Source organism: Artemia sp. Qi Xiang Cuo, chromosome 8, assembly GCF_049724085.1.
Source record: "Artemia sp. Qi Xiang Cuo chromosome 8, ASM4972408v1, whole genome shotgun sequence".
NCBI classification, from domain to species: Eukaryota; Metazoa; Arthropoda; class Branchiopoda; order Anostraca; family Artemiidae; genus Artemia; species Artemia sp. Qi Xiang Cuo.
Genome location: NC_142801.1, coordinates 43,588,294 through 43,710,189, shown reverse-complemented (window position 1 = coordinate 43,710,189; position 121,896 = coordinate 43,588,294). Strand labels below are relative to the sequence as shown.

At 35.5% G+C, this 121,896-nt stretch overlaps 3 protein-coding genes and 1 long non-coding RNA gene across 4 annotated transcripts in view; 1 reads left to right on the top strand and 3 right to left on the bottom strand.

The window, feature by feature from the left end:
* Window positions 1–496: 496 nt before the first annotated feature.
* Window positions 497–1,129, bottom strand: LOC148949440 (uncharacterized). Its single transcript, XM_089092701.1, has one exon. It carries the CDS (start codon window positions 1,127–1,129, stop codon window positions 497–499), a length of 633 nt encoding a protein of 210 aa, XP_088948827.1.
* Window positions 1,130–11,928: 10,799 nt separating this feature from the next.
* On the bottom strand, window positions 11,929–61,958 carry LOC148949439 (UDP-glucosyltransferase 2-like). Its single transcript, XM_089093464.1, has 4 exons — window positions 61,122–61,958; window positions 35,426–35,651; window positions 14,628–14,847; window positions 11,929–12,354 (listed from the first exon to the last, which is right to left on the bottom strand). Exons 1-4 carry the CDS (start codon window positions 61,956–61,958, stop codon window positions 12,039–12,041), a joined length of 1,599 nt encoding a protein of 532 aa, XP_088949590.1. The 3' UTR covers window positions 11,929–12,038.
* Window positions 61,959–68,020: 6,062 nt separating this feature from the next.
* LOC148949437 (ras-related protein Rab-18-B-like) overlaps window positions 68,021–121,896 on the bottom strand; it is a 155,269-nt gene continuing 101,393 nt past the window's right edge. The window contains exons 3-5 of the mRNA XM_089092979.1: window positions 98,840–99,031; window positions 96,734–96,859; window positions 68,021–68,834 (exon numbers count right to left, since the gene is read on the bottom strand). Coding sequence (XP_088949105.1) covers window positions 68,730–68,834; window positions 96,734–96,859; window positions 98,840–99,031 — 423 coding nt within the window. The 3' untranslated portion in view covers window positions 68,021–68,729. The remainder of the gene's footprint in view (window positions 68,835–96,733; window positions 96,860–98,839; window positions 99,032–121,896) is intronic.
* On the top strand, window positions 69,280–71,156 carry LOC148949438 (uncharacterized). Its single transcript, XR_016142082.1, has 2 exons — window positions 69,280–69,326; window positions 70,938–71,156. It is a non-coding gene; the product is annotated as an uncharacterized LOC148949438 (long non-coding RNA).

The window sequence follows — 121,896 nt, the reverse complement described above, 5'->3', positions numbered from 1 at the left end:
TTAAACTTCATATGGTTTACCATGTGTAATTCTTGAATCTCGTCTTGTGACAGGTATGAAAAAATTATGTCGCAAAAGTTCTTGGCTACTTCGTATAATATAAATGGTACTCACAGATGAGAGTATGTCATTGAAGAATTTTTGAGCAATTGTATGTATGTATGTATTTATTTATGACCCATCATACAAAAAGAAAAAAGAAAGATGGAGTACATTAAAAACAAAGAAAAGAGAAGAAAATTGAACAATCAAAAGCAAAAACCAACATTAAACATCAAAAAATGATATTTTGCCATTCATGGCCAGTTTCCTTACTGCACATATGAGCATTAAGCTCACATAGCTTGACAAATGGATCCGATAGGCTATATTTTCTTGTAAGGTACGAGTTACGGATCCACGGGGGGACTCGCAGTAGAAACTTAGCATATCTAAAAACTGCACGCTTCATTCTAAGACGATCAAATTCACTAAATATTCGGTAAAACGGCACCAACTAAAGAATATGTGGCAGGGCTACACTATTATAAATCCTTGCGAGAAGGGCTCTATTCAAATGGAATTGGGAACTTACAATCGCACCATATAAACGACGGATTTTACTCTCCATATTTTCCAACATTAGTTGCTTAGTTCTTTTAAGATTCTTACCGATTGGGAGACCAAGATATGTCAACTTATCACAAGGATTTACTCCGATACCATTCAAATCTATAGATGCATCATCAACTCTAGTCACACCTAACTCATTGAAAATCAAAACTTCACATTTTGCTGCGTTTAGGGAAAGCCCAATATCACGGTAATTTTCAGAAATTTCTTGGAAACATTTTTCTGGCCTGCTAGTGGTCCTACTAACATTAAGAATATCATCTGCATAACACAGTAGCGATAAATCCATTCCTTTATAAATACAACACGAAGAACGTTTGCACTGAGCTGGAAACGTTGCATTATTATATATTGTGGGTGAAGTAATTGCACCCTGTTTAACCCCAATGTGAATTGGGATTTCTTTGGTCAATAAATCATTTCCAGGAATCCGTGTTTTAGCTTTCATATGGCGGTACATGTAAAGGATAGGTCTAACTAAATCTGGCGATACTCCACGGTTCAGAAGCTCATTCATTGCTTGGGGATGCAATAGCGAGTCAAACGCTTTACTAACATCATACGTTCCAAGGGCTAGGGTCCCATCGGACTCAGCTGCATCAATCAATAAATTACACCAAACATTTTAGAGTATGGAAACATCCCAGCTTATGCTGAAATCCAAACTGATAAGGAGGCGTATAGCAAGTAGAACGTAGACTATTAATTATAAGCAATTCAAAAATCTTAGCAAATACACTTGAAACAGTTATAGGTCGGTACGACGAACACTCGTACGGATCCTTCCCTTTTTTAAGGATCGGTGAAATAAGACCTAAACAAAAAGAATCCGGGACTACACCACTGCAAAAAACCATTTGGTAAAGCAACGAAAGATGACAAATCAGCTTATCAGACGCATTTTTAAACTGAAGGGCACATATACCATCACAACCCATTGATTTTTTTTCTTTTTAAACTTTCGTATAACTTCACTCAAGTCTTTGGTATTAACTACAAAAAAACCCGGTCTGGGATTAAATAGTTGATCGTTTAGTTCACTTTTAATTTTTTCTCATTTTTTAGCATCAGGTTCAGCAAACTGATTAATAAAACACGAATACCATTGTATCTCACTGATAGTAGCTATATTTTCCCTAGTTTTATTATTAGCAGAACAAGTCTTCCATAGCTTATTTGGGTCATTTGATTTCGATTCGGCAACTACAACACTTTGAGCAACTCGGTGATATTTGAGCTCCTTCTGAAAACGCCGCTTTGTAAATAGTCGCAAGGTATTAACAATTCCATTTCTAGGTTTTTCACAGTCATTCCACAAACGTAGCCAGAACTTCGAGGTTCGTTTTTCCAGAACTTCGAAGGCTTTCGTTTAGCCAGAACTTCGAGGCTTTAAGGCTTTCGTTTTTGGATTATCCAAACTTCTCGGTGCCCGATCTACACTTTTTTATTGGGACAGCGTACATCTCGGCTATTTTTAGAGCATGGGTAATCTGTGCACGGTAAAAATTCAGCTCGATCCGTATCGCAGACTGGTCCATCCCAAGTTGCCGCTGAAGAAGCTGAAACAGAGCTCGAATTTTATCCAATATGTGGTGACATTCAACTTGGAAGATATCCTTATCAATTTTATCCAACCATTTAAGATGAAAAGATTTTGACTTTCTTTTACCAAGTTTAGTAGAATTAATACTTCTGCTAGGAATCGAGAGAAACTGTGAGATATGATCACTATATTCACCTTCCAGACCGACTTCAACCATTAGATCTGAATTGGGAGGATGGAGAAATACCGCATGGTCAAGGTTAGACGTACTTCCAGAAAAGGAGATAAACGTATAATTTTTGTTTTTCGGAATGACCGTGTAGCCGGTCGGCTAAATAGAAGAAAAAGTTCCAGTTCTTACACTTGAATTCTGGAGTAAGTCACAATTAAAGTATCCAGTAAGCATACACTTTCTGTTCATCTTTTTGATCTTTTTAACAATTTGGCTACTTTCTGCAAGCAATAGCAAATTTTCTTTCAGAAGCTACATCTCTGTAATTTGATGGAAGATAGAGATTAACTACAATAAGATCATCAACTGTTATGGCAAGATAGCAATCACACATTTCAAGCAGTCCTAATTGGCAAGTTGTCAATAAGGCTAGACCACTGCTTTGTCTTCCTTTTGCTTTAAGTCTTTTAGCTGGGGATAGATGTACTGCTACACTAGAAGAAAGGAACAAAAGCTGAGAGTTCATATCTGTCAAAAAGTGCTCCTGTAAACAAATCACGCAGTAAGATTCACATAGTTTCTCCAAAGTTGGTAGTTTATCAAGAACCCCACCATTAATATTCCACGACATAACGGAGAGAAGTCTTTCAGTGGTCATTTCAAGGAGTGGGATCTGTTCTGCTCTGAGCTTTATTTCCAATTTTCTGGGCAGGATACTGAATAGCATGACTGGCATGAAACTTTGCATACAACCCAACATTTTTTCTGCATGCACGGCTGCTCCTTAATACTTTTATGGTCATTACTTGCGCACTGAGAACATATCTCGGCATCAGGACAATTTGCCGCTATATTGCCTATAAGGTGGCATTTGTAGCACCGGCGAGGTAAGAAGTGGAATTCATCAACACGTAAACCTTCATAACAATCTTCTAGGGATCTTTCATGCTTGCTTCCAAAGCGTCTTTTGACGGGAAATAAAGTCTGAATGTCCGGGAATTACCGATCTGTTCAGCTGTTTTACATGTTGGGATCAGATTAGCTACATATACCGCCTCAATCTCCTCTGGAACAAAACGCACAATTCCAGAAAACCTCTTCGATTTTACACTGGTTTCTAGTGAAATATTTCCTATTTTCATGGCATTTGCAATCTTTTCAGCCGAGTCCTTTGACTTGACCATTGTTTTCCATTCGTCTTTATTTCTCTTCAGCTCAACTATATCATCACTTAGCTTTCCGCATTTTGAAAGAATAAAGTCCTTACGGGCATCTGGCGTTTCAAGGGGCTTGGGAGGGTTTTTCACTACGACTGAGTAGGGTAAAGGAGTAGAAGGCTGCTTCAAAGTAATAGTTGGCCACGCTATCGGTGCCTGTTTTATCTGTTCCGTGACGCTATCTAGCTTTCTAGACATCTGGTTTACTTTAGTTGTGATACATGCACCAACTGCAACGGTGCACTGGGGTTCTTCTTCAGGCTCATAAATGACAAATTGCGGCAAAATTATCTTATCCTTAGAACACCGATAAACAGCCTTTGCTAAATCCAGCACATTTTCAGAATCCTTGTTAGGTGTTCGCATTTTGTCATCGTATCCCAATCTCTCATAGATAGCCCACAGTATTTTCTTTGCTTCAAGAATAGACTCTACGGGTGAAGAACCCTACCGCTCTATTAACATAAACATCTGTTTTCAAACCACACGCTAATGATCGGGAAATATAGTTCAATAGCGGACTCCACACAAGATCAGCATTGCTGCAATCATCCATTTAACTCATAAAATTCCAAATTCAAGCTTGCTATAATTCGTTAGCACGAGCAATATTTTCAATCGTATGTCCAAAATCAAAGTCCATATCCAAGCCAATAATTATCAGTTTTTATATAAATCTCGTCCCTAACCAGGTATCGAAATTGTATAAATATGTCGGGATTATATTCCACTTATCCATATTGCCAAATGTTATTTTGTTCACTACAATTTACTGAATTAGTAATGTCCGTATAATATCCAATATTGATGTTGACACTTTGAATGCAAGTTTAAGGCTGTTCAAGTTTAACTATGACATCATTAGTCTTCAAGAACAATTGCTATCTTCAGCTAACATCAACTTGTTGAAACAGAGCACTAATCATATTACATTTGCAAGAGCTGCACGACTTAATTTCGCAGACCTTCCCGAGGTCTCAGCTGTATTCTAAAAACGTTGCTTCTTTTTCATCCACGACTCCTGCGCTGTTCCATAATGATTATAACCTCTTGGCTATGTGAAATGACAATTTAGTGCTCATTAATGTGTGCTCTCCTTGTGATCTTAAATTGATTCAGCCTCTGAATAAGTTCGCGAAGACCTGTACTGTTTAGAAAAAAGTAACCGAATCCACATCATCTCGGGGTTAGAAATTTGTTTTCATTGGGGATTTCAGTGCTAAATTATTTAATTCAAATTTTCGGTATCGTTGGTATGATATGGTATGGTTTCCGTATGATATGGTTTTTAATTGTTTGTCCGATTTAATTTAGTCAATAAGAATCGTCAAATTTCTTCTTTCTATAATTCTGGTCCTGCTCGTCTGGAGTTAGTTCCCATGCAAATTGGCGCATGAAGAACGACCTTCAAGTGCCTCTGGATACCTGGCTAGCCACCAGAGAACCAAATGCATCTAGGGACGGTTTGGTTGGCAGCCCTCCTCCTGAAACTTCTATTGCTACGAATGGAACCAGAAATTCAGTCTCGGATATATCATCTCAAACCCCGTCTCGACCTCGGACCGCCCAGGGACGATTCCCTCTGAGTATAGCTGATATTTGCCTTCGATCCAACTGTGGCTGGAAGCGCCCCAGAGGTAGACCACGTATGAGATAGGCGGATATCATCCACGATCAACTCACGGTGTGGGGCATTGACCCCAGTGAAGCTCTTACCCTGGCACAAAACAGGCCACTCTGGAGACGACTAATGGCGCTTACGTCTGGTTCCCTCTACGCTGGCGACGCTGCCGAGCAAGAGCTTTAAGTCAAGTAAGTCAAAGTATCATTCTGGGAGCCTAAACAATATAGATGACGTTCTTTGTTCTCCAATTTACCAGTTTCCATCATCTCTGTAAATGAAACAGAATGTGACATTGACGTCTTTGATTCCTTTTATACTTAAAATTTCTCTATTAAGAGATAACCCTGGTGCACGTGTAAATTGTAGATGGTTTATCGGACAGAAATGAAATAAGGTTCATTGGGCATTTCATATTCCTACCCTTACCGCCATTTTGTCTAAGATAGAAACTCTTTTTCAGATACTTCAGTTTGGATCCAATTGGTAAATGATAAGAAATTCTGAAAAATATCATTTTTATATTTATATTATATCATGCATAAAAGAAGATACAAGAGTGGCTGTTCTTGGGGAGTCAGTTAAAAGTAAAGCTTGGAAACCGGAATGGTCAAGGAACCAGGTCAAAAATCAGTAAAAAATATAAAGCCAAATTTCGGCTGCATTTTCGGGTTTCTTGTCGACAGCCACCTAGCGGTGTAGAATTTCAGCTTAAAAAAAAAAAAAAAAATAGAGTATAAAGTGTATTGACGGTCTGCAAAATCTAGAATTTACAAATTCCCGTCTAGTAATTTAGATTAGAAAAATGTGATGGATTGAGATAAAATTGGCGATTATCTGTCAATGAGTAGCCCGATTAGCCCTGCTGTTTTTTTTTTTTAATATTAAGACTAAATTTTTTGCACTATAAACCGTTTTTTTAATACTACTTTTATGAAGCTTCCTAATTCTGCGCTTCCTACATTAATCCGTCAGAACCAGATTCTCCCAGTTAAATTATCTTCGGTTGCACAAGCTATAACGAAACTTAAGTCATGTTTTGTCAATTGTGATGGTATAAATGCTAAACATTTAAATGTAGATTGTCCAGTTCTTGTTCAACATTTACAACTTCTATTTCAAATGCGTTTGTGTACCTTTGCTGTTCCTGAAAGTTTTTTGTGCGGAACAGTTAGTTCATTCCTAAAAAAAGAAAATTCTGACTGAGTGTGCATCTTATAGGCCAATCACGGTTTCTCACGGTTGCACAAGCTATATTTGAAAGTCCAGAGAAAGCTATGGAAGCTATGGACGTGACTCTTTGCATTCTAAGAATGACAAAAACAAACTTATCGATCAAATTATCCCACTGTCTCACAAGACGACCAAGACAATGTCAGCCTTTATTGGAAGAGAGCTGTTTATATTCCAGTACTAGATTACATTATTTCTGACATGACCGACGGATTTTACAATGTGTCAATGAAACGATATTCACTAACTGTGTTCCTCCCTCAAAATTTAGATTCTGCACCTGATCTTCAAACTTTTAAATCTAAGATTGAGTCAATATGTCGTGAATTCTCATCTTTTTTTGGACAAAACAGTGAATCTTTAGCGCTGAAAATGTTAAATGAGATACTTGCATTGAAAGATATGAGTTGTATCTTAATCCTCATTTCCTACTCTTGTAAGGAGGCATTATTTTTGTGTAAATTCAGTAACTCAATTTCAGTAAAAGTTGGAATCCAGTTTGCTCCAATAGATCAGAAGTAAACCGACTATTTCAAATTAGCTTAAATTTGAAAATACATTCGCTTTGTATACCTGGTCGTTAATCTTGAAAAGATGTTTCTTTGTTTAAGTATCGAACGAAATTTTGAAACCATAATAAATAGTTGAAGACCCAATCTAGACCAGTTTTGTATAAAACAGAGTGGAATGTTAATAAAGTGTTACGACATTTCAAGCTTTTAGAATCAAGGCCCCAAAATACAGGAAAAACTACTTTTTAACAGAAAGATTCGGGATTGGCTAAAAGGACGGAACGGAAAGGTCGTTAAGCGAATCAAAATTAAGTACCAAATTGAATAAAATGGTTATCTTGCGAGGAGAGCAGACTAGAAAGGAACTGTTGGTAAGTAACGTTTTTAACTAATTATAGCAAGTACCTGCCTTGTCTCAATTTATTTAAATGTAAAGTTAAAATAATAATATTAAACCTTTTCGTCACTTTTGACTAAACCGAGAAAATCCCATTTCTGTGCTGAATTAAGTTGTCAATTAAATCCTTTGAGTTCCGTTTTTTGACCCTAACTTTAGTCAGAGCTTTATCTTCCCTTTTGGGAACTTAATTAACTTTGGGTTAACTTTACCTTTTTCTTGACTTTTGGTTAAGAGCACTACCAATTAGTTGATTGTTCCTTTAAGAACTCTGGGTAAAAAGGTTTATAAGTAGAATTTAAGGCGCTCAGAAGGAACGTTTAGAGGGATAAGTTCACCGAGAGCCTGCTTAAAGCAACAATCAGACTGAGTTCCTAGTCCTAAAAATGGGACAATCTTACAAACTTCATTATCATCATAATTACTAAGCGATGCCATATAGTACAACTATTTGTTTGCGGAGTTGATATTTCAAAAGCGTTTGATGTATGTTGCATAGCCACGCTTTTTATCATTGTTGCGTAGTGGAATGAACCCAATTATAAGCCAGTGTTTGACAGGTTGGTATGGCAATTTATCTATGAAAATTTTGATGGGAGGGCGACTTTAAGACCGAATTTCTTTACGCCATGGAGCAAAAAAAGGGTCAGTTCATAGCCACGTCATATTTAATAGCGCAATTAGAACAGCCACACGGTACCTACCACCATATGTGATTGACGGTATCGACATTAGCCACTTGTCGTATTCTGATGATATTTTGTTATTTTCGGAGAATTTAATAACAATGCAGAATGCAATTAATATATTACATTCACATCTGCGGGAGATAGGATTAGAGATTGAACCTACTAAAACAGAATTCCTAGTGGCAAACACTAATAGTGATTTACAACATCACTAAATTAGGGTGGGATTACTGAATATTTTTAATAAAGCTTCCATGAAATGCCTTGGGTTACCTTTTTGCCCGACAATTAAAGCTACGCGGGAGTTGGTGTTATCGTCTGTACTGGGAAAACTTATGGCCTGCTAGTCCGGGTGAAAGCTTCTTTTGATAAACAAACACTTGCTATAATTTATAATTCAATGTTTGCACCTCATGTATTTTTCATCGTTTCATTTTTGAAGTTTTGAAGTAAAAGGCATAAAAAGCGTATCCGCATGAGCTTTTTTCGGTTTTGTAAATATTTTCTTGGAATTCCACTATGGTTCAAAAATATGTGTGTTATACGAAAATTCCGAATATTTCACATAACTGTTAAAATGGATCATCAATACGACCAATTTTTTGGAAGATCTAGAGAAAATAGAATATATTTTCCCCTTAATTGTCTTGCTATAGTGGTCAGAAGTGTCAAGGCTAAAAATTATGCAGAAGATATTAGATATCATATTTTTCTGTATAAAGTGAGTAGCTTTTTACTTTTTTATGGTGGGGTGGTTTTTATAACTTACCATTTTTTGTATCAATATTTTTAAATCATTTTAATTTCAACAGATTTATTAGAACTTTAGCCCAAACCAGATTTTAGATTAAATTTACGACCATTTCCACTGCCAAAAATCGGGTGGAGATTTGCTATATTTTTTCTAGAGAAATTGCCTACGGATTGTTCTGGGTACCCGGCTGACTGACCGTATTTCAAACAGTAGGCTGCACGAAAAGTGTGGTTCAATCCCACTTTCTTGGGCTATAATGAGAGTAAGGTTGAGATAGCTTGGGTACGTTCTGCGGATGAAGGATCGCCGAAGACTGTCCTTTTTGCCCAACCGTCTAGGGCTGAATGGAAACCAGGTCGTCCGCGGTTGGGGTGGAGAGTGTCACAAAGAAAGATTTAAGGGAAATGGGAACTTCCTGGGAGGGTGTAAAGAGGAAGGCTTTGAGTAGATTGGGATGGAGAAGGAGCGTGCGCAGCTGTGTTGGCCTCAGGCGGATTGGTGCTGCGGTAAGTTATTAGTAGTAGTATTTCCAGTACCCACCTAAGACATATAATTATTGAGGTTTCCGTTAAGCTACTGGTATTCCTTTGTTCGTAAGTTTATCGAAGCAACCTATTATGCGCCCCCCGCTAAAGAAAATCCTGGATCCGCCCCTGCTATATAAACAGGGATTTTGCGACAACCTAAATCAATTTTTCAAACCAAACTTGATATTTTTGTAAACTCCAATTTTTCAGAAAATAAAATCGCTCTGCTAAGAACAGAAATCAACCCAAAGACGATGAATAAATAGCTTTGAGACGAAAAAGCACTTCACCTCATTCAAATTGCTCCGGCGTTCCAAAACTAAAAAACAAGAAACATATAAGTTTTATTTAAAAATAATCTTGGAAAAACCTATTCAAACACATTTTAAACACTTAGGAAAAGTACCTGAGTATTGGTATTTAAATACCTTTATAGTGCTGCTTGCACCGCAAATCCGACTACGTATTTGGATGCAATGATCACAAATTGTCTTTCCATCTTTTCAGTATTCTATAAAAGGATAAAATTCTGCATACCAAACAGTTCGTGGTAACGAACTGTATGTAAGAAGCGACCCGGCCCAATAGTAACCGAAACTCTACAAAACGAATTTTGATACCAATAGATACATCAAAAGGATCGGATTTTTATGCTGATTTTAAATATATAGATTTCATCAATTTTAGTTTTACCAATCAAAAGTTACGCGCCTGGTAAATTTACCTTATTTTCAAGAAAGGGGAAAACACCCCCTAAAAGCCGAGAACCCTACTATAGAAATTTCAAGCTCCTATCTGTAAAAATATGGAATTTTGTATCTTTTGCCAGAAGAAAGATCAGGGATGCGTGTTTATTTATTTTTTTATTTATTTTTCTCCCAGGGGTGATCGTATCGAACCAGTGGTCCTAGAATAATACGGAATGACTCATTTGAACGGAAATTAAAATTTCTAGTCCCCTTTTTAAGTGACCACAAAAATGGAGGGCAACTAGGCCCCCTCCAACGCTCATTTTTTCCCCAAAGTCATACGATCCAAAATTTTGAGATAGTCATTTTGTTCAGCATAGTCGAAAAATATAATTACTATGCCTCTGAAGATGACTTAATCCCTCACAGCCCCCGGGGGAAGGTCTGCAAGTTATGAACTTTGCCCAATGTTTGCATATCGTATTGGTTATTGGGAAACATACAGAAGTTTTCTGGGGGGATATTTTCTGGTAGTTGGGGTCAGGGGGGGGGGGTCGGGGGTTGCATGGGAGAATCTTTCCATAGAGGAAGTTTTCATTGGGGAAGGAACACTGCTATGAAGGGGACGCCGGATTTCCCAGAATTATTTAAAAACGATCAGAAATTAAATAATAAAAAAAACATTTTTTTCAACTGAAATTAAGGAGCAACGTCAAAATTTAAAACGAACAGAAATTAATACGTATATTATTGGGTTCGCCCCCTATTAATTACCTCGCTCTTTACGCTAAAGTTTGTTTTGTACTTTCATCAGAGCTATTTATTCTAATTAACCTTTGTGCCTTTGTGATTCAGGGGTCATTCTTAAAGAATTGGAACAAATTTTGAACTTTATCATAAAGAGCGAGGTATTAACTAGGGGTCGAACCCCTATTATACGTAATAAAAATATACGAATATAGAAGTTCGTTACGTAAGTTAATTCGTACCGAACAAAATTTCGAGAAAGCCATTTAGCCAAAAAAAAAGTAAAATTAACATGCAACTTTTGTTTTAATTATTCATGTACGGTGAGCCAAAATCAGAGCTAAATTAATTCAAAAGCGTTCAGAAATTAAATAGAAAAAAAAAACAGTTTTTTTTAACTGAAAGTAAGGAACGACGTTAAAACTTAAAACGAACAGAAATTATTCCGTATATGAAAGGGGCTGTCCCCTCTTCAATGCCTCGCTCTTTACGCTAAAGTTTGACTCTGTCTCACAACTTTATTTTTTAAAACGATAAAAATTTTAGCGTAAAGAGCAAGGCGTTGAGGAGGGGAAAGCCCTTTCGTATACGGAATAATTTCTGTTCGTTTTAAGTTTTAATATCGCACCTTACTTTCAGTTAAAAAAAACTTTTTTTTTTATTTAATAGTCATAAGAGACTGAGCTAGGTTTCCCTCCTTTTCTGGCGTTAACAACTCGAAATGTCACTTTTAGTATTTACACCTTCAGGAAACACGACTAGTTAGTCATCCGAAATCACAGTATAATCACTACAAACAACCAGTTTTGACCAATAGCAGTTTCAAGTTATCAGATTAATGGGAAGATGATTGAAAACCTCAGCTAACAACAGCGACAAGCAAAGAAATATCCAACAATTTTGGATATGTCATAAATAAATAGATCATGACTGATGACCACATTTTTAACTCAAAACTTACTTTTTTGATATTTGTACAGCTACAGTATTTGAAATCACCGTCGTAATTAAACCTTCGTCGAAAGAAATTTACACTAAAGGAATTACACAAAATGAAGAACGAAACTGGCATTGGTAAATAGAACCGAGACCCCGTTTCCCACCCCAAACTCCTCCCGAAGAAAAAAGAGTAGAAAATGAAGGTATTGGACAGGGGAGTTGAGTTTTTCATATTGTTTTCTGATGGAAGTCCACTGGTAAAATATACAACAAACAACAAATCTACAAGACTTTATTTAACTCAAGAGGCTCTGGCACATTCCTATAATGAAATAAACATCACACGAAAGGTACTAGAGTGGCGTTTGAGTGAACTGAATGTGAAATTAGTTCCCTTTTAGTTTCTTTTTTTCAGTTGGCACTTGTTTCTTGACCTTGGAATGGCACTTTCCAACTAAAGCTTTCAAGACTCTTTTCAATACGTAAAAAGATAAAACAACGATAATCGATATAGCACACCCCAGAAACCCAATAACGTCAAATAAATTTCTCTTAAGCCTGCTTAAGTTTTTCGCCTCCGATTGCAAGTGAGGTGCACCTCTGTGTCGAATAACATATTCAATCCAGTAGACCGCCCTTTCTATTGGAGTTTCTTTCTGATCACGCATTATGGTACTGTAGTGATTGGCACGCTCTTTAAAACTGTAATGAAAAGACGAGCATTATATTCAGATATTGAGCTTTTATACATTTGATTACTGAATCCTTATAATAGATAGAACTATTCTTATCAGCTATATAGCCATCGACACTAATTTTTTTTAGGAGGGGACTAGGTATAAAACCTCCTTCCCAAGAAATAAATCATAAAGTAGTGTTATAATGTGTGTAACTGCTAACGTCAGTCTACAACCTACGTTTATTGGACCCTTTCAGAATGAAGCTTATGTTATAATCGGTTACGCAACCAAATTTTTTTTTAAAATACGAGAATGTACTTTAAGTATAGCATATCGTAAAATTTAGAGTTTGCTAAACTTGTCGAAAAATATAATTTTCAATCCTCGCCTTTGACACATTCAGATTCTCGCTGTCGCATGTGTTTTAACCGCACAGTTCTTTTTTCTTCACTTTCATTTTTAATTCGTTTTAATCTTCGTTGTTGCAAGTCTTCTAGCCGCATTTTCGCTTTTTTCTCATTTTGGATTTTCATTACTTCAGAAAATTTATCAATGCCCTTTGCTTTAGATTCCCGTATTGGTCTGGTCTCCCATGATGGTCCAGATTACTGATTTATTGATTGTTCAGGTGGTTGAACAAAAACTTTTTTTTTTTTTTAACGGACCACAGGGAAAATTAATTTCACGAAATTAAGACTCTTAACGCATTTTCTCAAACTCGTGACCTATCTAGATGTTGTTTTCAGGCCAGAAAAAGGTCTAGATTTTTCATTTTCACGTATTGTGAATTTACATTTCTCAAGTGGTCCTCTTGATCTTGTTTTATTTGGTGGTCCAGTTTGTTCATTTTAAGCAATCGTAAATTTACGTTTTTCACTCTAGATATTATGAAACCACTGGAAACGCCTTTTGTAAATAGACTCTATTAGACTTAGTATTTTATACTTAGCTATGTTTCTTGTGTAGTTTTGCATGCGCCGTAGATGTTAAAAACGATTAAACCACTCCTGAGGCAAAAATATTCATGGTCTTGAAATGTGTTCATTAATATGACGTCACTCACATGAAACTCGTGTCGTATCTACATCCTTTTTTCAGGCAAAAAAATCCCAGGACGCTAATTTTTCAAAAAAATACGGAACTGTTTTCGAGAAAAAATTCATAAATTATAATATATAATTTTTGCTTGTTTAAAGATATGAAAATGAAAGTGAAGAACAAAGAAATATGCTGTGAAATATATATATATATATATATATATATATATATATATATATATATATATATATATATATATATATATATATATATATATATATATATATATATATATATATATATATATATATATATATATATATATATATATATATATATATATATATATATGTATACATATATATGTATGTATATATACATACATATATATTTTTCTTGTAACAGCATATTTTTCTGTTTTTCACTATTGTTTTCGATTCGTTTTAATTCTTACTACCGCTTGTCTTCGAACCGGATGTTTCTTTGTTCTTCACTTTTGTTTTTTGAACGTTTTGGTTGTTGCTGATGCATGTATTCTAACTGTATATTTCTTGTACTTCATTTTCGTTTATCTTTACTTTAGACATTTTTTTCAATACCCTTTACCTTAGCTGCTCGGACTGGTCTTGTAACGTTTGATTATCTAAGTTGTTTAATCGTCCTCTAGGCACTATGAAACCGCTTTTGTAAAAAGAATAATTACACTTGGTATTTTATACTTAACTATGTTCTTTTTGTAATATGGCAAGCATCATAGATATCAAAATTATACGTTTACTCCTGGGGGGGGGGGAGGGCGGAAAAGATGTAACTTATTATCTCGAAATGTGCTCATAAATATGACGTCAGTCATACGATTTTTCTTTTCAATCATATGTTTCTTGTGTAATTTTGCTTGAATTATACAATAAAAATGGTACAACCACTACTGAGGCAAACATGACGTATGTATTGAAACGTGCTCAAAAATATGACGTCACTCACGGGTTTTTGTTTTCAAAATTAAGGCTCTTAATAAATTTTCTCAAACTCGGGACCTGCATAGATCGTTCTTTCAGGCCAAGAAATCCCAGTATGCCAATTCTACCCCAAAAATATGGATCGGTTTTCGAGAAAAAATATATAAACACATCTACAATTATTGCTCGTTTAAATATATATATATATATATATATATATATATATATATATATATATATATATATATAATATATACGTGGGTTTGTGTCTGTATGTATATAAAACTAGGAATAATACCTTGGATTATAAACTACCGATTGTATAGCATCAAATACTTTTTCTTCAGAGATATCTCCCCACTCCAGTGATAAGGCATAGCCATCCTTTACACATTTGGCAACATTTATATCTTGGTCTGAGCCAAGGGGCAAACCAATAAGTGGCACGCCATGGTAAACTGCTTCTTGAATGCTAAGTAGTCCACCATGAGAAATGAAAGCTTTAATATTCGGATGACCTGAAAATAAAGATAAAATTTTATTTATTTAACTTTACAAACGAATACAAGCTTATTTGAGCATGTATGAGAAGGTTAAGTTATATATTAATAATAAGTAAGATAGTAAAATGAAATAGGAGTTAGACAACCAAACTTCTATCTGCAAACAAACTAAACTTGGTCCGCTGACCTAGGTCGTGACCCCCCCACTGGTTCTCTTATAGCATGGAATGTAACCTCCTTATGATTGCAGCTGACAGAAGGTGGAAGGTGCTTACTTTCCTCCTAAACAGTTGGCAACAGCATTATCTGAATATTTGAGGGGCTACCGGCCCACTTTGGTTCTCCAATCATGCAAACTGAAAGTTAACTCTGTGATTCTGGTTCAAACACAGTGCAGCAGGCGTAACTTTCTGCGACAATAGTAGCAGAGAACCTGCTTAGTCAGCAACACGTCCGAACTCCTAATTAAGCTCTTTTATGCAGAGAGCCATTATCATATTTTTTCTATTGTGATGACTGCAACCATAAAGTTGTCGACGCCTTGAAATTTTCAAAATTGTGAAAATTATTGGAGAAGTTTCGTATAGAAAAATTTTATCTCATTTACTATTACTACCTCGTCAAGGATTATAGATCAGCAATGCAGATAAGGGTTATTTCTTCGTTCAAAATTGATTTTCTTTCCATAAGTAAACTTTCTAATATCAATGCTAAGGAAAGAGCAAAGAACAAGTCAAATTTTCTTACAAGCGAAAGAACTATTAAGGCTTTAGAGGCACAAGTGATATTATTACTTTACCTCAGACTCAACCCTTCAAAAATGGCAAACTAAGCCGAAAAAAGAAACAGAAATCGCTCGTCAAACTAGAGCAGAGCAATAGAAAACTCGTGGAGGAATACTATCTCCGAAAACAGAAACACGGATCGAAGAAAAGAAAAGTCTTGAGAGAACAAGTTCAGAGAGCCTTTTCAGACACATACATTAAAACTTTGCTTCAGCTCACACACTGCATATTCTAGCTCAAGAATCAATAAAAGTCATCTTTTTCGGTCTCAACCTATAATTCTGCGCAAATTTATAAAATTTAGAGTCCTTCATGAATAAAACCCTCTCTCCTCTAATTGCGATTCAAAGTCAACTCGCTACCTTCAAAATTCGCTAAAAGTTCAGGCTTAATATCCTTTGTCGTTCCAAGTAACCTCCAAGACCCTAGCAGTAACTAATGCAATATTGAGTGAATCCTGAGTGATCAGAGCGGTAGTTTTAATCATTTCTGCGCATATTTAGTTTTTAAGCAGTTTTTCAGTTTTAAGCGACTTCCCATTTTCAAATTCTTTGCTATTGTTGTAGTTTTGGTGGATGATGGCAGATTCCTATTGATATTAAATTAAAAAAAAAACAAGTTCTTTCAACTGAAAGTAAGGTGCAACGTTAAAATTTAAAATGAACAGATATTATTACGTATTCGACGGGGGTTGTCCCCTCCTCAACGCCTCACTTCGGGCTAAAGATTTCTAGTTGTTTAAACAAAGCTTTTTATTGTTTTAATTTTTATAGTCGTTCTTAAAGGATTGGGACAAAATTTAAACTTTAGCGTAGAAAGTGATATTTTGAGGAGGGGGCAAATCCCCTCATATACGTAATAATTTCTGTCCGTTTTAAGTTTTAATGTTGCTCCTTAATTTCAGTTGAAGAAGCTTGTTTTTCATTTAATTTCTGATGGTTTTCTAAATAATGTCAGGAAATCTGGCTCCACTTCCACGGAAAAATCTCCATCCCCACGGAAAATATCCTCTAGGCAATTCAATCCCAGTGAAAACTTACCCAGGACAATTAACCTTAACATCTCCAAGCGTAAAATTGAGCCGGCAAAGAGAAAGCAAAACATATAAAAAGAATCTCGTATAGGAATTTCGGCAAGTTCCTCCAGTGTAAAATTTCTCCTGAAAAATTCACCCCCTGTCAAATTCCTTCCCCATGGAAAATTTCCCCCGAGGTAAAAAGCAGAATTTACCCCCCTCCCCTCTACCGAAAAATGAATGCATACTTCCCAACAATAAATACTGTAAGTAAACAATGGGTAAATTTTATAACGTAAAAATCTTTCCCCTGGGTCTGTGGGGGGTTATTTTATCTCCAAAGGCATAGTTATTGGGCCTTTCAACTATCCTGAACAAAATAGCTATATCAAAGTTTGATCGAACGATTTTGGGTAGAAGAGGCGGGGGGGCTAGTTGCCCTTTAATCTTTTTGGTCACTTAAAAAGAGCATTAGAACTTTACTTCTCGTGAAGAACACAAAATTCTACTTTTTTGCAAATAGAAGCTTGAAATCTCTATAGTAGGGTTCTCTGGTAAGATGAATCTTGCGGTGTGATTTTTATTATAATTCTTTGGCTTTTAAGGGCTGGACACACGTAGCTGATTTCGGGGACTGATTTCAAAATCAGCGCCGACTATAAAAGAAATCGGCGTCGATTTGAGCTTGAAAAATTTCCTAGTTTTAGGTGCCGATTTACAAAATCAGTGCTGATTTTCATCATGATTATCACAAAAAAAAACAGGGATACAAATAAATAGTCAGCCAGATGTATCTGTGATGAAAGACCCCACTACTGAGCTGAGAACTAAACTTAGAACTAAGCTGAGATCAATCAAGCAACTACTAATAAACTCCAGTTGACTATTTGTGTCTATGATTTTTTTTTTGAAAATTTTGCGCAATAAATTTTTTTTTCGACAAATTTTTCTTACCGCTATCGTTTGTCCACTGATGCTGAAATCGGTTCCAGAAATCAGTTACGTGTGCCTAGCCCTTTACGGGGTGTTTCCCCCCTTTTTCCAAAATAATCAAATTGTCTGAGGCTCGTAGCCTTTGATAGGTAACACTAAACTTAATGAAACTTCCATATGGAATCAGCACAATAAGCCAATTCTCTGAAATATCTATTGGTATCAAAATTCCGTTTTTCAGGGTATTGGTTACTACTGAGCCGCGTCACTCCTTACTTACATTTCGTTACCACAAACTGTTTGATTTAAGGCCAATAATTGTCTTGCTGGAATCTCTACTGGGTTGTCTGGGAGAAGTCTGTGAAACTGTTTTTCGAAGTAACGAGTCATAATTTGTTTATGGTAAACTGTTTGGTTACAAGGTTGCCCAAGGGGTCTTTTACCGATCCGTGTCAAATTGCCAGCAATGTCATTGGCTCTTGAATCGCCTCTCTTTGCTGTTTCCTTTGCCTGGATCTCTTCCACTGAATCCAGTTTTTCTGGTGTTTTCTGGCGATCTTTTGAACTGCTTTATCTGCGGCTCTTTATTCTTTACTGTTGATCATCTGGCGATTAGGTAATTCCTCTTGATAAGTGGTGCTTTTATTTTTTTTTTTCGTTTATCGTTTTCTTCACATATTTGGTGATGTAACCACTGGCCCTTGGTTCTGTTTCGCTATCACATGGCTGTCGCAAAATCGTGGATGCATAGCTTATTGCTTTTCTTGGTTTGTTCACTTTCTTTAACTGACCGGATCTTTATTATTTACTCTCCAAAATTTTTTGAGGATGAGTTATTTTTTCTAAGAAAAGTACTAAGCAACATGTATCCAGAGTGGTTAATTAACCAGACTTTTTCAAAGAGAATAAAAATATTCCAAGAGATTTCTAAGAAAGTCTTGGAGACAACTCGGGAGAAGGATGTTTTTTGTTCCTTACCATATGTACCCGGGCTAAGTGAAAAACTTAAAAGAATTTTACAGAGTAATGGTTTAAAGGTAGCTTTAAAGAGTAATAATACTTCGTGTAGTTTTCTAAATTCTGGTAAGGATCTAACTTCATTGGGGGAACAAAGTGGGGTCTATCAGATCCCATGTACTTGCGGAAGCTCATATGTGGGACGTACTAACTAGAATTTGGAAATGAGAATGTTAAAGCATAAGGATTCTATTCCTTCTGCTTCAAAGCAAGATTCTAAGTCTGAAGATTTTACTTCAGCCCTTTCAGAACATATTTTTAATTTTCCAGACCATTTTATTTTGTTCGATAATGTCCCTTTGATTTCTAGGGATCGGGGTTTAAAGCGAAATTTTCGCTTGAAATAAAGAAATTCTTATTCAAAAACATTGCTTTGAATCGTGACAAAGGTGAATTTGGGCTAAATTTTATCTACGATAATTTATTAAAATCTGACAGAGTAAAGTTCAATTCACCCAATGTAAATGACCTCTGTGCAAGTGTTATATCATTGAGCGCTAATGAACCGAATCCAAGATGGTCAAAGAGGCTAGCTTCCACCTTTGCCATGAAAAGAATTAGATAGTTAAACAATATGTAGTTGTATTTGATTTTTTATATAAACTACTGTTTTAAATTGTTTTAGTTTAGTTTTACTACTGATGACGGTCACTGCATATGTGACCGAAATATCTGGTATTTTTGTGAATTTCTATCACTGTTATCATCATCACTGTCTACTAAAAGGATTTTAATTCTATTTGCACTTTTATTTATCTTCACTATCAGTATTATCTGGTGAAGACAGGTCTTCAAATCCATTCGTATTTCCAACTTAGAGGCTTGGATAGAATCTCTAACCAGCGATATCTCAAAATCCTAGACTTAAGGATCCTGCCGGATGTTTTTATTCACTTCGCATTTAAAGTAGAATTTTGCCGCCATTAGATTTTGGTCTGAGCCAAAGGTAACACCTTATATCAAGTAGGCTTGTTATCCACATTTTGCTCGGTAAACAGGGGTCAATCTGATTTTGGATCTGACCGTCGAGAGATGCCAAGGAACAGTTGTGACTATCCAAATGGGGAAACAGGGTACTTCTGATGACAATGTCGTTGAGAGGTGCGAAGTCAGTCTATCGGTAAGCTCCATTATCGTTTCATTGGCCCAGGTCATGCTCACCAAGAGCCCGGGGATAGAAAAATCGATTATTCCCTACTTTTTCGCTAAGGTCTATATTCTTATATAGACCTTAAGTAAATATTCTTTGTCATTCTATGGTAAGCCATTGACTACAGAATCAAGTGTTCTGCAAAATTCATCCTTTGGTTCGTCACACGTGCCATTGGTACGTCTATTACTTACTACTACTGACAAGTTGCATGAGCACTTATGTAGCAGTCTTTTAGGATTCTAGGTGATATTGGCGTCCACTGCAGTAAAGCTTCAGAGGTTTCTTTTGTCATCAATAGGGCAAATCTAAGTGATAGTTCACTGTAGTTGATAGTTAAACCTCCATCCAGTTTATTTTATCCAGAACCAAGCGGTCGAGCCTCCGATAGAGCCAGACGACCTAGATTGCATTCTTGTAGTGTTTTAAAATATTATTTAAGCTTTGAAGTCTTAGATATTGTGCTGATATTCCTGAATCCCATTTGAGGCGAGTTTTTGCATTCATAAATCTTGTCCTTAGGCACACGCTAGTCTTCATCAAAAAGGGATCCAATCTAAGACTCATTCCTGATGTTCAAGTTGGAGTAATATTTTCCCTAGGGGCTGGCCCAGAGGTCCCAGGTGTGGGCTGTCGATCCATAGCCTAACTCTCTTCATTTAAGGACACGTGGTTAATGGTTTTCTCACTGAGAATAAAAAAACAGGATTTTTCTCACTTGAAAAAACAGGAATTTTCTCACTTTGATGGATGTTTTCTTGGATGGTTATGTGTGTTGGTCAATTTATTTGATGTTTTTCATGTATGTCAACATTAATTTATTTCTTTTTTATTGTTTTTTTAATTGAGAATTGAAAAACAGTATTTTTATCACTTGAAAAAACAGGAATTTTCTCACATTGATGGTTGTTTCATTGATGGTTATGTGTGTTGGTCAATTTATTTGATGTTTTTCATGGATGTCAAGAGCAATTCATGTCTGTTTTATGGTTTTTGTCAGTGAGAATGAAAAAACAGGAACTTTCTCACTTTAATGGATGTTTTCTTGGACGGTTATGTATCTTGGTCAATTTATTTGATGTTTCTCAGGGATGTCAACAGAAATTTATGTTTGTTTTATGGTTTTGTCAGTGAGAATGGAAAAACAGTATTTTTCTCACTTGGAAAAACAGGAATTTTGTCACATTTATGGATGTTTCTTGGATGGTTATGTGTGTTGGTCAATTTATTTGATGTTTTTCATGGATGTCAACAGTAATTTATGTCTGTTTTATGGTTTTTGTCAGTGAGAATGGATAAACAGGAACTTTCTCACTTTGATGGATTGTTGAGTCTAACTGCTACCGGAGTCAATGACCTAAATTTCCAAAGGTGTTGATGTTGTTGTTGTTTTGGGCAAGTGCACGTTCGAGGTGAATGTTATGCCGTCATTGGGAATTTGGAACACCTGTGCTGTCGACCTCAATTCCCCTTTCGTGAATCAATAATTCCCCTTAGAAACAACAAATTAATTCCCCTTTCTTGACGGATCAATCAACCAATGACATCATCTGTCAGACCTTAAAAATTTTCGCCTAGAAATGATTCTCCAGGAATAGATCCAAGTCATTAATGTCTTTACCTCGGAAACAACTCTACTGGTCGAACTCCAAAAGATATTAATAAACATTGCCAATGGAAACAATTCTCAAAGAAACATCTTAGCAATGAATTGTTTTAGCGTGGGAATCAGGTTTCATAGTAATTTGAAATGTGTCAGCGCAGAGATGCCAAAAACAAAAGGAACACGCTGAAATTACGTTAAGGATTATTTGGGCGAAAGCGTTTTAGACATTTTATGGTATTATTTCGGCGAGACAGTTAGAAACATTTTAAAAGATGATTTAAAAGATGAATTTAGAAGAGGATATGAGGGTGCAATTCTTTGGTCATTATAATATACAAGTTATATTTGAATAGTGTCGTGAGGTCCCATACCACAACCCCAAAGGTTTACGATCCCCCCACCCCAAACCCGAAGGAAGCCCCCGGTCTGCAAAAGCTATCCGGGCTCCCCAAGGACCCTTGGTGCCCCAAAGGCTCATGAGCCACCATTTTAATACTTTTTTAAGGCTTTATTATATCTTTTCAGAACAAATTATTATTTTAGGGAATTATTTCGGAGAAACAGTTAGAGACATTTTAAAAGATGATTTTTGAAGAGATTTTAGAAGAGGATTTGAGGGTGAAACTCTGTGGTCGTTATAATACACAAGTTCATTTGAACAGTGTCGTGAGGTCCTCTATCCCCAACCCCAAAGGGTTCCGATCCCACTACCCCAACCCCGAAGGAAGCCCCTGGTTCTCAAAGGTCCCCCAAGCTCCCAAAGGACCACCCGGCCCGCAAGCCCCCCCCAGACCCTCAAAGACCCTCCCCAGGCCCCGTCTTTCGTTGATGTGTGTTGTCTGAAACCTATGATTTGGGGTGTATGGGTTCCTATTTTTGACTTTTCTGAGTTGGATTTCTTAGTCTTTCATAGGTATGTGTTGTCTGAAATCTATGATTTGAGATGGATGGTTTGCTATTTTTGACTTTTCTGAGCTGGATTTCTTACCCTTTCATAGGCGTGTGTTGTCTGAAACTTATGATTTGAGATATGTAAATTACTATTTCGGGCTTTTCTGAGCTAGATTTCTTAGTCACTCATAGGTGTTTGTTGCCTGAAACCTATAGTTTGGGATGAGTAGTTTGCTATTTTTGACTTTTCTGAGCTAGGTTTCTTAGCCTTTCATAGGTGTGTGTTGTCAGAAACTTATGATTTGAGATATGTAAATTACTATTTTTGACTTTTCTGAGCTAGATTTCTTAGCCTTTCATAGGTGTTTGTTGTCTGAAACCTATAGTTTGGGGTGAGTAGTTTGCTTTTGGACTTTTCAGAGCTGGATTTCTTAGCCGTTCGTAAGTGTGTGCTGTCTGAAACTTATGATTTGGGATATGTAAATTACTATTTCGGGCTTTTCTAAGCTAGATTTCTTAGTCTTTCGTTGGTGTGTCTTGTCAGAAAATTATGATTTGGGATGTGTAGTTTTCTATTTGGACTTTTCAGAGCTAGGATTCTTAGTCTCTCATAGGTGTTTGTTGTCTGAAACCTATAGTTTGGGATGAGTAGTTTGCTATTTCAGGCTTTTCTGAGCTAAGGTTTCATAGTATTTTGTAGGTGAATGTTGTCTGAAACTTATGATTTGGGATGAGTAGTTTGCTTTTTCAGGCTTTTCTGAGCTAAGGTTTCTTAGTATTTCGTAGGTGTGTGATGTCTGAAACCTATGATTTGAGTTGTGTATTTTGCTATTTCAGGCTTTTCTGAGCTAAGGTTTCATAGTATTTCGTAGGTGAATGTTGTCTAAAACTTATGATTTGGGATATGTAAATTACTATTTCGAGCTTTTCTAAGCTAGATTTCTTAGTCTTTTATTGATATGTGTTGTCTGAAACCTATGATTTGGGATGGGTGGATTGCTATTTTTGACTTTTCTGAGCTGGATTTCTTAGCCTTTCATAGGTGTGTGTTGTCTGAAACCTATGATTTGGGATGGTTAATTTGCTATTTTTGACTTTTCTGAGCTAGATTTCTTAGTCTTTCGTTGGTGTGTGTTGTCTGAAACCTATGATTTGGGATGTGTGGGTTGCTATTTTTGACTTTTCTGAGCTGGATTTCTTAGCCTTTCATAGGCGTTTGTTGTCTGAAACTTCTAGTTTGGGATGAATAGTTTGCTATTTCAGGCTTTTCTGAGCTAAGGTTTCATAGTATTTCGTTGGTGAATGTTGTCTGAAACTCATGATTTAGGATATGTAAATTACTATTTCGGGTTTTTCAAAGCTAGATTTCTTAGTCTTTCGTTGGTGTGTGTTGTCTGAAACCTATGATTTGGGATGGTTAATTTGCTATTTTTGACTTTTCTGAGCTAGGTTTCTTAGGCATTCATAGGTGTGTGCTGTCAGAAAATTACGAGTTGGGATTTGTAGTTTGCTTTTTGGACTTTTCAGAGCTAGGATTCATAGTCCCTCATAGGTGTTTGTTGTCTTAAACCTATAGTTTGGGACGAAGGGTTTGCTATTTCAGGCTTTTCTGAGCTAAGGTTTCTTAGTATTTCATAGGTGTGTGTTGTCTGAAACTTATGATTTGAGGTGTGTAATTTGCTATTTCCGACTTTTCTTAGCCAGATTTCTTTGTCTTTCGTAGGTGTGTGGTGTCTGAAACCTATGATTTGGGATGTGTGGGTTGCTATTTTCTGACTTTTCAGAGGTGGATTTCTTAGCCTTTCGTAGCTGTGTGTTGACTGAAACCTATGATTTAGGAATGAGTGGTTTGCTATTTTTGACTTTTCTGAGCGAGTTTTCTTAGCCTTTCATAGGTGTGTGCTTTCAGAAAATAATAATTTGGGAGGTGTAGTTTGCTTTTTGGACTTTTCAGAGCTAGGATTCTTAGTCCCTCATAGGTGTTTGTTGTCTGAAACTTCTAGTTTGGGATGAGTAGTTGGCTATTTCAGGCTTTTCTGAGCTAAGGTTTCTTAGTATTTCGTAGGTGAATGTTGTCTGAAACTTATGATTTGGGATATGTAAATTACTATTTCGGGGTTTTCTGAGTTGGATTTCTTAGTCTTTCATAGGTATGTGTTGTCTGAAACCTATGATTTGAGATGGGTGGTTTTGCTATTTTTGCCTTTTCTGAGCTGGATTTCTTACCCTTTCATAGGTGTGTGTTGTCAGAAAATTATGATTTGGGATGTGTAGTTTGCTAGTTGGACTTTTCAGAGCTAGGATTCTTAGTCTCTCATAGACGTCTGTTGTCTGAAACCTATAGTTTGGGATGAATAGTTTGTTATTTCAGGCTTTTATGAGCTAGGTTTCCTAGTATTTCGTAGGTGTTTGTTGTCTGAAACTTATGATTTGGGACATGTAAATTACTATTTTAGGCTTTTCTGAGCTAGATTTCATAGTCTTTCGTGGATTTGTGATGTCTGAAACCTTTGATTTGGGATGTGTGGATTGCTATTTTTTGACTTTTCTGAGCTGGATTTCTTAGCCTTTCATAGGTATGTGTTGTCTGAAACCTATGATTTGGGATGGATGGTTTGCTATTTTTGACTTTTCTGAGCTGGATTTCTTACCCTTTCATAGGCGTGTGTTGTCAGAAAATTATGATTGGGATGTGTAGTTTGCAAGTTGGACTTTTCAGAGCTAGGATTCTTAGTCTCTCACAGGCGTTTGCTGTCTGAAACCTATAGTTTGGGGTGAATAGTTTGCTATTTCAGGCTTTTATAAGCTAGGTTTCCTAGTATTTCGTAGGTGAATGTTGTCTGAAACTTATGATTTGGGATATGTAAATTACTATTTCGGGCTTTTCTGAACTAGATTTCTTAGTCTTTCGTTGGTGTGTGTTGTCTGAAACCCATGATTTGGGATGGGTGGTTTGCTATTTTTGACTTTTCTGAGCTGGATTTCTTAGCCGTTCATTGGTGTGTGTTGTCTGAAACTTATGATTTGGGATGGTTAATTTGCTATTTCCGGCTTTTATTAGCTAGGTTTCTTAGCCTTTCATAGGTGTGTCTTGTCAGAAAACTTATCATGAGCGCTCATGATAAGCTAAGCTAACCTAACTTAAACATGGTAAAAAGATTAAATTAGGTTAGGTTAGGCTAGATTAAGTTAGGTTAGGTTAGGTTAGGTTAGGTTAAATTAAGTTAGGTTAGGTTAATTTAGGTTAGGTATGGTTAGCCTACGTACGCGCGCGTACGTAGGCTAACCAGACCTAATCTAAATTAACCTAACCTAATTTAACCTAACCTAACTTAATCTAGCCTAACCTAACCTAATTTAATCTTTTTACCATGTTTAAGTTAGGTTAGCTTAGCTTATCATGAGCACTCATGATAAGTTAACCTAACCTAATCTAACTTAAACATGGAGAAATGTTTCTAATTATTTATTAATATTTATTTATACCCAACCTAACCTAGCCTATTGTTTTTGGTGATTATATGAATGAACTGAATTTAAGAAAAATTAGAAATAAAGTGAAACTTTTTATCTTCATGGTAAATAATCACAATCATAGTATAGCCATTCCTATCTTCTATGGAAAAATTTAGAATTGAACTTTAAATTTTTTATGTCTTTGAGAAATTAGGAACTGAAATGAAAGCTTATTCATTTTCATTGGTAAATTTCAGAATTGAGCTAACTTTTTTTCTCTTCTCTAAGAAAATTCAGAAGAAAACTTGTATATTTTGCAGTTCTTCGAGAAAACTCAGAATTAAAGTGGAGCCAGAACTAAAGTGGAGCTCCATATCTTCATGAAGAATATTCACAATCAAAGTATAACTTTTCCTATCTTCTATGAAAAATTTGGAACAGAACTTTAAATTTTTTCATCTCTTTGAGAAAAGTCGGAACTGAATTTAAGAAAATTTATAATTAAAGTGAAACTTTTTATCTTCATGGAAAATAATCACAATCATAAAATAACTTTTCCTATCTTCGACGGAAAAATTTAGAACTGAACTTTAAATTTTTTATTGGGGAAATTAGAATTGAATTGTGTTCTTTGGTAAAATTCAGAATAGAGTTTGAATATTCACGATCAAAAAGTATAACCTTTCCTATTTTCTATGAAAAATTTAGAACAGAACTTTAAATTTCTTCATCTCTTTGAGAAAAAAATCTGAATTGAAGTGGACATTTTTATATTACTCTGGGAAAATAGAATTGATCAATAAATTATTTCATTTTCATTGAGAAATTTCAGAATCGAAGTTGAACTTTTCTTCTTCCGGGGAAATATTTAGAACAGAACTTTAAATTTTTTCATCTCTTTGAGAAAGGTCGGAATTGAATTTAAGAAAATTTAGAATTAAAGTGAAACTTTTTATCTTCATGGAAAATAATCACAATCATAGTATAACTTTTCCTATCTTCTACGGAAAAATTTAGAAGTGAACTTTATATTTTTTATGTCTTGGTGAACTTGAAACTGAAGTGGAAGATTCATATTTTCTCTAGAGAAATTAGAATTGAATTGTGTTCTTTGTTAAATTCAAAAGAGAGCTTGAACTTTTCTATCTTCTATGAAAAATTTGGAACAGTATTTTAAATTTTTTCATCTCTTTGATAAAAGTCGGAACTGAATTTAAGAAAATTTAGAATTAAAGTGAAACTTTTTATCTTCATGGAAAATAATCACAAATCATAGTATAACTTTTCCTATCTTCTACGGAAAAATTTGAGCTAAACTTTACATTTTTTATGTCTTGGTGAACTTAAAACTGAAGTGGACGCTTTTTATTTTCTGTGGAGAAATTAGAATTGAATTATGTTCTTTGGTAAAATTCAGAAGAGAACTTGAAGTTTTCTATCTTCATTGAAAAATTTGGAACAGTATTTTAAATTTTTTCATCTCTTTGAGAAAAATCTGAACTGAAGTGGAAACTTTTTATATTATTTTGGGGAAATAGAATTGATCATGTCGGAAATAGCAAATTAAATACCTCAAATCATAAGTTTCAGAAAACACACACCTACGAAATACTAAGAAACCTTAGCTCAGAAAAGCCTCAAATAGCCAACTACTCATCCCAAACTGTAGGTTTCAGACAACAAACACCTATGAGGGATTAAGAATACTAGCTCTGAAAAGTCTAAACATCAAAGTTCAAATCCCAAATCATAATTTTCCGACACCACACACCTCTGAAAGGCTAAGAAATCTAGCTCAGAAAAGTCAAAAATAGCAAACCACTCATTCCCAGATCATAGGTTTCAGTCAACACACACCTATGAAAGGCTAAGAAATCCAGCTCAGAAAAGTCAAAAAAATAGCAACCCACACATCCCAAATCATAGGTTTCAGACAACACACTCCAACGAAAGACAAGAAATTTAGCTTAGAAAAGCCCGAAATAGTAATTTACATATCCCAAATCATAAGTTTCAGACAACATTCACCTACGAAATACTAAGAAATCTTAGCTCAGAAAAGGCTGAAATAGTCAACTAATCATCCCAAACTAGAAGTTTCAGACAACAAACACCTATGAGGGACTAAGAATCCTAGCTCTGAAAAGTCCAAAAAGAAAACTATACATCCCAAATCATAATTTACTGAAAGCACACACATATGAAAGGCTAAGAAATCTAGCTCAGAAAAGTCAAAAATAGAAAATCATTCATCCCAAATCGTAGGTTTCAGTCAAAACATCCCTATGAAAGGCTAAGAAATCCAGCTCTGAAAAGTCAAAAAATAGCAACCCACACAACCCAAATCATAAGTTTCAGGCAACACACACCTACGAAATACTAAAAAATCTGACTATGAAAAGTCAGAAATAGCAAATTACACAACCCAAATCATAAGTTTCAGACAAAACACACCTACGAAATACTAAGAAACCTTAGCTCAGAAAAGTCAAAAATAGCAAACCACCCATCCCAAACCAAAGATTTCAGACAACAAACACCTATGAGGGACTAAGAAACCTAGCTCTTAAAAGTTCAAAAAGCAAACTACACATCCCAAATTATAATTTTCTGACCACACACACCTATGACAGGCTATGAAACCTAGCTAATAAAAGCTGGAAATAGCAAATTAACCATCGTAATTCATATGTTTCAGTCAACACATACCTATGAACGGCTAAGAAATCCAGCTCAGAAAGGTCAAAAATAGCAATCCACCCATCCCAAATCATAGGTTTCAGACAACATACACCAACGAAAGACTAAGAAATCTAGTTCAGAAAAGCCCGAAATAGTAATTTACATATCCCAAATCATAAGTTTCAGACAACATTCACCTACGAAATACTAGGAAACCTAGGTCTTAAAAGCCTGAAATAGAAAACTATTCATCCCAAACTATAGGTTTCAGACAGCAAACGCCTATGAGAGACTAAGAATCCTAGCTCTGAAAAGTCCAACTTGCAAACTACACATCCCAATCATAATTTTCTGACAACACACGCCTATGAAAGGGTAAGAAATCCAGCTCAGAAAAGTCAAAAATAGCAAACCATCCATCCCAAATCATAGGTTTCAGACAACACATACCTATGAAAGACTAAGAAATCCAGCTCAGAAAAGTCAAAAAATAGCAACCCACACATCCCAAATCATATGTTTCAGACATCACACACCAACGAAAGACTAAGATATCTAGCGCAGAAAAGCCTGAAATAGTAATTTACATATCCCAAATCATAAGTTTCAGGCAACACACAACTACGAAATACTATGAAACATAGCTCATAAAAGCCTGAAATAACAAACTATTCATCCCAAACTATAGGTTTCAGACAACAAACGTCTATGAGAGACTAAGAATCCTATCTCTGAAAAGTCCAACTAGCAAACTACACATCCCAAATCATAATTTTCTGACAACACACACCTATGAAAGGGTAAGAAATCCAGCTCAGAAAAGTCAAAAATAGCAAACAACTCATCTCAAATCATAGGTGTCAGACAACATATAGCTATGAAAGACTAAGAAATCCAACTCAGAAAAGCTCGAAATAGTAATTCACATATCCCAAATCATAAGTTTCAGACCACATTCATCTACGAAATACTAAGAAACCTTAGCTCAGAAAAGCCTGAAATAGCCAACTACTCATCCCAAACTAGAAGTTTCAGACAGCAAACACCTATGAGGGACTAAGAATCCTAGCTCTGAAAAGTCCAAAAAGCAAACTACACCTCCCAAATCATAATTTTCTGAAAGCACACACCTATGAAAGGCTAAGAAATCTCGCTCAGAAAAGTCAAAAATAGCAAACCACTCATTCCTAAATCATAGGTTTCAGTCAACAAACACCTACGAAAGGCTAAGAAATCCACCTCTGAAAAGTCAGAAAATAGCAACCCAGACATCCAAAATCATAGGTTTCAGACACCACACACCTACGAAAGACAACGAAATCTGGCTAAGAAAAGTCGGAAATACCAAATTACACAACTCAAATCATAAGTTTCAGACAACACACACCTATGAAATACTAAGAAACCTTAGCTCAGAAAAGCCTGAAATAGCTAACTACTCGTCCCAAACTATAGGTTTCAGACAACACACACATATGAAGGACTATGAATCCTAGCTCTGAAAAGTCCAAAAAGCAAACTACACATCCCAAATCATAATTTTCTGGCAACACACACCTATGAAAGCCCAAAAAACCTAGCTCAAAAAACTAAAAAATAGCAGATTAACCATCCCAAATCATAGGTTTCAGACAACACACACCAACGAAAAACTCAGAAATCTAGCTTTGAAAAGCCGAAATAGTAATTTACATATCCCAAATCGTAAGTTTCAGACAATATTCACCTACGAAATACTAGGAAACCTTAGCTCAGAAAAGCCTGAAATAGCAAACTATTCATCCCAAACTAGAAGTTTCAGACAACAAACGCCTATGAAAGGCTAAGAAATCCAGCTCAGAAAAGTCAAAAATAGCAACCCACACATCCCAAATCATAGGTTTCAGACAACACAAATCAACGAAAGACTAAGAAATCTAGCTCAGAAAAGTCAAAAATAGCAAATTAACCATCCCAAATCATAGGTTCCTATGAAAGGCTAAGAAATTTAGCTCAGAAAAGTCAAAAATAACAATCCAACCGTCCCAAATCATAGGTTTCAGACAACACACATCAACGAAAGACTAAGAAATCTTGCTTAGAAAAGCCCGAAATAGTAATTTAAATATCCCAAATCATTAGTTTTAGACAACATTCACCTACGAAATAGTAAGAAACCTTAGCTCAGAAAAGCCTGAAATATCAAATTACACACCTCAAATCATAAGTTTCAGAAAACACACACCTACGAAATACTAAGAAACCTTAGCTCAGAAAAGCCTGAAATAGCAAACCACTCATCCCAAATCATAAGTTTCAGACAACATTCACCTACAAAATACTATGAAACCTTAGCTCAGAAAAGCCTGAAATAGCAATTTACATATCCCAAATCATAAGTTTCAGACAACACAAACCTACGAAATACTAAGAAACCTTAGCTCAGAAAAGCCTGAAATAGCAAACTACTCATCCCAAACTAACCTAAACTAACCAAACTAACCTAATGATAAGTTAACCTAACCTAACTTAAACATGGAGAAATGTTTCTAATTATTTATTAATATTTATTTATACCTAACCTAACCTAGCCTATTGTTTTTGGTGGTTAGATGAATGAACTGAATTTAAGAAAAATTAGAAATAAAGTGAAACTTTTTATCTTCATGGTAAATAATCACAATCATAGAATAGCCATTCATATCTTCTATGGAAAAATTTAGAATTGAACTTTAAATTTTTTATGTCTTTGAGAAATTAGGAACTGAAATGAAAGCTTATTCATTTTCAATGGTGAATTTCAGAATTGAGCTAAATTTTTTTTCTCTTCTCTAAGAAAATTCAGAAGAAAACTTGTATATTTTGCAGTTCTTCGAAAAAACTCAGAATTAAAGTGGATCCAGAATTAAAGTGGAGCTCCATATCTTCATGAAGAATATTTACAATCAAAGTATAACTTTTCATATCTTCTATGAAAAATTTGTAACAAAACTTAAAATTTGTTCCTCTCTTTGAGAAAAGTCGGAACTGAATTTAAGAAAATTTATAATTAAAGTGAAACTTTTTATTTTAAGGGAAAATAATCACAATCGTAATATAACTTTTCCTATCTTATATGGAAAAATTTTGAACTGAACATTAAATCTTTTATTGGGGAAATTCGAATTGAATTGTGTTCTTTTGTAATATTCAGAATAGAAATTGAATATTCATGATCAAAGTCTAACTTTTCCTATCTTCTATGAAAAATTTGGAACAGAACTTTAAATTTCTTCATCTCTTTGAGAAAAAAATCTGAATTGAAGTGGACATTTTTATATTACTTTGGGAAAATAGATTTGATCAATAACTTATTTCATTTTCATTGAGAAAATTCAGAATCGAAGTTGAACTTTTCTTCTTCCGGGGAAATATTTGGAACAGAACTTTAAATTTTTTCATCTCTTTGAGAAAGGTCGGAATTGAATTTAAGAAAATTTAGAATTAAAGTGAAACTTTTTATCTTCATGGAAAATAATCACAATCAAAGTATAACTTTTCCTATCTTCTACGGAAAAATTTAGAAGTTAACTTTATATTTTTTATGTCTTGGTGAACTTGAAACTGAAGTGGAAGATTCATATTTTCTCTAGAGAAATTAGAATTGAATTGTGTTCTTTGTTAAATTCAAAAGAGAGCTTGAACTTTTCTATCTTCTATGAAAAATTTGGAACAGTATTTTAAATTTTTTCATCTCTTTGAGAAAAGTCGGAACTGAATTTAAGAAAATTTAGAATTAAAGTGAAACTTTTTATCTTCATGGAAAATAATCACAAATCATAGTATAACTTTTCCTATCTTCTACGGAAAAATTTGAACTAAACTTTAAATTTTTTATGTCTTGGTGAACTTAAAACTGAAGTGGAAGCTTTTTATTTTCTCTGGAGAAATTAGAAGTTTCATAATAAGTTTCATAAGTTTCATACAACATTCACCTACGAAATACTATGAAACCTTAGCTCAGAAAAGCCTGAAATAGCAAATTACACAGCTCAAATCATAAGTTTCAGACAACACACACCTACGAAATACTAAGAAACCTTAGCTCAGAAAAGCCTGAAAAAGCAAACCACTCATCCCAAATCATAAGTTTCAGACAACATTCACCTACGAAATACTAGGAAACCTTAGTTCAGAAAAGCCTGAAATAGTAATTTACATATCCCAAATCATAAGTTTCAGACAACACACACCTACGAAATACTAGGAAACCTAGCTCATAAAAGCCTGAAATAGCAAACTACTCATCCCAAACTAACCCAAACTAACCAAACTAACCTAATGATAAGTTAACCTAACCTAACCTAACTTAAACATGGAGAAATAGCAAACTACTCATCCCAAACTATAGGTTTCAGACAAAAAACACCTATGAGAGACTAAGAATCCTAGCTCTGAAAAGTCCAACTAGAAAACTACACATCCCAAATCATAATTTTCTGACAAGACACACCAACGAAAGACTAAGAAATCTAGCTTAGAAAAGCCCGAAATAGTAATTTACATATCCCAAATCATAAGTTTCAGACAACACACACCTACGAACGGCTAAGAAATCCAGCTCTGAAAAGTCCAAAAGCAAACTACTCACCCCAAACTATAGGTTTCAGACAACAAACACCTATGAAAGGCTAAGAAATCTAGCTCAGAAAAGTCAAAAATAGTAATTTACATATCCCAAATCATAAGTTTCTGACAACACACACCTATGAAAGGCTAAGAAACCTAGCTCAGAAAAGTCAAAAATAGCAAACTACTCATCCCAAACTATAGGTTTCAGGCAACAAACACCTATGAGGGACTAAGAAATCTAGCTCAGAAAAGCCCGAAATAGTAATTTACATATTCCAAATCATAAGTTTCAGACAACACACACCTATGAAAGGGTAAGAAATCCAGCTCAGAAAAGTCAAAAATAGCAAACCATCCATCCCAAATCATAGGTTTCAGACAACACATACCTATGAAAGACTAAGAAATCCAACTCAGAAAAGTCAAAAATAGCAACCCATACACCCCAAATCATATGTTTCACACGACACACACTAACAAATACTGGGACCCGTGGAGGGCATTTGAGGGTCTGGGGGGGGGGCCTTGCGGGCAGGGTGGTCCTTTGGGAGCTTGGGGGATCTTTGAGGACCGGGGGCTTTCTTCGGGGTTGGGGTAGTGGGATCGGAACCCTTTGGGGTTGGGGATAGAGGACCTCACGACACTGTTCAAATGGAACTTGTGTATTATAACGACCAGAGAGTTTCACCCTCAAATCCTCTTCTAAAATCTCTTCAAAAATCATCTTTTAAAATGTCTCTAACTGTTTCGCCGAAATAATTCCCTAAAATAATAATTTGTTCTGAAAATATATAATAAAGCCTTAAAAAAGTATTAAATTGGTGGCTCTGGAGCTTTTGGGGCACCGGGGGTCCTTGGGGAGCCGGTATACCATTGGAGGACGGGGGGCTTTGTTGGGGTTGGGGTGTGGGGGATAGTAACCATTTGGGGTTTTGGTAGGGGACCTCACGACACTGTTCAAATGGAACTTGTGTATTATAACGACCAGAGAGTTTCACCCTCAAATCCTCTTCTAAAATCATCTTTTAAATCATCTTTTAAAATATCTCTAACTGTTTCGCCGAAATATTTCTATGAAATGTCTAAATCGGTTTCGCCCAAATAATCCCTAAACTTAATTTCAGCGTGTTCCTTTTGTTTTTGGCATCTCTGCGCTGACACATTTCAAATTACTAAGAAACTTGATTCGCACGCTAAAACAATTCATCGCTAAGATGTTTCTTTGAGAATTGTTTCCATTGGCAATGTTTATTAATATCTTTTGGAGTTCGACCAGTAGAGTTGTTTCCGAGGCAAAGATCTATTCCTGGAGAATCGTTTCTAGGTGAAAATTTTTAAGGTCTGACAGATGATGTCATTGGTTGATTGATCCGTCAAGAAAGGGGAATTAATTTGTTGTTTCTAAGGGGAATTATTGATTCACGAAAGGGGAATTGAGGTCGACAGCACAGGTGTTCCAAATTCCCAATGACGGCATAACATTCACCTCGAACGTGCACTTGCCCAAAACAACAGCAACATCAACACCTTTGGAAATTTAGGTCAATGACTCCGGTAGCCGTTAGACTCAATAATCCATCAAAGTGAGAAATTTCCTGTTTATCCATTCTCACTGACAAAAACCATAAAACAGACATAAATTACTGTTGACATCCATGAAAAACATCAAATAAATTGACCAACACACATAACCATCCAAGAAACATCAATAAATGTGACAAAATTCCTGTTTTTCCAAGTGAGAAAAATACTGTTTTTCCATTCTCACTGACAAAAACCATAAAACAAACATAAATTTCTGTTGACATCCATGAGAAACATCAAATAAATTGACCAAGACACATAACCGTCCAAGAAAACATCCATCAATGTGAGGAAATTCCTGTTTTTTCATTCTCACTGACAAAACCATAAAACAGACATAAATCGCTGTTGACATCCATGAAAAACATCAATAAAATTGATCAGCACACATAACAATCCATTAAACAACAATAAGTCTTAGAAAAATCCTTTTTTTTAAAGTTAAGAAAATGGTATTTTTCCATTCTTACTGACAAAAACCACAAATCATTCATAAATAACTTTTGACTTAAATGAAAAAACATCCAATAATATTACCAACACACATAACCATCCAAGAAAACATCCATCAGAGTGAAAAAATTCCTTTTTTTTCAAGTGAGAAAAATCCTGTTTTTTTATCCTCAGTGAAAAAACCATAAACCACGTGGTCCTGTCACGATCAATAGGGGCATCTCTACACATACAAGGATACACTGTCCTGCCATTCATTATTATTTTTAATTTTCCTACCATATCAGAGTTATCAAGGTACTATCCTGAATTTTGATACCTGTTGGTTCCGGAATTTACAAAGTACTATCCTAACTCTATACCCTATAGAATACTGGCAACAGTACAGAAGACCCAACATTAGAAAAAACCCCTATCAAGCATAGTTTTACCTAATAAATCCTGCTGGGGGAGCCATTTAACAAGTTTCACATTATCTGGGATAAAATCAAACGAATCAGTCTCCCATTTCCAAACAACTCGTTGTTTCAGTCGTGAAAATGCATTTAAAAACATTTTCTGGATTTTAACTGGCATATCACTTGCTTTGATAATTGATCCAAGTCCAAACACAATGAATCCATCAGCATCAGAATCAGATACGAAATCTTGCAAATCCTAAAAAAAAAATCAAAAAGATCATAAAATGACTGACAATGACAATCGACTACGAGAACTTTTGAGAGCCAAAAACTCTCCGTTGATGCGATTCTACGCCACAAAACTTCGCTTTCATACCAATAAGTTAGTCAGTGATAATTGAAAATAGTTATAGAATTGTGAAGTAAAGTCAAATATGTCTTTCTTTATGGTTAGCTGGGAAAGGAAACCTTTCCAGAATCAAATTTAAAAAAAATAAGTTTTTTTTCAACTGAAAGTAAGGAGCAACATTAAAACTTAAAACGAACAAAAATTATTACTTATACGAGGGGGATTGCTCCTCATCAACACCCCTCTTTTTATGCTAAAGTTCGTAGTCCTTTAAAAAAACTTCTTATTGTTCTAATTAAACGAGCATAGTGTTTCATGAGTCGTTCTTAAGGAATTGGGACATAGTTTAAACTTTTTTTTTATTTTAATTTCTGATTTTAAATAATCACAGGAAACCTGGCTACAACTCCACGGAAAATCCCTACTCTACACGGATTTATTTTCTAGTTAATTCGATCCCGGTGAAACTCTACCGCAGACAGTTACCCTGAACATCTCCACGCGTAAAATTGAATCGGCAAAGAGAAAACAAGACATACGAAGAATTTTGTATAGGAATTCTTGAAAATTCCCCCAGTGTAAGATTTTCCCTGAAAATTCACCCCCTGAAAACTTCCCTTCCCATGGAAAATTATCCCCGTGGAAAATCTCACCAGCAGAAAATTCACTCCCCCACCCGAAAAATTTATGCATACTTCCCTATAACAAATACTACGCGTAAACAATGGGCAAACTTGTAACTTAAAGACCTTTCCTCATGGGCTACCGGGGGTCATGGTATCTTTAAAGGCATATATATATTCGGGCTTTCAACTATGCTGAACAAAATGGCTATCTCAAAATTTTGATCGGACGATTTTGAGTAAAAAGGGGCGTGGGAGGGGGCCTAGTTGCCCTCCAATTTTGTTGGTCACTTAAAAAGGGGACTAGAACTTTTGCTATCCGTTCAAATGAGCTCTCTCCTTATATTCTAGGGCCACTGGGCCCATAAGATAACCCATGAAAAAAAAAACACGCATCCGTGATATTTCTTCTGTAAAAAAAATAACAAAATTCCACAATTTTGCAGATAGGAGCTTGAAACCTCTACAGTAGGGTTCTCTAATATGCTGAATCTGATGGTGTAATTTTCATTAAGATTATAAGACTTTTTAGGGGATGTTTCCCCCTTTTCGAAAATCAGGCAAATTTTCTTAGGTTCGTATCCTTTGTTGGGTAAGACTAATGACTGTTGGGTAATAAAAAGCCGATTCTTTTAATATATCTATTGGTATCAAAATTCCGTTTTTTAGAATTTCGGTTACTATTGAGCCGGTCGCTCCTTAGTTCGTTACCACGAACTGTTTGATAATTTTATGTAGTAGTCCTGCAAAATTATCTCTGAATGGAAAAACAAACTTCCACGAGAACTGAAACTAGAACTTCAAACTTTTAATTAAAGGTACGGACATAGCTGGAAATCAAAGGATTTTTTTCGTCTTCATGGTCTCTAGTCTATTTTCGTTTGATTTTGTATGAATGAATAGCTGCGATACAGATTTGAATTTATATTCATTTTCAATAAGTGGGAAAAAAGTGTTTAAATGTATCTTGCCACAGCGTGTTTTTCTTTTTTTTTTTTTAAATCTGGCTAGTCGATGTGATTGTTTTCATGTTTTCGTTTTGTTCTGTCTAGTTCTGAAAAAAAATTCTTATTCTGCTCGTTTTTTCTTTCTGAAGCTAAAAAGTCGGATGTTGTGCCTTTGAGTCTGGTGAGCCAATTCTCTACTTTTAATTGGGATATGTTCTGGCAGCTTTATTACTCCTCCCATGCTCGGTATAATCTGAGGTACCATTTTCTGCTTATTAGCCTATCATTCTAGATCGATTTTGGTAGGTTTTATTTGTATGATGATTTTATGAAAAGTGTAAAACAAGATAACATAACTGGCTCCATGATTTTGAGAAAAAAAATTGACCTAAATGACTTAGTGATGAATATTCTGATCTTTTTATCTAATCTTCTCCTCCTAGCAAATATATAAATAATGAAAAAATCCCTCCATTTAATCTGTTACAATCATCCCAAATCACGTTTTGGAATTGTCACTGAGTGCTTAGTAGTTTTCATTTACTATCCGCATTCCTTCTTAGCAATCAAATTGGAATTCTAGGATTATGTGAGACATTTCTCCGTAGCAGTAATAATTCTTTAAGGTATACCTGAGAATAGAGTCGTTTCATAGGAATCGCAACAGTGCTGCCTAAGAAAAGAACAATGTGGGAATAATGGATTATTTTATTATATAATTTTTTTTTAGACCAGTACACTTCGTATAGAAGGAGTTGTCGTAAAAACTTCGAACGGGGCTCATTAGATTGGAAATTGAAAGTTCTAATGCCCTTTTTAGTAGACGAAAGTAATTGGAGAGCGACCCCCCCCCTCCTACGCCCATCATTTCCCCACACACATCCAATGAAAATTTTGAGATTTTTTTTTGCTATTTTGTCCAGCGTAGTTGAAAGATCCGGAAATTATGGCCTTGAGGATGACAACCCCCCGCCCCACAACCCTCAGGGCAAGGGTTGTAAGCTATGCCCTGAGGGTATATAAAGTTTCTATAGAAAGGGTGGTCGTGTAAAGTTCGGAGGGGTCTCATTGGATTTGAAATAAGAAGTTCTGGTGCCCCTTTTAAAGGTCAAAGTAATCATAGTGCAGCTACCCCCCACGTTGTATTTTGCCCAAATGCATTCGATAGAAATTTTGAGATTGTCCTTTGTTCAAAAAATAGTCCAAAGATCACATAAAAAGGGCTTGGGGGTTGACACAACCCCCCAGAGTCTGGGGACAAGGGTTGTAAGCTATGCCCCGGGAGTATATAATATTTAATGGAAGGGGTGGTCGAGTGAACTTCGACGGTGGTCGAGTGAACTTCAGAGGAGGATCATTTGATTGAAAATGTATAGTTCTAGTTCCATTTTAAGAATCAAAAGTGATGGAGGGCAACTTCTCTCCTCCCTAACATCCTCCTTTCCCCAAACTCATCCGAACGAAATTGTGAGATGGCCATTTTATTCGCAATAGTCTAAAGATCATATAACAATGTCTTCAGGGTAGACCCCCCCCCCCAAGTCCAGGCGCAAGGGTTGTAAGTTATGCCTCGGGGCATATAAGGTTTCTATGGAACGAGTGGTCGTATAAACTTCGGATCGAATGGGGCTAATTTGATTGGAATTTGATTGGAGGCACCCCCCCCCCCCGATGTTTTTGGTCACTCGGTAAAAAAAAGTCGATAAAAGCGTGGCGCTTCGCGCCACGATTTTTCCGACGCCACTAAAATTATTGTTCAATTAAGACCACGAAAATACTGTCATGCCTTCTACAGAACTTCCGAACTTGGTCGGTAAACGCAGCTGTTTTATCGTCTCCTGTCGTGATTTCCAAAGTTGCCATGATAGTTTCCAAAGTTGTCATGATGAATCGTATTATTTTTTTTTATCTTAGAGGCAGCTACCATGACAACTGCAACAACCACTATTTCTACCACGGCTACAAACAACTACTATGGCCAGGCGTACCTAAAACTACTACAACTGCAACAACTACAACTTGTATTATTATGACTCCTAATAATATGACTACTACTATTGTCTACAACAGCTACTACTACTGCTACGACTGCTATTATTACGACAACCTCAACTACTATGACTGCTAATACTTAGACTACTACTACAAGTACAACGATTCGGCGTACCTGAAACTACTGTAACTGCAACAACTACCGCTACTGCAGCTACTATCACGACTACTACAACTACAACTAATTTTTTTACGTATACCACAACCACCAAAACTGCAGCAACTACTACTGCTTCAACTGCTACGATTACGACTACCACTATTACATCTACAACAACAGCTACTGCTTTGACTGCTACTATTAAGACTCCTTCTACGTGTACGAGTACAACTATTTAATCTACAAAACTACAACTACTGCTACGAATACTATCATTACGTTAAATGCTATTACAGCCTCAACTACTACGACTTCTATTACTAAGACTACTGCTAAAACTACCACGACCAGACGTGTCTACAACTGCTAAAACTGTAACAACAACAACTACTACTGCTACTATTGCGACTACTACTAGAACAAATACTATTATTACGTCAAGAACAACTACCACTACTGTTACTAGTGTTACTTCTTATTCTAACGTACGGTATCTACTGATACTACCTTCTTATTTACGCCTAGTTGACGAGTCCTCGATCGTTAGGAGTGATATGTTATAATGAGCTAACTGTAGATACCAAACCAAGTCCATGGGAAGTAATTTGCTAGTACTTCTGATTCTTAACCCGTTATCTCTGTTCACTCCCATTGCCACTTATTTCATATTTTCAAATTACTTTCTAACCTTTATCTGACCCTGCAATGATAATTAAACTCTTGATCACGAAAAATACTTAAAACAAAAAACGTGAAAGTAAATATTTTAAGATATTCTACACCATATATTCTACCTATATTTTGAAATATTGGAAACAACTACTGTTAACAAGATCTCTGCTAAAACCAATACTACAACTAATATGGTTACTACTACAAAAACTACTATAACTACTAAAACAACTTCTTTGACGACAAGAACTACTACTACTGCTAATATGACCATTACAACAACCATGGCTACCACTGCCATGATTACTTCTACTCTAACTACAACATCAACAGCTACTGCCACGACTACTTCTTCTACAAAACATGTTAAGATAAGATTTATTCTTCATTAAACACACATACAATTTTACATGTTATTATTCCCCCAAGGGCTCATTGGCCTTTAAAGAAGGAGGAAGACAAATGAGTTACTTACTCAGAGGTGAAAAAGAAAAGAAAATTTGAAATGAACTTACTCACAGACAGAAGAGCAAAAGGAGAAGAAAAGCAAATACAGATAAAATGAAAACTATAGAAAAAAACTAGAATAAATAAACTAAATTAAATAGACTCCAAAAAAATAATAATAAACAAAAAATTAAAAACATAGATAAAAATAACTTCTACGAAGCCAAAGAATTTTTAACAATTTTTTTAAACAAACTGAATGAGTGGCACCCTCGAGCTGATTCAGGCAACTTATTCCAAACAATATGACACGCCATTAGAGGATTAAAATCTGACCTTATGCAAGGAGTAAATGGAACTTGACCATGATTTGTCATATTGCGAAGATTATAATTATTTTGATCAGAGGTACAAGATAGCGGAAAACTTAGGGGCTGGGGGAGGTCATCATGAAGCTGAGAAAAAGTATAACATGCACATGAAACAATGTATAGTGACTCAAAATCATGTAATGGGATAACTAATGAACGATTAGTTTCCTGAATGAGGTTTCTAGCTTTATTGTAAACCTTAGAAAGTGGTTTTAACAGGGAAGGAAAGATTGACATCCACACTATTGGACAATAAGAAATGTAAGATTGGATCAAGCAGTTAAAAGGATTTTCAAAATTGATCCAGGAAAAGTATGTCTAGGTTTCCTTAAAATACTGAGACTCCTGCATATCTTCATTTTAATAAAATCAATGTAACGTTTGAAAGAAAGGTTTTCATCAACAAGAATGCCCAAAAAATGAACCTATCAGTCTTTTGATCTATAAATTATCCCATTAGGCTTGTGAATTTTTGATAAGTGGGGATAAACCTGAGAAACACGCGAAAAAAAAAACTGGACTTGGAAAAATTTAGGGCAAGATAATTAGCATCAAGCCACAAATTAACCATCTCAAACAAATTTTCGAAATTTAATCAAAGTTCTGATTCACAGTTTCCCGAAGTGCCAAGTATGCTGTCATCAGCAAAACAAACAAGGACATCAGAAGAAGGCGAACTATAGTTACCACTATGGGCAAGGGAAGACTTAGGATGACAAAGTCTACAGCAATTAATAAGTTTCTGCTTTTTTACAACATAATGAAGATCATTTACATAAATTAAAAAAGCACAGGCCCTAAAACTGATCCCTGGGGGACGACAAAATTCACTTGCGAGGGTGACCGGAAAAGTGGATTAACAGAAATTAACCTATCCTTCCAATAAGACTGAAACCAAGAAAATACATTTCGCCTTATGCCAAAATGAGACATCTTCGATAGAAGAATTTCATGAGTTAAGGAATCGAAAGCCTTATGAATATCCAGGAATGTAGCAGCCAGAATCAATCCCGAATCTAACGCAGAATGAACAAGATCCAAAAGGGCATACCGGCATGTTCAGTGGAGTGCTTCATTCGGAAACCAAATTGAAAAACATGAAGAAAATTTTTAGACTTTAGGAAAGTATGGAGACGAGAACGCACAGCCTTTTCAAAGATTTTACTAAATACTGATAAAATTGAAATTGGTCGATAATTTGCCGGATCATTTCTTGGTCCACCCTTATACACAACAATAAGCCGAGCACGCTTCAGAGCATCCGGAAAAACTCCACATTCAAATGAAAGATTAACAAGTTTCGTTAGAGGCAAAAGTATTGAAACAATACTAGATTTAACTACCTTAGGGAGGAATAGAATCTGGCCCAGATGAGGACGAGTTTTTCAAGCCATTAACAATTTTAGCAATTTCACTTACTGTTACTGGGTCTAGAAACACAGACTTAACACAAGACGGCCCGAGGTAAGATCTGAAGTCCGGCTTAGGCCGAGACAAAGCAACTGTAGAAGCAATATTCTTACCAATCTTAGCGAATAATGAAGTGAATGCCTCTTGGACATTAAGCTCACCCTCCACAGCTTTATCACCAATGACCAGACTCATAGGTAAAGAGCTAGATTGAGAACCGGGTTTAAGTACAGAATTTATTACCTTCCAAGTTTTACGAATATCATTGCCACAAGCAGCAAAATTATTTAGATAAAAGAGAGATTTGGCTTTCCTACACAAAGAATTATATATATTCCGGTTGATCTTGAATTGACAAAGACGAATAGCACTTGCTGAAAGTGTAGCGCATTTATAAGCTCTCCAGAGATTATTTTTCCTTCTCCAGCTTTTAAGAAGTCCGGATGTCATCCATGGGTTTAGAGGAACAATCCTTTTAGACCTATGATTAGAAGGTGATACTTTACAAATGCCAAGAATAGTCTCTTTTATGGTTCCATAATAGGACTCAAATAAACAAGAGAAATCCTTATCATTATCAAACAAGCTCCATGAATTTTCCGCTAATTTAGACCCAAGGAGAGATAACTCTTTCTCGCCAAACCTAATAGAACAGGAATCAAACACCTGAGCCCGGTTACTCTTCCCCTGTTTAAAGCTGAACCGAGAATAAATTGGAAAATGATCGGAGATATCATTAACTAAAATTGAGTTTTCCTTCAAACTAAACGTAGAGAAGATATTGTCAATTAAAGAAGCTGTAACATTAGTTACTCGTGTGGAGATGGATGTAGATGGTACAATTCCTGCGGCAAGCATGGTTGAAAGAAAATCAACTGAAGCTGAAGAGTTTGAATCTATCAAATTTATATTAAAGTCACCCATTATGATTAACTAACACGGATGTTTCAGTATTATGTCAAGTATTTCCTCAAGATTCCGAAGAAACAACGAAAGAGCACCACTAGGAGAACGATAAATAAGTAGAATAGATCTATGCAGTTCTAGGGCCCCTCCGTACCAAACAGGTTTTTCTGGAAAGTTTCAAAGTTCACTGCCTTTTTGGTGATAAGCTCAAAAAAAAACCAGCACGTCTTGTTTTCAGAGCAGGAATGACGCAGTTTCAAAGTTCATGTTTGATCTGGTTAAGTGGGTATAATCTGGTTTGGTTTGCTATTGCGAGAGGACTCAAGCGATTTCTTTCTTTGTCATGAGATTTACGTAATTAATTAAACCTGTATTATAAAACCAGCGGGTCGTGTTTCGTTGTAATGCAATTATTTTTTGTATATACAAAAAGGGGTAATGAGATATGCGAGCATTTGCAAAAAAGGGGTAATTAATGTTGAAAAGGGTAATTACTTCTTTAGTTTACGAGATTTGCGAATTTTTTGCGAAAAGATCTCAGTTACATACGGATTCAGTTACACGGTGATTAGTTAAATGAGGTCAAGTTGCATGGGGGGTTCAATAGCACGAGGGGTTGCTATTATTTTTTGTATATACAAAAATGGGTAATGAGATATTCGAGCATTTGCAAAAAAGAAGTAATTAATGTTGAAAAGGGTAATTACTTCTTTAGTTTACGAGATTTGCGAATTTTTTGCGAAAAGATCTCAGTTACATACGGATTCAGTTACACGGGGATTAGTTAAATGAGGTCAAGTTGCATGGGGGGCTCAATAGCACGAGGGGTTCAGTTGCATGGAGGAGTTCAGAAGCTTGGGATTCAGTTACATGGGGTCGGTGGTCGTTATAATACACAAGTTCTATTTGAACAGTGTTGTGAGATCCCCTACCACACCCCCAAAGGACTCCGATCCCTACCATCCCAACCCGTGTATTAGCGAAGTTACTCTGTGGTCGTTTCAACTTTGGTATTATTTGATTAAATTAATGTTTTATAAATGACAATAAAGTTTGTTATATTTTTTTTTACGTGAAATACTCTAGTTTCTTTTATTAGTTTTGAAAACATTTTGGAAGAAACTAAATTTCAGTTGGGGTGGGGGGAGGGGAGGAGGGGGCAAAATGAGGTCTGGGGTGAAAATTTGGTCTGAGAGAGGCAGTTGTCCCCTCTGTCCCATAGGAAATTACGCTCCTCAACCCAGCCCCTTGCCACTTACTGACAGGGGTGAATCCGGGGAGAGGGTTAAAAGTTCAAGTGCCCTGTTTAAGCGACCAAAAAACTGAAGGGGCAACTAAGCTCCATTCAATGCTCAATTTCCCCAAAGTTATAGGGGTCGTGTGTGTCTCTTTGGGCTATGTGTATCTCTTTGGGAGCGTTTGAATCTTTTGGTTACTAAAGTATTATATTTTTATCATGTTTTAGGATATTCGATTAGGATTAACTTAACTTCATTCCTTGAGTGTTGTCGGGAGTAACACGTAAGTACCAAATTTTGAGTTCACTGCAGGGGATTTTCCACAAGGAGAATTACCTCCCATCCCAAACCCTGTATTAGCGAAGTTAATATGTGGTCGTTTAATCTTTTGTATTATTTTATTAATTGACTTTTTGATCAATGACAATAACGTTTGATAGATTTTTTTTCCGTGAAATAATATAGTTTCTTTTATTAGTTTTGAAAACATTTTGGAAGAAACTAAATTTCAGTTGGGGTGGGGGGGGGGAGGAGGGGGCAAAATGAGGTCTGGGGGGAAAATGTGGTCTGAGAGAGGCAGTTGTCCCCTCTGTCCCATAGGAAATTCCGCTCCTCACCCCAGCCCCTTGCCACTTACTGACAGGGGTGAATCCGGGGAGAGGGTTAAAAGTTCAAGTGCCCTGTTTAAGCGACCAAAAAACTGAAGGGGCAACTAAGCTCCATTCAATGCTCAATTTCCCCAAAGTTATAGGGGTCGTGTGTGTCTCTTTGGGCTATGTGTATCTCTTTGGGAGCGTTTGAATCTTTTGGTTACTAAAGTATTATATTTTTATCATGTTTTAGGATATTCGATTAGGATTAACTTAACTTCATTCCTTGAGTGTTGTCGGGAGTAACACGTAAGTACCAAATTTTGAGTTCACTGCAGGGGATTTTCCTCAAGGAGAATTTTCCATGGGGAGGGAATTTTCCAGGAGGTGAATTGCTACAAGTTTCGTCCACTAGCCTGAACGATGGAAATTCAATAGCTCAGAATTGGGGTCTTAGTCCACCAGCCTGAACGGTGGAAATTCACTAGCTCAGAATTGGGGTCTTAGTCCACCAGCCTGAATGGTAAGGATCGACACGGCTCAATAGTTCAGATTTTTCTCAAAGAGATGAAAAAATTTAAAGTTCTGTTCCAAATATTTTCCTGGAAGAAGAAAAGTTCAACTTTGATTCTGAATATTCTTAATGAAAATGAAATAAGTTATTGATCAATTCTATTCTCACAAAATAATATAAAAAACACAATTGACTGAAATAAAAAGCGGAAAAAAAGCTATTAATATAACTTTTTATGTGTTCCGTCAGAATTTTACCAGAAAAGAATCTACAGGGTCCCGGGGGGCCCTGGAGGGGGGGGGGGGATCCCCGTCGTCTGAGTAATAATTATAGTAGTTAAAATTTTTAATTTTGAACCTTAATTTAAGTTTAAAAAACTTTTTTTAATTTATTTTATTATCGTTTTATAAATAACGCCAGTAAATCTGACCTCCATCTCCACGGAAAAATCCCTCCCTCCCCCTTCAAAAAAAAAAGTTAGTCTGAAGTTGATTGTCTGAAAAGTATTTTTTCGGGGGGGATACACGATTGGCTGAAACAATTTATTGTGTTCGTGGTAACGAACTGTAAGTAAGGATTGACACGGCTCAATAGTAACCGAAAAACTCTAAAAAACCAATAACCCTACTTCGGAAGTTTCAAGCTCCTATCTGCAAAAATGTGGAATTAATTTCTTGAAGTAATTGATGCTTAATGGAGAAAAAGGTAAAAATTATAGGTTTTATGCACAGGTGTTTTGGATTTGCCAAGATTTAAATGTTAAGAGTGATAAAATTTTTTGTGTTTGTGATAACGAACTGTAAGTAAGGAGCGACACGACTCAATAGTTACCGAAACTCTAAAAACCAATAACCCTACTTCGGAAGTTTCAAGCTCCTATCTGCAAAAAATGTGGAATTAATTTCTTGAAGTAATTGATGCTTAATGGAGAAAAAGGTGAAAATTATAGGTTTTATGAAATTGATCGTAAGACTTAAATTATTCTATCAGATACGTTGGCACTTTAAGATGAAATTTGACTCGCATATGCTTGCGGGTATTAAGCGTTTGAATCTGATAAGAAGAGAGAGACTTAATTTCCAAGATATAAGGTATAAAATACCTTAAGAATGGGATGATATACATTCAGTTCCAAGATGATAGGACTGTTTGACACCGAATTTATCAGTTTGAAAAAATCATCTTGCGGTGTTATATTCGAATGTGCTTTTTTATTATTGTCTATGGATCTCAAAGAAATTGACTGTTATCATTGGTTAGTGAACTATAATCTGTTTGAGTATGATAAAAGCTTGTGGAGTACTACATTACGTTATATAAACAGACTGGGATTCTATGATAGAGTGATTACACCACTTAATAATACTGGTCAGGAACTGAGAAATGTCCAGGAGGAAGTCAGTGAAATTTGCAGCTTTTTCGGAGTTGAAGCGCTCTATGTAAAGGGCAATGTACCGACAGATAAAGTTTTAATTCAAAAGTGTGACCCTAGGATTCCACTTTTCAATCTAGAAGAGTTTAAGTGTCCTAAATTTGAAGGGGGCTATCACCGTCCTGAAGACGAGGTTAGGTTCTTCGCACAGTGGATACCTAAGAATATACCTGATCGTGAAAAATCCATAAGACATGTTAAAAACTATCCTACATCATGGGACCATCGTTTGTGGATGTTTAAGAGTGAACTCTAAGTACTATTTTTATGTAAACGTTTGTTGTTGTTGTTTTTTTTCGAAAAAAAAAAAATCTGTTAATACATTTAAGCAATAAATATCTTTAAGATTAACCCCTTCATGTTCTGTAGTATAGTTCTATTGTAAGCAAGTAACAAACTCTTTCCTGAAGTCACCTCTTGGATACACAATACAGAAATTTTCATTAAAGAAATTATGAAAAAATTGTAAGTAAGTAATAAATTCTTTCTTGAAGTCACCTCTGGGATACACAATACAGAAATTTTCATTAAAGAAATTATGAAAAAATTGTAAGTAAGTAGCAAATTCTTTCTCGAATTCATCTGCTGGATAAACAAAGACATTTCGTTCAAGAAATTATGACAAAATTCTAAGTAAGTAAAAAACTCTTTATTGTTTGTTACTGTGATCACAACTATGCTTTATTAAGAAAATATCTGAATGCATTTAAGGTATAGTATTAATAGCTTGAAAAAAAAAAAAAAACGAAAATACTACTACTAGTAAAAACTCACTGTACTACAAAACCATCTGATGTGATCACGACTATGTTTGATCAAGAAAATATTTGAATGCATTTAATGTAAAGTATGAATGGTTTGGAAAAACACGAAAATACTACTATGAAATTGATCATAAGACTTAAATTATTCTATGTTCGTTACTACGAACACAATAAATTGTTTCAGCCAATCGTGTATCTCCCCCGAAAAAATACTTTTCAGACAATCAACTTCAGACTAACTTTTTTTTTTTGAGGGGGGCGGGAGGGATTTTTCCGTGGAGATGGAGGTCAGATTTACTGGCATTATTTAGAAAACGATAATACAATAAATTAAAAAAAGTTTTTTCAACTGAAAGTAAGGAGCAAAATTAAAACTTAGAACGAAGAGAATTATTACGTATACGATGGGGATCCCCCCTCCAGGGACCACAGGGACCATGTATATAATTTATTATTAAAAATTGTAATAAAACCTTAAAAAGTTACTTTAAGAGCTTTTTTTTTTTCCGCTTTTATTAAAGCCCAGTTTTTTTGTGATATTATTTGGGAAAATATACTTTATAAATAAATTATTTAATTTTCATTAATAAAATTAAGAATAAAAGTTTAACATTTATTATTACAGGAAAATATTTGTAAAAGAACTTTAAATTTTTTCATCTCTTTGAGAAAAATCTGAACTATTGAGCCGTGTCAATCCGTACTTACAGTTCGTTACCACGAACACAATAAATTGTGTCAGCCACTCGTGTATCTCCCCCGAAAAAATACTTTTCATACAATCACCTTCAGACTAACTTTTTTTTTTTGAAGGGGGGAGGGAGGGATTTTTCCGTGGAGATGGAGGCCAGATTTACTGGAATTATTTCATCTTAAAGTGCCAACGTATCTGATAGAATAATTTAAGTCTTATGATCAATTTCATAAAACCTATAATTTTCACCTTTTTCTCCATTAAGCATCAATTACTTCAAGAAATTAATTCCACATTTTTGCAGATAGGAGCCTGAAACTTCCGAAGTAGGGTTATTGGTTTTTAGAGTTTCGGTAACTATTGAGTCGTGTCGCTCCTTACTTACAGTTCGTTAGCACAAACACAAAAAATGTTATCACTCTTAACATTTAAATCTTGACAAATCCAAAACACCTGTGCATAAAACCTATAATTTTCACTTTTTTCTCCATTAAGCATCAATTACTTCAAGAAATTAATTCCACATTTTTGCAGATAGGAGCTTGAAACTTCCGAAGTAGAGTTATTGGTTTTTAGAGTTTTTCGGTTACTATTGAGCCGTGTCGATCCTTACTTACAGTTCGTTACCACGAACACAATAAATTGTTTCAGCCAATCGTGTATCCCCCCCCCCCCGAAAAAATACTTTTCAGACAATCAACTTCAGACTAACTTTTTTTTTTGAAGGGGGAGGGAGGGATTTTTCCGTGGAGATGGAGGCCAGATTTACTGGCATTATTTAGAAAACGATAATACAATAAATTAAAAAAGTTTTTTCAACTGAAAGTAAGGAGCAAAATTAAAACTTAGAACGAAGAGAATTATTACGTATACGAAGGGGATCCCCCCTCCAGGGACCACAGGGACCATTTCTATAATTTAGTCTGAAAAATAGGACTTCACACTTAAAAAGTTCTATTAAGAGCTTTTTTTCCGCTTTTATTTCAGCCAATTGTGTTTTTGATATTATTTTGGGAAAAATAGAATTAATCAATAACTTATTTCATTTTCATTAATAAAATTCAGAATCAAAGTTGAACATTTCTTCTTCCAGGAAAATATTTGGAACAGAACTTTAAATTTTTTCATCTCTTTGAGAAAAATCTGAACTATTGAGCCGTGTCGATCCTTACTTACAGTTCGTTACCACGAACACAATAAATCGTTTCAGCCAATCGTGTATCTCCCCCGAAAAAATACTTTTCAGACAATCAACTTCAGACTAACTTTTTTTTTTGAAGGGGGAGGGAGGGATTTTTCCGTGGAGATGGAGGCAAGATTTACTGGCATTATTTAGAAAACGATAATACAATAAATTAAAAAAAGTTTTTTCAACTGAAAGTAAGGAGCAAAATTAAAAAACTTAGAACGAAGAGAATTATTACGTATACGAAGGGGATCCCCCCCTTTGGGGTTAATCTAGGTTCACTTAGACGCGCGCGTCTAAGTGAACCTAGATTAACCCCAAAGGGGGGGGGATCCCCTTCGTATACGTAATAATTCTCTTCGTTCTAAGTTTTTTAATTTTGCTCCTTACTTTCAGTTGAAAAAACTTTTTTTAATTTATTGTATTATCGTTTTCTAAATAATGCCAGTAAATCTGGCCTCCATCTCCACGGAAAAATCCCTCCCTCCCCTTCAAAAAAAAAAGTTAGTCTGAAGTTGATTGTCTGAAAAGTATTTTTTCGGGGGAGATACACGATTGGCTGAAACGATTTATTGTGTTCGTGGTAACGAACTGTAAGTAAGGATCGACACGGCTCAATAGTTCAGATTTTTCTCAAAGAGATGAAAAAATTTAAAGTTCTGTTCCAAATATTTTCCTGGAAGAAGAAATGTTCAACTTTGATTCTGAATTTTCTTAATGAAAATGAAATAAGTTATTGATTAATTCTATTTTCCCAAAATAATATCAAAAACACAATTGGCTGAAATAAAAGCGGAAAAAAAAGCTCTTAATAGAACTTTTTAAGTGTGAAGTCCTATTTTTCAGACTAAATTATAGAAATGGTCCCTGTGGTCCCTGGAGGGGGGATCCCCTTCGTATACGTAATAATTCTCTTCGTTCTAAGTTTTAATTTTGCTCCTTACTTTCAGTTGAAAAAACTTTTTTTAATTTATTGTATTATCGTTTTCTAAATAATGCCAGTAAATCTGACCTCCATCTCCACGGAAAAATCCCTCCTCCCCCTTCAAAAAAAAAAAGTTAGTCTGAAGTTGATTGTCTGAAAAGTATTTTTTCGGGGGAGATACACGATTGGCTGAAACAATTTATTGTGTTCGTGGTAACGAACTGTAAGTAAGGATCGACACGGCTCAATAGTAACCGAAAAACTCTAAAAACCAATAACACTACTTCGGAAGTTTCAAGCTACTATCTGCAAAAATGTGTAATTAATTTCTTGAAGTAATTGATGCTTAATGGAGAAAAAGGTGAAAATTATAGGTTTTATGCACAGGTGTTTTGGATTTGTCAAGATTTAAATGTTAAGAGTGATAACATTTTTTGTGTTTGTGCTAACGAACTGTAAGTAAGGAGCGACACGACTCAATAGTTACCGAAACTCTAAAAACCAATAACCCTACTTCGGAAGTTTCAGGCTCCTATCTGCAAAAATGTGGAATTAATTTCTTGAAGTAATTGATGCTTAATGGAGAAAAAGGTGAAAATTATAGGTTTTATGAAATTGATCATAAGACTTAAATTATTCTATCAGATACGTTGGCACTTTAAGATGAAATAATTCCAGTAAATCTGGCCTCCATTTCCCCGGAAAAATCCCTCCCTCCCCCCTTCAAAAAAAAAAAGTTAGTCTGAAGTTGTTTGTCTGAAAAGTATTTTTTCGGGGGAGATACACGATTGGCTGAAACGATTTATTGTGTTCGTGGTAACGAACTGTAAGTAAGGATTGACACGGCTCAATAGTTCAGATTTTTCTCAAAGAGATGAAAAAATTTAAAGTTCTGTTCCAAATATTTTCCTGGAAGAAGAAAAGTTCAACTTTGATTCTGAATTTTCTTAATGAAAATGAAATAAGTTATTGATCAATTCTATTTTCCCAAAATAATATCAAAAACAAAATTGGCTGAAATAAATGCGGAAAAAAAAAGCTCTTAATAGAACTTTTTAAGTGTGAAGTCCTATTTTTCAGACTAAATTATAGAAATGGTCCCTGTGGTCCCTGGAGGGGGGATCCCCTTCGTATACGTAATAATTCTCTTCGTTCTAAGTTTTAATTTTGCTCCTTACTTTAAGTTGAAAAAACTTTTTTTAATTTATTGTATTATAGTTTTCTAAATAAAGCCAGTAAATCTGACCTCCATCTCCAAGGAAAAATCCCTCCCTCCCCCTTCAAAAAAAAAAAAAAGTTAGTCTGAAGTTGATTGTCTGAAAAGTATTTTTTCGGGGGAGATACACGATTGGCTGAAACAATTTATTGTGTTCGTAGTAACGAACATAGAATAATTTAAGTCTTATGATCAATTTCATAGTAGTATTTTCGTGTTTTTCCAATCCATTCATAATTTACATTAAATGCATTAAAATATTTTATTGATAAAAAATAGTCGTTATAACATCAGTTGTTTTTTTATTACAGTGAGTTTTTACTTGTTTTAGTATTTTCGTTTTTTTTTTTTTTCAAGCCAATAAAAATAAACCATAAATTCAATAAGATATTTTATTAATAAAGCATAGTTGTGATCACAGTAACAAACAAAAAAGAGTTTTTTACTTACTTAGAATTTTGTCATAATTTCTTGAACGAAATGTCTTTGTTTATCCAGCAGATGAATTCGAGAAAGAATTTGCTACTTACTTACAATTTTTTCATAATTTCTTTAATGAAAATTTCTGTATTGTGTATCCCAGAGGTGACTTCAAGAAAGAATTTATTACTTACTTACAATTTTTTCATAATTTCTTTAATGAAAATTTCTGTATTGTGTATCCAAGAGGTGACTTCAGGAAAGAGTTTGTTACTTGCTTACAATAGAACTATTCTAAATAACATGAAGGGGTTAATCTTAAAGATATTTATTGATTAAATGTATTAACAGATTTTTTTTTTTTAGAAAAAAAACAACAACAACAAACTTTTACACGAAAATAGTACTTAGAGTTCACTCTTAAACATCCACAAACGATGGTCCCATGATGTAGGATAGTTTTTAACATGTCTTATGGATTTTTCACGATCAGGTATATTCTTAGGTATCCACTCTGCGAAGAACCTAACCTCGTCTTCAGGACGGTGATAGCCCCCTTCAAATTTAGGACACTTAAACTCTTCTAGATTGAAAAGTGGAATCCTAGGGTCACACTTTTGAATTAAAACTTTATCTGTCGGTACATTGCCCTTTACATAGAGCGCTTCAACTCCGAAAAAGCTGCAAATTTCACTGACTTCCTCCTGGACATTTCTCAGTTCCTGACCAGTATTATTAAGTGGTGTAATCACTCTATCATAGAATCCCAGTCTGTTTATATAACGTAATGTAGTACTCCACAAGCTTTTATCATACTCAAACAGATTATAGTTCACTAACCAATGATAACAGTCAATTTCTTTGAGATCCATAGACAATAATAAAAAAGCACATTCGAATATAACACCGCAAGATGATTTTTTCAAACTGATAAATTCGGTGTCAAACAGTCCTATCATCTTGGAACTGAATGTATATCATCCCATTCTTAAGGTATTTTATACCTTATATCTTGGAAATTAAGTCTCTCTCTTCTTATCAGATTCAAACGCTTAATACCCGCAAGCATATGCGAGTCAAATTTCATCTTAAAGTGCCAACGTATCTGATAGAATAATTTAAGTCTTACGATCAATTTCATAAAACCTATAATTTTCACCTTTTTCTCCATTAAGCATCAATTACTTCAAGAAATTAATTCCACATTTTTTGCAGATAGGAGCTTGAAACTTCCGAAGTAGGGTTATTGGTTTTTAGAGTTTCGGTAACTATTGAGTCGTGTCGCTCCTTACTTACAGTTCGTTAGCACAAACACAAAAAATGTTATCAATCTTAACATTTAAATCTTGGCAAATCCAAAACACCTGTGCATAAAACCTATAAATTTCACCTTTTTCTCCATTAAGCATCAATTACTTCAAGAAATTAATTCCACATTTTTGCAGATAGGAGCTTGAAACTTCCGAAGTAGGGTTATTGGTTTTTTAGAGTTTTTCGGTTACTATCGAGCCGTGTCAATCCTTACTTACAGTTCGTTACCACGAACACAATAAATTGTTTCAGCCAATCGTGTATCTCCCCCGAAAAAATACTTTTCAGACAATCAACTTCAGACTAACTTTTTTTTTTTGAAGGGGGAGGGAGGGATTTTTCCGTGGAGATGGAGGTCAGATTTACTGGCATTATTTAGAAAACGATAATACAATAAATTAAAAAAAGTTTTTTCAACTGAAAGTAAGGAGCAAAATTAAAACTTAGAACGAAGAGAATTATTACGTATACGAAGGGGATCCCCCCCCCCCCCAGGGCCCAAAGGGACCGTTTGTATAATTTATTCTTAAAAATAGGACTTCACACTTAAAAATTTCTATTAAGAGCTTTTTTTTCCGCTTTTATTTCAGCCAATTGTGTTTTTGATATTATTTTGGGAAAATAGAATTGATCAATAACTTATTTCATTTTCATTAAGAAAATTCAGAATCAAAGTTGAACTTTTCTTCTTCCAGGAAAATATTTGGAACAGAACTTTAAATTTTTTTCATCTCTTTGAGAAAAATCTGAACTATTGAGCCGTGTCGATCCTTACCATTCAGGCTGGTGGACTAAGACCCCAATTCTGAGCTAGTGAATTTCCACCGTTCAGGCTGGTGGACTAAGACCCCAATTCTGAGCTATTGAATTTCCATCGTTCAGGCTAGTGGACGAAACTTGTAGCAATTCACCTCCTGGAAAATTCCCTCCCCATGGAAAATTCTCCTTGTGAAAAATCCCCTGCAGTGAACTCAAAATTTGGTACTTACGTGTTACTCCCGACAACACTCAAGGAATGAAGTTAAGTTAATCCTAATCGAATATCCTAAAACATGATAAAAATATAATACTTTAGTGACCAAAAGATTCAAACGCTCCCAAAGAGATACACATAGCCCAAAGAGACACACACGACCCCTATAACTTTGGGGAAATTGAGCATTGAATGGAGCTTAGTTGCCCCTTCAGTTTTTTGGTCGCTTAAACAGGGCACTTGAACTTTTAACCCTCTCCCCGGATTCACCCCTGTCAGTAAGTGGCAAGGGGCTGGGTTGAGGAGCGTAATTTCCTATGGGACAGAGGGGACAACTGCCTCTCTCAGATCAAATTTTCACCCCAGACCTCATTTTGCCCCCTCCTCCCCCCCCACCCCAACTGAAATTTAGTTTCTTCCAAAATGTTTTCAAAACTAAGAAAAGAAACTAGAGTATTTCACGTAAAAAAAATCTATCAAACGTTTTTGTCATTGATCAAACAGTAATTTAATAAAATATTACCAACGATTAAACGATCACCGATTAACTTCGCTAATACCCGGTTTGGGTTGGTTGGGAATTCTCATTGTGGAAAATCCCCTGCAATGAACTCAAAATTTGGTACTTACGTGTTACTCCCGACAACACTCAAGGAATGAAGTTAAGTTAATCCTAATCGAATATCCTAAAACATGATAAAAATATAATACTTTAGTAACCAAAAGATTCAAACGCTCCCAAAGAGATACACATAGCCCAAAGAGACACACACGACCCCTATAACTTTGGGGAAATTGAGCATTGAATGGAGCTTAGTTGCCCCTTCAGTTTTTTGGTCGCTTAAACAGGGCACTTGAACTTTTAACCCTCTCCCCGGATTCACCCCTGTCAGTAAGTGGCAAGGGGCTGGGTTGAGGAGCGTAATTTCCTATGGGACAGAGGGGACAACTGCCTCTCTCAGACCAAATTTTCACCCCAGACCTCATTTTGCCCCCTCCTCCCCTCCCCCCCACACCAACTGAAATTTAGTTTCTTCCAAAATGTTTTCAAAACTAAGAAAAGAAACTAGAGTATTTCACGTAAAAAAAAATCTATCAAACGTTATTGTCATTGATCAAACAGTCAATTAATCAAATAATACCAAAGATGAAACGACCACAGAGTAACTTCGCTAATACAGGGGTTGGTTTGGGAGGTATCGGAGTCCTTTGGGGGTGTGGTAGGGGATCTCACAACACTGTTCAAATAGAACTTGTGTATTATAACGACCATCGACCCCATGTAACTGAATCCCAAGCTTCTGAACTCCTCCATGCAACTGAACCCCTCGTGCTATTGAACCCCTCATGCAACTTGACCTCATTTAACTAATCCCCGTGTACCTGAATCCGTATGTAACTGAGATCTTTTCGCAAAAAAATTCGCAAATCTCGTAAACTAAATAAGTAATTACCCTTTTCAACATTAATTACCCCTTTTTTGCAACTGCTCGCATATCTCATTACCCCTTTTTGTATATACAAAAAATAATTGCAATCCCTCGTGCTATTGAACCCCCCCTGCAACTTGACCTCATTTAACTAATCCCCGTGTAACTGAATCCGTAGGTACCTGAGATCTTTTCGCAAAAAATTCGCAAATCTCGTAAACTAAAGAAGTAATTACCCTTTTCAACATTAATTACCCGTTTTTGGCAAATGCTCGCATATCTCATTACCCCTTTTTGTATATACAAAAAATAATTGCATTACAACGAAACAAGACACGCTGGTTTTATAATACGGGTTTAATTAATTACGTAAATCTCATGACAAAGAAAGAAATCGCTTGAGTCCTCTCGCAATAGCAAACCAAACCAGATTATACCCACTTAACCAGATCAAAAATGAACTTTGAAACTGCGTCATTCCTGCTCTGAAAACAAGACGTGCTGGTTTTTTTTGAGCTTATCACCAAAAAGGCAGTGAACTTTGAAACTTTCCAGAAAAACCTGTTTGGTACGGAGGGGCCATAGAACTGCATAGATCTATTCTACTTAAATATTCCCTTTGATTAGATCAATACCATTAGATTTAATTTTTATAAATTGAGACTCGAAAATACCTTCAAAATTCCTTGATAAATCATCACGCAAGCAATTATGCAAATTGCAAGATATATATATATGGCAAGACCTTCTTTAGCCATCTCGCAGCGGTTTATACGTTCCATTTTGTAACCATGGATATCCAATAGCATTTTATTGCCAGAATCCAAAAACGTCTCACATAAACCCATAATATCAGGCTGTCCATCCGAAACAATTTGTTCAATCTATTGACAATCTATTGACGAGGAGAGATCCTGAATGTTAAGCTGTAACCTCCTCTCCCCCCAAATCCGAAATATATTTACTATTACAAATAGGGTTTATATCAATTGGATTTTGATTAGCCTGACCCACAGAATTATTTACGATACTAATTACATCAAAAGGATTATTTTCGAGTTCGTAAAGGCGACTCTCACGGCTTAAAATATTCACAAAAGCAGGTTTTACTTGGAGTCTATTTAAGTCACCAGATAAACCAAAAAGAAATCTTTACTTAAATCGATTGCAAAAGAAAGACCTGGCAAAGCATTACAAACCCATAAATAACTAATTGCACAGAAGATATTATTGGAATGAACCATTAGCACAGAAAGAGAAACAAAAGTGAAAAAAAAATAAAAATAAATACAGTAAAAAATGAAACGGAATGAAAATTAAATTGTGAAAAAAAATGAAAAGTAATGACCTGAGGAATGCATTTACAAATCAAGAAAAATACAAACAAGTTACATACTAATGCATTCACGCAAATAATTTATTTTTCGCTAGAACTTGTCCATGATCAGACCAAACACTTCTTGGGCCAAAGGTGCTGCGAGCCGCGTTTAATAGATCGCGACGCTTTTTAGTTAGGTTTTCAGACACAAATACACCTGACTTACCACATTCTCAGTTTGAGTAGCAGGCATACGGAATCGATTAGCCTTTAAGAGGTCCATTTTTTTGAAATCTTGCAAGCCCATGATTTGGGTTATCACTTCATTAAGATTATCCATCAATTCCACATTGGGGTTTGGTTTCACAGAAAATTTGGGTACCAAATAAGGTATCCTGCTCAAGTTGGTCAACCCTGTCTTCTATTTTAGAAATTTTATTTTTAAGCAAGTTCATATCATTAAACGACTCTTTGAAGGGTTGTTTCAATTTTTTCAAATAGAATTATAAACTTCGTTCACAATATCTTCACTGATAACTTCCGAAGCTCGGCGATCTTTCATTGTGTCTGATACGACACGAGAAATGTCATTCATTAGGTTTAACTTACTATTCATTAGTTCCTCTTGAGTTTCATTTATTATTTCCTTTAAAGTTGATGCTGCTGCAGAAGTCTGAGTTGACGGCGCTAGGCTGGATTTTGCTTTAGTTTTAGTGGGTAGAGACAAGTAGGTTTTACTCTTACTCTTGAAAATATCAGGGAATAAGCACTGCTCTTCAAAAGTTCAAAAGCCTTATTTATATCTTTATCTGTCCTTGTACAAGCTTCTTTGAAGTGCTCATTCCAGTTGTACTTCAACTATATTATGCTCAGAGTTGGTACCGTAGCAAAAGACTAGATATCTAGCTTGATTTTTCTGGTCTTTGGTGGTTTTAATAACTACTGATGGTCATAAGGGGTATCCCTGAAATGAAGCTAGGACAAGATCGAACGGTTTGAATTTGGCCATTTTACAATCTGCAGTCACGAGGGGGAGGGACACTTCAGGTAACACACTTCAACAACTAAATGTTCCAATTTTCCACCCCAAAGTACTCACGTTTGTAATATGTGCTTGGTTTTTCACACAGCAAGATTACTGCAAGATTACAGCAAGGACTATATCCAATTCAATCTAAAACTTGTTTAGCTCTTCACTCTTTGAACTAAGACAGTGAACTACGACTACCGCTGCTACCATTACCATGACTAATTCTATTACGAAGATTACTAATTTGACCACTACTGCTACTAATACCACTGCTACTGCCACGCCTACTATTACTTTTGACGCATGTCTATTATTCTTCCTGTTTATTTTCAAGAAATACTGCTACAACCTCTAGTAATAAGACTAATAAAACATGTACTACTGTAATTACTACTGCTACGACTACCACCGCATCTACTACGACTAGTACTACTAAGACTAATACGAGTAGTAGGAAAAGTATTAGTAATAGTAGTGTTGTATTAGTAGTAGTAGTAACAGTAGTTAGCAGCAGTATTGATAGCAGTGGCAGACTGTACATTTTACCTTTTGATTAGTTGAACATCCCCCTCATGATGCTTTGGAATTTTCATCTTGATACGGTAAGCCGTTCCAAAATATTGCTGATACGCCTTTTTAACAATCTGTATGCACACAGTATGTTTTGATTTAGTTTAACTTTCTCTTCAATATTTCGTCATATTTTCACTTCAATACCCTCAGCTTTGGTAGTAATCGCTACAGAAGCAGTAGTACATAGTACAGTAGTACACTACAAAGTGGTTTCGGTCTTTTTGGTCAACGGATGATCTCCTTAATCATTTCATGAAACTTCCAAATTAATATACTCAGTCATTCCTGAGTTAGGCCATTTTGACAGCCCATATGCACACAATGTTTTTTGATTTATTTCAATACTCCCCTCAATATTCTCTGAAAGGCTCACCTGAATGCAAGGGCGGATCCAGGATTTTTTTCGGGGGGGGGGGGAGGGTTACTAATTTTTGACTTTTTCGGGGGGGGTTACTAATTTTTGACTTTTTCGGGGGGGGGGGGGTACTAATTTTCGACTCAGTTTTCGACTAATTTTACTGATTTTTACCTAGGTTTTACTAATTTTCGACTCGGTCAAAAATTTCGGGGGGGGGTACCCCCCCCCCCTTGATACGGCCTTGCCTGAATGTCCATTGTCTTTTTGAAAACTAAAGGTCGAACGGCACTTTCCTCAATAAAATGCTATATGTAAACAAAGGCGAATTGCACAGCTTACAGCCTTTGTCCCGAAGGCCATGGGGAGTTGACATTCCCAAAGACAGTCACTGGACCTTTTAACTATGCTAAACAAAATGGCTATTTGAAAATGTCGACTGGCTGTTTTTGGGAAAGATGGGCGCGGGAGGGGGGGGGTGTATCCACTTCGCTCTTTTTTAGGCAGCGCTATTGCGCTGCCTATGATTCCGACAAATTGTTTTCGCATTTAACTTTTCTTACATTTACGAAATTTTTTATTAAATTTTCGTAAACATAAATAATAGCTGTAATTTTTGAATAACATTCAGACAATTTTTTTTTCATCAGGAATTTCTTTTCAAAACGCGTTTTGAAAAGAAACTAAGTCACCCTTGTTATGCTTACCGGTCTTTCAGCTCCACAAATGACACCAAAAAGCACCATTTTTGGTCCATATAGCACTTTACTATGGCGTTATTAAGGAGAATTAATAAAAAGAATGAAGATAAGACCAAGCTTTTTAAGTGATCCATTAAATATCTCTTTACGATCTTGTTGTAATTTGCTAGCAATGGCAAAAAAAAGAAAAAAAGTTGCTGTCCTTGTTATTGAAGACGAGGGGCTCAAGACCTCCAGTTTTGGGTTTTCGACCATGGTGATTCTGTTGGGGCAGTTCTCATTTCAGTCCGCCTCTATTTCTGAGAGGTTTCAAGCTTGTTTTCAGAACACATCAAGATTTGATTCAACAATAAACTTGTACTATTAAGATGAAGATGTATAATAGGTTTCACCTTTAAGCAAAGAATTTTTTTCACCGGATAGTATTTTTCAATGGGTGTTTTGAACTTTCTGTTGCTACGGGTTGTGATTCGCTCTCCATGGACTTCAAGTAGCCTACTTTAAAAGCTGTATCCTGTGATTTTATTTTAATTCATTAAAAAGAAACCGAGGGATTCAAAGACACAGAACATAAAGTTAAAATTATTGTAACTAACTATTTAAGCTATGAGACCTCCGTAGACTTATCTTGAACGCGTCAGAACTAAGGCTATTGTCTTGATGTATGGTGCATTCCGGTTTATATGCAATTGCAAGTGTGCGAACCCACAGAAATATCCCAAAGAGAGCAAAATTTCAAACCTTTTTCTAAAAACCCTTTTTTCAAGTTCATTTCGTATATTAAAAAAAAATCTATGAAAACAGTTTGGTTGCAGTAACAAAGAAGAAACATCTCTGATTTTACCGGTATTTTACTACAAATCTGGAAAAGATTCATATATGAAATCAAACAGTACAGTCAAAATCTTGTTACAGTAACCATTAAAGGGATAAAAAGAGAGCAAGTGATTATCAGCCACAAGATTGAAAAGGAGATATTTGCAAAAATCAGCGAGAGTACCCATTTACTTCTAAGAAGGGCATACTTATGTATGTCCCTTGGACAAAACGCCTGATTATGATTTTCCTTTTTTGTTTTCTAGTAAAATTTGAAAATGGCATCCAGTTTTATCACAGTTATTAAATAGCCCTTGATGAACAGAGTTGAATTAGAATAATATATTTATATTTGAAACTTACCATTGGCAAAGGATTTGCTGGTCTACAGTGCATTCCACCGACTTGAATTACAGTATTTGGGAAATTGCGTATGTTATGCGTTGAAACATCCGTATTCAAGAAAACCAGACTTGCATTTTTTCTCATTTCTTCAAAAGAGTCGCATTCTAGTCCGATTCTTTCAGCATGTCGTTTACCACTAGTAAAAAACAGATGGTCCATCATTTTCCCCATTACCTCACCTCCAATAAAATTAACAACTCGTTGTAAAAATGTCATATTTGGAGTGAATGATGTAAATGTACCAGGATAGGTAGCATATTCTTCCGAACCACCAAAGTAGTGGGCCATGCCCGGAGGCATTCCAGATGGGCTTAAGTATACAAATGGACAATCCCAATGCTTGATAATTGGGAGAAAAGCATCGCTAAATAAAAGTGAATGAACAATTAGATCAAAATCTTCTTTCATTATTTCTTTCAGCTTTTGACTATCATAAACTTTAGTTGCTACAACATCAGCAAATGTACCCAGATTAGCGATTTGCTTGAACTTAGCCCAGCCACCGTTTAACCGTAAATCAAAGAAACTAGGAAAATTATTCATAAGCTTTTCGAAGTTAAGATCTTCAACGATCAATTCTCTTCCACCTCTTTGTAAGAAAACTTCATCTGTTAAATATGTATAAAATGTGACATTATGACCCCCCTCTAAAAGCGCATACGATATAGTCTTAAATACATTTTTATGACTTTTGGAACCAAGAGGTTCAAATATTAAAATATTCGATGCAACAACTAAGTTAAAACTAAAAAATTTCACAAGACACGCCAGAAGCTTCATTGCAACTAACGTCATTTTTTATCTGGAAATTGTTCTTCTAACGCTATCTTTCATATTATCAATATGGTCATAGTCTAGTTGTAGATAAGTAAGGCTCACTGTAGTAACTAGCAGATTTAATTCGGTAAACTGTTTAACGAGCTTTGGCTGAAACGCATTATTTCTTAAAGTTTTGACCTAGTTAGATCGGTGTTGCGACCAGATATGTCAATATACCAGTTTTAGGGAAAAAAAAAACTATGTAACGATTTCGAGGAAAAATATATAAACATATATATACACAATTATTAATAGTTCAATTAATTGAAACAGACATATAGTTGTTACAATAAGATTATATATATATATATATATATATATATATATATATATATATATATATATATATATATATATATATATATATATATATATATATAGACAATTTTTGGCGAATTTTGCCTCCTAGTTCCTTTAAAGTCATGACAGTTCACTTCTATTGTTAGATAGTTTATTAATGTGCAACAAGCAAATAAGCTTAATGAAATCTGAATTCTTCCCTGCTCTTTTTTCAGTTATTCTTATGTTTTTTTTTCTTTTTAGCAGAGTTCTTACTTGTCTCTTTCTGCAAATTTTTTTGTCAGTAGCTTGATAGCCAATAGCTTAATCTTGCCTTTGAAGTTCCAGTGCCTTGTAAGTGTTCTCAGAAATGTTTTTCTTTTTTTGTTTTTCAAGTGCTTTCCGGTTCTTTGCAAGATTTCATTCATTTTGGATACTACTGGTACTAATAACTTACAGCAGAACCAACCCGCGTGCGGCCAGCATAGCTGCAAATTTTCCTCTTCCATCCCGATCTATTCAACGGTTCACTCTTAACCGTTCCCATGCAGTTTCAATTTTCTTCAAACCTTTTCTTATGACCTCTTTTCATCCCATCCGAGACTACCTGCTTTTGTATTGGATTATCTGGGCGGCCAAAAAGTGCAATCTGACTTCCTTAATCCATAGAGCTTGGCCTAGCCATCTTAACCTTTCTTTTATTATGGGTCAAGAAAGTGGGGTCGAACCATGCTTTTGTCAAGCTTACTGCTTAATATACGGTCAATCAAACGAGTACCGAGCAAGTCCTTACACAACTCCCTTGGACAAATTTATAAGACTTCCTCGGCCTTTCAAAGCACCCGCGTTCCAAAGCCACAACTCGCCACTATCATTATTGCGGCTTTCAATATTTTAAACTTAGTTCGCAAAGTTATCTTCCTACCCTTCCGAAAAATTTTCAACTGCAAAAAAAAAAGACCTCTGGGCTAGGCTATTTACAAATTATATTTTCACTATATATTTTTCACTATTTTTTTGACCATCTTTACTAATAATATTAACCAGGTGAGTGAAGCTATGCACTTGATAGATTTTTTCGTCCCCTAAAATCATCTCTTCCTTCTCATTTATTCCTAGTCTAAGAGACTTTGTCTTCTTAACATTAATTTTCAAAGTTTTTCTTGCACCCCCGTACTTTCAATACCTTCAAAAATATGTTCATTTCAATAAACATTTTATCTAGGACATTGAAATCATCTTAGTAGTCTATGTCTAGAAGAGTTTTACAATCTCATTTCATGCCATGTTCTGCTAGCTTTTACCGCGTTCCTTAGGACGAAGTCCATCAAATTCATAAGTATAAGCGGAGATAGGACACAGGCCTGCTAAACTCTTGACTTCTCGCTGAACAAACTATTAACCTCACTTTCCACCTTAACCGTAGCAAATGTACTACCTTGCATAGCATTAATCACTTTAATGTACTTTTTTGTATACCGGCAAGGATACGACCTTTACTGAAGTTTTACTATCAGCAAAATCAAATGCCTGTTCATAATCTATAAGACCTAGAACTAAAGAGTTTTAATGGCATTTCCCAGTATTAATCTAATCTTGAAAATTTTGTCGACACCTCTCCCCTTCCAAAACTACATGGTTCTTCCCATAAACTTAATATACGGCATCTCTTAGTCTAATATGCAGGGATGTGTCCATTATTCTTGCTAGGAAGGGTATTTCTTCCTTTTTTTTTTGGGGGGGGGGGGGGAAATCAAAAAATGCATAAAAAATTTGTTTATATGCATTTTTGTTACGTTTTTACGAATCAGACAAAATATTTTGAGGGTCCAAATCCGGAAACGCCCCCCTGGATACGGCCATGCTAATACACATCATGACTAAGTAATTTGCTTCCTACAATAACAAAGCTATTGTCTGTAATTAAAGATCACTCTTATCATATTTCTTATAAAAGAGCTCCCTTCCTTTCGAAATTTTTGAAAAGCTGTGGATACTGACAAAAAAAATGTTACCAATGGTCATCGAAAATTTTAATTACTTTTTATATTTTGGGAACCAGAAGGTGGACCATGCAATAGCTGCCTTTACTCGCATTTATATTTTCGTCTATTCAAAAATCCTCAAAAGCAGACAGCTAAAGGGCAAAAGACAGCCATCTTACTGAAGATTGTCTCGCTCACTCTTTGCTCCCCAAGCCATGAAGGGGACGAATTTGTTGCGATACAGATGAAGCGGAAACAATACCCAATCCGTCTTCAAAGTTTAGAGTTCCATGAGTCTTGAATCCTGTGGTCTGAACGTACGACAAACGAAGAACAAAAAAAAGAAATAAAATAAAAAAGAAACAAAAATACTAAGTAACAAAAAGGATAATTGTCGGCCACTGAATAACGAAAACAAAGCAGATATTTGTGTAAGGACCTTCCCTAAGCTGCCTTCAGTGCTAAAAATAAATATACAAAAACTTGAATTAAAATAAGAAAGAAAAAAGCCACCTTTTGGCGATGGAAGCGAAAAGGTGACTGAAAATCAAAACAAATGAAGTGGCAATTCATAAAGTGGATTGGGCCCGGATTCTATACATACCGTTGCAACCTGTCTAATCATTCCATTTGTATTAACACGACTATCTGATCCTTTTTTATAATGATGACTTTCTATTTATTAGATTATTACAAATTGGATTTATGAAAATTTCCCCATCTCTGTTTTTTATTAGCCGTTTTTGTTGTTTCATCTTTTTGTTTCTTCATTTTTTTACTTCTTCGCTTTTTCATTCGGCATGTACAACCAGTGTAGTCTTAGAACCTGTTTACTGTGGTCTGAACACTAGGAAACTTTTTCAAAAATATTTCAATCGTGACAAATAATTCTTCTAGACATCATTGTATGAAATAGCATGCGAAACACCTCAAAGTTTCCATAGGGCATCTACAAACCTATTGCTAAGGGTTTAATTTCAGACCAATTTTTAAACTACTCTACATAAAACGTGACCAGACTGATGGTAGTCGTCAGCTGCTTCTCCTTTTTATTATGAAACAAGATAAAGCAAATTGTCTAGGTAAAGGTCAACCATCCTTTCACATAGAAAGTGGACTGTTTGAATTTCTCACTAGAAAATTTGTTTATACCCTCGGAAGTCCTCTAATATATAGCCAATGCAGAAGCAGATCTAGGATTTTTAGAGACGAGTGGGGCTACCTAAAAGTTTAGTTACATTTTTCTTTCAACATATTTGCGTTGCGTTCTGTCATAAGTGAAGACTACAGCCAAACTTAGGGATTGTGCCAACGCATAGATTGCAACCCTATACCCACGGATCCACCACTGATCTGATGAAGTCCATGTAGAAAACAATGGTCCTGCAACAACTATCAATCTTATATTCACGTAACTTTTCGCCAAATTGTCCCACAAAAAAAGTATTTCATCACGATGAGCATATGAGGCTTTTGAGAGTTCTGGGTATTTTCTGAAACTAGTCAATAGAATGACCGGGCATTAAAGATCGAGTCAACGGAATGGTAAAATATTAAAAATACGACCAAATAGCATTAAGTTCGTCTTTAACTTAGACCAACAAATTAATAATTCCTTTTGTCAATATTGTCCCAAGTTGCTTCGCGAACAATTCACGCAGTATAGAAGACTACGTCTCCTTTTGTTCAGTTTTAAGTTTTACGTAAATAACAAGCTTAATATATTTGGTCACGCTGTTTACTGGCTTTAACAATTTAATAGCCAACTAAAAAGCCTCTATAGTTTTCAAGACTGATAGCTCTTTTCTTCAAAAAACCGTGCCACCTGACATTTAACTCATCGTGCGAAATTCCTCTGTTATGTTTTGCTGCAATGGTTCTCTAGTCTAACAGAATGTAATCATTGTATGATTACAGTTCAAGGAGGGTTTTTCAGAGGAAGGGATGTTGGACGGGTTAGATCCAGCATCAAAGTATCAAACGTGAATTTTTCTATGGGATACACGAAGGCACGAGTTTACAAGAGTAAACCCCATAATCTGTTGGAACTCAAACAAGAAATTCAAGGGGGCCCCAACGAAGTTGACGGGGACATGTTTGAGCAAGTCATGGTTAATTTCTTTGAAAGAACGAGCGCGTGTAGGACTAAAACGAAATCGCGAAGAAAGGAAGAAAACGAGAACAATTAACAGCCAGTGAAAAAATTGAAAAACTATGCAAAAATTTCGGTCAAGACCTCCGCTTGACCGTCCTCAGCGCAGAATAAAACTGATAAAAATATAAAAAACTATTTCACCGTTACTGACAAAGGGTCGTCCAGTTTTAGTTTTGTGTTTTGTTTTAAGGTTTGGTTTTATAGATTTTTATCAGGTTTATTCTGCACTGAGGACGGTCAAGCGGAGGTCTTAACCGAAATATTTGCATAATTTTTCAATTTCTTCGCTGGCTGTGATCTCTCCTTGTTTTCTTCCTTTCTTTGCGATTTTATGTTTTATCCTGATTAGCCAGTATGGTCTCAGAAATTATTTGCTTGTAGGGCTAGCGTGGGGAAGGGGGTCATATCCCCGAAATTGTGTTTCAAGGATAATCTCGACATCTCCTGGAAGAGATAAGTATCGTTTTTTTTTATTCTTTCAAATAAATAGACTCAATTTATCGTAGATTCAAGTCCACTGTTCTTTTTGAGACACCCTTTGGTATATCCACATTTAATAGCTTTTATTCCATTTCATGATATGCATCTTCAATTATTCTTTACACCGAAACCTCCATATTCAGTAACTACAATTATTATTACAATTAGCTGATGGGTCATATCTTTTTTCCATTTTGAATATTCAAAGTATGAAATCCTCTTTGTTGGTTAATCACGCAAAAAATCTATGTTCTTCCGTACTATAGTTATGTGCGTTTTTATATAAACATATTAAACGAATTAAATCGCATAAGCAAAAGGATAATTACTTCCTATCCATGGAATAATTCCTATTATCATGTGAGCAGACATGTCTACAAAGGAGGGGGATCTCCGGTCACTCAACTTTCAAAAATCACGATTCCTTCAATTTTCCACTAGTTTCTTGAATTTCTTATATGATCAACCAGCTCCTTGCGTCTTTTTTTAGGTACCCCTCTCCTGATACCCTTAAAAAACGAACGTACGTGCATGCGTTTGGTTAAAGATATATATATATATATATATATATATATATATATATATATATATATATATATATATATATATATATATATATATATATATATATCTTCCATAGAGTAGTTCGAGTATTTAATACTGGAGCTACACGGATTATTGTGAGCATAAAACCCAATAAGGTAAGATATAGTCAGATTAAATAGAAAAGATTTGTATCATTGCTCATTATTTTTTGTCTCACTATAGGTAGTTTTAAGAACCATCTATGGGAAGTTTTATTGCTTTTAGAATGATAATTCGAACAAGCCTACCCTAAAAAAGTTTCTAAGTTTTTTTTTAGACATACAAGTTTAAATGTATCAAGTATTCAATCCCTCCATCCCACATTTTTCTGTTGTACCGTCAAATTAAAAGATACGGTTTCTCTTAAATGCTTTTGTATCATCAAAAAGAAAAAGTAGCATCTATATAAAACAGGGGTTTGTTTAACATTTCCTATTTTGAAAAAAAGAACAATAACTCAAAGACAATTTTAAGTTAAAATAATTTATAAAATTCCATTTTTCGTCTTTAATGAGCACGCTCCTCAACTTGGGCCAAAAATAGTTACGTATAGAGTTATAAATAAAAAAACAGATGCAATTTATTCCTTAATCTGTATGCAAATAAAGAATCCATACCTTCATGTTGCAAGATTTAAGAAGAAAAAGTCAGTTTATAAACAATTCTTCCGCTGACCAAACTGAAAACAAAACGAAGATGGTTATGAATTACAACTCCAATGGCAATAAGGAAAAAATAACATTAAAAATAAATGTGTGCCTTCACCAACAAAATCTTATAAACCAGAAAGATATAGAATTTGGTATATAAGCCAAATTAATTCAAACGAATAATATTTTAGACTTCTATTCACCTCAATCATGATTAAACTGTGCAGCCACATAGCGACCCTGCACAACACTATGCGTCAAAGATGGCAAACTTTTTCTTAAATTTGTGATATTCAGTATAGAATAGACTGTAATAGATCCAGCTACTTACAAATTTGGCGTTTCTGCTAGTAATAATTAAAGATACTTTAAATTTGATATGTACACTTTACTATGTTAAATTGGAACCTATGTATACAAACTCTAGACACCAGAAAGATTTTGACTTGCAAACTAAAGGAATTTAGCAGAGGCACGAATTTTATTAGTCCGTATATTCTCGATATCAACAAAGGTACAAATAGGCTTTGAAAGGAATAAATCACGACCGCAGTCTAACACAACTAACTTCTCAGACGAGAAGACATTTCACACAAAACAGACCTTGGATACACTAACAGCTGCAAGATGGCTGCTGTTCTTCTTCTGAACCAGCACCACCAAGCCTTAGACCACCCCGTGAAGAACTTGCTTCCCATAGATCTGGGGTTTGGAGAATCTAAAAGCAAAATACCACAGTTAATTGGGTCTAACGGAAAATTGTATCTAAAGTACTATAGACACACTTAAGAATCTAGACGAGTCTAGTGATAGTTCTATTGATTGAAAATATACATGAAAATATACATTGAATTTCACAAAAAAGTAGTCTAACCGGTGCATTGACTTACCAAGGACAGTGATATATTGGTTTCACCACTGATTGCATAATATGCGATGAGGGACAGGTTTCCGAGTCCTCATTCATGTAAGCCAGATTTCTACTTCATAATATATATATGGCCTACATGCCTTTTATGGTAAGTTTATTATCCGTGTTAAAAAACCGGTGCGTCTTAGGTATGTGTTAATATATTCAGTTTTTTTTACTATAAAATCGAGTTTCAAATTAGAATTTTCTACACTTTGAGTACGTCATTCATTCTATCGATATATATATTTTACGATCATTTACATTGGTAGAGATATGGAATATTCTAAGCGACTTCTGGTGAGTAAAATTTTCTTATATTATAATAAAAAGAAAACATATTAAAAATATATTTGGTTTAGGTTACGTCTAGGGATCTTCCTCTTCCTTTTTCTATGATTTTAAGTATATTGTAATTTAGGTATATAAGTTTTCAAAGCGTGGCATATAAAATTGAAAAAGATCTGTAATTGTCAACTTTTGGGGTTTGCTACTGTGGGATTGAAGGGCCAGTGCCCCCATTAATATTCTGAATAAGTAAGAATTGAAGTAGCAAAATAAGCCGTCTGAAAATGCCATCAAAATTAAATTATATTTTTCCATGTTCTCATTTTTTAGAATCGTTAAAACAACAAGCATTAACTAATCTGGATCCTCATAATACACTGAATACTCTGGTGCCACAGTCTTTAAAAAGTAAGTCAAAAATGAGCCAGACAACGTTTGCCCCAAAATTCAACTTAACTTTTACCTTCCTTACTTACGCTTTTTTCACCGTGCTGTATTTTCACGCAAAAACAACAATTTTTGCATATGTACGAAATTCCTTCCAATTTTTTGGCTGCAAGTTTATGCATCATAAAGATTCAACGGCTATGAAACGTTTTTATTGGCCTTTAGAACTTGATTAAATAAAAAAAAACAAGTTTTTTTTAACTAAAATTAAGGGGCGACATTTAAACTTAAAACGAGCAGAAATTATTCCGTCTATGGAGGGAGTAGCCCCCTCCACAACACCGCACTCTTTACGCTAATTTTTTTTTTTAATTTTATAAAATAAAGTTGTGTGAAAGAGTAAAACTTTAGTGTAAAGAGCGAGGTGGTGAGGAGGGGGCAGCCCCTTTCATATATGGAAAAAATTCTGTCCGTTTTAAGCTTTAATGTCGCTTCTTACTTTCAGTTAAAAAAACTTTTTTTTTTAATTTGATTTCTGTACGTTTTTGAATTATTGCAGCTTTGATTTTGGCTCACCGTGCATGAATAATTAGAATGAAATTTGCATTTTAATTTTAATGTTTTGGCTAAATGGCTTTCTCAAAATTGAGTTATGACGTAACTTACGAATTAACTTACGAATAAAAAACTTCTATATTTATATGTTTTTATCATGTATATTAAGGACTTTACCCCTAGTCAATACCTAGCTGTTTACGCTAAAGTTTGAATTTTGTTCGAATCACAAACTCTTGAATCACAAAGGCCGGTTAATTAGAATAGATACCTCTTTTGAAAGTGCTAAAAAAAACTTTAGCGTAAAGGGTGAGGTATTGACTAGAGGGCGAACTCCTTCATATACTTAATAATTTTTTGGTTTAGGCTACGTCTAGGGGTTTTAATTTTTCTTCCATTTTCTGTGATTTTAAGTATTTCGCAATTTAGGTATATATGTTTTAAAAGCGTGGCATATAAAATTGAAAAAGATCTGTAATTGTCTACTTTTGGTGTTTTGTACTGTGGAATTGAAGGGCCAGTGCCCCCATTAATATTCTGAATAAGTAAGAATTGAAGTAGCTAATTAAATTGTGCAATTTTTTCAACTTTTTGGGGTTTGGTACTGTGGAATTAAAGGGGCAGTGCCCTCTCATAAGCTAAAAAGTTTGAAAACTGAAAATAATTTTTATTTTTTTTTAGGATGTTGTTGATCAATCTTCACAACTAAAGCATACAAAGTTTGATGGACCCCAGGACAACGTCGAGACAAGGCTAATCAAATCATTAAATTCGATCAGGCCAAGTGTAATTCGCATCGCTCCCAATTCCGAAGGAAAGGAGGATTCTAGCGACCTAGCTGTGATTTTTGACGTAAGTGCAAATAGATATTCTGAAAATATTATAATAATTTATTAAATTGATTCCTTCTATGCTTGAGGTGAATAAGGCTCTTTCGCGATTGACTTGTAAAAATATGCGACGCGATGAATCCGGATTAGCATGTCTCTTTGGGATAATGAGATGCGGGTCCCTTCTGGGTGTGACAAATTTATGTCTAAAACCCCGTCAGTTTCTTGTATGCATGAGATATCTAACATTCTAATTTAAGGAAAATTGTTATTTGTCATTCACGAAGATAAATATTCTGAGACTTTAATAATAATAATAGTTTATCAAATATACCACCATTTATATTTTTATGTTATAGCATTCAGCAATTCTTCCTTTAACTCTTAATAATAATACCTTGAAGTACCGTTCTTTTATATATATATATATATATATATATATATATATATATATATATATATATATATATATATATATATATATATATATATATATATATATATTTTAAGATGATTGAAATTTAGGCCTATACGCCTATAAGGTACCTGATTCTGAATAAACAATATATGAGGTAAATAGTCAAAATTAATGCAAACTCAATGAATAGGATATTGCTTACTCGAGGAATAATAATAATAATTTCGAATCAGCCACTTATATTGGCCTCGCTCCCCATTCCAAAGGAAAGGAGGATTCTAGCGACCTAGCTGTGATTTTTGACGTAAGTGCAAATAGATATTCTGGAAATATTATAATAATTTATTAAATCGATTCCTTCTATGCTTGAGGTGAATAAGGCTCTTTCGCTATTGACTTGTAAAAATATGCGACGCTATGAAACCGGATTAGCATGCCTCTTTGGAATAATGAGATGGGGGCCCCTTCTGGGTGTGACAAATTTATGTCTAAAACCCCGTCAGCTTCTTGTATACATGAGATATCTAAAATTGTAATTTAAGGAAAATTGCTATTTGTCATTCACGAAGATAAATACTCTGAGACTTTAATAATAATAATAATAATAGTTTATTAAATATACCACCATTTATATTTTTATGTTATAGCATTCAGCAATTCTTCCTTTAACTCTTAATAATAATACCTTGAAGTACCGTTCATATATATATATATATATATATATATATATATATATATATATATATATATATATATATATATATATATATATATATATATATATATATATATATATATATATATATATATATATATATATATATATATATATATATATATATATATATATATATATATATATATATATATATATATATATATATATATATATATATATATATTATATGATGATTGAAATTTAGGCCTAGGCTATACGCCTATAAGCTACCTGCTTCTGAATAAACAATATATGAGGTAAATAGTCAAAATTAATGCAAACTCAATGAATAGGATATTGCTTACTCGAGGAATAATAATAATAATTTCGAATCAGCCACTTATATTCGCCTCGCTCCCCATTCCGAAGGAAAGGAGGATTATAGCGACCTAACTGTGATTTTTGACGTAAGTGCAAATAGATATTCTGAAAATATTATAATAATTTATTAAATCGATTCCTTCTATGCTTGAGGTGAATAAGGCTCTTTCGCTATTGACTTGTCAAAATGTGCGACGCTATGAAACCGGATTAGCATGTCTCTTTGGAATAATGAGATGGGGGCCCCTTCTGGGTGAGACAAATTTATGTCTAAAACCCCGTCAGTTTCTTGTATGCATGAGATATCTAACATTGCAATTTAAGGAAAATTGTTATTTGTCATTCACGAAGATAAATATTCTGAGACTTTAATAATAATAATAATAATAGTTTATTAAATATACCACCATTTATATTTTTATGTTATAGCATTCAGCAATTCTTCCTTTAACTCTTAATAATAATACCTTGAAGTACCGTCTTTATTATATATATATACATATTATATATATATATAATATATATATATATATATATATATATTATATATATATATATATATATATATTATTATATATATATATATATTATATATATATATATATATATATATATTAAGATGATTGAAATTTAGGTCTATACGCCTATAAGCTACCTACTTCTGAATAAACAATATATGAGGTAAATAGTCAAAATTAATGCAAAATCAACGAATAGGATATTGCTTACTAGAGGAATAATAATAATAATAATTTCGAATCAGCCACTTATAAGTGTAGATGCATTTTCTCAAGGGGTTAACAATTGTAGGAAAAAAACCTCTTCATTTGACATGACTTTTCTGTTGTCATTATGAAAGACATATGCCAATGTAACTTTGTTTCTTTTAATTGTTCAGGTGGTGGGACAATGACTATGAAAAATTGACATAGTTTATTAACTTTATAAAAATAATAGTTATTTCACATAAAAATAAGCCCTTTTTTCTATAGATTAATGAATTAGGAGACCCATCTTCATTGGATCATGAAATATCAATTTTTAGTGGACCTGAGCCTATCATCGCACCACCAATGGAGTTCAGAGATGAACCTACATTAGTTCTAGACAATATGGAGTGGCATAGGGGTTTCTCAATGATTGTTTTGGGGACATGGCCAGCCTAGACAATTTAACTTGTGACATTGACATGGTGTAGGACCCGTAATGGACAGATATATTTATGTGAGAGCATTTAGGCGATGTTAGCAGTGCATCTGAACCGGGTCCTCACAGAAAAATTACGTCAGAGGTCAATACACGCTGGCTTGATCAGCTATCCCCAAACAGCCTGGAAGACATGCTAACTAGCCTAGGGGACTTCATGCCATCTCCATCCAATTGTATTTGAACAGCCTAGGGGTGGTGCTATTGACAATTCTATGTCATCCCCCACCCTTCAACATAATGATGCACCTAGTGGTAGTAATGGTAGTAGTAATATAATAACAACACAAGTACCCCTTTTTCCACATTTTTTCTTTCCAACTCTGCCTTGCACCACACAAAGGTCTACAGCGCCAATTTCGGTGACCCCTTTAACTCTCTAGTGTCGGGGGATATAATAACAGATCCCCAGGCCATTACACATTTATATACTAATAAGATTCAAGCCATTCTTGAACTACAGAGGGGGGTGTGGGGGGTGGGGGTCAGTTTAAAACCTTCAATAGCACTAAAAATATTTTTTTAAATGAAAATGCGAGCGAAGTGTATTCAAAATACTTTCAAACAGAGATGTTGGTAATTCACCCGCATTTATCAAATTATGGGGAGGTTTTTCTAAATTGGGATAATAGTATTCAAACTAAGTGGGCAAATTATAACGAAGGGGGTAGTGGGTCTGTGGTTTTATATATTGAAAGTTTAAACGTTAATATATGTAGATTTAAAAAGGATTTTATTCTAAGAGGAGGGGATAGGAAGAGCGCAATTGAATTAAAGTATCATTCCGATATAGAGGGTTGTAGGGGGGTACAACGAATCTGTTTTGATGCGAGGCTGAACTGTTTCAAGTATGTATTTTTAATTGCCGCATACAGACCTCTTTAAATAGATGCATCTAATAAAAAGTTGGATGAAATGGCAGTTAATGATAGGGAGGGTTCAAAGTTCCCCAAAGTAGATTTTAATTGTTTAAATGGCTAATTTCCCTTGACCCTAAAAGGAATGGATATTTTCGAGTGGGCTAATGCACATTTAAAGATTGGTGTCACGGTGTTACAGTATGAAACAGAATTTGAGGAGGGTCACCGTTCCGATAAGAAGGGGGTATTATTTCCAGTGCGGCCTCCTTCAATTGAATCAGTGGAACATTGGGTGTGGCTTCTATACACTCCACCCACAGACCCCGATTCAATTGGACATTTTAATCCAATTACCGATATTAGTAGGGTTTTGGGGGAGGGTAAAAAACAGAGTGCAAGTTATTACTGTCCAACATGCCTCTCAAGATTTTGGACTGATTTAAAGTTAAAGCATCACATGAAACACTGTAAACGTCATGGATACCAGGCTGTGGAGACGGTAAGCGGAGATAGAGCGATCTTACGTTTTAAAAATTTCCAAAACACGCTCCTGCAGAGCAATAAGATCGCTTTGGACTGCGAATCGAAAATGACAGACGTGTATGATCCGTCAAATTCAAATCGTGTTAAAATACATGAAGCTATAGGAGTCTCTTACGCTCACGCGCAACAAGATTCCAATAATACCATGCAAGTGCTGGATGTAGTTCAGAAGTTTGGTGACGGTGAAGACTGCCTATGCTTGGTATTGGTCAGTCCAATAAAAACAGTAAACATTTCAATTTCGTACCTTTGTTATACAAATTATCCTGTGCTCCTATCACCAGATGACATAACAACCATTAAAAATCGTAAAATGTCTAAGATTTACAAGGGGGAATTTGTTTATGGTTTTGGGAATAGGGAGAGGAGGAAAGTGATCGATCATGATCATTTGTGGCAGGAAATTACATCGGGGGGGGAGTAACTTTAGGGGGTAGCACATCAGTCGTGCAATTTAAACGTTAGACAGCAATATTTTGTACCTGTTTTAATACACAATTCCAATTATGACTTAAAGTTTGTTGTACCGCCGTTGGCCCGCATTGCCAAGGGTGGAGTTGTAGATGACGCATGGATAGATGGTTCTTTTTCATTTAATATCATACCCAAATCATCAGAGAAGCTACTGATGCTAGAATTCATGTGGAAAACAGTTGACAACGGTAACACGTGCCTGAATAAAATCCGTTTTTTAGACTCTTTCAGCTTCTTCCCCAAATCTTTAAGTCAATTGATTCAGGTACAGAAAAGTGATAATTTTGATAGCTCCCCCCTCCTCAAACAGCGCTTCCCCGACGATGAAATGTATGATTTATTAACATGTAAGGGTATATATCCATATTATAATTACAAATTTGTCTCGAGGCTAGATGAGGCGTCACTACCGCCCATTGAAGCTTTTTACAATTCTTTTACTGAGAGTGAGTGCACCACTAGCGACTAAAAATTTGCTAAGTGGGTTTTAGCAAAGGGCGGATATAAAAGTGAGTTGGAATACTGTAAATTATAATTGGCGAGTGACGCACTCACTCTTCAGTACAATATGCGCAAAAATGCGGATAAAATAGATGAGAAATGGGGGTTGTATTTAGGGTTTTGTTTTTCCACTCCTCATTTGGTGATGCAGTTGATACTTAAAATAAGCAAAGAAGAAATAGGTCTGATCGCCGACGTGGATCAACATCTGTTGTAGAGAGATCAATGAGGGGTGGGTATGTTTTTCACGGGGATCGTATCATGAAAACTGATCCAACCGGACAGCACACGGATGAAATGTCAGACGCAGTTTTTTGGGTATGAATTCCCTTTACCCAGCGGCAATGTCTCACTACTGTTTCCCGTGTGGTAATTATAAATGGCTTGACAATCCGTGTGCTTCGAATTTCCCCGACATTGCTAGTGTTGAGGAGAATGGGGCACAGGGATGGTTTTTTGAAATTGACGGTGAAATACCCATGGAAATCCATGACTCGGTAAAAGACTTTTTTTTCCGTGCATAAATAGACCGGTGGGTAGGGACTCTCTGGGCCCCTACAATTTATCTTTAGTAGAGGATGGGAGTATGCACTGGGTGCCTTCAAAGCAAAAACTAATTGCCGACCTCAACCTGAATCAGAATATCGTTGTTCATCACGTGCTATTGAAATGGATGGTGTCCAATGGTTTTAAGGTCACAAAGATTCATAGAGCCCTCCAATTTGATCAAAAGCCTTACATGAAAACGTTTATTGACACCTTTTTCAGTAAGCGTTCACAAGCGAAAACGAAAGTTGAAAAAGAAGTCTATAAACTCATTTTGAACTCAGCTTTTGGTAAAATATGCGAGAGCGTACGAAACAGAAGTCGATGTGACATTGTAACCAATCCAAAAGATTTTGCTCGAATCAATGCGGATCCAAACTTCAGATCGTTCACAAACACAGACTCTGATATGGTGATCCCATCGCCAGAAAATAAACATTTTATTAAATAAAAATGTTGCAGGAGAGAGTGTATTCAATAAAACATGCAAGAAACCCATGTTGTCATTTTATTGTAATGTAAGAAAGGTACAGTGGCCGATTGAGGGAAAAGCTCATGTGTATTATGAGGACACTGATTCACTCCTTTTAAAATTCAAAACTAAAAATATATATAATGATATGGAAAATGATGAGTACACTGGCTCACAAATGAACTACACTAATTAGGATGAATCCCGCTACCCAGAGATAGTAAAAAGCCAAGCCCCAAATTAATTGTTAATGTTAAAGTCTGAAACGGGTAGCGATCTGATATCCATTGGTGTGTTTCGTCAATTTATTTGATGTTTTTCATGGATGTCAACAGTAATTTATGTCGTTTTTATTTTTTTTTTCAGTGAAAATGGAAAAATAGAATTTTTCTCACTTGAAAAAACTGGGATTTTGTCACTTTTATGTATGTTTTCATGGATAGTTATTTGTGTTGGTAAATTTATTTGGTGTTTTTCATGTATGTCAACATCAATTTATGTCTGTTTTATGGTTTTTGTCAGTGAGAATGAAAAAACAGGAATTTTCTCACATTTATGGATGTTTCTTGGATGGTTATGTGTGTTGGTCAATTTATTTGATGTTTTTCATGGATGTCAACAGTAATTTATGTCTGTTTTATGGTTTTTGTCAGTGAGAATGGAAAAACAGGAACTTTCTCACTTTGATGGATTATTGAGTCTAACTGCTACCGGAGTCAATGACCTAAATTTCCAAAGGTGTTGATGTTGTTATTGTTGTAAGTGCACGCTCTCAGCGAATGTCAAGGTGTCCAGGAATTTGGAACACCTGTGCTGTCGACCTCAATTCCCCTTTCGTGAATCAATAATTCCCCTTAGAAACAACAAATTAATTCCCCTTTCTTGACAGATCAATCAACCAGTGACATCATCTGTCAGACTTTAAAATTTTTTGCCTAGAAACGATTCTCCGGGAATAGATCCAAGTCATTAATGTCTTTGCCTCGGAAACAGTTCTACTGGTCGAACTCCAAAAGATATTAATAACCAAACGCCATGGAAACAATTCTCCAAGAAACATCTTAGCGATGAATTGTTTTAGCGCGGGAATAGGTTTCTTAGTAATTTCAAATGCGTCAGCGCAGAGATGCCAAAAACAAAAGGAATACGCTGAAGTTACGATTAGGGCTTATTTGGGCGAAACCGTTTTAGGGTATTATTTCGGCGAAACAGTTAGAGACATTTTAAAAGATGATTTTAGAAGAGGATTTGAGGGTGAAACTCTGTGGTTGTCATAATACACAAGTTCCATTTTCACAGTGTCGTGAGGTCCTCTACCCCAACCCCAAAGGGTTCCGATCCCCCTACCCCAACCCCGAAGGAAGCCCCCCGGTCCTCAAAGGTCCCACAAGCTCCCAAAGGACCACCCGGCCCTCAAGGGTCCCCCAGACCCCCCAGGCCCCAAAGGCCCCCCCCTTGGGGATCCTTCTGTGTCTCAATGCACAAAAAAATATTAAAAAATGGGGGAGGGAAGGGTAGGGGAGGGGAGGAGGGGAGGGGAGGAGGGGAGGGGGAGGGGAAGGTGAGGAGGGGGAGGGGAAGGTGAGGAGGGGGAGGGAGGGAGAGGGAGGGGGCCCTTTGAGGGCCAAGGGGTGGCCTTTGGGGCCTGGGGGGGTCTGGGGGACCCTTGAGGGCCGGGTGGTCCTTTGGGAGCTTGGGGGACCTTTGAGGACCGGGGGGCTTCCTTCGGGGTTGGGGTAGGGGGATCGGAACCCTTTGGGGTTGGGGTAGAGGACCTCACGACACTGTCCAAATGGAACTTGTGTATTATGACAACCACAGAGTTTCACCCTCAAATCCTCTTCTAAAATCATCTTTTAAATCATCTTTTAAAATGTCTCTAACTGTTTCGCCGAAATAATTCCCTAAAACGGTTTCGCCCAAATAATCCCTAATCGTAACTTCAGCGTATTCCTTTTGTTTTTGGCATCTTTGCGCTGACGCATTTGAAATTACTAAGAAACCTGATTCCCGCGCTAAAACAATTCATCGCTAAGATGTTTCTTGGAGAATTGTTTCCATGGCGTTTGGTTATTAATATCTTTTGGTGTTTGACCAGTAGAACTGTTTCCGAGGCAAAGACATTAATGACTTGGATCTATTCCTGGAGAATCGTTTCTAGGCGAAAATTTTTAAAGTCTGACAGATGATGTCATTGGTTGATTGATCTGTCAAGAAAGGGGAATCAATTTGTTGTTTCTAAGGGGAATTATTGATTCACGAAAGGGGAATTGAGGTCGACAGCACAGGTGTTCCAAATTCCTGGACACCTTGACATTCGCTGAGAGCGTGCACTTACAACAACAACAACATCAACACCTTTGGAAATTTAGGTCATTGACTCCGGTAGCCGTTAGACTCAATAATCCATCAAAGTGAGAAAGTTCCTGTTTTTCCATTCTCACTGACAAAAACCATAAAACAGACATAAATTACTGTTGACATCCATGAAAACATCAAATAAAATGACCAAGACACATAACCATCCAAGAAAACAACAATCAATGTGAGGAAATTCCGGTTTTTTCATTCTCACTGACAAAACCATAAAACAGACATAAATTGATGTTGACATCCATGAAAAACATCAAATAAATTGACCAACACACATAACCGTCCATGAAACAACCATCTATGTGAGAAAATTCCAGTTTTTTCAAGTGAGAAAAATACTGTTTTTCCATTCTCACTGACAAAAACCCTAAAACAGACATAAATTACTGTTGACATCCATGAAAAACATCAAATAAATTGACCAACACACATAACCGTCCATGAAACAACCATCAATGTGAGAAAATTCCTGTTTTTTCAAGTGAGAAAAATACTATTTTTCCATTCTCACTGACAAAAACCATCTCCCTAGGGACTCTATGCCCATATATGGTGCCCTGTTCGGAGCTCATGAGGCATCTCTACAATAGTCGTTATGCATATGCAATTCCATTGCGATCAAAGAGAGGTGTTGAAGTTGCTCGGGCCATTGAAAGTATTCTCGAACAGGATTCATATAAAAAAATTCAAACGGATCGTGGCAGTGAATTTGTTAATCCCCATGTTGCAAAAGTACTAGCAAAATATAATACACTGCTCTATCATAGTCATAGTCCTATAAAGGCTGCATTGGCCGAACGATTGATAAGAACTATTCGACTTTCAATTTCAACATATTGTATATTGAAAAATACACCGGCTTTTATTCATGATTTAGATAAAATCATGTTGATTTATAATCAACGACCTCATCGATCATTGTCCAATTCAACCCCAACGGAAAATTATCATTCTGATCATGATACAATTGACACTTTTCTTAAACAATATTCCAATGAAACGATTGTCAATAAGAAGAAAAAATTCAATGTTGGCGATCCTGTTGGAATTAATAGAACAACTAATGTTTTTGAAAAAGGGGAATTACTTGTGGTCCACAGAACTTTTTAAAGTGTCAAAAATCCTAGACACTAAACCCATAACTTATCGTTTGCGCGATACCAAAGATGAAGAAATTCTCAGTGGATTTTATGACTATGAACTACAAAAAGTTAAAAATAATAGTGAAATCTATCAAATTGAAAAGATATTAAAGTCTCGTACTCGCAGGGGTAAGAAACAGTTACTTGTTCGGTGGCTAGGATACAACTCTGAATTTGATTCTTGGATCGGTGTTGAAGATCTTGACAATGCCCAATGATTTCTATGTAACTCTCATGTCCAATGTTTCCGATCCTCTCTACAACGACTTGAGTAAGACAAGTGATTTTTGGACAAAACTCTCCCCCACCATGAAATTTGACGGTGCGTATGAAGTGGCTCTTGTCGACTGTATTCTAAAAAAATACCTATGACATCCTGAGAAAGGATCGTGTGTATGATATAAAAGTTATACCATTCGATTGCACACTCTTTGTCGACTATGAATGGGTGGAAGCACTTAAATCTAGCGAATATCCACATGCCAAATTGAAATATATTGAATACAATAATATGACAGACTTGTGTCGTACAATCAATAGAAAAATCTCGTATCGTAGGAATTGTACTTTCCATTTTAATTATTCATTGAAACGTGATAGGATTTTTATTACCTCCCCTGTTGACACTCAAATAATTATTCTCAATGATAATTTGAGAGACGTTCTGGGCTTTAAGATGAATACGGTTAATGGGGAAAGTACTGGCGCTGTTTATGGGATGGATCAAGTTATTTTTGCTGATTATCCACCTGGTTTCGCCTCGGACTCTTGCATATTTCTCTATGCATCCTTTGCAAACATCGAGAGTCGGTCATTCAAATGTACCCCTCCTACGTATTCTTGAACGAAAAAAAACTCATGAACTTGTTCATCACTATAATATAAAGCTTTTTCAGTATGTTCCTGTAAACACTTCGTATTTGGAACTCTGTCAGTTAACACTAAGAAGTGAATTGGGTTATCCTCTAGCAATAACAAAAGGCTTAGCAGTGATTACATGTCATTTTCGACCCATTGTTGGCGACAGCACAATCAGCTAAAATGAACAATAGAAGAATTCCATTTGTCTGTCCCGATATCGATTGTTATGTTGGTGCTTTGAGTCCACGTCAAATAGGCAATGCATTGGACTACTACAAGGGGCGTACTACAATGTCTGGCTATGGTCTTGGTAGCTGGTTTGCCAGGCTATTCTCGTTCTGCACTACCCCTTGCCAGAAAATATCCTGTACCTGCTGCATCAAATTTTGCTGCCTCCACACTACAGGACTGGGGGTCGGGCAAGAATTTCAAGGAAAATATTAGATCTTCAGCAAGAGGCGTTGGTGAGCAACTAAAATCTCGGCAAAATGGGTAGGGATTGAAAAGGATGTGTGCGCGTAATCCACTCATCAGTCTCCATCCAGGTGGAAAGCGAAGGACATCAACAAGGACTTTGAGGAATAAAACAAGGAAGACCAATAAGCAGAAGAAGAAGAAAAAGAAAAAGATTGTTAGATCAAAGAAGGATTTCTTCTCTTAAGATGACTTATCTCCCCCACAAGGAATCATATCCATCAATTAGTTCTTCATTGAATCTATTCAATGCTGAAAATGTTGATGTCAGTGTCAAGTATGGCTACTATGAACAATTTCACCCCCAACAACCCCTCTCAGACAATATACACTTTCAAATATTTTCCAATGAAGACTATTTCATTGATTTGTCCTCAACATTTATTGATTTAAATGTTGTGGTGAAGAAAAAGTAAGATAATACAACTCCGACTGCTGGAGATGGTCTCTCCTATGAAAACTGTATTCTACACAATCTGTTCAAACAAATTAATGTATTTATTAATGATACATTGGTGAGCACTAGCAATAATTTATCCAACTATGCAAGCTACATACAATTTATGATGATGACACCAAAGGCATACAAGGAGTTGAAAGGACAATTATTGGGCTATGAATATCGATAAGGTGTTGATACTGACGGCGAGTTGACTACTGCAGTGAGCCAGGAGTATCATCTGGTTGGAAAATTAAATCATGAGATATTCAATATATCCCAATGGCTACCCCCCAATGTCAAGAGTGACATAAAGTTAAAAATGGCCCCATCAAATTTCATTTTGAGAAAAACACTTCCTGCAGCACCCGATGCAAATGTCATTATCGCATCGGCAATTCTCCACGTACGAAAACAACAGGTAATGAGCTCTGTTGCACCGGCAGTGGAAAAGCTAAGAGCCAATGGCAACAACATTAAACTTCTTGTCCCCCATACGATCACCAATCAAAGTCACACTATCACCGGCTCTCGTAGTTATATTGATTCATCATTTATCAATGGAGAAATCCCATCAAAATTGGCTTTGGCCTTTGTGAAGAGTGGCAGTACCGTTGGATCCTGGACTGAATCCCCCATGATTTTAATTTTTTGGTCTATCTAGCCTTGTGTGTAAAGTGAATGGTATTCCACTGTAAACTCTGTCATTTGACAAGTAATTCAGTAGAACTCTATAAGAGTTGACTATAAAATGACTGGATCATTACTCTCAATAATTTGTAAATGGAATAGCTAGTACAATGTTTTCAAAAAAATCAAGGAATTATTATTTTAAACTTGTCAGGGTCTCAGGATATGAGTATAGCACGAACAGGGAATGTAAATTTAGGGTTACATTTGCCGATGCTTTGACTGAGAGTATCAAGCTAATATCACTGAGTCAATTTGAAACCTATTGGGAAACCACATCCGACGGCACTGTTCTACTAGACCTAGCACCATGAACACAAACCAAATAATCAACGTATTTAGTATGGATCTATACATGTCCCAGTACAAGTCGTATTGTATACCAGCGGACTTCATTGAAAAAATTCCAAGTGTTAAGAATACCTTTATCATTGTTAATAGCAGTCCATCGACATTGAAGAATGGGAATTGGCTATGCATCTTCCAAAGAGCGAAGAATATCGGATTTTATGATCCTTTTGGCCTGTCATATAAATTATAAACGCCATACACCAGCAACTTTGTTGAAAGCAGTGGAAAAATCATTATTCAAAATCAACGAAGAGTACAGAATTTAACGACAAGGACAAGTGGCTTTCATGCACTACTCTTTTTCATGTTCAGATTTCATGGCTATACCTTCAATCAGTTTCTCAACATTTACGTTGACTTACCTTGATTGAACAACTTTTTAGTGTAAAATATACTTACAAGCGTATTTAATATTGATTATAGTTCCCTACAAATAAAATTTTCTAAAAATGTATGTTAAATTGTTTATTAATAAATGAAAAAAAAATGTATATACATGATAAAAAGCGACTTTTCTACTCTTTAGATTTCATCTTCTACTAGGTATAGGTATTTGTCGACAACAACTAGTGCAGGTAGATTATCTGAATTCATAGTATACTGATCTTGATGTACTGCAATGTCAGGGTCACATTTTCTACAGTAGAGTGCGACTTCACGCTTGTCATATCTCTTTCCATAGTCAATGACACATTCTCCTTCATTCTATAGAGTTCACATGTTTCAATCTGCTTATTTGGAGCAATTTCATTAACAGTATCCTCAAACGGCGAATCACATTCCGTCATAGCTAACAAGAAATCAGTAGGCTTGTAATCATAACACCCATTGTCTTCACAACAATGACGTAGAAACCATATTCTTTTGTTGTTCCAACAGTTGAATCGTTGACCCGGTTCCTCCTCCCAGAACAATCTAAAACCACGACGATACCAATCTCGTAGCAATAAACTAAAATCACGCTTAGGATTCTTTCCAATCATACCTGAATATGTATTCTCCCACATATTACATTTATCATAGTGACAATTGGATCATAGGTGGCCACTAGGATGAGAGTCAGACACCTCTTCAAGACAGGAATTACTACCTTTAATTTGTACAGCATATCCTCTATGCAATTTACACGTGTTGCATAATCTACACTTTTCATCATACTCATCAATCATTGTGCAATTCTCACATGATGATCAACTGCCTAGTGTGTACATACATAGGGGAGACGTATGGAATATTTTTTTCATGTGTTGACACTCTCACTGTCACAATGATACTGAGCTACCAACAACAAAAAAATGTTTGAGATATAGAGAGAGAGAGAGGAGTAAATAATCCTTGAACACCATCTTTCTCATGAAAAAAATGTCCTTAATTTCTAAACTAGTGTTTAAAAGCATATCCACAATATTATTTTGCCATGTTGTGATCAATATATCAATAAATTGTGTAAATGTATTTGGACCACGACGTAAAAGCTTTATGCAGTAGCCTAATGATGGAAAATCAGTTTTCATTATATCGACAAGCATTCCCTGAGAAAATATCTTCCTTTGAATAGACAGCTCTAGAAAATCGTCATCTAGAATCAAACGTTTTTCCATAAGCACTAGATTCCCCATGATTCGCTCTTTCTCAAATCTATCCATTTCCTAATGAAGTCCTAACACTCTCACAACCAACTTCAGACTAACCAGAATTTTTTCTACTTTAAAAAAATATACGCTAGTCTGCTATAGAAAAAAAATACTTTTGATTTAGAAACAATTTTATTGAGAATAATTACAACAATAATAATCACTGATTCATTTTGTTTTCATCAATATATTTCGATAGCACATCTAATGCTGCCCGAAGTCTATTTATATGGACAATATTCAGTTTCGCAGCAAAACATAATTGCTCCTCCAGCTTAAATTTACTTAATGATATGACGTATCTTGCATACATATTGTCCCATTCAAGGCATAGTCTACAACCGCCGGTTATTTCCAAAGCCACATTTGGTATTCGTATATCTTTGCTGCTGCTGCCGGCTCCACCATCAATCTCCAATAGTGTAAATGCTCCACTCATTTTCTCTACTAATATCTTCTCAAATAAACTATTCTCTCTGAATTCGATTCTCTTACTAATATGAATTGCAATGAAAATCAGTCCTTTTATTCAAATCCAATTACCAATCAGGTTATCGTGACGACAGCACCCCGGTAAGGTGTGACTGTCCTTGGTAACTTAATGTACCGATTAGACTGCACTCCATATTTCTATGTAATTTCATGTGTAATTGACCTATATATCACTGTCCTTGGTAAGTCAATGCACGGGTTAGACTACTTTTTTGTCAAATTCAATGTATATTTTCATGTATATTTTCAATCAATAGTACTATCACTACTGTCGGTCGATTGAAAAATTACCAACGCCAAATAGCCTTTCCGAGGAAAACCTAAGCGAATTTTTAAAACCAACAAAATGGTAGTTTTATTAAATCCAGGCATTAAATATTAAAAGACATGGTGTCAATCACAGTTTATATAATTATCCAGTATGATCTTTCCCTATCTCACCCATTATAAAAACCCCGACCAATGTGCAAGTGTTCCAGAGAATTTTTTTGCACATAGAAACACAAGCGGAATCAGATCTTTTCACGGGTAGACAAGTCAGACTGTGATCTTACCGGAAACAAGTGGAAATCTGCTATTACGAATAATGCACTTTGTTGGAAACAATCAGAAACAGACTAACCCGCTGATGCAGAAAGAAGTGGGAGGAGCTTTTTGTTTGTACCAAGAATGAAGACCAGAAATGATCTGTGATAAACTTACTGGATAATTATATAAACTGTGGTGTCAATGAACCAATCTGAAAAGCAAGTCTTGGAATGGTTATAGGTGTGAAATCCGTCTTAATTACATTTTGTTTACCCCGATATTGGCACTAGTCAAAACATTTTGGCGGAATAATTAAGAGAATAGCCCATTTTCAAGGCTACAGTAGTAGCTCGTATCTAGTAAAGAGCAAACTACAGTCCATGGTAACCGAAAGTTTAAAAGGCAGTCTAAAAAAAACACACAATCAACTAAGAAAAATGTTTCAATTAAAGGTAACTCAGGAATAATAATTATCACATGGGTTGATCTCGATAGTAACTAAAATGAATCTCTGTATTCTGCGATCGTTTCGATTTCATCAACAAGAAATCATTCAACAGATTCTACACTGACGCTATTTCAAAACAATTGTTCCGCAAAGTCAACACCAAATTGTACTTTTTTTTAAAATGGCTTGACTTGCGATACAAACAACGAAACAGAATTTGTTTTTAGTAGTGAAACAATGAGTTACAACAAAATTCTTAAAAGGCATACAGAAATGTGTGACACAAGGGATATCAAAGAAAATATTCCAAGCCAATGGTTGCAACTGACAGTCCGAAATGAAGAAAATTGTTAAAATCCTTCAAAATAATCGTTCCATATATAGCAAACAATCAAGGATCTTACTCGAATTTTCAAACTTTATCTTCACTTCAACAAAAACTTTGAACACAAAGATTGCAACTTAGTGCTAAAAATTCTACCGTATTCAATATCACTGAAAAGTGATTAGACCAATCCTCCCGCATATTTAGCGTGATTTCTGTTTGCTTTAAGCTTGAATATCACTCTTGAGTTTCGCGGGAAATTACTTTTTTAGGTTTAATCATACCTAGAGTAATAGGATGGTCCTAATAAGGAGCAATGTGCCTCCCAGTAGTTTCATAATCAATCTGATTAAAATCTGGGCCGAATACTCCAATACTCGATGGATGTTCCACGAAAAAACGAATTAAGTAGATATTTACTAAGGGTTTGCTCATCACCGAAGATCGTACTTGAGGTTTCTGAAGCTATTGATAACAAATCTAAGGCTAATATATAGATATATATATATATATATATATATATATATATATATATATATATATATATATATATATATATATATATATATATATATATATATATATATATATATTTCTCACAAAAGCCCCATGGGACATGGATATTACAAATACAACAAAACACCTAAAACAATAAGTTCTAACACTTTGAAATTAACACTAAGATAGAAAACCCTCCTTATGTCTCATCCCCAAACTCACAAAATTTCCTAATTTTTTAATATCCACTTTGCAACTACTTCCTATTATATTTTCTAAACAACTTCTATGCCTCAAATCCCTCCCAAAATTTTCCCTTCTAACTACCTTCAGTTCTTCACAATAACACATAAAATGTTCTAAATCTTCAGACTCCCCGCACATCGAATAAGTGTAGGGACCACTCTGTACCTTAACCCTCCTTAATTACTTGCTTCTCACCCCAAGCGGCACAAAATTACCCCTTACTGATAAAACCCATTTTAAAGTATCATTTTAGAGCCCAAATTTTAGATATATTTCTTCTCCCCAAGCTTCTTTAATTTTTCTATATATTCCAAGGGATTGTGACTTAACCTTGTCTTCTTGCCAAACCTGGATCTCTTGATCTTGTAGCACTTTTTCCATAGCTTTTGCAATCAATCCCGTTTCCACCCCAGGTCCAATACCATCATTCCACCAGCCTTATAGCCCTCTATTGTCAAGTATACTCTTAATTTGCACATGCCAATAATCTTTTCTTTTATCCAAAAACATTTCCTTGAAAGCATTTTTCGTTAACCGATAATCTTGCATAGCAATAATTTCTTCCCAATAACCTACCATGCGTACTAACTGTTTATTTCTTACGCTAAAAAGACCCAGGTCACCCTTTATAACAATGTTATTAAACTTTTTATCTAACCCTTAATCTTTTAAAATAATGAAGCTGTATCCTCTCCATTTCCACCCCCCCTTCGTTTCCCCATATCTCTACCCCATAATGTATAGCAGGTTCTATTCTACTTGCAAAAATACGCTTTTGTAGCTTGATACCCTTGGCTCTTATATCCTTAATACTTTAAGAATATGCCAGTTAAACTTTTACCTTTACTTGACATTAGAGCTATGTTTCTTATCCACTTACCATATGAAACAATTCTACAGCCTAGGTAACCATATTCCTTCACTACTTTCATAACTCCCCTCCCGTAACAAAAAAAAATCTTCAGATGTCTTCACTCCCCTTGCAAAAACCATTACTGCTGAATTTTCTAGATTTCAAACCAGCCTCTTTTCCTTTAAATTCTTTTCTACACTCTATTACATGCTGCAGATTCTCTCTACTATTTGCCAATAAAGCTATATCATCGGCATACAAACGCGCGGACATTTTTTTTTCTTTATCAAATAATTGCGATTCACCTACTTTCCTTTTCCTTAAATAGCTTTCAATGTCATGAATATACAACGAAAATAACTCCGGTGGCAAAGTACAACCTTGTTTTACCCCTAACCTACTAAATGTTTCCCTCGATGTTTCCTTACCAACTCGCACTACAAACTTTACCGTCAAATACATTTGTATTAAAATTCGCACAAAACTGACCCGGTAATCCTAAATTAATCAAGCAATACATAAGAATTTCCCTATGTACACTATCGAAAGCACCTTTTAAGTCCAAAGAGGCCACAAACTAAATATTACAATACAAAAGTCCAGATCAACGTAAATTAATCAAATAATAAAAAAATATCATTCGATTTTACTAAAGCTACTATTTAAGAATTCAAGGAGTAATTAATTATAAATCTGAGGCTAATAAAGTTAAATATAAAAATGGATTTAGACCACTTTGCACAACGCTATTTAAGAGCTAAGCCAAATTTGGTAGTTAAGGGTTTCAGACCTTGTTAACTCAAGATGGATTTTAATACAGATCTTGTTAGCTAAACATCTATTACTGTAGTTGAAACAAAAAAAAAAAAAAAAAAAAAAAAGTTTTTTTAAATTTAAGTAAGCAACGAATTTAAAACTTAAAACGAACAGAAATTATTCCGTATATGAAAGGGGCTGCCCCCTCCTCAACGCCTCCCTCTTTACGCTAAAGTTTTTTATTGTTTAAAAAAATAGAGTTGTGAGAAAGTCAGACTTTAGCGTAAAGAGCGAGGCGTTGAGGAGGGGACAGCCCCTTCCATATGCGGAATAATTTCTGTTCGTTTTAAGTTATAACGTCGTTCCTTACTTTCAGTTAAAAAAAATTGTGTTTTTAATTTCATTTTTTAACGCTTTTGAATTAATGCAGGTTTTGATTTTGGCTTACTAAACATGAATAATTAAAAAAAAAATTGCACACTAAATTTACTTTTTTTCTGTGAAATGTATTTCTTTAATGGTTTTGAATTTCAATTACGAACGTTTTCATGAGTAATAAATTACGTAACGTACAAATAAACTTAAATAAAGAAATTCGAAATTCATAGATTTTTCATACGCATATTAAGGGGTCCGCCCCCTAGTCAATACCTTGCTCTTTAAGCTAAAGTTCAAACTTTGTTCCAATTCTTTAAAAATGACCCTTTAATCACAAAGGCCGTTAATTAGAACAAATAGCTCTTATGAAAGTACTAAAAAATCTTTGGCTTAAAGAGCGAGGTATTGACTAGGGGATGAACCCAATCATATACGTAATATTTTCTGTTCGTTTTAAGTTTTGATCTTGCTCCTTACTTTCAGTTGAAAAACTTGTTGTTTTTTTTATTTAATTTCTGATCTTTTTCTTTACTAATGCTGGGAAATCCGGCGCCCCCTTCATAGCAATGTCCCTTCCCACATGAAAACTTCCTTCATGGAAGGATCCTCCCATATAACCCCCGACCCCCCCCCCCCACACCTACCAGAAAAAATCCCCCCCGAAAACGTCTGTATACTTCCCAATAACCAATACTATATGCTAACATTGGGTAAAGTTCATAGCTTTCAGCCCTCATCCCGGGGACTTCGGGGGATCAAGTCATCCTGAAAGACATAGTTATCATATTTTTGACCATGCTGAACAAAATGGCTATCTCAAAATTTTGATCGGGTAACTTTTCATAACTTTCAGCCCTTCCCCCGGGGACCCGGGGACTTCGGGGGATTAACCCTTGACAGGCCACTATATGAACGAATACCAGGAAAAATCTACAACGCTTCCCATGTAATCTCTAGGTCAGACTATTGACGAAAAATTTTATTTTTGCATAATTTATTCAAAATTGTCAATTTTAGACCATGTTGTAAAAATACGACATTAGCCTCTCGAATATATAAAAATGGGGCATTTTCACTTGGTGTGGAAGGCTTTAAAACAATTGTTTTTGGCAGTAAGGCACAGTGGAAGGTCACATTTTTCGCATTCAAAAGTGGTATATCCCGATTTGCACTCTTTGCAGCGGCTCTGCTTTTCAGTCTTTTTTGGCCAGTGATCAAGTCCATCGGCTTGAGCAGATATTGCCGGTCGGATTTGATTACGACTTCGAATGGGGCTGGGGCTGGGACTATCTTCAACATCTGCGGATGGTCTACCACGTTTACGTTGGGGTATCACACGCGCCGAGGCATACAACCCTGCAGCAACTTCAGACCTGAAGGCTCTCAAGATCATCGGTTCGTCTGTCCTTGAAGTCAGCACTTTGACGTCTGACCTGAAAAGAAGCCAGCTATTGCAGACTGCTGTGTCAATAAGCCACCAGAAGATTCTCATATACCATTTTCGTGTCCGAAGATTGATCGGCACATCTCCGCCAGCATGTCTGCTAAATCTACGCCACCCATATGAAGGTTGTACTCATAAACAATGGCTGGCCTTGAAACTTCAACCCTGGATTTATCCTTAACGTTCCAGCGTCTGCACGTATCCTGTGGCGTTATTCCTGCATACGTTGAAGCCAAGCAAACCGTGTTGTTATCTAACCATTTCACTACAATAACGCCAGAATGAATGTCAGTCTTGTAATCTGACGTTCCTCTTTCTCGTTTCTTCATTTCTCCATCTGTGAGGAGCCGGCAGCCCTTCAGTCGTGCTTTGTTCAACGTACCAATACAAGGGAATCCTTTAATTTCGAGCAAACTCATTAGTTTCAAGCTCGAAAACCAGTTGTCAAAGTAAATCTTGTAGTTCATTTTCTCTGTTAAGGTACTCATCAGACGTAAAACTATGTTGCCTCCGACTCCAAGATCTGGCTCTATGTCATCTTCAACAAGAGTGCCCTTCCCTTGGTAAACCTCAAAATCATATACAAAACCTGACACACCAGCTCTTGTGAACACTTTTAGTCCCCACTTCGTCAGCTTTTTTGGTAGATATTGTCTCAAGTTGCTTTGCCCCTTGAAAGGAATCATTTGCTCGTCAATTGAATGGTGTTCTTCGGGGCTGACTTCAAGAAACTTGAAACGGATATGACTCAGGACGGGTCGAATCCTGTATAGCTTGTCAAATCCTTTTTCTCCAGGTTTCTTAGCTTTATTGTTGTAGTTGAAATGAAGAAAACGTTTGATCTTGTCAAACCTTTGTCGGCCCATCTTGTCGGCAATTTGAGGGTATCTGGTGGCTGCTTCCCAGTGCATTTGATAATAGGGAACTTTTATCACTCCAAATAATAGAATAATGCTCATGAAAACTTTTAGCTCTTCGGCAGTGAGGCAGAGGTTGCATCCCTCAGTTTGAAGTGCAAAGACATTACTTTGTTCAACTATCAGCTAAAAAAGTTCATCGTCAAAGAATTTTTGGAAGTATTTCAGTGGAGTCTCCAACATGCCCGGAACTTGGCGAGGCTCTCCTTTCCCAGACAGATCAACTTTTTCTATCTCTGCTTTTCTCCAGTCGAATTTTTCTTGGACTTTCGATTTCTTCTTTGATTTTCCAGTACTTGTTGTTACCGGTTGCTGTTGCTGACTGGAGGGTGGAGTTTCCCCGAGTCATCGTCACTGGGTTCAGTGTTAGCCTCCACGTCATCCTGTTCCAAGAAGAAGTGGAGATTGTCCAGTAGAGGCAACAAGTCTGCATCAGGATCATCGATAAGATCTTCTGGAGACAGGAAGTCTGGATCATTGTCATCATCATCGTCGGACAAATCAGACAACATGTCTTCTCGAATGTCAAAAATATACTTGGCCGCCTCTTCTGCGTCAATTCGGCGATTTTGAGCTCGTTTTCTTAGTCTGTCGTAAGATTCCGCCATCTAGAAAGAAAACAAAAATTAGACATATGAAACACCCTGGCTACTCAATGATCCACCATTCCTGAGGGGTGCTTTGAGCTACTATGTAGGAGGGACTCCTCCTACATAATAGCTGATGTAAAATTATATTGTTTTCTTCACCCTTTTTATTTTCTTATTTAGTTGTTTGTTTCATAATTTTGAGCCACGATCGTCCGATGTTGTATTTTTACAACAGGAGGAAGTTTATCTTGCTACTGATCCAAATTCTTGCTTATTTCGTGAATTTCAACTACAGTAATTCTAAACGGTATATATTTTATGCGCATATGACATGCAAGGAATCTCCCACCTTTTCGTTTTGTTTCCAGTTTCTAGCTTAGAAATTGCCTACCTTTTTATTCATTTTTCTTATCGCTTGGTTTGGTGACTCACTGTTTAGGCCACATGTCACACAGCAGCTTCCCGAAGGTATCAATCGACTGCCATCTTTCAGCCCCAACGAAAGATGTTGATAAAAGCAGTATTTTTTTACAGCAAGATGGCAGTCCAAGCTCGAAAAGTACAGATTTGTTTTTTTACAACAATTGCCTGTGTAGGGTTAAGCCATCCTAAAAGACATAGTTATCATATTTTTGACCATGCTGAACAAAATGGCTATCTCAAAATTTTGATCGGGTAATTTTGGGAAAAACATAAGCGTGGGAGGGGGCTAGTAGCCCTCCGTTTCTTTGGTCTCTTAAAAAGGGCACTAGAGCTTTTAATTTCCGTTCCAATGAGCCCTCCCACGATATTCTAGGACCACTGGGTCGATACGATCACCCCTGGAGAGAAAAAAAAAACAAAAAAAAAAAAAAAAAAATGCATCCATGATCTTTCTTCTGGCAAAAAATGCAAATTTCCACATTTTTGTAGATAGGTGTTTGAAACCTCTACAGTAGGGTTCTCTGATACGATGAATATGATGGTGCGATTTTCATTAAGGTTCTACAACTTTTAGGGGGTCTTTCGCCCTTTTTTCTAAAATCAGCCAAATTTTCTCAGGCGCGTAACTTTTGATGGGTAAGATTAAACCTGATGAAACTTATATATTTGAAATCAACATAAAAATGTGATTCTTTTAACGTGTCTATTGGTATCAAAATTCTTTTTTTTAGAGTTTCGGTTACTATTGAGCCGGGTCACTCCTTACTTACAGTTCGTTACCACGAACTGTTTGATAGCATTTAGCTTCCCCTGTACACAAGAAGCTCAATTTACGTAACATTCTGTACGTTTGAAACAAAGGAAAGAGACAAACAAAGAAACAAAGTGACAAACCGAATTCTTGAAGTCATTAATCTTGAGGCATAAATTGCGGAGAGAGCAAATTCAAACTAACAGAAAATGCCACAATTACTTACGACCAGAATACCATAATAAAAAACTTGCCTGGGTTTCGCAAAAATAAAGGTTCCGCTTTTGTGAGCCAATCATTGCCCATAAAAAATGTCCCTCGGTTTAAAAAAGATTCCAATTCTATGAGCTAATCAATTGTGGTTCCGCTTTGGTGACGTATACTTGTAAGCCAGTTATTTTATTTGAAAAGATATGTCAGAAAGGGAAGTATAACCATCCTATTTGGTATTCACACATATTTAAATAGCCCCGTCCTCTTAAACTTGATTGGATTGTCACCATAAAATCAAACTGTTCGTGGTAACAAACTATAAGCAAGAATCGAATTGACCCAATATGAATCGAAACTCCGAAAAACATAACTTTTATAACAATAGATACATCCAAAAATTTGATTTTTTATGTTGATTCATAATATATAAAATTCGTTAACCTTAATGTTATCCATCAAAAGCAAAGAGCCTGAGAAAATTTCCTGATTTTTGAAAAAGGAGGAGGGGGAACTCCCCCAAAAAGTCAAGCTGTTTTAATGAAAATTACACCATCTTGTTAGTCGTAAAAGATTTCATTGGGTCTGAAAAAGTATGACTGAAGTTAAAGTTTGGTTCTAGCTGAGTTGCTCACTGTCTCGGCAAATTATTCAGCATATCAGATAGCCTTACTGTAGAGATTTCAAGCTTCTATCTACAGAAATGTGAAACTTCCTATTTTTTGCAGAACATGAATAGGTTTTTTTTTCCAGGGGTCATCATTTCGAACCAAGTCTTTTCAACTGAAAGTAAGGAGCAACATTAAAACTTAAAACGAACAAAAACTATTCCGTATGTGAGGGGACTGCCTCTTCCTTAATCCTTGCTCTTTAAGCTAAAGCTCGACTTTTCGTCACAATTCTTTAAGAAAGACTGCTCAAACAAAAGAGCCGTTGAATTTGAATCAGAAATATTTTCAAAGAACTTTAAAAATTTAGCGTAAAGAGCGAAGGTTGAGGAAGGGGCAGCCCCCTCCCCCCTCCTGATATACGGAATTATTTTTGTTAGTTTTATGTTTTACTGTTGCTCCTTACTTTCAGTTGAAAGCAACTTATGTTTTTCTATTTAAGCTTAGAAAAGATTGAAATGTTTTTAGTAACAAGATGTGTTATAAGTGATCTCTCTGATCCCCTATCGTGTGGTGATGCAGCTGTCAAAAGTCTTAAAAAGCTAGTGTCATTTGTATTTTGCATTTTATTCGAACCAGTTTTTGTTTTACTCTAACAAGAGTAAAACAAAAAACAAGAATAAATCTGTAAAAACACCCAGCAACTGAAACGTCGGTTCGACGCCCTATAGGCCAGCAATGGCTCAGGAGGATCTTTATCCTTTATCCTAACAAGAGCACTAAGGACATTACATACTGTTCAAACTTCGAGAACCTCCATTTTCAATATAGTTTTCTTGTTTAAGACAATCAATTAAGTTTTATTGGTTTGAATTACAAATGTCTAACTTGCACCATGTTCAAGATCTATATAAATAATAGCTTACAAAAATGATACATACTAAATTATCAATCAAAGTAAATACGAAATCTGATTGTTTGAATCAGTTAAATGGAAACTTACATAACCATATGTCTAAAGTCATTAGGAAAAATCAGGAATAAAATTTTTAATGAAAAAGACGTCCATATGCAGTTCTGCGGTTTTTGGTAGTAGCAGGTTTCAAATTGATAAAAAGATCTGGGAAAGAAACAGCAAAAAATAGCTAGAACATACGGCACCAAAAAGGTTAAAATGTAGCTTTCCTTTAAAAGAGCTGTTGTGTTTGGATGTTTGAATTTTTACAGACGAAAAGAATTTTCAAATTTTAATTTAGTTTTGCTTTTTTATTTTCAAGATTTGTCCGTCCCAGGCATTAAATATAAATTTTAAGCACCGCACAGTTTCAAACGATCCAATGAAGTAGTTATAACCGGGAAGCTTAAAATACAAATTCTATTAATAACATTTAAACTTAAATAATTACGTCGTTTCATGAAGACACGTTAAAACATATTTTATTTTTCTCTTTTTTGTTGGTAAAAAAAAAATTATTTACGAACAACATGTTCTCTTGATCAACAAAGCATCAATGGGAACAACTGTGAGCTACATATAACGGGGGGGGGGGGGGGGGGGGTAACCAAGGTCTTTAAATAAAAAATACTCAAAGAATTTAAGATTGGCACAAAAACGATTAATTCTTAACAGACAATATATATTTCATTCAACGGAAATTGAGAGATAAATCGTAAACTTCTTACAATATGTAAGGAGCTGATAAACGGGACAAAAATGAAGTATAAATCCTGATGGCTAGAGAGAAAAAAAAATGAATGAAAGAATGATACAAAAAGGAAAGAACTAGCAAACCCATTTGTTCATTATTATTATTATTTTTTTTGCAGTTCTATTGTGAAGTTTAGAAAAATAATTATTTGAAATTATATTTTTCAAACATAAGAAACGTTCAAGTTAACGCACAAATCCAGAAAATTCTTAAACAACCCTTAATTTATTCCCTGTAAAAACACCCAGCTTCAATTTTTGTCCCTGTAAAAACACCCAGCAACTGAAACGTCGATTCGATGCTCTATGCGCCAGCAATGGCTCAGGAGGATCTTCATCCTTTTTTCTTTTTTTTTTACCAGTTACCAAATCAAAAATACGATCCCTTTAATATTAAATAAAGATAAACGTATTATTTTTGAAAAGAAGTTAACTGCAATAAAGCATACCTTCTCGACAAGTTCCTCAAAGGCCAATTGAACACCATCCTTGGTCTTTGCGGAAGCTTCAATAAAAAGCATAGAGTGTCTTCGAGCAAATTTAAGGCCTTCCTCTCTTGTCACTTGACGTCCATCCTACTTGACAATATAAAATATTTGTCATTAACCTTAATAATATTATTATTTGAATACACAGGGAGAAAGGAGAAACTGAAGGTCAGTCAAAGAATAAGATAAAGGTAGGAAGCTCAAAGCCGAGTCAAATGGCAAACCAGACTATTTCAAGACAGATGAGTTGCACAGGTAAAATTTGGCAAAAATATATAAATAGAAGAGGATTCTTTGAAATAATCTTGGGTGGGAACGAGAATCCATCAAGAATTTACGTTTGTACATTAAAAAAAAAACACTATAATAGCATGGATAACGCTCAATGTGAATATATCTATCAATTTGATTGATATACTGTTTTAAAAAATATGCAATTTATTTTAAAAATTCTATCACAACCTCTAGAAGCGGCGAATTCACTTTTTGTGTCAAGTAAAGAAAAAACAAAAGACCCCCCCCCCCCCAAAAAAAAAAAACATACAGCAAAGAACGTCATCCAAACCTTAAAAATTATTTAGAAATAAAGTGTCATATGAAACGGTCATTGTAAAGAAATTTTCAAAAACACAGACTGCACAAATTGAATTACCAAAGACTGGTGAAACAAACTAAAAAAAATCTTAATTTATAGGGCATAATGAGGGTTTATAAGTCTACTTTGGGTATTTTCATTACGCTTTAAAACATTTTTGCATTTTTCTTTTTTTTTGCATTAAAGATGATTCCCTGGTGGGGAATTGAATAACTAGCTTTGTTCACTAAGTAGTTCGATTTTCGAACGAACTAATTCCTCAATAATAACATAAGAAAAAAGTTACAAACAAAACAAACATTAATTTTGGTTATATTGTACAAGGCACTGAGAAACAGACATAGTCCTAAAATCATCCAGCATAATGCATACCAGTCAGGCCTCCGCAACTTTATCACGCTCCTGCAGCCCAAATGGGAGGATGTGCTGGCGACAGTAGGATACCGAGGAGATTGAAGACTCCTTCCCAATAGCCTAGATGCCTCTGAAGGCACAAGAGGACTTAGGGCTTAAGGTGATGAGGCGTCAGAAGAAATGTTCAGATTTCTCTTTTGTTTTCAGGCGTTTTTTAGTGCAGAGAATATGTATATTAGCAGATGCATATGAAATTAATCAAATCGGCATAAAAAGAAATTTATTCTTTAACCAATATGAGTATTTATTGTAACGTTGCAGTAGTAACTGTTAGGATAATTATAGAACTTTTAATATGAATACATTTAATTAAAAATGTCTTAGGGACAAAGTTACAAACTTAACATAATGTGGAGCTAGTCGGTTTAGCTTGGTGGCATATAAGGAATCTCATGGCGTAAAATGCTATTTTCTTAAAGTTTAATTTATCGTCCAATTCATTTAATAAAATATACAACTAATAAAAGTTAATAAAAATATGTTAAGCAAAAGGTTTGCTACTTTTTTATGGTTACGCAAGTTCCCCATCATTTAAAGAACTTTCCTTGATGAAGTCTTTAACGCAGAATCTAATCATGTAATCAAATTCTTTTTTCAAGCCCATAGTTTTTGTGTTTGCTACCGTTTTAGGTGTTTTGGTGGAATCTTCCGTGCACAAAATGATTGGGGAACTTGTGTGACCATAAAAAATAGTAAACCTTTTATCTAACATGATTTTTATTAACTTTTATTAGTTTATTGTTTTATTAAATGAATTTGACGATAAATTAAGACATTTTTATAAAAAGCATTTTACGCATTGAGATTCCTTATTTCGCAAAAACTGTGGCAGAAGGAATGATTAGGACTGAATTTCCAAGTAGCACAAAAATTTCTATTGAAATCATATAATTTTTTCTTGAAATAAAGTTTACCATAAATAATTAAAAATTTAGTACATAGAAATAAATCTCTTTAACATTCAAATCTATATATCTCCTGTCTCAAGCGAAAAATCAACACATGAGGGTTCAAGTTGAAGCAAAAAGAAGAATCAATTTTGAATGAATTTTATTTACCTTATCGATCTTATTTCCGACAAGCATTTTCACGGTATTGGGGAATGTTGAATATGTGTCTAGTTCCACCAGCCAATTGGAGAGGTTGTCAAACGTACTTCTTTGTGTTACATCATAAACAAGAATTGCCCCATGTGTATTTCTGTAATAACCTGGAGTAAGGGTTCTGAACCTCTCTTGACCAGCAGTATCCTGGAAGAACATATTACTTAAAGACTTTAAATTTTAAGCATACAGTCTAAGCACAAAAAGACCTATGTGGAAGAGGTCAATGAGTAAACTTCTTATATTTGTAACAACCAAGGTCATGGCCTTCTGTTTTGAACAGAGCTCTTTTGAATACTTGGAGGGTGGGCTTTTTTTGCAATCACAGTTTATTTTGAGCTGGTCGTTTTTGCCAACAAAATAAAAAATCTACAAATTAAGATAAAAATACTAAATTAGAATGCTTTATTCGCACAATTCTTCAACGTATTGCATAATTCAATACTGTTAATTCTGATGAAGAGCTTCAGACCTGATTTTCTTTTTCTTTTTTTTTTGATGCTTACGTAAATCGTAATCTTTGTTCACGGGACTTTTATATAAGACATAAAGCAAAATATAGAGGTCGGACTGCGGTGTCATCGAATCGCCCCATCGAACAAGGATCTTCAAACTTATAAAAATATAGTATATCGTTTCAGTCATTCATTGTAAGCTACATACTTTTCATAGGGAAGGATAGAGTGCTCAAAGTTAATTTTTACAGTTTTTGGTGATCATGGACTAAGTTCATGGCGCAAGACTGCTAAAAACTTTGAGCCTACTAATATACTACTATTAAACCTAGTCTAGAAAACCTAGGTTTTCTCCTTAGAGTTGTGTATGTTGATTTTCCCCCCAAAAGAATTAATAGATTGATTTTCAGGGATAATGTGCTTCGGGAGACCATTTGAAATGGAGGTGCAGCGTCTTAAAAAGCTGTTCTTAAAGCACTCATTGAGGAGCGTCTCTTCTTGTAGGCACTCTGAATGTATCATTTCTTTGCATTTTTGTCCTATTGGCTAGAAAACACTGGTACAGATGAAGATAACACATCAGACGGAGCGTAATGGATGTACTTACAGAACATAGCCGTTGACGCCACACCAAGTTTCTCGCTGAGAGGTTGTAATGTTGCCCGATTTGTGCTATAGCTCGTCCCTAAGACCATATTTTAAGTCTGCTAAGGTGGTGCCAAGTAATTGTATTAATGCAACGAAACCCCAGCAAAAGGAGGACCTACATATTTAGCAATAGCCATAATGCATGACTTATACAGGATGGATAATCAAGCTGGATGGTAAGAAATTCTTAGAACGAAGAAACGCATCCAACTTTCTCAAGCGGGAGAATCGAATCCGGTCCAAATGTGTTCCCCACGAGAGGTCAGAAGAAAAATGAAACCCCCACTGACAGTTTGTCAACTCTCTTGATAGCTACAACTTGGAAGATAAGGTTGGGATGTCGACTCGAGATTATCGATGGGATGGTTAGTAACTAATTAGTCTTCGATGAATTGAAATCAACCATGCAGGCATCAGACCACTTTTCCATCTGAATGATATTCGATTTTATGGATAGGGAAGCTTTTATAAGGTCTTTCTGTTTATGGACAGCTGCATGGACCCATGTATTGTCAGCAAATGGTGCAGATGGTAAACGAGATGCCGGTGTATGTCGGCGGTAAACACCAGGAAAACTGAGGGTCTAAGGATACTACCCTGAAGAGCCACAGCCTTTACTAAACATTCACTGGAAGCCTACCCATCAAGAACTATACGGATATTAGAATTTCTTAGAAAACTTTCAAAAACCTCAAGCAGACGATTAAACCTTCCACGTGCTTGGAGTTTTTTCAACAGATCCTTATGTCAGACTCTTTTGAGAACTTTCGCAATATCAAAAGACGGTATCTTAATATTGTACCATTGGTTCAGAAGTCGAACCCACTCATAATACTGGATATTCAGGAAGTCAAGTGTCGAGCATTTCCGGTAGACCCCGCACTGCTTATTGCTAATAAGGTTATCTGACTTCGGGTATGTGTAAAGGGTTTTTATTGAAAATAACCTATTAGACCTTAGCAATGCAAGAGAGGAGGCTTATCGGCTTTGCGAGTCAATATGGGCAGGTCACTTTCTGGTTTGGCAGCAGGAAAGACGTGGGTAGACTTTTACGCCATTGGGTAGGATCCAGATTGAAAGTGGGGAGGGCCGGCTAGTTTGGCACTACAGTACACGAGGGCAATATTTGGTATTTTATCTGGAATGAATGTTTTGGTTACATAAAGACAACGTAAAGCCTACTATACTTTTGGAGGAGAGCAGTTGACGTGGTCAAGGGTTGTATCTGTGTCATGAGGGAAGTCAGGACTTCCTAGACTTTTTTTTTTGCCTCGAGTCGATCTCCAGCAATGCAGCGAAATTCAGTAGTTTAGACACGGGATGTTATTGCATCTAGTCAGTCCGCAAATTGGACTTAGTTTCTTTTTGGCACTAACTTAGAGCTAATTTTCCACAGGCCCCCTTTATGCCCTTCAATCGCACATTGAAAATTGAAAATCTATGTATGACTTCAGATATGCCTACTTTTCTACTAAAAGTTTTACGATGGAGGGGAGGGTGGGTATGGATCTCAATTTTATAACTCAAACAAAATTGTTTAAATATCTTGCATGGTTCCAGTTTTGACAAGACTTGACTTGACTTTTATTTTCAACTAATAATACATCATACTTAACTGGCACTTACAACACATTTTTTGAATAACATTATCAACAAACGTAGAGATGGTAAGAACGTATGACGTTTTATTAAGCCACTATTGTGACTTGAGCTCGTCACTATTGTCACTCGAATTTTCTACAAAATGTATCTATGAAGAGTCGATCGCTTGCGTTATTTAGGGTTACTGTCCTTGGGGCTGCATAAGGGATATCCCCCTGAAGGCGCATTATTGGATTTATCGACAATTCAGAGTGTAATGGTTATCTTAAAATTTAGATCCAAGGTAATGGGCGGCTACAGGGATACCAAGGGAAAAACTATACATGAGAGACGTCGTTATTTATTAAGTCAATGCTAATATGTTGATTATGGTTATTATTTTATATCAATTTTTCAATGTTATTTTGTTTAACATTGGTACAGCATTATCGTTATGCTTTTGCACGTGGCTTAATACCTTTTTAACATAAATTATTATTATTCCCTTTCACCATAAAATTTGACAGAACAGAAACCAAATATGATATCAAGTCCATAGAATTTGAAAAACAAAATGGACCTTTCTTGCTAATAAATCTTAAGATTTTTCATGCATTTTCAAGTGTTTTATTTCTTCACACCGTTCCATAGGTCTTAGGACAAGGGTACATTAAATGGAAACATTCATCCACCCTTGCAAACTTATTCCAAAAAAGAATTTTTATTTTTTACCCCCCCCCCCCCCAAAAAAAAAAACAACAACAGTAAAATCGAACCTTCACTCATGGCAGGTGTTTTCATTCTTCCTTCTTGAACAGACTCTCCTATACTCGTTAAGAAAAATATTTGCACAGAAGGAAAATATTCAATTCCCTTGCAAAAATTGGTTGAAAAAACTTTGGAACCAAAGAACTGAATAATATGAGTTTAAAATTTTATTTTCGTGTTTAGATCTCTCCCCCAAGGATTCTTATTACATGATCCCTTCGTCCTCCAAACACCCATAAAGGTTGGTATGCATATAATCCAGCAACCCCAATGAAGCTTTTAGATTGTTAAATTAAGAAAACAAACTTTTGCTTCAAAACATATGAAGAGCGATTTAAAAATTGCAGAAAGGGGAAATTATGTAATGTCTGAATGAGTATGTTATGGGAATTCTATAGGAGTGTGTATTAAGGGTATATAGAGAGCTGTACACACATGTTAAATGCTCTTCTACTTTTAGTTCTAGGGTTATTATTAGTAATATTTAATCAAATTAAAGGTCAAATATAGGGACGAGAAAGATGAAAGCTATATTTACATAAGAATTTTCGCAAGTACTAAATACAAAATTAAAATTAAAGTCAAATCCAGAATATATATAAAAAATTCTGCCAAAAAAAGAAATAAGGAAACCAATAGCAGAAAACAATATTGATAAACTTGAATAGTATCAGAATAAACAAACAATAAAAGAATATAAATAGTTATTAATGAAGGTATTTTGCAAGCTAAGTAATCCTATATGTGAAGGGAGCTGCCACCCCACCTCCCTAGAATCCCACTATTTACACTAAAGCTTAACTTGCGATTTACAGGAAGCGTAAATAGTATTGATCATTCGTTGAAATTTCAGCGGAAAACCCAAAAGTAATTCTTGCATATACGGGAAATTCTGGAACTTGCAAAAGGAAAATAAATAAGGATTTTGATACGATTACATACATGAAAAAGTTCGATTTTTATGTTTTTTCGATTTTTCAGATACTACTAGCCCAGATTACTTCTCACTTGCAGTTCGTTACCACGAACTGTTTGATGTTTGCATCAAATTGACAACTAACAAGCCCAAAAATGCGTGAATCACGAGTAAGAACTATTATTCGGCTATGTATTTATTCTGATGTTTTATTTGTCAAGTTTTATTTAGCCTGGCCTACATACATTGAACAATTACATCAATGCCGATTTGAAGGGCGTCTTTGGGCTGAAAAACCTCTTCCTAGCTAATTTATCTATTATGGGCTGCCTCCCCATAGTGGCATAATATTTGTATGCATGAATATATAATGAGTCAGAGGTAATAGGCTTGAGATTGCCTGTGCAGAATTTTAACTCTTGTTGATAGAAGAGCATTGCCAAATGCTGAAAACCATGTTGTGACCAAGATGGGCCCAGGATTGCACAAAGCCTCCATTGATGGAGGTCCCAGGGACTTCTTGCTGTCCGATTCTAAGCCTGCTTAAGCGCGTTGGTGTAGACTGGAGAAGATATGTGATCCCCGTCCTGCACTGGTATCCGGGGTCATTGCTTTTCCTGAGACCAAAATAATTTCAAAGATTTAAAGAACATGAAAATTGGAACTTGGAATGTTAGGACGTTAAATAATGACCATCGTATCGATATTTTGACTGACGAATTCAGACGATTCGAACTGGACTTATTAGGAGTTTCAAAAACTCAAATCCCATGGGTAGGAAGCCAGAAATTAGGTGACATAGAATTTGTTTGCTCAGGCAGGAAGGATGGGGTACATAGACAGGGAAGGTGTTAATACTTACTTATTTAGTACTTAGGCCCTCCTGAGCCATCTGGGGACCATAGAGCATTGACGAAGCCTCGGTCAACGTCACGTATTGGCGCTGCGGCAAGTACATCCTCCCACTGGGGTCGTAGTGATGTGTGAGCACTGCGTAGATCCCGATCGTACATGTGTCTGAGCGTGTTTCTCGGTCTTCCCCTCTGTGGCCGCCCACGCGGCTGCCATTGTTGAACCTGGTACGGGATTCTGGAGTCCTCTATTCGAAGGACGTGGCCAAAATAGCTCCATCTCTTCTTCTTAATCAATTCAGTAATAAGCGACTGGCCAGTTCTTCTGCGGACCTCGATGTAACTGACTTTTGACGCCAACCGAAATTCAGTATGCGTCTCAAACACATATTTTCGAAAGCTGTGAGTCTTCTCTCTGTTCCAACATCTAGTTTCCAGCATTCACTGGCATACAATAGCACGGACAAAACGTTGCTATTAAGAAGTCGCAGCTTTAGTGGAAGCGAGTACTTCTTTGATTTTTACACTGACTTAGGCTTATTGAAACAAGCATTTTCCATGCCAATTTTTCTCTTGACTTCATTTTGCACCTCTCCTGTGTAATCGACTAACCTTCCGAAGTACTTAAATTCATGGAATTGTTCTTAGGCCAACTTTCTCCGCTTTAACGCTCACTTTATTAAGGAGCTCCTGGAGTCGCTGCTTTGTCATTTCCAGAAGTGCCACATCATCCACAAAGTCAAGGTTCGAGAGGATTTTATTTACGACTGTTATTCCCAATCCATCCACTTCTCTCAAAACATAATCCATTAAAATTACAAATAAAAAGGGTGATAAAACGCATCCCTGTCGCACCCCTGACGTGATTTTGAAGTATCTAGTTTTTCGGTTCTCTGTCTTTATGCAACATTCTGTATTTTCATAAAAGGCCATGATCAAACTTATTATTTACATTGGGACACTATAATACTGTAGAATTTCCCAGAGTGTCTCACGGTCCACGGAATCGAAGGCCTTTTCAAAATCAACGAAGAGCATGTATATTTTTTTAGATCACTCATTTGCTTCTTCTATCAGAGCCCTGACCGTGAATTTGAAATCTGAACAAGATCTACCTGTCCGAAAGCCATGTTGCTCTTCTCTCAGATACGGATCGAGTGCTTTTTTCAGGCGTCCGAGTATTGCAAGCGCTACAACCTTACTTGGTACTGATATTAGGTTTATACCTCGCCAGTTATCGCAGTTAAGAGCATCACCTTTCTTAAATATCTTAACAAATATCCCTTTGGTCCAGTCCCCAGGGACCTTTTTGAACTGCCAGACTGTTCCAATCAGTGTTATCCACACTGAGAGGCATGTCCTCATTGATGCCTTGATCATTTCTGAAGTTATGCAGTCTTCACCAAGTGATCTTCCATTCTTGAGTTTCTTCACTGCAACAAGTATTTCCGCAGATATTGGGGGATTTTCGTCAATCTTAAGGTTAAGAAAGGGCATAGAAGGGACGCTTTCTCGGTCAATTGGTCTCGGTCTATTTAAAACCTTTTCGAAGTGGGATAAGCATCTTTCGTCAATTTTCTCAGTTTCGGTGAGAAAATTTCCGCAATCTTTGACTTGGCTGGATCTGCTGGGCAGCTTTCCTAGAATTTTATTTGTGAGCCTGTAAACTGCTTTGGAGTCTCCTTTTCTAGCTGCTTCCTCTGCTAGTCAAGCGTTCTCTTCTACACATCTCCGCTTATCAGCTTTTGCTGACTTCTTGATTTCTTTGTCCTTCATTCTACACAAGACATTTACGAAGACAAAGGTCTGTCGCCGCCAGCAGAGAAAATTTGCTGTCTCAAGTCATTGCGCTCGTCGATTAGTTTCCAAGTTTCTTGTGATATCCATCTTTACTTCGGTTTCTTCTTATACCCGAGCACATCCATAGCAACTTGATTGTATGTTGTCTTCATTTTTTGCCATGATGTTTCCGGACTATCTGTGCCGTCTTGTATTTCAAGCACAGCAAATGAGTTATTCAACTCCATACAAAATTTTCGTCGGGTATCTTGGACATGTAACTTATCCACATCATAAAGCTTTGTAGAATTAGACTTTGCGTTTTTGGGCACCTTCAGCTTGACTTTCAATATTGCTACCATCAGGATGTGGTCCGACTGGGCATTTGCCCCTTTGAAGCCACGTACGTCCAGAAGACTTGCCCGCCATCTCTTTGAGGCTAGCAAATAATCTATTTGGTTCCTCGTCCAGCCGTCTGGCGAGATCCATGACTGTTTGTGGATGGTTTTATGTTCAAACTGAGTTGTGCTGACCATAAGATCATAACTCAGTGCATAATCTACCAGGAGGGCTCCGTTTTCGTTCATTTCACCAAGACCATGTCTCCCTAGGACTTGCGGACAGTAGTCTCTTTCTGTTCCCACCTTTGCATTGAAGTCCCCAACCACACAAAGAAGGTCATGTGATGGGGCATCTGATGTCAATGACTGAAGAGCTTGGTAGAATGACTCTTTATTTTATGATTGCCCAATTGCCCATTTTATGACTAAAAACTTCAAGGTATCAGTTATAGTAGTATATGTCTCTGTAGAACCGACAGACGGAGATACTAGTGACTCAGATGAATTTTACTTACAGTTACAGGAGCAAATAGACAGGGTCCCGGGTAGAAATATATTGTTTTTACTAGGAGATTTTAACGCCCAAGTCGGTAGAGATATATGGTATCCTAGCCTAGGTAAATTTGGTGTAGGAAAAGAAAACAGTAGTGAATACAGACTTTTACGATTTTGTAGGTATAACAATCTAGTTATAACCAACACGGTGTTTGGTCATAAAAGGGCTCATGAGTTAGCATGGTATTCACGTGATGGTAAGACAGCAAACCTTATTGATTATGTTATAGTAAACCGAAGACTGGCAGGATCAATACAGGATACTAGGGTACAAAGGAGTGCTGTTATTGATGTTAAAAATAAGATAACCATCTAGTAGTGTCAAGGGTTAGGCCCAGTTAAAGATAGGAATGGGGCCATAATTAGCGATAAGGAAAGAATTAAATAGAGATGGGCAGAACATTTTGATAATGTGGTAGGCCAATATAGATGTGCAGTAAAAAAAAGAGAGTAGAACGAAAAAGTTTGGAATACCTTGGAATTGACGGAAGATCTGTTTTGTGGGTAAAAATTAGCGACAGTACTAAAAGTATTAAAAAATAATAAGGTTCCAGGTGCTTATAGTGTGGTAAATGATTTTCTTAAATATGGTGACTCGGAGGTTAGAAATCAGTTACTGAAGATTATGAATATAATTTTTGAAAAAGGGAACGAACCTAACGATTTTAGGAAAACTTAATTAAAACACGTTATAAGAAAGGTGATAAAAGTGACTTTGGTAATTATCGAGGCATTAATCTGGTCTCGGTAGGTAGCAAATTACTTAGTAATATGATACTTTTTAGACAGCGAGATGCAGTAGACAAAGTTTTAAAAGAAGAACAGTGGGTTTTAGAAAATGTAGAGGATGCGTCGAACCAAATTTTCACTCTTAGTTTAACAATTGAGAAGTGCCTTAGTTGCCAAACACCTTTGGTCCTCAATTTTATAGATTATGAGTAAGCGTTCGATTTTGTAGATAGAAGAGCTTTAGCAAAGGTCTTATCCTTGTATGGTATACCAGACAAATACATTAAAGTGATTAGAGCTGTATACAAGAAAAACACTGCTGCATTTCAGGCAGTAAATGAGGTTAGCAGCTGGTTTTGTATTAAATCAGGAGTTAAGCAGGGCTGTGTTCTATCCCCCTTTATACGGATTATTTTGATGGAAATGTCTTGAGGAGCACAGGAAGGCAATGGGAGATCATGGAATCAAATGGGGAGGAAAAACTCTCCTTGACTTAAATTATGCTGATGATTTAAGCATCCTAGCTGAAAGTGTGAGCGAAATGAATGAGCTTTTAGAGGTTTTGCGAGTTCAAGGTGCTAGAATAGGTTTGAAAATTAATGCTAAGAAGACAAAGTCACTAAGGCTAGGAATAAGTGAAGATGTAAAAGTGCTGTTAGGCAATGGAACGATTGATCAAGTGGGCAGCTTCGTTTATCTTGGTAGTATTGTTGGTGGATATGGTAGTAGCACTGAAGATGTTAAAAGTAGAATTGCCAAGGCTCAGGGTGTTTTTCCTCAGTTAAAAAAAAGTTTGGAAGAATAGGAAGATAAGTCTGGAAACTAAGATTAGAATATTAGAAGCTACAGTGATGACAATAATCAAATATGGCTCTGAAGCTTGGGCGCTTCGAAAAGCAGATGAAGATTTGCTAGATGTTTTCCAGACAAATTGCTTAAGGATTGTTCTGGGCACCCGGCTGACTGACCGTATTTCAGACAATAGACTGTACCAAAAATGTGGTTCAATACCACTCTCTAGGACTATAATGAAGGAAAAGTTGAGGTGGCTAGGCCATGTTGTGCGGATGAAGGATGACAGATTGCCTAAGATTATTCTTTTCGGCCAACCGTCTAGGGCTAAACAGAAAGTAGGTCATCCTCGTCTGGGTTGGGAGGATGTCATAAAGAAAGATTTAAAGGAAATGGGAACTTCATGGAAGGGTTTAAAAATGGAGGCTTTGAATAGATTGGGATGGAGGAGGAGCGTGCGTAGCTGTGTTGGCCTCAGGCAACTTGATGCTGCGGTGAATTGTTAGTAGTAGTAGTAGTAGTTGCAAAAGGGCAATTTCATTGCTGTTTCGCTGGATTCCTAATTAAAAAATAGTGTAATTTTCAAGACAATGATCCGAATTATTTCTCCTGAGTGTAACTACATTATACGTCTATTTATAAGTACTAAATTACATAAAAAAACATCAGACATTTAACCATCAGGGACCAACATGGATTGTGACGAAAAAAGAGCTAAAAAAAACTTACAATATGAATAGCCTGAGTTTCTATAATGTTACATGGTAACTAGTGTTTATGGGGCATAGCCAAATGAGTCATTGGAAAATGGGCAAAACTAAACGAAGATAGCAATTTTGTGAAATCTGTGAAACTTCATCTTAGGGATGCAGAAACAATTTACGTTCAAAATCAAATATAGAAATTAAATTACTAATGTAAACTAATTAATTTATTGTTTTAATAATCTATGCATAATAACTAAATGCACTTGGAAACATTTCACAAATTTATAAGACAAAGTCTATTTTTCTCTTTCTGCTCCCGCAATATCTATTGATTACAAGGTCGATGTCGACCTCAATATTGCGATGAACGTTAAGAAGGGCTAGTCCTGTCAGTCGGTCTTCTGACATCCTGGTCCGCATCCAGCTTTTTAGCCGTCTTAATGTCAAAAACCGAGTTCTGTTGTGGCACTTGATATTGGAAGAGAAAGAAGAATTTTAAGGAAGGATTTTAGAAGTGGGTAACATGCCTCGTCCAGTTGAATACAGCTCTGGATAACTTGTGTTGTAGATCTAAACGTTTCATAATTAGAGCCATTCTTCAATACAAATATCTCATTTAATATTTTCAGCATTAAAGATTCAATGCTTTGTCCAAAAAAAGATGAGAATTTGCGACATATTGGCTCAATCTTAGATTTCAAAGTTTGAAGATCAGGTACGGAATCTAAATTTTGAGGCAGAAACACATTTAATGAATAACATGTCACTGACTCATCAGAAAATCTGTAGGCCATGTCAGAAATAATATAAACTAGTATTGGAAAATAAACAGCTCTTTCACAATAAAGGAGGGCATTATCTTGGTCTTCTTTTGAGACAGTGGGGAAATTAGATAGATAAGTTTGTTGTTTCACCATTCTTGGAATGCAAACAGTCACGTCCATAGCTTCCATAGCTTTCTCTGCACTTTCAAATACAATCTGGAAAATTTCATCATATTTCTCTCTCTCTTTTTTCAACGATTTAGAGTTTCTGATATTTTTTCTGTGGCTGAAAACAAATCTAATGCTTCAGTCTGGAGTAATCTGCTTAGTGCAAGATTTGTGTCACTTCGCAGCAACCTTGTACATGATGACCTAAAACATTTTTAAGGACAAAATTTCGTTTTGCCGATGCATTAAAAAAACTTGCAACCTCTTTAATAGTGCCGACAGCATTCCTGACATATTGACATTTATTGCACTTTGAAATGGATAGGTTCAGAGCATGATTTTTGCATCCACAGAGGCTGCTTTTCTTAGCAGGTTTTTGGATCTCTGATACTGCCCCTCGCATTTCAGAAATGTTGACACTGCATCCATCACAGCTTATGCCAACACAGTTGTCAATAATTAATCCAGCGTCTTCCATTAGGTTTAGCACAGACTTCTCTAAAATTTCACCTGTAATGCTTGGTTCATCTTCGGTTATACCCTTGTAGTTCGTTTCATGAAGGTCCATAAATCCAACAAAGTCTTCTACAATACTGTTGTCATAAACATAGCTCAGAGAAAGACTAAGCTGTGAGGTATGTGACGCATTCATGGTCTCGTCAAATATCACGCTATAAAATTTCTTCAGCCAACACTGTATCAACTCATTTGCCGTCATCTTGCTGATATATGTAGCGTTAGATCCCGATGCCTTCAAGTATCAACTTTCTTCAAGCCGATGCCTTCAAGTATCAACTTTCTTCAGCCAACACTGTATCAACTCATTTGCCGTCATCTTGCTGATATATGTAGCGTTAGATCCCGATGCCTTCAAGTCTTCTTTCAGCTGAGTATCACCACTATCGATTCTGAAGCGTAAAGGGGCTCTGAAATTACCATAATTTTTCACAGGATCTTCAGTTCCTTCAAGTAGACTACCATCGTCTCTGTGTCCCCTCAACGAAATATTTTGTCTACCATTAAAAGTAATGTTTTTATGATCGGGACAAGCCTGGATCAGATTTCTAACAATTGAGCTTTCCTTGTTTCACACAACAAGTTCACAATTTCATGGTTGGGGTTTTCAAAAACAGATATGAAAGACTTAACATCAAGTACCTGTTTAAGGTAAGCTGCAGGTGAATGACTCTCTAAATCTCCATCCTATCCGGTAAGTTTTGCATACCTTTGGAGTGGTACTGTCACTAATTTTTTCAAAGAGACGTTTCTACCTAATTTTTGGTGACAAAAAGTAGCACAGTATTTACAGAAAAGTCCCTACTTGACGTCAGAAAACACCAACCAAGGGTCTTTTCTGAAATGAGCTAGACTTGCTTTCCTTTTTCCTTCTCTAGCTCTTTTAACATGACTTGACGTAGGAAAGGCAAAATAATTTCCTGTTATCCAGTGGTTGGTAAAAAGTTCGTACTTTTTGGGGTCGCTAAGTTCAGAAATATTCCCAATATATGACCCAATGTCAAGCGATACCGAACTGAACACCGACTTCTTAGACGTTGTTGGTGCAGCACTAGCAGCAGGCTCAGGAGCAACCGTGGGACTAGGCAGCAAGTTTAAACATTCCTTGCTTGAAGCAGCTTTAACTTCTAAAAGAACATTAGTTTCCTCTTTCTTCTTTTTTATTATAAAGCGATCCATCTTCCAAACTATGGTGTAATTTGAAAACTCTGTAATGGGAATTAATCATGCTTTAGTTACTATCCATAGACTAGAACTCTCTGAAAGAGAAGTCATATAATTTCAGTACGTGAAATGTACTGCAGATAGAGAGAGGGTGGTCAATCCAAAGCCATATATCTGTTGATATAGAAATAAATTAATTGGGTGCTTTGACATTTTGAATTTATCTTAATATAATCAAATAATAGAATATACAATATCTTAGAAGTAAAAAACGTGAAAAGTTATTTTTACGGTATTTGGTTAGCAAACGGCGGTGATCAGTGACCCATCTTCAAAGATAAAATGGGTAAGACGTATTGTTACCAATAATAATAAAAAAATAGTCGCAAGGGCCTTACACTTAGACCGGTAGAAGGCCATTCTTATCAAGTTCGAAGGCGTATAGGCTATCCAGAGGGTCGCAAAAATCATAGAAATAACCATAAAAAAATAATTTTACGCCAAATCAAGATGAAGAAAAATGGAAGAAACTTTCGTAAGAGAAAAGTTTTTCTGTATTCAAACTAAAATAACTCAACGATTTTTTAGAGTAGAACCTAAAATTTTACGAAGTTTTAAAGACATATTTTTTTGCAGCTTTCAGGATTAAAACCACTCATTTAGCGGTCTCTATTGTAAAATTATAGGGCTGTAATAAAGTTTCATTTTTTTCCAATATTTAAAAAATCCCCACTTAATCACGATTTTAGCCCGCAATTCTTAACCGATTTTCCTTGGACCAAGTGATTTTTTTTTTCCAAATTTAAACCTGGTAGCAATATCCTTTTCCGTTTTTTGATATTCTGTGTAAGTAGAAAGGAGTGTGCTACTCGTGACGGGCACCCCTGCTGCCATCTACAATTTAGTTTAATGCTGACGGGGCACCATATATGGGCATAGAGTCCCTAGGGAGAACACGTGGCTAATGGGGTCAATGACCTCTTTTTCTAAGGTCGATTTATTTGCTGATGTTGTTGTTTTGGCCAAGTGCACGCTCGAGGCGAATGTTATGATCCAGAAATAGGAAACAGTATTTGTTGTTGTTGTTGTTTTTGCCAAGTGCATGCTCGAGGCGAATGTCATGGTGTCCAGGATTAGGAAACAGTTAGATCACGTATTTCCTTCTCAGCCAATCAGCGACCCGTTACATAACAATTCACCCTTGAGATTTCGTATATAACGGACATGCATTGTGATTAAATTATCAGAAAGTAAAGTAACCTGACAATGAATAGAACACTTGAAATTTTTGATGAGGTTGAAGCCTTGACAAACACAATTAGCAATGTGAGTACATTTTTAATTTTTATTTTCAAAATAAAATTATTTTCCTTGGTCACCCTCCAGTATATCTAAGTCCACCCCCCCCCCCAATACAAAACACCACCATGCTATCTTTATACTCGATAGAAAATATAAAAAATGTTCTTTTTACCCTCAAAAACTAACCCCTCCCCACTGTTTTACAATGATAATTCTCATAATAGAAATAATTCTCTTTTCGTTAAATTTATACAATTTTAAGCATTCTATATCCTAGCTAAAAGCGACCACTGACTTCCGTCAATTCTTAAAGTATTATGCCGCTCTGTTTTGACATAAGGTTCTTCCAGCGCGAGGTTAAAATTAGCTGTCACCCTTTTCCTTTGTGTTTACAACAGCGGCGGCCAAGTCAAAGGAACTGTTTCTCCATAAAATTAAAACACTTTCAGACAATTGCAATAATTTAGCGCAGGCCTATGCAATTTCTATTTGGAGAAGTGAAACGGATTTTTTTCAAATCTGTCGATAAAGTTTCTTTTATATTCCCAGGAGGGGGGCGTGAAAACTATGGTAGGTTTCTCAGATTCAAAAGGATGCCTAGTATATTTCGCGAAATTTTTACTTTAACAATCTTTTTATCTTATTTAAAGCCTATAGACTGGAACATTTAATTTTTTTCTAAATGGTAAAAATAGAAACATTGATTTCTATCCTAAGGCTATAGACTACTGAGTGTTATGATTTTTTTTCACAAGTTGTGTAATAAAAACGTTTAAGTAAGGGGGATTTTACCATATAATTGTTTTTACCATAATTGTTTTCTACTTCGTTGTGCGAACCATTTCTCTTTGACATTTTAGCGATTTTAACTATAGCATTTGAATAAAAGGCAGTAAGATATATTATTTATTGATCTGCATTGCGCTTGAATAAATCGCAATATTAACTCAATGAGAGGGTAAACCTAGGGTGGCTTTAATTTTCCAAAATTTAGAGGGAGGGGGTCAATTTTGAATCGAGGATATTTGTTGGGGAAGGGGTTAACGCTTTTAATGGTGACAAAATAGAAATGTTTTGGGCTTCAGTGTCTAACCATTTCTCTTTGACATTTTAGCGATTTTATCTATAGCATATGAATAAAATGCATTAAGATATATTCTTTATTGGTCTGCCTTGCTCTTGAATAAATCGCAAGATTAACTCAATGAGAGGGTAAACCAAGGGTGGCTTAATTTTCCAAAATTGAGGGGAAGGGGGTCTATTTTGAATCCAGGATATTTGTTGGGGAAGGGGTTAACGCTTTTAATGCTGACAAAATAGAAATGAAAAGATAAATGTTTTGGGCTTCAGTGTCTAACCATTTCTCTTTGACATTTTAGCGATTTTAACTATAGAATTTGAATAAAAGGCAGTAAGATATATTCTTTATTGATCTTCCTTGCGCTTGAATAAATCGCAAGATTAACTCAATGAGAGGGTAAACCTAGGGTGGTTTAATACTCCAAAATTTAGAGGGAGGGGGTCTATTTTGTATCCAGGATATTTGTTGGGGAAGGGGTTAACGCTTTTAATGGTGACAAAATAGAAATGAAAAGATAATTGTTTTTACCATAATTGTTTTCTACTTAGTTGTGCGAACCATTTCTCTTTGACATTTTAGTGACTTTAACTATAGCATTTGAATAATAGGCAGTAAGATATATTATTTATTGATCTGCCTTGCGCTTGAATAAATCGCAAGATTAACTCAATGAGAGGGTAAACCTAGGGTGGCTTTAATTTTCCAAAATTTAGAGGGAGGGGGTCAATTTTGAATCGAGGATATTTGTTGGGGAAGGGGTTAACGCTTTTAATGGTGACAAAATAGAAATGTTTTGGGCTTCAGTGTCTAACCATTTCTCTTTGACATTTTAGCGATTTTATCTATAGCATTTGAATAAAAGGTAGTAAGATATATTCTTTATTGATCTGCATTGCGCTTGAATAAATCGCAAGATTAACTCAATGAGAGGGTAATCCTAGGATGGCTTAATTTCCCAAAATTTATGGGAAGGGGGTCAATTTTGAATCCAGGATATTTGTTGGGGAAGGGGTTAACGCTTTTAATGGTGACAAAATAGAACTGAAAAGATAATTGTTTTGGGCTTCAGTGTCTAACCATTTCTCTTTGACATTTTAGCGATTTTAACTATAGCATTTGAATAAAAGGCAGTAAGATATATTCTTTATTGATCTGCATTGCGCTTGAATAAATCGCAAGATTAACTCAATGAGAGGGTAAACCTAGGGTGGCTTAATTTTCCAAAATTTAGAGGGAGGGGGTCAATTTTGAATCGAGGATATTTGTTGGGGAAGGGGTTAACGCTTTTAATGGTGACAAAATAGAAATGAAAAGATAATTGTTTTTACCATAATTGTTTTCTACTTCGTTGTGCGAACCATTTCTCTTTGACATTTTAGCGATTTTAACTATAGCATTTGAATAAAAGGCAGTTAGATATATTCTTTATTGATCTGCCTTGCGCTTGAATAAATCGCAAGATTAACTCAATGAGAGGGTAAACCTAGGGTGGCTTAATTCTCCAAAATTTAGAGGGGAGGGGGTCAATTTTGTATCGAGGATATTTGTTGGGGAAGGGGTTAACGCTTTTAATGGTGACAAAATAGACAAGAAAAGATAATAGTTTTGGTGTTCAGTGTCTAACCATTTCTCTTCGACATTTTATTGATTTTAACTATAACATTTGAACAAAAGGCAGTAAGACATATTCTTTATTGATCTGCCTTGCGCGTGAATAAATCGCGAGATTAACTCAATGAGAGGGTAAACCTAGAGTGGCTTAATTTTCCTAAATTTAGGGGAGGGGGTCAATTTTGTATCCAGGATTTTTGTTGGGGAGGGGGTTAGCACTTTTAATAGTGACAAAATAGAAATGAAAAGGTAATTGTTTTTTACCATAATTGTTTTCGACTTCAGTGTTTAACCATTTCTCTTCGACATTTTAGTGATTTTAACTATAACATTTGAATAAAAGGCAGTGAGATATATTCTTTATTGATCTGCCTTGCGCTTGAATAAAAAACTGAACGTTCGTATAATAATGCTTTGAGTTATTTCTGAGAAAAGTTGAATTTAATATAATCAAACTATGATTTTCAGAGTTTAGGTTGCTTTCGACAAAGATTTCTCTTTACATACGGCAAATTTCCACAAGGTGATTGATCCATGGCCCTTCTAAATGTGATAGAAGCTACTACACCCTGCTTCAATCTCTTTTTACGTATTCAAACTGAATGTTCGTATAACAATGCTTTGAGTTATTATTTGAGGACCCCTCCAAATATTTACTCAGAGGGGTGGGTACTGAAATGTAAAACATTACTTATTTGACCATCATTTTCACAGTTTTCAAGTTGAGAATCTTCGAACACACTCCCTCCTTCTCAGTTTATTCTAAGAAAGTGAGCTGTATTTGTTAGAGTTCCAGAAACATTACACATTTATTTAATTTAAGCACTTTTTTTTAAGATATAATAATGTTTGGTGTGATTGACGCATAATATATTGGTCTGAAATATTCCTCAACTGGCATTATTTTCGAAGCATCTTTCTTACTCCTAGACAATCAACGACGTGAAATTCATAACCATAAATGGAAAATCAGATACAATATGTATAAGTACGAGAAAAACAGATGGAGTCCAACACTAAATTTTATAAATCGAAATGGCTTTTACGCTAAAACCATACGACCCCATAATGAAAATGGCTATGAAATAAAACACGTACAAGAGGAAATTCAGGAAATATGCAGTTTTTTCGGTGTGCTAGCTGTTTATGTTAAGGGAAACGTGCCAACTGATAAACTCTTACTAGAAAAATGTGATAAAAACATAGCATTATTCAATTTAAAAGACTTCAAATGTGAGAAATACCTGCATTCAGTCCATGACCCAGAAGATGAAGTTAGATATTTCGCTCAATGGATACCGGAAAAGATACCTGACATGGAAAAATGCATCAGATATCCAAAGACCTAAACTTGCTCCTCCTCATATCAAATGGATTAAGCTTCTTTTTTTTTAAATACGTCATTATGTATTTTTTTCAAATGTTTTTAAATATGTTTAAGCAATAAATATCTTAAGCCTCAACCGTTTTTATTCTTTAGAATAGTCCATCGCCATGAAAATTATACTTTCAGATTCAACATGTCAGGGAACACACTTTCAAGTTCAGCATGTTGGAGAACCCTGAATAGTCACCCCTAAAAAGGTAAGTTAACCCTAAAAGGTTAAAGAATTTCTCTGAAATTACACTTTCAGATCCAACATGTCAGGGAAAAAACTTTCAGGTTCAGCATGTAGGAGAACCCTAAATGCTCATCCCTAAAAAAGGTAAGTTAACCCTAAACGGTTAAAGAATTTCTCTGAAATCACACTTTCAAGTAAGGTTAGGTAGGACCCCGACCCCCACTACCCCAACCCCGAAGTAACCCCCCGGCCCCAAAAGGCCCCCGGGCCCCCAAAGACCCTCCGGACCCCGCAATACTTTTCAAAAGGCTTTATTATATCTTTTCAGAACAAGTTCTTTTCTTAATATCCTTCTTAAACCAATTTTACAAATTCTAAATTTTTCCGTAATAGATAGAAAAAGCTATCTCATAGTTGTGAATATTTTCTAGGGAGATAAGCAGTTCTACTTCAATTTTAAATTTTCTCAATGAAGTGAAGAAAATTTCCAGTACTATTCTAAATTTTATCAATGAAAAAGAAATTATTTATTGATCAATTCTATTTTTCCAAATAATATAAAAATTTTCCACTTCGGTTCAGATTTTTCTCAAAGGGATGAAAAAATTTTAAATACCGTTCCAAATTTTTCATAGAAGATGGAAAAGTTCAAGTTCTCTTCTGAATTTTACCAAAGAACAATTCAATTCTAATTTCTCCAGAGAAAATAAAAATCTTCCACTTCAGTTTTAAGTTCACCAAAGACATACATAACTTTAAAGTTCTATTCTAAATTTATCCGTAGTAGATAGAAAAAGCTATACCATAGTTGTGAATATTTTCCCGGACGAAAAAAAGTTCTAGTTCTATTTTCAATTTTCTCAAGGAAGTCAAGGAAAGTTCAAGCTCTTTTCTGAATTTTACCAAAGAAAAAGAAATTAGTTATTGATCATTTCTATTTTTCCAAATAATATAAAAATTTTTCACTTCAGTTCAGATCTATCTCAGAGATGAAAAATTTTAAATACTCTTCCAAATTTTTCACAGAAGATAAAAAAGTTCATTTTACTGAATTTTCTCAATGAAAAAGGAAAAAGCTATTGATCAATTCTATTTTTACAAATAATATAAAAAATTTTCATTTCGGATCAGATGTTTCTCAAAGATGAAAAAATTTTAAATACTGTTCCAAATTTTTCATAGAAGATAGAAAAGTTCAAGTTCTCTTCTGAATTTTACCAAAGAACACACTTCAATTGTAATTTCTCCAGAGAAAATAAAAATCTTCCACTTCGGTTTTAAGGTCCCCAAAGACATACAAAAATTTAAAGTTCTATTCTAAATTTTTCCGTAGTAAATAGAAAAAGCTATACCATAGTTGTGAATATTTTCCCGGAAGATAAAAAGTTCTAGTTCAATTTTTAATTTTCTCAACGAAGTGAAGAAAAGTTCAAGTTCCCTTCTAATTTTTCCAAGAAAATAAAAAGTTTCTGGTTTTTCTCAAAGAACCAAATTTTTCATAGAAGATAGAAAAGTCCGAGCTTTTTTCTGAATTTAATCAAGGAACACAATTCAATTCATATTTCTCCAGATAAAATAAAAATCGTCCACCTCACTTCTTTATTTCGCAAAAACATAAAGTAATTTATAGTTCTGTTCAAAATTTTACGATGGAAGATAGAAAAAGTAATAGCATAGTTGTGAATATTTTCCCGGAAGATAAATGTTATACTTCAATTTTAAATTTTCTCAATGAAGTGAAGAAAAGTTCAAGTTCTATTCTGAATTTTCTCGATGAAAAAGAAATAAGTTATTGATCAATTCTATTTTTCCAAATAATGTAAAAATTATCCACTTCCGTTCTGATTTTTCTCAAAGAGATGAAAAAATTTTAAATACTGTTCCAAATTTTTCACAGAAGATAGAAAAGTTAAAGTTCTCTTCTGAATTTTACCAAAGAACACCACTCAATTCTAATTTCTCCAGAGAAAATAAAAACCTTCCACTTCACTTCTTTATTTCGCAAAAACATAAAGAAATTTAAAGTTCTATTCTAAATTTTTCGATAGAAGATAGAAAAAGTAATACCATAGTTGTGAATATTTTCCCGGAGGATAAAAAGTTTACTTCAATTTTAAATTTTCTCAACGAAGTGAAGAAAAGTTCAAGTTCTATTCTGAATTTTCTCAATGAAAAAGAAATAAGTTATTGATCAATTCTATTTTTCCAAATAATATAAAAATTATCCACTTCCGTTCTGATTTTTCTCAAAGAGATGAAAAAACATTAGATACTGTTCCAAATTTTTCACGGAAGATAGAAAAGTTCAAGTTCTCTTCTGAATTTTACCAAAGAACACAACTCAATTCTGATTTCCTCCAAATAAAATAAAAAAATCTCAGACTTTTCTAATAAAAATTCTAAGAGTTGACATGTTAACATATCCTAAATAATAGAAATATAACAAAGTAAAGCATAAAATATCTATATTGAAATAACAACATGTAGAATATTAACATAGAAGTATATTACATACATTATAATTCACTATTAATATATATGAGTCACTTTAAACATTTTGAATCTGTTCCATATAGAAATATAACAAAGTAATGCATAAAATATTTTTATTGAAATAACAACATGTAGAATATTAACATAAAAGTATATCACATACATTATAATATATTATTAATATTTATGAGTCACGTTAAACATTTTGAATCTGTTCCATAAAATAAATCATTAGGTTCTCTCTTGATACTAGAGTTACTCACTTCTCTTAGTTCATAACCGCTTGAATAATCATTATTCCACTTTGATTCATATAAAATTTTTACTGGGATGTCACATAAAGGTTCAATACACATTTCATCTTTGCTAATATTTCATTCATTGACCATATGATCTTTGGTAGTAATAATCTTCACTTATGCTTTATTCTTCATTAATTTATATGGACATTCATTGGTGATATTGGCTACCAATGGTCTTTTTATTTTGTCTGTTATTTCTTTGTCTATTATCACATTTTTTTTACAAAGGTAAAAGTTCTGACACGTTGACAAGATATGATTTATGATGTTGGTGCAGCTGTATGCATGTCTTCTTTTTCCCTTTGCTTTCATTCGAATGCTAACAATGGAAAGATGACGATACGATCTATCAACGGCTAACATGCTACCAGAACCATTAGCTAGAAGTTGTCCTTCTTCATCAACTATTATTTTTATGTTGGCCTTCTCTTTGAGTACTAACTTCTCTAGAAATGATGCTTTCTTATATCCACCATTTGTATTATGGAAATTCTTGAGTACTCCAAAGGAATTTAACTCCTCACTTTCATGACAACGTAGGCATACATTCCCAATAAGATCTCCACTACTACTTATTTCATAGTTCAAATATATCTCTTTGTCAGCATTCAAGGCAACGATGACTTTATCATGCATACACACTTTCATCGAATAATTCATTTTCACTACCTTTTAAATATGATGTCGGTGTTGTAGCCTACGTACGCGCGCGTACGTAGGCTAACATAACCTAACTTAACCTAACCTAACTTGATCTAGCCTAACCTAACCTAACGTTAGGTAACCTAACCTACCCTAACCTTGGTGGTGGGGGTCCCACCCGTGGCCGGCTGTCGGCCCCGTGGCCCCGGGGGTGGGGGGCCCCGGTTAGGTTAGGATAAGTGGCGCGCGCCACTTAACCTAACCTAACCTAATCTAATCTATCCTAACCTAACCTAATCTAACCTATGGTTTTTTAGGTTCACTTAGAGTGACACACCACTCTAAGTCAACCTAAATTAACCTAACTTTTTGCACATCTCTCTCACTATGATTGTGTGTCTAAACGGAGTGTGTTGCCATCTATAATGACACGAAATATACTTGCGGCTATAGTAATCGTACTCTATGTTTGCTCTTACAGCAGAAGCGGCTTTCCCAGTGGTACTCCATGGTAGGTTAACGAGACTATCTAGTTTATTGCATGTATTAGATTAGTAATTTTCATCCATTGGACGGATAAACACCGACATCATATTTAAAAGGAAGTGAAAAGGAATTATCCGAGGAATTTGTGTATGCATGATAAAGTCATTGTTGCCTCGAATGCTGACAAAGAGATATATTTGAACTATGAAAAAAGTAGTTGTGGAGATCTTATTAGGAATGTATGCCTACGTTGTCATGAAAGTGAGGAGTTAAATTCCTTTGGAGTACTCAAGAATTTCCATAATGCAAATGTTAGGTATACGAAAGCATGATTTCTAGAGAAGTTAGTACTCAAAGAGAATGCCAACATAAAAATAATAGTTGATGAAGAGCGACAACTTCTAGCTAATGGTTCTGGTAACATGTTAGCCGTTGATAGATCTTATCGTCATCTTTCCGGTGTTAGCATTCGAATGAAAGCAAAGGGAAAAAGAAGACATGCATACAGCTGCACCAACATCATAAATCATATCTTGTCAACGTGTCAGAACTGTTACCTCTGTAAAAATAATGTGATAATAGACAACGAAATCACAGACAAAATAAAAAGAGCATTGGCTGCCAATATCACTAATGAAGGTCAAGATAAATTAATGAAGAATAAAGCATAAGTGAACATTATTAGTACCAAAGATCATGTGGTTAATGAATTAAATAATAGCAAGGATGAAATGTGTATTGAACCTGTGTTTGACTTCCCATTAACAATTGTATATGACTCAAAATGTAATAATTATTA

Excerpts from the sequence above, each read along its gene's own strand:
- LOC148949440 (XM_089092701.1), bottom strand. The coding sequence starts at position 1,129 with ATGAATGAGCTTCTGAACCGTGGAGTATCGCCAGATTTAGTTAGACCT.
- LOC148949439 (XM_089093464.1), bottom strand. The coding sequence starts at position 61,958 with ATGACGTTAGTTGCAATGAAGCTTCTGGCGTGTCTTGTGAAATTTTTT. Across the intron at positions 14,848-35,425 it reads CCCCCAGCAGGATTTATTAG|GTCATCCGAATATTAAAGCT; the intron begins GTAAAACTATGC and ends CTTTATTTTCAG. Across the intron at positions 12,355-14,627 it reads TCGGTAGTTTATAATCCAAG|TTTTAAAGAGCGTGCCAATC; the intron begins GTATTATTCCTA and ends TTTTCATTACAG.